The 144,179-nt window shown below is 37.3% G+C and overlaps 1 protein-coding gene and 1 pseudogene across 1 annotated transcript; both read right to left on the minus strand.

Annotated features, from left to right (window-relative positions):
* Positions 1-3,206: 3,206 nt before the first annotated feature.
* Positions 3,207-4,113, minus strand: LOC138397033 (large ribosomal subunit protein uL30-like 1 pseudogene; annotated as a pseudogene).
* Positions 4,114-4,898: 785 nt separating this feature from the next.
* On the minus strand, positions 4,899-91,883 carry SLC15A5 (solute carrier family 15 member 5). The gene is made up of 9 exons (XM_069491742.1): positions 91,523-91,883; positions 87,155-87,377; positions 74,839-75,008; positions 65,431-65,651; positions 61,144-61,330; positions 42,367-42,555; positions 34,204-34,335; positions 9,652-9,760; positions 4,899-5,046 (listed from the first exon to the last, which is right to left on the minus strand). Exons 1-9 carry the CDS (start codon positions 91,881-91,883, stop codon positions 4,899-4,901), a joined length of 1,740 nt encoding a protein of 579 aa, XP_069347843.1.
* Between the last annotated feature and the right edge of the window lie 52,296 nt (positions 91,884-144,179).

Raw genomic sequence — 144,179 nt, forward strand, 5'->3', positions numbered from 1 at the left:
AGGGTTATTGTGACGATTAAATGAGCTAATATATCAGAAAAAAAACCCCAAAACTTAGAACAATGCTTTGCACTTAGCAAGTACTGCAGGAGTCTTCACAATTATTAATAATATTTTTTTTTGGTAAATTTGTTTTTCTCAAATAGCTTTTTTTCTAAGGCAGTTTGAAATTGACTGTAGCACCTCCAGGTCATTTTGATGAAAGGAGAAGGAAAGTTTGGGTTTGAGATTGAGACCTTCCCCCTGCCAAGGTGTTCAGTCTGGGTAGGTGCTTCTGACTGCCTGAGGTCCACACGAGGACAGTGCGTGGCCCCACAGGGACAGCTGAGTGAGGGAGAAGAGATGTTAGAAAGGAGCTTGCTTTGGTTAACCATTTTGTTATGGTTTCTAACCCTGACATAATCTTCACTTTCATTCTCGTTCCCTTTTGGATGATGTAGAGAGGGTTTTGCCTAAGTGGTTGACGATGATCCAGTCTTGGTGACATTATGAGTGCTGTTTGTAGAAGGAGCTGGTACTTTAGTGACAGGCAGACTAAGGTTCAAGTCTTGTCTGTGTCACCTACTCTCTCTGTGACTCTCGAGGTAAGTCACTTCATGTCTCAAGAGTTGCAATTCTTCATTTACAAAGTGGGCGTGCTAAAGTGTGCCCACCTCCCAGCATGGTAGTGCTAATCAAATGTGGTGATATGTGTGACAGCAACTTGTAAACTTGTAAAAGGTGACGTAGATGTGAGTTATTACCATTAATTGTTTCTTTAACTTCCCTGCTCTCTACAAGCAGACCTGAATTTTAGCAGCACCTGCGTGCTGTCATTGCATGGCTGCTGATTTTATCTGAGGGCTTTCCTCACGAACTTGTGACCGGTATCTGTACGCTGGCTTCTCTTGCCGTGGAGATGGGAGATGCCCAATTGCTAGACTGGTTCATGGTACCAATGCAGAAGTTCTGTTTTCATAGAAGAAGAGATCCTGACAGTTTTCAAAAGGGATTATTCTTTCTCCTTCAATTTGTAAATCACACAATTTTAATAGGAAACTTTCTGGAATCACAAGCTGGTATTTGGTGATGCTGTTACTCTGCTAGTTGATAAAATGCTCTCAGAAACCATGAGAATTAGAGGTTGGCCAGGGTGGAATGAAGGCTGTGAGTCAAGGTTACCTGAAGGGGATATGAGAGATACAGGATTAAGCCAAGTAAAAAGAAAACAAGGAGAAATATCTAAGGAGCTTGGAAAACTTACCCACTTCCAGGAGCAGATCTCTGAATGTTATTGTGTGCTGTTACAAAAAAAAGTCACTCTAATGAAAACATTTTCATTTGTAAATTCATGTAATAAAAATATGGTTTTCTAAATTTTGTGTACAGTCTCAGTGTAGTGACTTTTGGCTGCACTGGATTACAGTGTTACAAGAAAAAAGGAAGAGAAAAGAGATGTTGCTGTCAGTTGTGGACAGGATCAGATGGGGTCAGACCTGTGTTCTCTGGGTCACAGAAAACGTTTTCAAATACCCTGCCTTTCAGGCCTTGATCATGGACAGAAACAGAGCACAGAAGGTGCTTCTTAGGGAAGACTTCACTTTTCCAACCTTTCACCACCAGTGAAAAATGGAGCAAATGAGTGGCTGGGTACAGACCCTTGGCACCAAGTGGCTGGAGTAAATGGAACACTGCAGGGACACAGAACTTTGCCTGCCACTGAGCGTATTGCCAGAGAAATACAGTACAGAACCCAGCAGGCTTCTGCAAACAACGCATCCCTTTAAGTTAATTGGTGTTATATAGAAGCTGAAATGCTCCGCTTATTTACAAAGCTACAGATTTATGTAAAGCAAAACCAATTACACTTAATGCCTAAACTATTCCAGGTGCTCAATGATAATGTTGCTAGGCACTAGAGAAGAAACTGCTGTGTGAATGCCTCCTGTTCGGAATGGAAACCTGTGTAGTTACTGCAATTTAGCTAATCACGAGTGTCAATGCCAATGTAAGAATTCTAAGCTCCTTTGGTGTTCCCTTTGGGTCAACTTTATAATTCTGTAGATCTTTCATCTCTAAGGACAAGTGGAAGCATAATGAGCACCTTTTCCTATTAGGATGTAGAAATTAGGCAGATGAAGGCAAATTGGGGGTGGAGGAGAAGACAATGAAACAGACCCTCTTTCTAACAGGGAGAGAGACTGTTTCCCATTTGGTCTGAGGTGAGGTGTTTAAAGGTTTCTTGATCTTTTGGATGTTATTAAACCCAAATCGCAAACTTGGCATTTGACCTTTGCATTGAAGAAAGCTTCTCAGGCATATCAGGGGTCTGCCTCGCTGTTTTGCCCTGGAACAAATGCTAAACAAAGGCGGATTTGAAAAAGTTGTAGGCAAAGAATTTATGCCGGTAAGAGGTAGTCTTTTCATTTGTCCTTAAACAAAAATAGTTTGAGTAAGAGAAACACCTGGTGCTTTACAGCTGCTCTTTTGCAATTAAAAATGCATATCGTACCTAATCAAGTTGAATAAATCTTTTATTCTACAGATCTAAAATATTTTATGTATACACAAGGGAGGTGCTTAATTGCAGAATCATTTGCAGTCAGCTGGTAAACCCACCTATCCTATACAGCGTGATTTGTCCTAGAAAGCAGTGGCTCTCAAACTTTAGGGAACATAAGAAAGATTTGGGTGTGCATGTTAAAGCCACCGATTCCTGGGCCCCAAGCTGAAAAAAAATTTGGGTTAAGGCAGTCTGTGTAGGGGCCAGAAAGATTCACCTGTGGCAGGTGGTCCTCAGCCAAATTTTGACAAATGTTGCTACAAAGGTACAGACATTAGTTTTACTTGATTTTTTTAAAAAGTTGAATTTCCACATTTCTTTGCTTATAAAAGAAGAAACTCTTTTAGAAGATGATTTTTTTTTTTTCTTTTTTGCATTCTCCTTTCTAATTGTATTTCAAATCTTCAAAACAAAGCCCTGGGAATACGCAGATTCAAGCATGCCCCTGGGCTTGGTCCACTGTTGCAGGAGTCTTAGGGATCTTCATACACATGCTTGAGTCATTCATTCACCAACGTTTAACCACAGGATAGAAGATATGACAAAGCAAGATCTGACAAAGCAGGACTCCTTTCTCCATGGCATGTGATTTCAGAGGTGGCAGCAGCCAAAGTGGAAAACACTGGAATTTTTCCTTGGAACTGGACTGTGATGAGAGGTTCCTACCATGAGCATAACCGACTGTCTTTTCCCTGACCCTTCCCTTCGTTTTTGAAGATAGAGCAGAAAATAATCTTCTCTGAAGATACTTGATAATTCCAAAACCCAAAAACACATGCTCCCAATGCACTGTGCTTTCAGATATTCTGGGTCTAGTTCAGCTGGCGGATGAGCTGATTGATGCGTTCACCTCGATAGCCAGGTGAGCCCATCTCCTTGAGGAAGCCCACTTTATTCTTGGTAGCATGACGGGCCACTGAGAGTTGGAAAGGATGCAAGAACCATGAGATCTCCTGGAAATGCTTCCCCGGGAAGGCAATTTCATGAATGAGGTCTTCCAAGCAAATGACACCAAATTTCCCCAGGTGCTCTTCTATCACTGTGTTATCTGTCAGAGGGATGGTCTTATTCTTGACCTTGGCTTGTCCATGTTTCAAGATGAGTTTGCGGATGGACTTCAGATTTGGAAATCCCCAGGTCACATAAGGTTCCACCATACGCAGCAATTTTAGGCTCTGCGGGGGGACTCTAACAAAGACGTCACTGAAAATTTTCTTTAGGTGAAGTCTTGTGATGGTCTTTTGCACCAGTGAACTCACCCCATTAATCCTTCGGATGCGTACAACAAAGGCCAAGGAATGTTTATCTGGCAATTCCAAGGCATGAGGTTTCACTTCTAGTCGTCTGAGACGCACCCTGTCGCGTTGCTGCCACCAGGAATCATACAGAAATGATTCCAGTCGCTTAAACCTGGGTCCTTTTCCTTTCCTCTGCTCTTTCTTTGCCAAAAGTGCTTGCTTTGCCTGGGTGGCTTTGAGGGCTTGGTAAGCCTTCCTCTTTTTCAGGAGATTTTCTGGAACCAAACGGATTTTTTTCCTTTCCTCTTGCTCCACCATCTTTCTAGGGTTACAGCTACTCTAGAAGATGATTTTTTGAGTGCGTCCGAATTGGTGGCAGAGATCAAAAGATGTCATTTGTATAATAATCCCTTTAAACATCTCTATTTGGTTTGGTCACTTACCTTCCTGTCCTCTCATATATTCTTTCCTTTAATTCCAAGAATTCCATTATTTACATTGACTTTTCACCTTTTTCAGTATGTGGATATTCTCTTATTCTTTTTGTTAAGGACATCTGTTTTAGCAACATTGCTTCTTAATTCAGAGAAAATTTCCTTAATTAAGTCATATTTTGATGGTATAATATCAAGATTAAATATAACAAAATCATGCATATTTTTATTATTAACTCAGACGTGTAGAGTGTATGGTCATGATGTCTAGCATGTAATGAGCGCTCAATAAGTTCATAGAAAGAAAGAATATTAACATACTGTTATTTTGCTTCAAATGACTCATAAAACTCGGAAAAAAAATCATATATGTTGTTTTTAATGGATGATCCATTGTAAAAGTTTTAAGATACCATTGGTGTATAGAAAAATCATCAGTCTTCTTTTCATAATCACCTAGACTTTGAAATTGCTTTATTAATTCTAATGCTTAAGATGTTAATGAAAAAGCATACCAGAATACTAGAAAGGCCATCATTAGTCTTTGTAAATAAAGTACACAGATAATATTCATAAAGTCATGCCCATATATATTGGCTCTTACCCTAAAACACAGAGAGTGTTCAATCAAAGAAGAAAATGAAGAATACTGTGCTCAGAAGGCAGGTAGACTCAAATATCGTTTCATAGGGCTGTCTCCCAAAGATCAATACTTGAAAAAAATTCCTGTATACTGCCATAAAATTTCAGAGACTTTTCGTGGAGAAGAAGTGTTTCTTCAAGATTACTTCCACTGATGTTCTGGGCATTAAAATGATTTAGATTACAATATCTAAAACAGAAAGAAAGAAAGCTTTTGTTAGGACCAGATGAAGATGACTTGATAAATCACTTGGTTTCCCTCTGGGCTTGTCTACTGTTTATGATGGGCTCATAGATACTGGCACAACATTGATGATTATTTAAGAGCGCTGCTCACTGGGACAGTCTTTATAACAGGGACAAAGGAGTGTTCCTTTTTTAGAGTACATAGCAAGGTGTCTCACAAGGACCTTTAGGTGGCGCTCTTTTACAAGCCACATGGAGTCTCTTCAGTGCTGACAGTGAGACTGCGGGAAGCCAGAAAGCCTATTGACTTCACAGATTGCATGGAGGCCAGGACACACGAAAGGTTTTTCAGATAAACTGGGGGTTTGTAAATTCAGTGCCGATGTAAAAAACCACTGTTGAAGAATGAGTCCATGAATATATTTCTAGAATGTGTATTCTCTACCCTCAACCCTCAGAAAAACCTACTTTCCTTTGTGTCTTCTAAGTACCAGGCACCATGCTAAGGTGGTATGGAATCACCCCATTTCATGGATTGGGAAACTGAAGTTTCCAAGAGGTTAAATAACTTGCTCAAGGTTCATAGAAATAGTGGTTGGCAGAGCCTGGATTTGGAACCAGAACTCAATTATTCTGAATCTCAGCCTTTTTCATCTATGGCACACTGACTCAAAAGGCAGTGATTTTCTTAAACACTTTGGAGTAAGCTCCAGGAGGATAACATTTCAGACTGCTTTCTTTATTCACTGTTCTATTTGAAGTGCCTAGACCAGTGCCTGATACATAGTGGATGTTCAATAAATATTTTTTGAATGAACAAATGAATATGGGCTATACATTCAATTTTGTCATATACACATAAGTCTCTGGGGTCAGCCATCTATTTTTGATTTGTGAAGGTTTCAAAAGCTAATTTTACCTTCTTTTCCTTCTCAGTATATTGCTAAAAAATAACCATTAGTGTAAGAGAATGAATACTACCTGAATAACTCCGGTCATTTGTCTCTGATTTATGTCACTTTCAATAATAGTTACAGCTTATGTACAAAAGATTACTAGTAGCTTTGACAAAATAAGTGCAATGCTATCAACTTTTTAAGATATGTTTTATAACATTGGAGGGACAGTAGTGCTAAGTTATAAAAACAAACATTCTCCTGGCCCCTCCCTCCCAAAACACCTATAATTACTTTTTATTTTAGCACCCAGTGTGGGATACATATTTATATTAAGCATTGTAGACATATTTACCTAATCCTCTTCAGCAAGGAAAAGACATTTCATCTGCCTACTTCCTTCACCCCTAAACTGAAGAGCCTTGGGTATGACACGTCACCATTGTGCTATTTCAGATCTGATCGTGGAGGCTCCAACACAGACAGCGGCTCCAACACAGACAGCGGTGGGGTCTGGGGCGTTTCATTTCTTGTTTTGTTTTTGTTTTTTGGTACATGTGAGCAGTAAATCTGGTTTGACATTTATGGATAATTCCTAACTGTACTCTACTGGGGATCTGAGGTGATGTTAAAGGGACCCTGACAAGTTAGTTTGGTTCTAGGACTTATGCTGGGATCGTATTATCACAGTAAGATAAGCTTGGTGAGGGGAGGGGTGCTTTGGGTGCTAACACAGACCTAAGGCTCTCTGTATATTGGTGAAAATGTTGTTTCTCAATGAATCCACTGTGCTTGGAGACAAGAATATGTTGGGACTCTCCTGTTCTTGATAGATTTGCCACCACAACCTGGCTCTGAACGGTTAAACTTTGGGTTTGATGAAGATTGGACTGTGGCTGGACGTGTATTGAGATTAAATACCATTTGACTTTTAAATAGTATGTTTCAATAATCTGTCCTGGGGACACTGGTGGTTTCTCCTATTTCTTTGCATGCTTATTGTTCATTATTGCTTGACAATAGCAGTCAATATATTATAGAAATAAATCGGAATCATGCACTTCTCACTGCAGACGCCGATCTTTCTCCCCCAGGTTCCATATTGTTTCTTGCTTAGCTCTTCTGACTTGGCCTGTCCAATCCCAGTGGCCAATAGGCCCCCAAGGCAACAGGTGCCTTTGCACTGATGTCATTGCTGCTACTTAATCTCTGGAGGCAAATTTTCCAGACGCTCCTTTCTTCTGACATGTGACACTCATTCTTTTCCTGTGGGGTTCCTGATCAACAGGTGGTTGTGGGTGTAGTTACTTTAACTGAAGGGATTAGTCTTCTCCCAACCCACCAAAGTTGGGGATTGTCAGAGAGCAAGAAAAGGGCTCTTGTCAGGCATTTAGAAGCAGCACAATATAGACATATGGGAGCATGGGCTTTAGAAATAAACAAATCTGGGTTTGAATCCTAGTCATGTGAACTTGGTCAATTTACTTAACTAGCTTTGCATTTTAGTTTTCTTATTTATAGAGTGATAAGACCTGTGTAACAGGGACGTGGTGGAGATGAAATGTGGTTATTTGTGTGTGCAGAGCATGCTGCCCAAGGCACAGAGGGTGCTCAACATGTGGAAGATTAATTTCTTTCCTTCCTGCTTTGTTTCTTCCTCTCTTTTTTCATTCTACAAAAAAAGCATGTAGGAGAAAAGAAAGTAGACAGGAGATGGAGAAGATTTGGTAAGAATCAGATTTATTTCTGAATGAGCCCTGTATTTTCACTTAGTCCCTTCTCATCTGTGGGTTCTCCAATCTCTGGTGCTTTGTATATTTTTATTCTTACCTCCTTCTCTGTACCCCACACCACATCTTTCACCTCTTTATAAGAACTCACTTGTTCCATGGTCACAGAGAAAGAATCACACTTGAATATTTTAATTTCGACCCTAGATGTTAACTCCACGTAGACTGGTACTTTGCTTGGTCCAACTAACTCTATTTCTGCAGTGCCTGGAATAATGCTTAGCAGGCTGGTTGAATGAGTGCATGAATGAATGAATCCATGAGCTAATAGATACTTATTCTACTCTAGTTCTACCTGAGCTCTGTCCATGGTCATGGTCATCTTGGCCACACCTCAGCATAAGTCCAGGAGGAGAAGAGAGCATAAGGCTAAGTATGAGACCATTATTATTATTATTATTGCTAATATTCCGGAGAAATTATTCATCCTCACAGCAACCTTACGACACAGTTACTATTCTTACTGCTTCCATTTTACAAAGGAAGAAACAGGCTTAGCAAGGTTAAATAGCTCACTGAAGTTTGCACAGCTAGTAAGTTGTGGAACTGGATTCAGCTGGGCTGATTCTAAAGACTGCCTTTTAAACAACTTCCTGAAAGACAAGGGTCAAACCTTACCAAAGGACACAAAGTAAAAATTGAGAGACAGTCCAGGTGTGTGAGAATTGGCAGGTGGGCACCACTTATGTGTCTGGAGGCAATGGATGGAGTGGGGAGAGGCCTTGCCTTCAGCTTCAGTTTCATTGCCAAATCCATTTTCCTGCAAAGCTGAGGAAATTCCTGTTGGATCTTTCTGCAAGACTCTCTGATCCTCTAATTTGATTTTCAATGTAAGAATGAGACTGGCATTTAGGAAAATTTTACATTGTGGAGGATCAGTTGGATATTTTGGAGGGTAAGAAATGTAAAAATTCAGGGAGCCATTAAGGCTTTTCATATTGCCATCGATTCTGCCTTGCATGGGGTTTAATCCTCCCTCCTCTGCTGGACCATAAGCCCCATGAGAGCAGGAACATTCGTGGCACTAAACATTTATTGACATAATGACTGTGCATTTTTTTAGGTTATGGTACTACCTAGTACATGGCTGATGTTCAAAAAGAGATTTGTTAGAAGAACAAAATAATAGTGATTAGGCAAGGGAGAAGTGACAATATATGACTAAATGACTAAAGAGATAAATGGATTCAAGCAAGTAAGGAAAACGAAAATCAGTTTAGTTCCTGCTACGTGACAGACATCGTGCTTAGCGCTTTATCAAAATTCATCCCATACGAGGTTGGTATTACTGTCTTTATTTTACACGTGTAAAAACAGAGGCTCAGAAAGGCTAAATGATTTGCTCAAAAGTACACAGCCCTCCAAGAATATGTCAAGATGGAAGAGGGAGAGAAAGAGAGAGAAAGTGAGAGAGAGAGAAAGAGAAGAGGCTGGCAATGGATGGATGGTAGATGATACGTATTAAACCACTGATGGTCTCAGGTGACAAGCTAAGGGATTTTGCACAGTTTGTTATTGACCTTGAAGTGGTCACTGCTGATTTAAAAGACCTGAATGGAATTCGAATATCAAGCGTCATTAGATTCCTAGCTATTTGTTTAATGATATTTGCTTTTAATGGTAATGACTCATTCATTCTTATTATTAATATGGTTATTTCTAACTCTAAAGTGGTATTATATGGTGGAGAAAAAAATCTTGTTTTAGAACATGTTTTAGAATTTAGTAAAGTACTATTTTATTACGAGGATCGATGGGAAATGTGAAGTCTAAATTGAAATTTCTTGCTCTGAATAATCTGTTAAATTTCTGTAATATGCTAATTTGTCCAGTCATGGCATATGGAATTCCCGGTGGCTCAGTGATGGTTCCCAGACCAATATTTCATCGACTCAGAAATTGTTCATCTTACCATACACTTACCTTTGTGAAACATTCCAGAATCCCAAGACATTCAACAATGTTAATGATGCCAGGAAGAAGAAGAAGCTTTCTAAATTGCCTTTGTTTAATGTGTTTGGAAACCAATTGCCTGTTTGGAACAAATGTAATTGTTATTCAACTGCAGAGTTGTAAGTTTCTGTGAGTATTTTATCATTCCACAATTCATAGAGCTTTATTTGCTTCAATAATATCTACAAAGCAAAAAAGCTCATCTGAAACCTCATTGTCCAAATTCATTTGATTCTGTAAAAAGTAAAATGCTAAGCAAAGCACCCCAAATATTTTGAAGGTCAGCAAAACTCCCTTAATTTGCATCATGCAATATAGGTAGTGTCAGAACAGAAGAACTGTATTGTAACTGTGATTGTGCTATTAATTTGCAGTAATCATATCTGTCTTATTTATCATTCTACTTCTAGTATCTAGAACAGTGCCTGGAACACAGGGATTATTTGGCAAATATACATTGAATGAATGAAAAGATTTTCCATGACCAGATAGTCTGTTGCATATGCTAATTGTAAGGCTAGTGAAATAATATATGGAGGTAACAGATATTACATTATTTTCACAACTGTGATAAATCCAGGGTTACCCTATGATAATATTACAAACTCTATTGGTCAAATTAATTGCAAATGTTGACATCAGATTTTCTTTTGACCTGACAAGTAATTCCTTCATTTTATTTTTTTATTTTCTTTCTTTTTTTTTTTTTTGAGGCAGAGTCCTGCTCTGTTGCCCAGGCTAGAGTGCTGTGGCATCAGCCTAGCTCACAGCAACCTCAAACTCCTGGGCTTAAGCGATCCTACTGCCTCAGCCTCCCGAGTAGCTGGGACTACAGGCATGCACCACCATGCTCAGCTAATTTTTTCTATATATATTTTTAGTTGGCCAGATAATTTCTTTCTATTTTTAGTAGAGACAGGGTCTCGCTCTTGCTCAGGCTGGTCTCAAACTCCTGACCTTGAGTGATCCACCCGCCTCGGCCTCCCAGAGTGCTAGGATTACAGGCGTGAGCCACCACGCCTGGCCTAATTCCTTCATTTTAATACCACCAAATAAAGTATCCCCACTTCCTTATGACGTCATGCTGAGTATATATGAAACTATTCAGCATTCGAAGTAATTGCTTTAATTTCCTCCTAAATTTTGACCTTCGCTTTGAATCTTTGCTATAATTTCCTTTCTCTCGTCTCTCTCTCCCTGCTTTCTCTCTTTCCATATCTATACCTATATCTATCTATATCTACACACACACTCAATTTTTCTTCAGTGGGTTTTGACGTATCATTTAATATATTATATAAAATAGAATGCATTATATTATATATTTGTTATGCAATGCTTATTTTTAGGCAATACTTTAAAAGCAGCAATGAGATCTAGTACTGCCAAAATATATTACAGATATATAATATTACAGAATATTTAAAAGGGAAAATCTATTTTTATAGAGAGAGCTTAATCTCATTGTTGCTCTGAATGGGTAGCATATTTTTTAAAAACATTATGCATTATGAGAACAGGAACTGATCATCTTTGAACATTCAAATGCCAAGCTTTTGGCATTTCCTTGCCTTTTGAAAGGAACAATCCCTACAATGGGTGGTGAAGAGGGGTGGGGGACCACAGCAGTCAGTCTGTATGCCAATAAAGTTGGTCTTCAGTGCCATCTTTGGCACAAAGGTTGTGGGTTGCTTCCTAAACCAGAAAGTGGGTCTTGGCCTCTTCCTTGACAGTGCACACTTTTGAATGGGATTTGAATTAAATGCTCTGTTCAAAGTTGATGGTCAGCAAGTGCATACTATGACAGTTGTGATTAATTGTGCCATTTCCATTTAAAGCCATTTCTCTTCTGTCATTTAACTTCCCAATGACTATTATTGCAGATCAGCTACAAAAATTAGCTGTGTCCATTATAGTCTTGGACCCATACTTGGAAGCTAGTACTGAATTTACAAGCTATTTTGTAAGTTTCACTTCCACATTATATTTATATTCCACTCTAATGGAAATTCATAGTTTTATTACTGTATTGACATGATGCCTTCATCTGGTGTTTAGACGAGTAGATGATATTCACTGAATGCTTCTCTATATGCCTGTCTATTGGGTATTGTGTAGCTCTCTTAGCGTGTGTGTGTGTGTGTGTGTGTGTGTGTGAACTACACATTTGATTGTACTTGAATGAGAGGAGTTGAGGTGGAATCCAAGATAAGGTGAGATAACGTCCCACTTACTTTCAGGAAGAACTAAACCATCCTGCTAAGCCCATTCAAACAGTCCTATTTCCTTTTTCTCTTGAATTACTATCCCAATTGTATTTCTGTCCTTTCCATTTCACATCGGCACTTTGCATGTCATGCAACTCTGCCATTTTATCATCGTGTTTCTCTGGCTGGAGGAAGAGAAATTTGCACAGAGTATGTGGAGCCTCAGAATTAACACGATGTTAATAATTCTTAGAGCATGAATTTTGGTCCACAATAAGTAATTGAAAAGACGATCTTTATATTATAACAGAGTCAGATGAGGGATAAGAATATAAATTTTGTAAGATCTTTAAAGGTAAAACATAACATTTCTAAGAAATTGTGCCATGACAGCAAAAATCAGCATTTTAGGAGACAGCACCAGCTCCCCCGGCTACGGCCAGCAAACTTGCATTTGTCATTGGGGATACCATGGTGGGCACCAATGAGCAGCCCGGTGACTTGTTAGGGGATGTGGGATGACAGGACAGGAGGATGTTGTACTAGAAAAGTTAGAGAAAGATAGTGGAAATTTGCTGGTATATAAAAAAACATGTTGTGAGTCAGGTTATTTAAAAAGCAAAACTAAAGATTGTCATGTCACCTGTTCAAACCCTTCACAATGCTCCTGTATTCCTTCTTTTTTAGATACCATTTTTAGTGTTTGGTTTTCTTTCTAATGCTGATCTTCATTCTAGTCCCATATTTTTGCCTTTTTTAGACATAATTTAACATCTTCTGTGTAGCTAATTTACGTGGTGAGCTCCATGGTAGAGAACCATCACCTGTGTTGGTAGCATGAAACATACACTAACATCAAGTCAGAGAGAAAGATTCTTTTTGAAACCTAAAATTGCTTTATTTATACAGACATTATCTATCTATGCAAAGAGACAGCATTTGGTATAAAAAGATACAGAAAAAGCATGGGCTTTGGAGTCAGGCAGACTTTTGAGGACAAATCTTGCCTCTTATTTAAGAGTTTTGGGCAGATAACTGGGCCATGTGAGCCTCAGTTTCTCCTCTCTGCAATGATGACAGCAATATTTCCCTCCCCCACTGAGTTGTTACGAGATGTGAAAGACATAACAGCTTTCAAGGGTTGGACACAGAGGACGCACTCCACAAACCTTAGATTCTCACCTCCTCCTGCTCCCTTTAGAGGAAGCTCACACAAAATCATGTACCCTGAGCTTGATCATGGGCCTGTTTCCCGACAGATATTTCTTCATGTTCCATGTACCATTTTTTTTTAAATCATTATCCCAGGACTGGTTGTAAAATGTTCCATTTAACATTGTCAGTTGACTCAGCTCTTAGGTACTATAACTTTATTTTAGTAGCTTATAAACTTTTATTGTCATAATTCACATTTGTGCCATTTTTCACCTGTCATCTCTAGTAGCTGATTGAAGTCAGGAGCATCCTTGCAAAAGGAGACAAAGTGAAGACTTTAGGTCTAGAATGGTACTAACTAAACTTCTCTAGATCTCTGCTTAGGTGAACAGGAACATGAGAAAAAAACATGCCACATAAAGAGTCTAGTGGGTCATTCATGATATGCCTTTTGTTAATGCCAACAGTGAACCTTAGTTATGTACTTTACTAGTGTAACCAGCTAGTTAGTAATTGTGTTAGACTGTTGAAGTAATAGAGCACTTGTAAAATATTTGGCATTTTTCAGAATCCCCCCATGTATCTCTTGCTCAGCTAGATTTATTTGTTCATTTGAAAATCATTCTTTAGAAATTTTCATGTACCAGAAAATGAGCATTCCAGGTTGCTGAAGGAAAGGAGTTCATAGATTAGTAGGGGACATGCAATTTCATAGTAATTACTCTGGAGTATTAGTCCTTATAGATACTAAATAAAATATTTCTATTTATCTTAAATTGCCACAGTCATTTTAGAGACAAAAGGACCATAGAATCATCTGGATTATTCTTTTATTTTACAGATTAGTGACTGAAGGCACAGAGAGGTAAAGTGACATATCATTCAGTAGAACCCTCACCCGCCTGCTCTGACAACAAATCCACTGTTGGTGTTAATGAAACTACCACTTTTGTGACTTTCTTTAACATCTTCACAACAGTTTAAGAACATCTAGTTAGCAGTCTTTGAAGGAGCTTATCCCAATTTTTTTTCTAAAATACCTAAGACAACATTTCTACCCAAATCCTGGTAATGATATTCAACCTAGTATGGGATTCTTGGAGTAATTGGCACTAAATTTAAGACTTTTGAAACTGGATTGAGAAACATATATGGTGACCCACACATGCTATAATACTATAAGCAGCATAAATTTGCTAATAGAAAAGAGAAATATACAAGGTTTTATTTCTTTCTGATCTAAAGCCTGTATTGTAAGGCTCAACATTTCATTTGCCCCTCTGCTGTCTTTGCACCTCACAGAGCCCTGAAGTCCTAAGCGTGTGTTTCCCTGCTCTTGTTCGATACACTCCCCCCCAGAGGGAAGGGCTAACTGCCTGGCCAGTTCCCCTACTAGCCAGACCAGCTGCAATCTACCCAGGCCTCAACCTAGCAGGTTTCACTTCCCTGCCAGCCCTCAACTTTATTCAAATAAACCAATCATGACCTCCTATGGGGACTGGGCGTCACCTCAACCCTTTGTTACAACAGAGCCTGTCCTCCACAGACCCTGCTTGTTCAGACTATTCCCAAGTGGAACCCTGCATGACATGCTGTATCCTCCTCTCCCAGGCTGTGAGTGTGTGGGACTAAAAAACTGCTGTCAGTCTTATCTGTCCAGGGTCAGGTGCATGTTTTCTACAGTCTCATACTAGGTAGGGTAAGGAGTCCCTCCCTTACCAATGGGGTGAACAGGAGATAACCAGAACATACCCTCACCACAGAGATCAAAGTTAGTTCTAGACAGAATATTAGTAGTTGCTTCTCTAATGCATAATCACTGTTTATTTGGAGGTGGAGGGAACCCTCCCATATATCCCTCTAGACCACTACCCAGCACGAAGTATCTCTGCTTCTAAACTACATCAGGGAGAGAAAAACCCATAAAATCATAGGACAAGAAATAATGGGAACAGGTATTTAAGGTGATGGATATCTCAATTACCCTGGTTTGATTATATGAATGTATCAAATCATTACATGTACCCAAAAATATGTACGTCTAATATGTATCAATTAAAAAAAACTGAAAAAAAGAAGTAATGGGAACAGGACACAGGCAGGTTACATTGAATCCAGGAAGTGTTGTCACCAGAAGTAAAACATTATGGGTGAGTATGAGTTCTGAGGAGTACCACATACCATGTATGTTTGAGACTGCAGTCTATACTCCCTCCATCTGAACAGAGTGTTAGAAAACTTAGAAATGGTGTAATGTTCTCACTTTACCCCAGCAGTATTCTTGTGGCAGTAACTTGGGTTTAATGGGGCACTTTAACTGTAGATGTTAGCAAAAATACCTACACACACTCAGTTGGTAAACATTACCTCTCAGTAAATCTGTTCTTTTGAGGATGAATAAATAGAAAAAAGGCCAATGGGGGAAGGAAAAGTGACTATAATGCATATTATAAACTATTGCTTATAGGAAACACTTTTAACCCAGAATGACAAAGCTTAATATTATAATAATAATAATAATAGTGATAAAATAGTGGAAAATACTAATGTCAAGCCAAGTTGAATTCAAGGGAAAAACCATTCAAAGGGACAATGATTTTTTTTTTTTTATATTGATAAACACACAATCCAAATCAAAGATGTGCCAATGGACATCCCTTAATTAATAAAAACATAACAGCATCTGTTAGAAATAGAGGTAGATAAGTAATTCTTGTGAATGATTATGTCACACTTTGGTTAGTTTTTGATCAAATAGGCAAAAAAGAAAATGATGTGTAAAATTGAAAAATGTGATTGGTAAGGGGTAACAAAGATTACATTATTTGGTACAAAGAAGGAATCTATCCTCTTATAGAAATTTAAATAACATCAATAACAAATCCAACCTCCTAGAATTGAACATATTGCTCCTAAATAACTTATTGATGAAGGAGAAAATGAAACTCACAATCACAGAGTATTTAGAAAATGAAGAAAATGAGAAAATTGCATTTATACATTTAGGGATACAGAGAAAAATCTCTACCCTGAGGCACATTTAAAGGCACATATGTTTTCATTTTTAAAATAAGAATTAAAATAAATGAACTAAACATTCAAGACAAAAAATTTAAGAAATGTATAAAACAAATCTAAGGCAAGTAGGACTAAGAAAATCAATATATTAAAGTATATTAGATTTAATAGTTTTAAGAGCTGAGTCATTGGAGAAAAATATAACAAAATAAATAAAAGCAAATCCAATCAGAATATATAACAAAAATACAGAGAAGATAACAATATTTAGTTATGAGTATGCTATTATAGTATCAAAAACCATATGGAAATGAGACGATTATTTAGGAAAACATTAATTGCCGAAATTGAACCAAGAATAAATGGAAATATTTAATGGCCAATAATGGTGGGTAAAAGTTACAAAGAATGATTTTCAAAAGAGAAATTACAATCCATATAAAATTCCAATGACATTTTCACAGAAATAAAAAAAAATCCTAAAATTCATATGGAATCAAAAAACACCCCAAATAGCCAAAGCAATCCTGATCCAAAAAACAAAGATGGAGGCACCATGCTACTTGACTTCAAAGTATACAACAAAGCTATAGTAATCAAAATATTATGGCATAAAAACAGACACACAGACCAATGGAATAGAATAGAAAGCACCGTAAATAAATCTATGCATTTACATTTACAGACAACTGAGTTTTGACAAAGGTGCCAAGAACACAAACCAGGTAGAGGATAGTCTCTTCAATAAATGATTCTGGGAAAACTGGATATCCACATTTCATTAAACTGAATCCTTATCTCACACCATATACAAAAAGTGAACTCAACATAGAGTAAAGGCTTAACTGTAAGATCTGAAACTATAAAATTATTAGAAGAAAACTCAGGGGAAAAACTCCATGATATTGGTTTGGGCAATGATTTCTTGAGTATGACCACAAAAGAAAAAATAGACAAATGGGATTACGTCACACTAAAATGTTCCTGCACAGCAAACGAAACAGTGGAGAGAAAACCCACAGATTGGGAGAAAATATTTGTAAATCATTCATCAGGTTAAGGGGCTAATATTCAAAAAATATAAGGAATTCAAACTACTCATTAATAAGAAAACAAATAACCTGATTAAAAAATGGACAAAGGACCTGAATAGACATTTCTTAAAAGGAGACACACAAATGGCCAATAGATATATGAAAAAATGCTCAACATCACTAATTTTCAGTGAAACACAAATTAAAACCACAATGAGATATCACTTCCTACCTGTTAGTGTGGTTACTATCAAAAAGATGAAAGATAAGTGTTGGTGAGGATGTGGAGAAAAGGAAATTCTAGTACAGTATTGGTACAAATGTAAATTAGTACTGCTATTATGGAAAACAGCGTGGAGGTGCCTCAGAAACTAAAAATAGCATTGCCATATGATTCAGCAATATCACCACTGGGTCTAGATCCAAAGGAATTAAAATCAGTATATTGATTGAAGAAATGCCTGTACTCCCATGTTCATTGCAGTATTATTCACAATAGCCAAGATATGGAAACAACTGAAGTGCCTATTAGTGGATAAATGGATAAAATAATGTAGTGTATATACACAATGGAATACTATTCAGCCTAAAAAAGAAAGAATTTCTTTCATTTGTAACAATATGGAGGAATCTAGAGGACATTATGTTAAGTTAAATAAGCCAGGCACAGAAAGACAAATACTGTGTCATCTCATTTATATGTGGAGTCTAAAAAAGTTGAACTCATAGAAGCAGAGAATGGTATGGTGGTTACCAAAGGCTGAGGGGGGGGGGGTGGATGCAGAAAGGGGAGATGTTGGCCACAGGGTACAAAGATTTATTAGATAGGAGGAATTAGTTCTGGTGATATATTGCACAGCACGGTGACTACAGTTAATAATAATGTATTGTATATTTCAAAATTGGAAGAGTGGATTTTAAATGTTCTCACTACTAAGAAATAAGTATGTAAGGTGACATATGTTAATTAGACTGATTTGATCATTCCACAACGTATACATGTGTTGAAACATCACATTGTAGCCATAGACATATCCAATTATTATTTGTCATTTTTAAAATGAATTATAATTTCATTTTATTTTTATTTATTTATTTTTTCTTCCTCCCACCCCCCAAAATGAAATTTTAAAGCAGAGACATTAGACACCTTTTAATTTTCATGGAAGAAATGAATCTTTCCAGAACATTAGCAAAAAGATTATCATTGCTACCAAGTGTTGTTTATCACATGTATACAAAGATGACTTAATATTGAAAAATTTATTAATTAAATACATCTTAATGATAGGTCCAGAAGAAAAATCATAAGGTGCTCTCAATAATTACTTAAGAAGCATCCAGTAAAATTTAACCTGATTTGTTTAAATCTTAGAAAACAAAAAATTTTCTTATGACAAAGAATATCCTTTAAGATTACCTTTATAAGCCTACAAATATAAGAGATGTCCATATTAAGATCATGAGAAAGATAAAATGTGATGGTTTTCTGGTATTAATATTGCCCTGTAAGTCTGTGTCCTGAGAAAGATGCAATGCATAGGAGTAAATATTGGAAAAAAGGATAAAAAATTATATTTATTTGAAGATCAGATAATTTTTCTGAAAACATAAAAGGATCAATTCAAATACTTTGATAAGTTTATTAAGAGACTTTCAGAAATTGAATGCAGATGAAGACATAAACATTAATAAATAAATATTGATAATCTTCCTATAGAATACTGATAATCTCAGTGAGTTGTAATGAGGGAGAATGATTCAGTTCTTATCAGCAAAAAAAAAACATAGCATAAATGTCTATAATAACTTCAATAAGAAATGTTCAGGATTTACGTGAAGAAGAGAAAATCTTATTGAATTGAATTTTGAAATATTAAATTGAAAAAGCTGTGTTATGTACTTAGATGGACCAATAAATATCACAAAAACTTTAGTTTTTCTAAAATTAACTTATAAGTTTTACTCATTTTATTAAAATAAAAATAGGATGGGGGAAGAATGATAAAAATTCATCTGGAAGTATAAACCATAGAGAATATGGTTTTTATAAATCAAGAAAAGCCATAAGGAAAAATGTGATTAGTAATAACTGATATGAAATATCTATCAAAAAATTATAATACTAAGCTAAAATAAAGAGGCAGCTGAAAGGAATAGGACAGAAAGATAACCCTCAAATAGTCCCAAGATCACCTAAGAACTAACAATATGTTACATGTAAAACTGATTAGTTTCATTCCATTTATCCTATGGTTGTGGAATATCTGTGGTTTAACCAACTTTTCACAACATATATCAAATTATGTTGTAAAAATTGTTATTTGACACAAATAAGTATTTTCTTTTGTAACAGCAAGATGAAATCTACATGGATGAGAAACTAAATTCAATATATTAAACCATTAAAATTCTACAGCCATAGAAAAATGGTGTGAAATTAATCACAATGAAAAAGGCTCATAGATTTGATGACATATATCAGCAAAACTTATATAAAACAAAGTCATCTATATAATAAAATGTTGAGTTAAAACTAGGAAAATATTACCAATAAGTATGATTAAAGGATATTATTTTAAAAGTATAGCGAGCATATGTAAATTGACAAGAAAAAATCATGAATAGACCAAAAGAAAAACAGGCCAAGAGCATGATTAAGCATATCATGAAAAAGAAAAGATAAAAATGTTCTATAAACATTAAAAATTTCAATCTTACATTCTAAAAAACACAAATTAAAGTAACAATAGAATATAATTTTTTCCAATTAGATTGACACAGATCAAAATATTATTATGCTTAGAGGTGAAATTAATAGCTTGATCAAGTATTATCTTTTCACAATGGTTGTATAATTGATACAGCCTTTTAGAAAACAATTTTGCTGTGCTTCTCGATAGTCTTTAAAATATTTATCCTCATTGAAAGAATAATACTATTTCCAGGATTCTATTCTAACAAGAGAATAAGTGATGTACCTAGAGATTTATAAAAAATGCTCACCTTGGTAATATTTATAGCACTGAAAAATTGGAAGCAACCAAAACATTCCAAAAGAAAAGAAAGGAACATTATATATGTGTGTGTGTGTGTGTGTGTGTGTGCACACGTATGCATGTGTGCAATGAAATATACCATATAATTGTTGAAAGTGAGCTTTTTTTAAATTCCAAATGATACGGACATATGCTCACAATATTATTTAAGGCAGCAGTTCCCAACCCTTTTGATGGCAGGGACCGGTTTCATGGAAGACAGTTTTTCCACAGACTGGGGATGGGGGGATGGTTTTGGGGATGATTCAAGCACATTTCCTTTATTGTGCAATTTATTTCTATTATTATTGCATTGTAATATATAATGAAATAATTATGCAACTCACCATAATGCAGAATCAGTGGAAGCCCTGAGCTTGTTTTCCTGATGATAGATAGTCCCATCTGGGGGTGATGGGAGACAGTTGATTTATTATGGTCTCTGTTACCTCTGCTAATGACAATCTGTATTTGCAGCTGCTCCCCAACGCTAGCATCACCACCTCAGCTCCACGTCAGATCATCAGGCATTGGATTCTCATATGGAGCACGCAACCTAGATCCCTCACATGCACACTTTACAGTAGGGTTCCTGCTCCTATGAGAATCTAATGCCACTCATCTGACAGGAGGTGGAGCTCTGATGGTGATGTGAGTAGTGGGAGGGACTGTAAATACAGATGAAGCTTCCCTTGCTCACCTGCTGCTCACCTCCTGCTGTGCGGCCCAGTTCCTAACAGGCCACTGACTGGTAGTGGCCCAGGTGGTTGGGTACCACAGATTTAAGGGAAGAAGAAAAAGATGGGGACATGATACAAATTGTCAGTTGAGCATTCATTAGGGTTTATTCAGACTCTAATTTTGTTTAAAATCTATATAGTCATGTATAAATTGAATAATTACACACACATGCACATGCACACAAATAGAAAAATATTGGAAGAAAATTTACCCAAACAATATTTTCAAAGTCTTTTTTTTTCTCCTTTATGATTTGGATTTATTTGATTATATATTACCTTTACAACAACAACAACAACAAAAATTTAAAACCACTTCATCAAAAATCCTGGAAAAATTTGACTTCCAAAAATTGTTTCTGATTAATGGCAAAATGACAGACTGGGGTGGTTTTCTACTCCTCCCGACTCTTCAGCAGTTGAAGCACTGGAGAGCAGGCTTGTTATTAGCAGTCTTGATACTGTAACTTGGAAGGTATGTGCTATTTATAAAACTGTCCTAAGATATTATTCTAGAAGTCATAATTCCCCAAATAGCAAGAACTAGTCAATTCTGCACCCTAAGATTCACTCACTTCAGTGAGATGTCACTTCTATTTCTGACTGAAATCACAGATTTACCAGATACCTCAAGGATGCGGGGCACTCTGCTATAGCATATTGCTTTTGATTCAAGCAGATTTCTGCTCTCTCTTTTTAGAGGGAGATGCAATACTTCCCCTTTTTTACTAACTACTGTTTTATTTTGAATGTAATGGAACTTTGAAACTCTTAAAATGTACCTTTTGGAATCGCTTCAAAAGATAGTTGGGCACAGTGAGCGGACTACGTTAGATTTTAGATTTTTTTTTGTAAGTTATTTTGTAGTGCTGGTGATCTAGCAAGAGTCCAAAATTGTTGAGACAAAACTGAAATGGGTTTCATCCTCTGCTTTATTTTAGGGACACCTTTCACTTCACCGTGTGCTTTTCGGCTTGGGAGTGAAGAAGTATGCAATGAAAAGATATAACAGCTGATCTCCATGGTGGATGTGCTTCTGTACCCCGGGAAATAAACCCAGTGCAGTAAAAAGACCTTTGGAATCAAGAATACACCCTTGCTATATGATTTGGACAACTTATATAACTTTCTGAGCTCATTTTCCTCTTATATATGATGGGACTACAAATATCTACCCCCAAAGAATTGTTGTGAAGATTTAATGAAATAATATCTTTGTGAAATGCATAGAGCAAGGTCTGCATATAACTGACACTTAATAAATGTTAATTTCTTTCCTTCCTCCTTTCAGTAACCTGATTTAAATGCTTCATTTGAGATTCATAGCTCTCCTACCTGAGTTAATTTTTAAAACACATTAATTTTCATGATACCTGAAGGAAATAATACCTAACAACTGTATTCTAACTTTGAGTTTTCTGCCATTTTTTCATATTTATCTAATAACGGCTCAAATTATTATTACTCTCAATTTACAGACAAGGAAATAGAGGCACAGAGTGGCTGAACTGTTTGCCTAAAGTCATATAAAGGGGATAGAATTAATATTTGTTAAATGAATGGGTGAACTCAGATTGGGCCCCACATCCACGCATGCTCAGAGCTCTGCTCTAGATAACAATGCCTGCATCGTAACTTTAATTTGCATTTCCAGATCTTGGGAATTGTGGATAAAAATGAAGTCAGGTTGCCGTTTCCAAGAAGGGACACCGTGTCTTTCAAAACTGTAGAGAAATTGCTAGGCATTGTTCACCTGAACAGCTCAGAGAGCAGGCATGGGTGATATTTGGCATAACCAGCTTTCTTATAAGGGTGAGTTCTTTCTCTTGAGGAGCATTGGGAGGTAAAAACCCATCAAGATAGTGTGTTCTCATGATGATTTCAATGAATTATCATGGAAATGAGTTTTAGAAGAGAGGTAATGCTTTGTGATAATAGCCCGATAATGCCATTAGCTATGAACTGTAATTGTAATAGCATTAGTCAAATGAATATATCTGATATTAATTTGAGTGTCAAATATTTCTATAAGGTTCTTCTTGTTAATTAAACATCAGCCTTGGTATTATTAATTCAGTATCTAGCCAGTGCGTGCACATAGTAGGAACCCAGTATGTATTTGTGGACTGAATTAATAAATCAATCTCTAAGTGGAATTATTTAAAATAGTAAAATATTGAATTTAAATAATTCCATGGATATAACAGGAACTGATTTTTACCCAGCATCATCTTATTTGTACAGTCTGTTCTTCTTTTGCAACTCCAGTTGCAATGATGTAGATTTACTAACTTCAGAATTTTAAGTCTTTCTCGTTTTTTGTATATTTTGAGGGAAGCAGCCTTTTACCCCAAATTATTTTAATTCAAGAGGAGAGTTTCTGCCTTTCATCCTGTATTTTGTAGTCTTTAGACCATTTTAAAATCTACTAGCCATCTTCATGTCTGCACTGAGTTTCTGAATCTCACTGACAAAAATCATGCTTTAGGTGGTTTGGTGTCACTCTTCATAATCAACAACATCAACTGGGCTGTCCCCACTGCCAGCAGTCTTAACACCTGTCTTCTAAACCATCTTTTCTTGTTCTCACAATAAGAATTCTGATATCTCTGCTTTTCCTACTCCTCATGCTCACCCTAATCCTCTTTGTTCTCACAGATGGCTTGCTGCATACCTCATAAAGAAAATGGGGGTATCAAATGGGGACTCCAATATTAGAACTACATATCCATTTGCACCTGTGCCCATCCTCTCTTTTCTCTCCCGTTTCAGTGCCAGAAAGAAGTACCCACCTCCCAATAAGAAGTCTGTCTCTCTGGGTTGGTGCCTGAATGAGTCACCCACTCCTTTCCCCAGGACTTTAGCTCTATCAGTTCTCCCTTCTTTGTCTTGCATTTTTAACTTCTCCATCTATAGCAGATGTTGTCATCAGATAAATACACTCAAAAATCTCTTAAAAATAAACTAAATATCTTCAAGCCATATATGACAAACCCACAGCCAACATCATACTGAATGGGGAAAAACTGAAAGCATTCCCACTTTGAACTGGAACCAGACAAGGCTGCTCACTGTCCCCATTACTCTTCAACATAGTGTTGGAAGTCCTTGCAAGAGCTATCAGGCAATAGAGTAGAATCAAGGGAGTCCAAATAGGGAAAGAAGAGATCAAACTCTCACTCTTTGCTGACGATATGATGTTATATCTAGAAAACCCCAAGGATTCAACCAAGAGACTCCTGGAATTTATCAGTGAATTCAGTAAAGTCTCAGGATACAAAATAAATACACACAAATCAGAGGCATTCATATATACCAATAACAGTCAAACGGAGAACCAAATTAAGGTCTCAATACCCTCCAAAATAGCAACAAAGAAAATAAAATACCTAGGAATATATTTAACCAAGGAGGTAAAGGACCTCTATAGGGAGAACTATGAAACACTGAGGAAGGAAATCGCAGAGCATGTAAATAAGGTGGAAAACCATACCATGCTCGTGGATCGGAAGAATCAACATTGTTAAAATGTCTATACTACCCAAAATGATCTACAGATTCAATGCAATCCCTATTAAATTGCCAACATCATTTTTCACAGATATAGAAAAAAAATTTTATGCTTTGTATGGAACCAGAGAAGACCCCGTTTAGCAAAAGCAATTTTAAGCAACAAAAACAAAATGGGAGGTATTAATTTGCCAGACTTCAAACTATACTACGAGGCTGTGGTTCTTAAAACTGCATGATATTGGCGCAAGTGCAGGGACACAGACCAGTGGAACAGAACAGAAAATCCAAATATAAAACCATCGTCATATAGCCATCTAATCTTTGACAAAGTAGACAAAAACATACTCTGGGGAAAAGATTCCTTATTCAATAAATGGTGCTGGGAAAACTCGATAGCCACATGTAGAAGACTAAAACAGGACCCACAGCTTTCACCTCTCACAAAAATCAAATCACGGTGGATAACAGACTTAAACCTTAGGTGTGAAACGATTAGAATTCTAGAAGAAAATGTAGGAAAGACTCTTACAGACATTGGCCTAGGCAAAGAATTTATGAAGAAGACCCCTAAGGCAATCACAGCAACAACAAAAATAAATAAATGGGACCTGATTAAATTAAAAAGCTTCTGCACAGCCAAAGAAACAGTCACGAGAGTAAACAGACAATCTACAGAATGGGAAAAAATCTTCACATACTACACATCAGATAAAGGACTGATAACAAGAATTTATTTAGAACTCAGGAAAATCAGTAAGAAAAAATTGAACAACCCTATCAAAAAGTGGGCAAATGACATGAATAGAAATTTTTCAAAAGAAGATATAAGAATGGCTAACAAACATATGAAAAAATGTTCAACATCTCTAATCATCAGGAAAATGCAAATCAAAACCACAATGAGATATCACTTAACTCTAGTGAGAATGGCCTTTATCAAAAAGTCCCAAAACAATACATGTTGGAGTGGATGTGGAGAGACAGGAACACTCATACACTGCTGGTGGGACTGCAAACTAGTGCAACCCCTGTGGAAAGCAATATGGAGATACCTTAAACAGATTCAAGTAGATCTACCATTCGATCCAGCAATCCCATTATTGGGCATCTACCCAGAAGAACAAAAGTCATTCTATAAAAAAGACACCTGCACCTGAATGTTTATAGCAGCACAATTCACAATAGCAAAGATGTGGAAACAACCCAAATGCCCATCAATTCATGAATGGATTAGCAAAATGTGGTATATGTATACCATGGAGTATTACTCAGCTATAGGAAATAACAGTGATATGGCATCTCTTTGGTTCTTCTGGAGAGAGTTGGAAACCATTCTATTAAGTGAAGTATCCCAAGAATGGAAAACTAAGCACCACATGTACTCACCAGCAAACTGGTTTCCCTGATCATCACCTAAGTGCACATTTGGGAATAACACCAACTGGGTATCAGACAGAGGTGGGGGCTGAGGGGAGGGGATGGGTGTATACTTATGTGATGAGTGCGATGTGCACTGTCTAGGGAATGTACATGGTTGAAGCTCAGACTCGGGGGTATGGGGGGGTATGGGCAATATATATAACCTGAACTTTTGTGCCCCCATAATAAGCTGAAATAAAAAAAAATAAACTAAGTATCTTACACTCACACCTAAGCTTCGCAGATAAAATACAGGGTTCTCAGTAAAATTTGAGTTTCAGAACAACAATGAATTATTTTTTAGGGTGAGCGTGTGTAAGAATGTATATGTCCCCAATATTGCATGGGACAGACTTAAATAGCAAAAAATTATTTGTTATCTGAAATTCAAATTTAACTGGGAATACTGTATTTTTATTTGCTAAATCTGGCAACTACACCCTGTTTCAGGCATCACTCTCTTAAATCTTCTTCAGTCCCAAATTTTCAAAAGAGTTTTTTAAACATGATGCTGTTGTTTCTTTACTTACTAGATATTCTTTACCCAACTCCAATCGGCTTTCATCTCACTACTGAAATGGCTCCTATTAAAGTTATCAGTGAACATAATGTTGCTATATCTTATGGACACTTTCCACTCTTCATCCTAATTGACTTCATAGCAGCATTTGACACAGTTTACCATTCCCTGCTGGAAACAATCTTCTCTCTTACCTTCAGTGACCATATACATGCATATACATATATATACCTACATATATACATATACAAACATATGTGTGTATGCAAATATTAATTCCCTCTCTCCACCTCTCTGGCAGCTCTGTATCTCCTTAGGCAGGCTATTTCTTCTCCATTGAACCTCTAATGTTGGGGTTTCTCAGGTTTAAGCCCTGGGTTTCTTTTTCTTCTCATTCTTAATATTCACACAAGGTAATTTCATTCAGTTCTATGATTTCAAATGTTATTTTTGTGCCAAAGAGTTTCATATTTATATATTTAATCAAGATCTTTTTTTCCCTCTGCTCCAGATATTTCTATTTCGATGTCTCACAGGTGTGTCAAACTTAATGTGTTAAAAAATGAATAACAAATTTTAAAATCTATTTTTCCAGTTTTTTCCATTTAGTAAATGGAATCTATGCCCACTCAGTTTCTCATGGCAGAATCTAGGATGCTTCCTTGAGACCACTGTCTCCTTCGTCCATCCTATTTATTGTCTCCTGACATTTTTTTTTTTTTTTTTTTTTTTGAGACAGGGTCTTACTCTCTCGTCTGGGCTAGAGTGCAGTGACATCATCATAGCTCACTGCAGTCTCAAACTTCTGGGCTTAAGCAATACTCCTGCCTCAGTAGCTGGTACTACGGGTGGGTGCCACCATGCCTGGCTAAGTTTTCTATTTTTTGTAGAGACAGGGTCTCACTATGTTGTCCAGTCTGGTCTCAAACTCCTGGTCTCAAGCGACCCTCCCACTTCGGCCTCCTAAAGTGCTGGGATTACAGATATGAGTCAACCATACCCAGCCTGCCTCCTGACTTTATCAAAACTAAGTACTATTGATTCTACCTCTAAAATATAGCTTATATCCATTCACTTCCCTCCATCTGCCTACTTCCTCTCTAGTTCATCACTGCTCTAGACTTGCTTGGATTACTTCAATTGTACCTTCTTGTTTCTCCCAAATCATTTTTTCCTTTCCAAATTATACTGCATTCACAGTGATCTTCTTAAAACACCAATAGATCATGTCATTTACCTGATACCTTTATGATTTCTTATTATATTAAAGTAAAAATCCCTATAGCCAAAGGTTCTGCATGATTTGCCTTCGTCCAACTTCCCAACTTGACTTCATCCCATTTTCTCCTTTTCTGAATATTTTCAGCTTACTGGCTGTCTTTGGGTTTCTCTTATGCACCTATCAGTTCTCTACTTCTGGGCCTTGGGATATGTGCTTTCTCCCAGAAATACTTCATTCTTATGCTCGCCAAGCTCAATACCACTCATCCTTCTAGCTTCAGCTTCGATACCATTTCCGGGAACCCTTAGTGTGAGCATGTATATAAGTCTAGCTAGACTTATGATTTTCCCTGCCTAGGAAGCTCCATTAATGACCTGGGTCTATGAGGACAAGAAGAATCTCAGAGCACTTCTTTATTTCATCTCATCCCAGTCTGGACCTGGAATTGATGTTGAACAGTTCCACTGAGCTCTGCAAAGAATACATTCTTTTCTGGAGAATTATGAAAGTTCCATACCAAAACATCATATCCATGATACTCCTGGCCCATTTGGAAGATGTTGAGATCCCACTGAAATTACAGTAACAACAAAATCATTATTTTGGGGCACCTACATTTATCTGGTGATTTATATCCATTTCCTTTAGTCCTTATAAAAATCTTGGAAGGTAAGTTACCAGCGAAGAAGACAAGGAGAAACAGACTCCATTTTAGAGAAGGAAAAATTGAGACTCCGAAAGGCTAAGTAATGAGCTCAAGATCTTATAGCTCATTAAGGGCTGAGTTGAGTTTGAATTAAGGTTTGCTGATTCAAATGTCTGCCCTTTCTACTTCTTGTGAGCCAATGGCAATGGATAGTTGCTTTCCAAAGTGTAGAGGATAATTTTAGCTCTGCCCCGATACTATTATGAACCCAAAGACCTCTGCACAGTTCTAGGGGTTTCTGCGGAGTCAATGGTTGAGGCTATAAAATAAGTTGTATCTGGGATACATAACGCTATCGCATGAGGAAGACTCAGCTTCTGATCCTGACTGGGGACCATGAGCAGGGTTTGCCTATGAGAACTGTAGGGGCCTGCTGAGTTAGTCACAGGAACGATGGCACTAGAACAGTGGACAAACAAGTAGGTACAGGCTTGACTAAAGATGGATTTTGGGAGAAGGCCACTACTTTTCCCCTCTGGGTCCAAAGTTCTGTAATCTCAAAACCCACATGAAGTTGGACCTGCGGCATAGATCTGAACTTGAAGAAATTTATCTCTTAGAAAATAGGCATGGGCTCGTGAATACTTTTGAATACAGTTTGAATACTTATCCAGATGCATAAATATTGTCTTCTTTCAAGTTTACTGCAACTGCAAATTCCTGTTTAAAGAGCAACTCAGTGATTCATGCTGACATGGCTGTCAGCGGCTCCAATAATCATAGATATTTAAATGAGAATTTTAGAAGATCTCATTTTTAATTTAAAATGATCTTGATGGGAATTAAATGGCTAAATTCTTTGCTCCTTTCCTGAATTCTGAGGAGGAGGGACTAAAATGGGCAAGAGGATGTACAGCTTGACCTCTTGATTCTGCCCAATTATCCTTTTTCTCTGAGACATTTTGCTTTGGATCTTTCCATCACCTGCACATCCATAACTAAGATGTCATTTTTCACCGCGATTTTTGTTATTTTTGTCAAAAGGTAAGTTCGAACTCATGAGTGTGAGAAAATTGATCTTGTTGCTAATGGGATATAGTTGAAATAAGCAGTTTGACTGACTTCTTCACTCCCTTATATTAGCATTGCTACTTTTAGATAAACTATTCCTGAAATGATTAGTGTAGGAGGATGGGTTTAGTCTTCTACTTCTCCTTTAAAGCACTCAGAGTTAGAGATCCCAGAAGGATCAGTTTTCTCACTTGTACTGAAAATGTCACTCTAACAGTTATCTGTCTGCACAGTCAAGTTTTGAGAAATCTTTTGAATTTGCCGCATTCACACCATTCTCCATCATGGTGCTAAAAATGACTAATGCAGCTTGGAGACTGGGAGACTGTGATAGCTGATCTTCTTTTCCAATCATACACTAACACTCTCACACACTCACACGCACACATGCTCAGCTGACATGAATCCTTAAAGGTTGAAAATATCCTATATGCTAAGCGAAATGCTGAAAGACGCGGGGTGCCTACATGTATAGTTATAGCGTTGGTTTCATTATGGTTGGTTCTGTCAATAAAAGCCCTGGTCTGGTTGTTTGATTGAATTGACTGATCTTGTTTTTAGCCAAATAAGCCATTATAATGTATGACTTAATTTTATATTTCAAAATAATCTCTGGCATTGAAATTTTCAAATACCTTATGTAATTTTCTCCTCCCATCATCTTTGAGAAAAGTGAAGGGCATCATTTCCTTTTTAATCAGGAGAAAACAGTATTAGAGAGACACTGACTGACCCCAAGTCATGCTTATGGTCACTTTCTTTTAGAGCCCCTAACTAGTCACTATTAGCCAGTATAGGATCACTAGAACCAAATCACCTAAATGAACCTCATTTCCTTTCTTGAGGACTGCTAGTCTGATGGCTAAAGGGACTGTCAAAACACAGACTTATCCTATTCCCAGAAAACATATGATAAAGTCTCCTGTGATGTCATTTAGGGAATGAGGGAGAAAGTGGGTGGGCTGAATGACAGTATTTAGGTGAATTGGGAGGTGATTACATCCAAAAGGGGAGGATTAATGAATTGTCACTAACTTGCAATGAGGTCTAGGAATTTTCTGTAAGGCTCTGTTTCTCGTCCTGTCCAATTCAACGATTTTATCAGTTACCTGAAAGAAGTCTAGGAACTTGCTGGCTAATTTACAGACAGAAAGCTGGTGAAGAAGTAAAGATTAGTAATTCACTGGGTGACACAGAATCAAGTTTCAAAAATGTCTGTTTTTTAGGATGATGGATTGACATTTATTAAGGATAAAGATAAGGCCCTGCATTTAATTAGAAAAAAAATGAGATGAGTGGAAGTGAACTGAGAGCAACTGCTGGAAGTAAAAAAAATAAATATCAAGTTTTAATTGACCATAAGCATGATGGAACTACTGGAAAAGTCAACACAATCCCTGTTGGCATTCAGAGAGAGAGAGAGAGAGAGGGGCCAGGTTGATAAAAGTGACCTACCTATCCTGGTTGTACCCACCTTGAGTATTGTATTCAATTTTGGAAACCATATTTTAAGGCAAATATTGACAAGTTGTTGTTTGTTTAATGGATGGAGGGGCCTTGATAGTGAAAAGTCAGGGAAAGAATTGGGCTGGTTTGTCTATAAAATAGAAGGGGATCATGATCGCTATCTTTATTGAGCACTTACTGTGTATATTGATTACTTAATCCTCAGAATAAAATGATAAATTATTTATCATGACTGGTGTTACTGACAGAGAATATAAGCACACAGCTAGACTGTCTGGGTTCAAATTCAGGTGGTCTGACTCCAGAACCTAGTCTCTTAACCACTATACCACATTATTTCCCTGAGTATTTATTAAATGTTTGAAGAGTTGTTATGTGAATGGAAAATTAGACTTAGCCTGTAGAACACAGTTATCAATAGATGGGAACACTTGGGTTATATCTCAAAGTAGAAAATTTTTCTAGACACTGGATTATGCTAGTACATCTTCTATTATTCTAATATTCTATTATTCTAATGTTAGACTAAATGATTTCTAAGGCAAAATCCACTTGTAAGATTCTAATTTACTGGGATATGATTTGATGTGACAAAATATTATTACAAACAGAAAAAAAAAAACCCTTAAAAGAAGTAACTTAAATTAATTAGTGGTGATCTAAATGGGATTCTCTTGAGCATAAGTTTAGAAAATGCCCCACCCCACATCCCATCTTGCTAAAATATCCTCACCATGTGTCCTTAGCAACTTTTCTTGCATGGGCACCAGAGTCTGCCAAAATTATACAACCTTTTGTTTCTCCATCTTTGTACTATATCTAGAATACTACTAATATTATCTTATATGCAGACCTTCATCCAAAGAGGTTATATTGCAACAGTAACAAATGTGTAATGTCATTAAAAAGCCCTTACATTTGAGGATGCCTGGTACAGTAGTTGCTTGGTGTATTGAAATCAATGTTAGAATTCATTTCAAAATGTGAAGAGGGTTAGGACTCTGTCAGACACTAGTTGTGATGACTGGAACACTTTATTTTTTATATCTTAATTGTTACATGTAAAAAACAAGGATAACAATATTACCACCTTTACAACATCATTGTAATAAATGGAATAATACATGGAAAAGCTCCTACCATACTACTCAGACTTTCAATAAAAATCTAGGTTTTCTGTGAAATGTTTTTGCAAGAATAGTTGTGTGCAATAAAAAAAATTGTCTGGCCTGGTTCCTGGGGGTAAATTCTAAATCCTTTGAATTTCCTGAGTGATTGGATTGTCTCTGTTATTTATGGTGGGACCCTTAGACCCCTCCTGACAGTTTATGCTAATGAGATGACTCAGAATGGGGAGTGGCCAAGAAGGAAGTCCAACCATGTGTTAGAGGATTGGGGCTTTGAGCCAAAGATATCAGCCCAACCTCTGGGGGGAAAGGGAGGCTGGAGATTTAGTTCAGCCACACAGCCAATGATTCAGTCAATAGTGCCTATGTAAAAAAGTCTCAATAAAAACACTGAACACTGAAGCTCAGGTGAGCTTTCCTGGTTGACAGTATTTATATTGTCACACATTGGTGTGTTTGGCAGGTATTGCATTTTTCTGAGGATGAAGGAATCTTTACTTTTGGGATGCTTCTAGACCTTGCTCTGGTGTGCCTCTCCCTTTGGGATTCTGATTTGTATTCTTTTTGCTGTAATAAAGATGTAATCATAAGTATTGTACTTTCCTGAGTTCTGTGAGTCATTCTAGCAAATTATCAAACCTGAGAGAGTTTGATAATTTGGGGGCTATCAATCCCAAATTTCTAGCCAGCTTGTCAGAAGTGATGACAGCTTGAGAACCTCCAAACTTGTGGTTAGTGTCTAAAGTGGGGGCAGTCTTGGGGAGAACTTAACCTGAGAAGTTTGGTCTAACTCTCAGTAAGTTGCTTAAGCATTCATATGAAAAATTTAGATTTATATAAAAGATAAACTTTGTAATTCTTCATGTATGTATTTGATGTGATTTGATGATAGAATTTTTGTTTTTAGCAAAATTTCAGAAACATCTTCATTGAGGAATATGAAGAAATGAAATATGTCCAATACCTAAAATGTTTTAGGTACAGACATAGGTAAGACTTTTCCAGATTATGGTATAACATCTTAATGCCAGTACTATGTCTCTTGTTGGCATGCAAAGAATCTGATCACCAGAGAAGTCAGCTACTTGCGGCAGTTCAGTTAGTTATGGCAATTTGGATTTAAGTTCTTTGAGCACTGGAACCATATCTCACACAATTCTGTGTAGTACAGGGCCTAGTATATAGAAAATATTTAGTACATGCTTTAGCTTAACTTTTTCAGATAACTAAGAAAAGGACAGGGTTTAATCTTGTCAACCATGAATCAAGGATTGGTAGGTTTGTTCCCTAGAACTCTACTATACTGACATTGTATTTTTCACCTTTAATGTTATTGCTTCCTGTACTCCTGGAAATTCCATGAGGGCTCAGAAGTTTATTCTGCTTGCTATGGTATCCCCAATGCCCAATGTGGTACCTGTAACAGGGTGGGCCCTTGATAAATATTTTTCCAATGGAGACTTGGTGTTAAGAAGAGTTTTTCGTTCATAGAAGTTAAGTTTTTCATAGTTTGAAAGCAGGTAAATTAAATTTGTTTGTTATAAGAGAATACAAACCAACACTTTCTTTACATTATTTTAAGTGTACAACTATAAGTGCTTTTGAAAGTAGAAAAAATAAGTTTGTGATATTTTCTGTAAAATAAGCAAAAGCAAATTAAAGTAAAATTTAAGCTATACTGGCATTTTAGAACAAATAAAGGAAAAAGTCTGAGGATTTAAAATATAGCCAGAGACATTTCACTGGGACAGCTAATCATTATTGTCATCTTGTCTGATTTTTTTCACCAACACATGTAACTAAAGAATAATACTTTAATATTTGCATCTGAATTTTTCAGATTTTTTTTTCTCCTGACCAAAATTTCCACTGGGAAAAATTTTCAAGATTGTTTGTTATTCAACTCACAATTTCTCTTTGGTTGCATAGACAAGATTTGTGGTGAATCATGAGGGAAAAAGATAATCCTCCTATATTGACACAAGTCTTACCTTTTCTGAGGATTGTCTATGTCAGCTATGGGACATTACTAAATATGGCCTCGTTGAAAGAACTAATAAGAATATAATGACCAGTTTGCTTTAAAATACACTAAAGAAAGATAGTAGACAGAATCTCATGAGAAGTGACATTCTGTAATTACCTCCTCCCATCAAAAGAAACACTATTTCTAGAAATTAATGAATACAGCAAGAGTCTATTTCCTATCTTATTTCTATCTTAATTACAAAAGTGGATCAATTAAAAAAAGACTACACTGGCAAAGCCCCTCTCCTAAGGTTTGGTCTCCCAGTTCCCCAGTCATCAAATTAATGTACATAAGGATGCCGTGAACCTATTTTTACCTTCTGAGATGAGATACAGCAACTCCACCAGCAGAGCTCCTGTGAAACACCCAAATCCATTGAACAGTGTCAAAAAATTCATAAAGGTTCCTCTGATGGTGCTTGGAACGAATCTGTATGATATTATAGAGACTGAGAGAAAAAGAGAAGGTCAGAGTTTAGAACATTTCCCTAATACACTTTCATAGATACTGTTCAAATTAATGATCATACATCAAAGAAAATTTACTGATTCAGTCAAAATTTGGGTTAGACTTGTTAAGTATACCATAGTAAGATATATTTCAATACAATTTACAGATGTCTTCAAGGAATAAAATATGGCAAAATACACCCTAAAATAGCTACAAGGAGAATTTGATTACTTGGTTGTCGAGTGTCCTAATACATTCACCTAAACTTTAATTTGAATCTTTCTGATGAATTTTGGATGGAGGTCAGGCCTGTACTGGATAATATCATGCTAATCTATCAATTTTGTGATTCTGTGTAAAACATTAGGTTCCTTATGGAAAACTTGAATTTATGATATAAAATTTGCAAAAGGTTAAGAGCATGGGCTCTGGAATTAGACAAGATTGTGCTAACATCCCATGTCAGCCCTTTACAATCTCTGTGATTTTAGGTAAATTACTTGCACTTTCTAAGCCTCAATGGCTTCTTCTATGAAATGGGGATAATATTACTACTCACTTGCAGAGGTGCTGGGACATTTGCCTGCAATAACATATGTAAGGTGTTTAGTACAATGCTGACTTGTAGGTTCTGAATGAAGGTTAGCTACTTTTAACACTATTAATGTTACCAATGGGGCAAGGGCAATATATGTAACCTAAACTTTTGTACCCCCACAATATGCTGAAAAAAGAATAAACAAACAAACAAACAAACAAACAAAAAAAAGAACTTCTGTTTGTGCAATGAACTACACAAAGCCTTTTATATGCATTATCCCCAGGGCAAGTCGAGAGACAATAGCTGAAGCACCGGATCTACAATCTTTTCTTCCCACTTTAATGTTGGGGTCTTAGTAATGATGGTGGCAATAGGTTGAAAAAAGCCATAGGGGAAAATTTTTTTAAAAATTTCAATTAAAATTTTTTTTTTTTTGAAATCTGAAATAGATGAAAATACGTATATGTGATTTTGTGTATGCCATGTTAACGTAACTATATTAAAATATGCATGGAAATCTTTGAGATACTTGTTAAATATTTGATTATTTATTATGATATCTGGGATTTGCTTCAAAACTATACCATAGGGAGGAAGAAGGTATGTGAGTGAGGGTAGAGTGAAAACAAATTTGGCCTTGAGTTGAAAATTGTTGAAGCTGGAAGCTGGATACTGGGAGTTTATTATACTAATCTCTATATTGTATGTGTGTGACAAAAATTGTTAGGAAATACATTAAATACTATTAACAATCTTAGCTTTGGGTGGTTGAATTATTGGATTTCTGATTTACATCATACTCTTTTGCGCTTTGCAAAATCTTTCTACAATAAGATCATAAATACATTGAAGTTCATTTACAAAAGGAAAGTGATAATAGAGTACAGAAGTACAGTCATAGCTTTGCTTAACAACACGAATACATTCTTAGAAATGCATCATTTGACAATTTCATCATTGTGCGCATGTCATAGGGTGTACTTATGCAAACTTAGATAGTACGGCCTACTACACACCTGGGCTACATGGTGTAGCCTATCGCTCCTAGGCCACAAACCTGCACAGCATGTTACTGTACTGAATACTGTAGGCAATTGTAATACAATGGTGAGTTTTGCATATCTAAATATAGAAAAGGTGCAGTAACAATATGGTATTATAATATTGTGGGACCCCTGGGGTATACGTGGTCCTTCATTGATGGAAACGTCATTACGTGGCACATGACGGTAGAGCAAACACTAAACTTTTAGTTTCCTTCTCTGTAAGAAGAAAGAGATCTTATCATCTCCTCCTTTCCTTCTCAGGAATATTTCACTCCTGGCTTTCTTGTACTTTACCCTAATAAAACTCTCTATTTGCCCAGCACTTTTACATGAACTTGCTAATACATAGCATATATGCACTCATGTTCCTTCCTGCATTAATTTAACATTTCTGTTTTACTTTTTGTGTATCTTGCACATATTTTTTAAATATTTAAAGCAGTCCCTATTTGTGCTCTGGGAAAGGTACTGAGTGCTGGAGCTGAGAGATGGGAAAAGGTATCGGTTTATCTTTCCTGGACTGTCAACTCTGGAAGGGCAGAGAGCAGAAATATGTACATTACACAGGGCAGTGCTAAACAGGCACTTAATACTGATTGGCAATATTAATAATAATGGTGATAAGTAAAATATTGTGGAGAAGTGCTTCAAATATTGGTGGCAAGGCACGGATCACCAGCAGGAGCCTGAGGCCACACCTCTGAGTATTTCCAGAAAGGTCCAAATGAGAGCATGAGAGTAACTTTGAAGAGGCTTTGGGAAAAAATGATTCCCAGTTATAAAAAGGATTCGGGGCCTGGTGCTGTGGTTCACGCCTGCAGTCCTAGCACTCTGGGAAGCTGAGGCGGAAGGATCGCTTGAGGTCAGGAGTTTGAGACCAGCCTGAGCAAGAGTGAGATCCCTTCTCTACTAAGAAAAGAAAAAATTAGCCGGGCATGGTGGCGTCCAGCTGTAAGTCCCAGCCACTCAGGAGGCAGAGGCAGGTGGATCTCTTGAGCCCAGGAGTTCGAGGCTGCAGTGACCTATGATCAAGCCATTGTACTCCAGCCTGAGCAACAGAGAGCGACCCTGTCTCAAAAATAAATAAATAAACAAACAAACAAATCAAAAGGATTTGGCTTATAAACCTTCCAATCTATAAATATGAGGACACAAACAATGGGCAGAGAGCGTAAGTAGGCCTGTTTCTTTCACTAAGAAAAAGCAGAACGTACAAGCCCATTATTACTCTGCTAGTTAATTATTAATCCTACGCTTTTCTCTTGCTAGAACTTCTGGTATGGTATATAATTCATGAACACGCTTTGCCAGCTCTCTGCCTGCTGGTTAATCTCTCTTTGGTGTCATTTTAGTCGTTTTTGAAAGCCTCCAGTTCCCTTTTATAGGACTTAGTTTTTCAAGTCCTCAGATCTCTTTTTTCAGGCATCTACTTGCATGTTCTGATCTTTTTTCAACTTTAGTGATCATCAACATGATTTTTTTAGGCTCCAAGATACTTCTTTTAGCCCATTATATGGTGTAGATATCATCAACAAGTCTGTCACTATTCTAAAATTCCCATTTCACTATGAAGATACAATAAAAGAATATTTAATGTGTATGGGAAAGCTGGTCTTCTTGCCAATGAGAGCTAAAAATGTGCCTCCAGGTAGTAGCTGGTTAGCGTTTGCAAAGATGCCACAGCACAGCTTATGTGGAGTCTATAAAATATGGGGCCATAACCACCTTCCTAAGGCACCTGGTGCTGGGGACTCATTGCTGGCATTTTTTTCCATTCCAGTTGTTCTTAAACAGAGAAATGTGTTTATTGTGTTGGGTGAGAAGTTATTTTGCACATGCGGAGAAGAAGAATCACAGTCCCAGAAAGTGGAACTTTATCCTGTTGCCACTTTTAGACCATCATTCCTCCCTTATCCCAAAAATACTTCAGCTTTGAATCTCATGTTATCAGGATATGTCATCTGTTAACTTCCCTTTTGTGCTGTCATCTGTCAACCTCTGGGATAGTTTCCTCTATTGCTCACAGTTGGCAGCTCCTCTCTCATTCTTACGCTGTCCAGGACTACTCCTGCCTTAAGCCTTAATTCTTGGCAATTTTAACATGCATGTAGATCATCCTTCCCACCTTCCATCTTTCCAAATCTTGGTTTCCCAGTTCCTCCACCTCCCATGTCCTCGTTCTCCACTCTCCACTCATGCCCATGGTCACAGTCTGTGCCTTGTGCCCTGGACCAGGGGTGGGCCAACTATGGCCAGGTAATGTCCAGTCCACCACCTGTGTTTTATTGGAACACAGCCACATCCATTCATTATATGCTATCTGTAAGGTTGGTGGGGGGTGCCGTGTAGCCCTCTCCCCTGCTACAAACCCCTCTGTCTAAGCAGTGAGTCAGCTCCACTTTTCTGCTTGAACAAGCACCTGGCCCCACAAAGCCTCAGCCACATCCTGTGACTGGCAGCACACCCAGCCCCCACGCTGTCTACCCGACCCTGAAGACATCCTGTTGCAGCCCCAAAGACATCCTGCTTACCAAGAACTTGATAATCCACTTAAACAAGCCCCCTCCACTTATGCCCCTCACCGCATATGAATACCCTTGCCTCAGTCCCAGACGACTGTGACTTCTCGAGTCCCTGGTTTCTCCCGGAACCTGGGAACCTCGCCCAGGTCCCTCCCTTGGGACTCGTTACCCTCACCCAGGAGTGCTCCAATAAAGCCTCTTTACTTATCCCTTTCAACTCTGCTGTCTTTCTTTCTCTGGCGCCACTCATCCAAAAACCTTACATTATCAATGGCTCCTTTTGCACCACAGTGACATAGTTGAGTTATTACAGCAGTGATTGGCCTGAAAAGCCTATTTACTATGACACTTTACAGAAAAATTTGCCAACCCGCGTCCTGGATCAGTAACTGTAACTACTACATAATTGTAATTTTGTCCACCCCCCTCTGACTACCTGCTTCCATCTTTCCAACTTACTCTTCACTACGCAACCACAAAAATGCTGTAAGTTCTACAGTGATAGAAATACTTGTCTTTTTTTTTTTTTTAACTTGATATGTCTAAAGCTCTCAGAGCAGTGTTAGGCACATTGTAGATACCCAGGCAGTGTTTTTTGAATAAACAAACAAACACAAGTTATGAGATGGCTGGGGTATACCCTGTTACAATTAAAACAGGTTAAAAAGTTTTCCAATTTTTTTTTTCTTTTCTTCTAGCTTATCTCCAATGTACAACATGGTTTATTAGGGTAGAAAATGTCCACTGACATTTGCAGAGTGATCCACTGAGCTTCCTTGCTTAATGCCATCAATGTAGGACATTGTCAATAACTCAGATAATATATTTTTATCATGCCATGTAGAAATAGCTATAGATTTCATTCATTCACTTGTTTATTCAATCAGAATATATTTATCACTTACTCTGTACGTGTACTTTTCGGGAAGGAGGAACACAGAAAAATATAGGGATGAGCAAGGAAGACAAAATCCTGACTTCAGAGAGAAATGTGAAAGGCAGGCAATACACATACAAATATAAATAAGGTAATTTCAGATTCTGACAAGTGATATTTAAAAAAAAGAACAGAATAATGGAATGGAAAGTGATAGCATGATTAGGAAAGCCTCTATAACGAGATGACCTTTGAGAAAACTCAATAATGAGAAAAAGCCAGTCATTCAAAAAACAGAGGAAAGGGAGTTCCAGATAAAGAGAAGAGCAAGTGCAAAAACCTTGGGATAGAAATAAGTTTGGCCCCTTAGAAACAGAAAAGCGTCCAGCGCAGTGGTCAAGAGGCAGAATAGAACAACATGTAGCTGGAACAGTATGCAGAGGCCAAATCATGTGCAGTCTTATTTACCACGGTAAGGAACTTATCTCTAAAACCCTATTGGGAAATTTTAAGCAGGGGAATAACAGCACTTATGTTTTGGAAAGAACATTGTAGCTGTTTTGAAGAGCATGGACTCGTGGGGCAGGAGAGGAACCAGAGAGACAGGTTTGGAGGCTTCAGTGGAGTTGGGGCTGGAGATGATGGTGCTGTAGACCCGGAAGATAGCAGAGGAGACAGGGAGACATGGCCAGGTGTAGGTTATATCTCAGAGTAAAGACTGAGACTTGCTGTTGGATCGGACGTGAGATGTCAGGGGAAAGAGAGCGATCTAGGAGGACTCATGTGAGGAAGACGATTTTGCTCACACCAGGTCTCCTGGCTGTTTGAGTTGTTTGTGGCATAAAGAGCTGGGACACCTGGTGCCTGAGTCTGGCACTGTTAATTCATGTGAAAGGAGATAATATGAATAATGACAGCATGCATTATAAGTGCGAATTATTCAATGTTGTCTATATATCAGGCACTTTGCTTTTTGCTTTATGTAAAGTATTTCCCTTAGTCCTTTGAACAATTCTTTTCCATTTTGTAGATGATGAGAGAAGCCCAGAAATGCAGCATAATTTTCCCAAGGTCTCATATCTACTCAGTGGCAGAACTGGATTTGAACTCAGATATCTCTGATTTTAAGACCATAGATCTTAACCACTGTGCTGTACTGCCCCCCAGAAGAGTAATGCTTGATTTTACAGTTCAACACACCCTTTCACATTTTGTGTCATTTGGTTTTCGGGGTGTAGTCTCCCTTTCATTCCCATTGATTCTTACCCTAATGCTGTGGTATAAGAAAGACAGGCACACTTACAGCCTGACTCAAGCATTACCAAAGCGATCCACGTAGCCAAAAACATTTGTATACCCATAAGATTTTGAAATTAACAGCAACAACAACAAAAAGGGAAAGAATAACAGTTGTTTCGATTTTAAAGATCAGAAAGGTGAAGCTTGGAGGTTAAATATGTTCCCAAGTTCACATAGGTAGTAAGTGAAAAGCTGGAAGTCAAACCAAAGTCTTCCAGTCGTTAGTCAATGACCCCCATAGCAGATGAGTCAAGTGAATACTAGTGAGATCTCAGTTTCCCAATCAGTTAATCAAGGAGAGGTGGACTGAGTGATTTACATTACATTATCTGCCTTTTTGACAGTTGATTGTAAGTACCTCTTCAGCTTCTGTATGTTGAACCACGGTTGATAACCTGGCCAGAATTTTCCCCCTGTATTCGCTTATTATCTTCACTCATTACTTTACATTGAGCCCAGAAAATTTTGGCCGACTACTTCCAACAGCTTTCTGGAAACAACATCAGGGAAGATCACAAACATTTGTAGTGGCATTCATTGACCCTTCTTTTGTATTCCTCACAGCGTTCAACAGTGGTGTTCCCGTCATAGAATCTTGTATGATAATTTATTCATGCAAAATATGTAGAAAGAAGTGATTTAAAATTATAATAAAAGAAGTGTGACACACATATATATGATTATAACTACCCAATTTTATTTTTCCTTTTTTAAATGAATTGCTTTGGTATGATATAAGTGTATATATATGTGTGTGTGTGTAAATACATATTTATTAAATATATATAAGGAATTTGGAAGTAACTTTGAAAATAATAGGATCATTGAAGATTTTAGACATAAGTGAATTAATTAGAATTGTCATTTAAGATAATTACCGTAAAGGTTGTGGGCAGGATGACGGAATGGGAAAGATATTGGAGGTAGGAAGATAGAAGCTATAAAAATATTATCAGTAAAGTAGGGGCTTGAGTTAAAATCAGGGTTCCCACTGCAGGAAAATATAAGCAGGGTAGAAACATAAGATGTGAGAGATTACACTGATTAATATAGGTACACACACACTACTATGTTGCAGGAAGTTACTTAAATATTGTGATACATTTTAAAGTGGCTAGTATAATTAATATAAGCAACCTAGACAATTCAGAAGCCCTTGATATTTAATAAACTTATTTTGAACCTGTCTTATGAAACACTAGTGATTACATTTAATCTAGTGTTATTTAATTTAAAGACATTGAGTTATCTGGAAAATTGGTGGAAATTTTCATTTCATTTGCATGTTTATAGACTCTCAGAGCACATTAAATGTCATTTTTGGAGAGAGTCTATATGTGAGTTTATCTGTGAGTGATCGGAAGGGAGATAGGAAGAGGAAAGGGAAGAGAGAAGAGGAGAGATTTCATCTGAGCGTGTTGGAGTTGTCTTCTAGGTTCAAGCAGTTTTTTTCCCCCTCCTATAATGTTTCTGACCAAATAGTTATTGCCTTTAACCAGGTTAGTAAATCTTTTATTCCATCTACATCCAAATAGAATTAATTATTGTTCTGCATGTGGTAGAGGAACAAAGAGAAATGAAACATTTTCAAAAATGAGAGTAATGAATAGGCTCGCTTGAAGCATTGGGGAAAATCTCCAGGCGCTGACTCGATCACCTACTACTTTAATTGTTCTTGTTGAGTTGGTGTGTTCTGTCTAAAGAATGTATGTTCTAACATTAGTTTAAAAAAACAGTTACTCACAGGCTGGGTTGACCAGTGTTTCAGCCACTCCAAGTAAAACATACTGAAGAACCAGGTAGAAACATGGCATGGAGGAAACAGTGAGAACTTTGCCTAAAAGAAGCTGCTCCACTGGAGGGAAGTGTTTCCTGTGTATTTCAAAGAAGCCGGCTACCATCACGGAAAATGCAGCAGAAAGATTTCCAGTAACTGAAGAAAAAGAATGCAAAAGAAAAAAAAATTAAAGAAAGAGCTAGAAATCAGTGTAATAGGCCATAGCATTTCTTACGCATTGACATTAGGGGACGTTTCCTCAACATCTTTTTGCCCTTGGAATAGCCAGACACTGGTTGACTGTGTTGTATGGTGTATGACTCAGTGCTGGTGTTCTGGCCTCAGAAAGGGCTGAATTGACTCCAACGAGGCTTGATTTACTGGTTATATGACCTCAAGTCAGTAGCTTAAGCTCATTATCACTTTCCTCAGCTCTAAATTGGGCTTAACAATGTTTACTTGGTAAGGTGGTTGTGAGATTGAAATAAGACAACTAGTATCCATGGGGGGTTGGTTCCAGGACCCACCGAGGACCCCAAAACATGGGATGCCCAAGTCCCTGATATAAAACGACATAGTGTTTGCATATAACCCGTGCACATCCTCCTGTGTACTTCAAATCATCTCTAAATTACTTATAATCCCTAATACAACATAAATGCTATGTAAATAGTTGTTATACTGTATTGTTTAGGGAATAAGGACAAGATAAAAAGAAGTCTGTACATGTTCAGTACAGAAACAACCAGCCATTTCTTTCTCTGAATATTTTTGAAGTGAGGTTGGTTGAATCTGCAGATGTGGAACCCTAAGATTTAGCAGCAATTATTGAATACAAAGAAGTAGTTGTGAACTTTTATCCTCAGAAAAGACATATAATTCTAGATAACTGTTTTTTAGATATATATGAATCAAAAATGATTTGGGGAAAGTTTAAAATAAAATGATCTCTTCATACAATTTTAATTTTTGTTTTAAAAATGGTTCTGACATAGCCCTAAGGCATTATCAGTCCTTGGTTTTCTGTCATTTCTCTGATCATATCAGAAAAAGTAAAGCAGCTATTAGAGAATTAAAGACTAGAAACTTTTGTTTAGGGAAATATTTTTTAAAGAGGTGTATTAGCTAGGTATAAATAAGAGTATAAATGCAAACAATTATTCAAAAAGTGGTCAAACTCTTCTCTTCCTTTTACTTTTAGGAATTATCTAGAAAATTTTTGAGTCAGGATTTTGTTACAGAGTCTGTATCTACTGTAACCATTCCATTTCTCAATTTATCATTCATATTACTGTACTTAATCCTATCGTTAGAACAGAGGCAAACTTTAGCTTGATGGAATTTACTTGAAATGTAGAGATAGTCACATTTTGCTACCTTGCATAAAATTTTAGATAAGGCAAAGCTTTCAATTCAGGAAAATCAATCTAATGTTTAAATAGCTTACTGTTTGTTTTGGTTGATAGAGAAACTGGTACGCAAATTTTATGATTATATCTCAGCATTTAAATGTATTCATAAAGACTGCTCTTTACTGGGTCCCCAAGAAATGGAAGATGTAAAAAATGAGGAAACCTGAATAACAGTTGAAAAATTTCAGGAATTTTTTAAATTTATGACTATTTTAAATTAAGTTCTATAAAGGCCCGTTCAGAGTGAAGTAGAGATTTTGGTTCTGTAAACAGCTCATATAAAAAAATATGAATTTCACATATCTGCTTTTAATATCAAATTTATCACATAATCACATTTATCTAAATAACTTGGCACATTATAAACTCATCAGAAAGAGTGCTAATATGTCAATTCAATTTAATGTTTACTCTGTTCCTGCTGTACGCAAGGCAGTATGCTAGGCCCAGCAGGGGATAGAAGATTAAAAAGGTCTGTTCTCAGTCACTGCACACTCGTATTCTATTGGGGAATATAAGAAGAATTTATTGGTAGTTGGAGAGAGGAAAGACAGCATTTTATGCTTTAAAGAAAGAAGGGTTTCAGTAAGAAAAGGTGAAGGCAGCACAGATGGCATGGGCAAAGGCACAGAGTTGTGAAAACATCAGACAAATTTTTAGGATGGCTAGAAAGCTCAAGGTATTTGGGAATCAAGGGAGAAGATAGATTGGGGTCAGATCATAAGGGGCATTTAAGACACTCTTGAGGGAATCTGGAAATTACTCTGAAGATAATAGAATCATTGAAGATTTTAGGCACACAAGTAAAATGATTAGAACTGTCATTTAGGGTGATTACTCTAAATGTCATATACTGGTTGATAGAATGGGAAAGATATTGGAGGTAGGGAGGTAGGAAGTTATAAAAAAAATACCGGTAAAGTATAATGGGGTTTTAAGTCACAATCAGGGCTTCCACTTCAGGGAAATATAAGGAAGGTGGAAACATAAGATGCTATAGAGTCCACTGATAAAACCATAGCAACAGAAGAAAACAGCAAGGAAGAAGCAGATGCCAATGATGAATATGAGTCCAGGTGACCAATAAAATTGTAGTGACAATAATGTAAATAAGACCCATAGTAGATAAGGAGAACACAAATTTAATTTTGAGTTGACTTGGAGGTACACAGGGTCATCTAAAGAAAAGTGATAAGAAAACAATTGAAAATGTGAGTCATAGCTCAGGAAATTGGTTGAATGAAGAGAGAAAGAATAATGAACCATCTGCTTAGAGTTGGAGTTTGGGTCAGGTGAAATTGAAGGAGAATTGAAGAGGGAGAGAAGAGAATGTCTAGGTCATGTCTCTAAGCATGTTTGCATTTAAGACAAGAAAAAGAAGTAAAATCACTGAAAGGTCAGAAAGATAGTGTCTAAGGAAAGGTTTCAAGGAAGAGGATACACACAGCAGAACTTTTGATATTTTCCTCTAATTCTCCTTCAGTCTTCAAATCTCCTCCAAATGAGGGGTCCTCTCTCTTCCTGCTACCCCTCCAAATGCACCACTAAATTCTGCAGATTCTATTTCCAAAATATAGTTGACCCTTCAACAACATGGGTCTGAACTGCACAGGTCCTATTATGCTTGAATTTTCTTCCATCTTTGTCACCCCTGAGACAGCAAGACCAAGCCCTCCTCTTCCTCTTCCTCCTCAGCCTACTCAACATGAAGATGATGATGAGAATGAAGACCTTTGTGATGATCCACTCCCATTTAATAGATAATAAATATATTTTTTCTTACGATTTTCTTAATAACATTTTCTGTTCTATACCTTACTTTATTGTAAGAATACAGTATTTAATACATATAACCTAAAAATTATATGTTGATCATCTATTTGTTATCAGAAAGGCTTCTGGTCAACATTAAGCTATTAGTAGTTAAGTTTTTGAAGAGTCAAAAGTTACATGCAAATTTTTGACTGCGTGGGGGGCAGGTTATCTGTCCCTCTAGCCCCTGCATTGTTCAAGAGTCAATTGTATATTATAAATCAATTTGCTTCTTTCCGTAGCCACTACCATCATTCCAAGCCAAGCCATTCTCATTTGTAACTCAGACTATGTGCAACAGCATGTTAAATGGTCTTCCTGTTCCCACTCTTGTCCACCTCTAATCTATTAAGCACCCAGCAGTCAGAGTGACCTTATGTAAATGCAAATTGAATGTTACTCTTCAGCTTAAATTCCTTCTATGGGTTTCCATACAGTTAAGGGGAAATTCTTAACATGGCCTGTATAATCTTCCCTGTGCTTGTTACTTCACTGTAATTGCTTGCTACTTTCTTCTCTCTGTCCATGTTTCAGCCACATTGATCTTTGTCTTTCCTGAACATCTTAACTCTTTCGCACCTTAGGGACTTCAATTTGCTCTTCCCTCTGTCCAAAGCATTGTTCTCTACTCTGCCTGCCTAATGCCTATGTGTCCTTCAGGATGCACTTCATAATCTAAATTAGATCCTGCCTGATATTCTCCCCATAATATTCATTTTTTTACCATACTTACCAAAATTTGAAATAAAATATTTTTAGTGTATTTATTTGTACCATGTATGTTTCAATTACTTGATTGGAAGCTTCATAAAAATTGGAACCAAAATTGTTTTATTTACCACTCTTAATACCCAGAAAAGTGCCCAGGTCCACAGTAAGCAACACACATACACACACACACACACACACACACACACATATAAATAAATGAATAAATGAAGATAGAATTGAATATTTTAAGAGAGAGAGAGGATAATGAGACATGTGACAAGTCAACTGTATTGATGAATAGATTGTCAATTATCTTTTACAGTTAACAGGACTCCCATGATGGAATCAGAAAGCAAGCGGTTTAAGTATGAGTCAGTGGTGAGTATGTGTAAGTAGCTTCATCTAATCTTCTAAGAAGTTTGCTGTGTAGGAAAAGAGAGAGGGAAACAAGTTGCTTAAGAAGTTAGCAGGATCACAGGAAGCTGTTTTATAAGATGTGAAAGGTTTGGTCATGTTAGTATGCAGAGGAGGGGAGCCAATAGGGATGGGAAACATGAAAGATACAAGAGCAAGAAATAAATAATAGAGAGATATCCTGAAGTAGGTAAGAGAAGGGAAAGGTTTGAGGACACGAGTTTAATCATAACAAGAAAGGAAAAAAGTCATCCTTTAGAGGAAAAGAAAGGTACAGAATGTTTAGTGTACAGAGAATATTGGGAAATAGAAAAGTGAATTTGAGGAGAGATATATGTATACCATATGACCTTGATTTTGCAACTTACAGTGGCTAGTCACTTCTTGAGAGCGAGCAGATGGAGAAGAAATTGAGGGAAGAGAGAGAAACAGTTTCAACAACCACTGTTGATGAGTTTAGCTAAAGAATAGAGTCTATTGTAAAATTAGGGCTGGTGGCTGTGATTTGAGTGTATTGTATTGGAACCCCCTCTTTTTTTTCTGTAAGTGTAATAGCTAAACAATCCCAGACAATGAATGTATAGTTTAATACTTTTCCTATTAGGCTTTGCTTTCAACATTATAGTAAACAATTAGAATGATATTGAATTATTCAATTTGTTTACCAAATTTAAATGAATTTTAAAAATGTTTTCACCAAGAGACTAAGGTACTTCAGGATTTTTATTCTTTAATTCATAAAAAAGGACAAAAAATCTTCAACAATTATATACTTAAATTTATGATTAATCAGGATTAGGACCTAGAAAACATCTGTCTTCCGAATTGAATAGTCTCTGCCTACAGGGCTGAGCATGACTCTAACTAGTTATGTGGCTGTGGGCAAATCACTTTGCTTTAAAAAGTCCCAGTTATCTTTTATACAAAATTTGGTATTAGGTAATGCATAAAGGGGAAAGTTCTTTACAAATGAGAAAAAACTATGAAATTTAGAATAATTTTAAAATCGTACTATACAATAAAAGTTGATTTTTATCTATATTCTAATTTCTAAGGTGGTATAGAAACTTCCAGTTAAGATTGTGGATTGACCACACAATTTAATTTCTCTTCTTCCCATGCTTCCAGTTAAGTGATAGCAAAGAAATTTTAAAAAGGTAAAAAGCCAGAGGAAAGGGAAACACTGGTAGAGAAGAAATTGAAAAAAATTCTTGAAAATTAGAAGAGAATGGGAAACTGATTTGGGGGAAGAAAACGAAGAAGGAGCTAAAACCTAAACTGACTGCAGAGGGACTGCAGACTGAAGAGACATGACCTTAGTCACCCTGAAGAATCATTTAGAAGTTCATGACTTGGAGGCACCAGGTATTTCAGAAAGTGAAGATAAGTCTGAGAAAGAAAACTGGTTTTCAAACTGATTGAAAGTCTGTACACTGACCAGTGAGATTGTCAAGTCTCCACTTCTACCCCATGATGCTAAGTGAGTACCCATGTTCCATCCTTTTCTCGCAGAAGAGACTGGAAATTACTCTGCAGAATTTAAATATGTGTGACTTTGGGGTCAGGGAGGAAGGGTGAGGCCAAAAATAGAAAACAGGTAAAAATTGGGATTCCGAATGATGAGACACCCTTCCCTTCCCCAACACACACTTCACTCTCAGCACTAGGGAATATACTTTAAAGCAGAAAATCGAAGTCTTCTTCTCTTTAATAAGCTGAATAGCTCCATTAAAAGATCTCTCTATATAATATTTGGGGGGATGTCCAATAACATGGCTGGCTCCCTGCCAGATGATTTTACAGAGGAGCCCACATTTTGATAAGTCCTACTTATACATATAGCCATACTATCCTCAGTAATACTATGCTTTTATAGTGTATATGAATAGAAAGCCAAAGACCCCAGACATTTGAGAATAGCTTCCAGTATGAAAAACAAGGAGACAAACGGAGAGGAAGTGGAGATAATCTGTAGTTAATAGCCTCAGAGAGATGAGTGAAGCTATAGCATCTGCAAAATATAAATAAGCTGCTGTGAAAAGGGAATAATAAGACATCTTAGAAACTAAATATGATTGCTGAAATTCAAAAATTGGTAGAAAAGTTGGAGGATAAAGTCAAAGAAATCTCTAGGAAATTAGAGCAATAACCAAGAAAGGAAAAAAAAAAAAAATTAACACCACCAACAAAAATCAAATAAATAAACAATATTATAGACATTTGAAGAGAAATCATTAAGAGACTTATTGGGTTATTTTAGGAAGATCCAACATCTGACAATTAAAGTTCAAAAAGGAAATACAAAGAAAATGGAAGAGAGGAAATTATTTTTTTTAAATAATTTTTTTTTAATTGAAAGAATCCACCTTGGTCAACAGTAAAATGGTTGAAGAAGACCTTTACCAAGGAACAATAACATAAAAGTTTAGAATATTACAGATACAGGAAGAGCCTTCCATTTAGGAAAAGAGGTCATAAGCACAGGAATGAGTATCAGAAGAGCACTGGACTTCTCAATAGTAATTCGACTTGCTTTACTTGATTTCCTTGTAGAATTTGAATTTGATGAATGTCTTTCCTAGACACTCCTTATTCTAACAAATATAAAGTATTCTAGATCTTAAAAATTCAGGCATTTTTGTTTTTTGATTATCACTTGTGCTATGTAAACAACCTTATATTTTATCTAAGGAAATTTATGACATTATAGGCAATAGTTTAGACTAGGGTCAGCAATTTTTATTTCTGTAACAGTTTCATAATAGGATCAGGGAAGATGGCTGACTAGGGACACTGGCTGCCAGATCATCTCAGAAAGAAGGAAAAGTTTTAGCTGAAAAGAAAAAACAAACTAACCTAATCATAGATCAGGTGTAATTCCGAGAGAAAAGTGCCAGAACCTACAAGAGATTCCACAGAAAGAAGTCATGGAGCAGAATAAGAAGGAGAAAGACATTGGCAGAGATCAACCTCAGAGAGTCCTAGAGTCCAACAAAAAGGGTAGGTGGAGCAGTTTATTTCTCTCTCCCTCACATCTCTGGCAGTCATCAGGCTCCCAAGCTGCTAACAAGCCTTTCTACCCTCATGAGCCCCAAAGCTGCTGCTACCAGTGAGCTGGGAGCTTCTTGAGGCCAAAGCACCAGTCTGCCGGTGCCCTTGGGGTGCTTCCTGCCACCATAGACCTGAACTGGGATGGCAGGCACCATATTACTTCTCAGTTTTCATCTTGCTCATTCCCACACTAACATTTCCCAAATCCAGCCCAGGATCCTCAGGAATCTGTGTGATCCCAGAGCCCAGACATTCCAGGTGAACTGCTTTCTGGAGAGAGGGACAGCTCTCCTCCATTCAGACTCTTTTCCTCTCCTTCCCCTCCACTGCCCATAGCTGCTGAGAGAGAGGCTTGAGCTGGGGCTCTCAGGAACTGCTGCTTCCCCTCTGTTGGGGTTTCCCAGAGAGTGGGGTTCAAAACTTTACTCTGAAAGCCCTGCAGAGAACTAAAGGGTGCTCAGACTGTGAGCTCCCTGCTCATTGGCCCTCCCCAGTGCTGCTTGCCTGGTTGCTCCATCAGAGCAGGGCACACCAGAAGGAGCAGGACATCAAGCCTGCTTGAGCACTCCACAGACAACAGGGGATTAGCATTCTCCTCCCTGGAAAGATCAGGACTTCATCTTCAGGGACCCAGTGACAGGCCTGCAAGCCAGATCCCATAACCCCCAGGACTTGAGTATGTTGTGTGGAGGCATGGAGGGGAGATTTGTAAACTAATATTAGGGGGCAAGGTAGCCTGGGTGGGCACAACTGAAAAGAGAATGCATTGTGGGTCCCAGCCACACACACTCTTGGAGCACCACTCCCCCCACAGGAAAGCCACACTCTCGGCCCAGGGTTGGCAGGGTTGGATCTTGGAGAGGGAAGCTCCCAGTCTGCAGTGTCATTGCTGGGGAGCTCAGCTAGTTTGAACTCCTGTCTACTGAGAGATACCTGAGGGAGTCCATGGAGCAGGGGACTGGAGAGAAAAGCAAGACCTGCTCCTGACAGCCAGACTGTGGATCTCAGATAGCCCCTGCCTCCACATACGGACTTGACTTTTTGGCTGGATGGGGCCACCTCAGCCCCTCCCTGGTGGCTTTCCCCAGAAGGCTGAGAGTGGACTTTTGACCCCCGTTAACCCTACCTTACCAGTTTTTGTTGCACATGGAAGTTCCAGGGCCCTACTCACCCCCTGGGGCAATGAGTGCTTCTCCTGAGGGTCCAGAGCTGGTCACAGGTCCCAAAAACAACACTGCAGCTTGTTTCTTCTGGCAAGTGCCACCTACTGAGGGGAAGGTCAATTTGCACAGCCCTTTATACCATTTACTGACTCAATCACACAGGATGTGGTTGATTATTGCCCACAAACTCCACATACTGTCACAGAGATTAAAATTATCATGCCAATGCAATTCACACTGTTAAGAAAACCACCCGACTATGGAAAGAGAAAGGATCTCAGAGACCTACAACCTCCCTCATCAAAGAGAGGTGGGGAGTCTGTGCACACACATAGCTCACCACTACTACAGCCTACAAATAACTAGCAACTGAGAAAAACCACCACACTAAGGATATCTATAACCAACATATCCATCCAGCACCAAGACCCCTATCAAAGCACCCACAAATAAAGCTAAATGTTCCCATGCAAAGTATGCTACAGATACTCTCTTATGAGTGGGGGGGGGGGAGAGAAAAAAAAAGCTGTATTTAAACAAAAGTAAATCCAAACATAACAAGTGACAGCGGCCCCATATGAGAAGGAATCAGTGAAAGAACTCTGAAAGTATGAAAAATCAGAGTGAAAGAACACCCCTAAAAGGAAATATCAGCTCTCTAGTCAAATGAAAATATTGAAGTGACATAAAGAATTCCAAATATAGATTGTAAAGAAGCTTAATGAAATCCAAGAGAAAATGGAAAACTAACTCAAAGAAACCAGAAAAATAATTCAGGAAATGAATGAAAAATTCATTAAAGAGAACAATATATTTAAAATACAACCAAATAGATCTTCCAGAAATGAAAAATTGATTTAAGGAAATATGAAGCACAGTGGAAAGTTTTTAGACTAGACCAGACAAAAGAAAGAATCTCAGAACTTGAAGATTAACTTCTTTTGAATTAACTCAGTCAAATATAAAGAACAGAGAATTAAGAGAAATGAACAAAGCCTACAAGAAATATGGGATTATGTAAAATGGCCAAACATAAGAATCATAGGCATCCCTGAGGGTGAAGAAGAAAACCCACAAGGGCTGGAAAACCTATTTGAAGGAATAATTGAGGAAATTTCCCTGGTCTTGCTAGAGATTTAAATATCCAGATACGAGAAGCTCAACAAACACCTGGGAGATTCATTGCAAAGAGGGAATCACCAAGACACACAGTCATCAGGCTGGCCAAAGTCAATATGAAGGAGGAACTCCTGCAAGCCCTGAGTCAAAAACATCAAGTAACTTACAAAGGAAAACCCATCAGACTAACTGCAGGCTTCTCAACTGAGACCTTACAAGCCAGAAGGGATTGGGGTCCCATCTTCAGTCTTCTTAAACAGAACAACTGCCAGCCTAGAATTTTGTATCCTGCAAAACTACATTTCACATATGAAGGAGAAATAAACACTTTTCAATACAAACAAACACTGAGGGAATTTGTCAAGACCAGACCTACCCTGCAGGAGTACTCAGAACTGCATTATACATGGATTAGCACAATAGACATCCACCAGAGTAAAACCACCCAAAAGCTAAAGCTCAGAGCTCATATTAAACAATAGCATAGAAGGTAAAACAAAGCAGCAAGGTATTACTCAATAGGATGAATAGAATAGCATCCCACATATTAGTTCTATTGATCAATGTGAATCATTTGAATTCCCCACTCAAGAGACATAGTCTGGCTGAATGGATAAAAAATATATGAGCCAAGTATCTGTTGTCTCCAGGAAACACATCTAACCCACAAGACCTCATACAGACTCAAGGTGAAAGGATGGAAAAAACATATTCCATTCAAATGGAAACAAAAAGAAAGCAGGTATAGCCATTCTCACATCAGATAAATTTGACTTTAAATCAACAATACTAAAGAAAGACAAAGATGGTCATTGTATACTGGTAAAAGGAGCAATTCAACAGAAGACATAACAACCCTAAATATTTATGTGCCTAACACAGAACCACCCAGATTAATAAAGCAGACCCTATTAGATCTAAGCAAAGAGATAAACAGCAACATCGCAATTGCCAGGGACTTCAACACTGACAGAACTGGACAAATCATTCAAGCAGAAAATAAATAAAAAAATAGTGGACTTAAAAGATACTCTGGAACAAATGGGCCTAACAGACATTTGCAGAACATTTTACCCCCAAAACTATGGAATATACACTCTTCTCATGAGCACATGGAACATTCTCCAAGAATGATCATATTTTAGGCCACAAAACATGCCTTGAAAAATTCAAAAAAATAGAAATCATACCAGGTATCTTCTCAGACAACAGTGGAATAAAACTAAAAATCAACTCCAAGAGAAACACACTCAATTCTACACAAAGCTATGGAAATTAAACAACCTGCTGCTGAACAATTATGGATCAACAATGAAATTAAGATGGAAATTAAAAGATTCCTTGAAATGAGTGACAAAGGGGACACAAGGTAGCAAAAATCTATGGCTTCAGTAAAGGCTGTCCTAATAGGAAAATTCATAGCCTTAAATGCCTACATCAAAAACATACAAAGATTGCAAATTAACAATCTAATGACACATATCAAAGAACTAGAAGAGGAAGAGCAAACCAAACCCAAAGCCAGCAAAAGAAAAGAAATCACTAGAGTCAAAGGAGAACTTAATGAAATTGAAAACAAGAAAATTATACAGAAGATCCATGAACAAAAAGTTGGTTCATTGAAAAAATAAATAAAAATTTTTTTTTTCAATTTAATTTTACAGAATCAAACAGTCTAACAGTATATCTTGTTAGATATACAGTATGTCCTCATAATGTATACATTATTTCTTGTACAATGATATGAAATAATATGGGAAATATTCATGATAAATTAAGTGAACAGTGCAAGTTAAAAACAATAGTTTCATATTTTTTTCCCCACCTCCCCTTTCCCGAGTCAGCACCTTCAAGTGTTACCACTCCCCAAACGGTGCGCAATGCACTCATTGTGTAGGCATACCCCCATCCCCTCCCCCACCCCCCACCTCAGTCTGATGTCCAATTGGTGTCGTTTCCAGATTTGTATTTAGGTGATGATTAGGGAAACCAATTTTCTGGTGAGTACATGTGATGCTTGGAAAAAATAAATAAAATTGATAGACCTCTTGGTAGATTAACCAGGAATAGAAAAGAAAGGACTCAAATAAGCTCAATCAGAAATAAAAAAAAAAGAGATATTACAATTGATACTACAGAAATACAAAACATCATTTGTGAATACTATGAAAATCCCTATGAATATAAACTTGAAAATGAAGAGGAAATGAACAAATTTCTGGAATCACACACCCTCCTAAGATTCAATCAAGAAGAAATGGAACTCTTGAAGTGAGCGATAATGAGCAATGAGATTGAAACAGCAATAAAAAATGTTCCAACAACAACAGCAACAAAAAAGGTCCTGGACCAGATGGATTCACAGATGAATTTTACAAGACCTACAAAAAAAGAGTTGGTACCCATTTTGTAGAAATTATTCCATAGCATTGAGAAGGAGGGAATCCTCCCCAACTCATACTATGAAGCTACTATCACCTTGAAACCAAAGTCAGGAAAGGACACACACAAAAAAGAAATCTACAGACCAATATCCCTCATGAATATAGATGCAAAAATCCTCAATAAAATAGTGGCAAACTTAATTCAATAGCATTATCAAAAAAATAATACACCATGACCAAGTGAACTTCATCCCAAGGATGCAAGGATGGTTCAACATAGAGGAATCAATAAATGTGATTCCTCACATAAACAGAAACAAACCAAAGATCATATGATCATCTCAATACATGCAAAAAAAAGCATTCAACAAAATTCAGCACCTTTCATGATAAAACCCTCAACAAACTAGGCATAGAAGGAACATATCTTAAAATTATAAAAGCCATATATAACAAACTCACAGCCAGCATAAACTGAACAGGGAAAAATTGACAGCATTCTCACTAAGAACTAGAAGAAGACAAGGATGTTTACTATCACCCCTTCTATTTAATATAGCACTGGAAGTCCTAGCCAGAGCAATGAGGCAAGAGAAAGAAATTAAGGGTATCCAAATCAGGAAAGAGAAGGTCAAACTGTTGCTCTTTGCTGATAATATGATCTTATATCTAGAAAACCCCAAAGATTCTGCCATCAGGCTCCTGGATTTGATAAATAAATTCAGCAAAGTCTCAGGATACAAAATGAATGTACATAAATCAGTAGCATTCCTATACACCAGTAACAGTCAAACTGAGAGTCAAATCAAGACTCAATACCATTCACAATTTCTACAAAGAAAATAAAATACTTAGGAATATACCTAACCAAGGAGGTGAAAGATCTTTACAAGGAGAACTACAAAACATTGAGGAAAGGAATCCCAGAGGATACAAACTAGTGGAAAAACTTATGCTCATGGATTGGTAGAATCAACATTGTTAAAATGTCCATACTAGCAAAAGTGATCTACAGATTCAATGCAATCCCCATCAAAATCCTAATGTCATGTTTCACAGATCTAGAAAAAAATAATTCTACTTTTTGTATGGAACCAGAAAAGAGCCTGAATAGCCAAAACAATCTTAAGCAAAAGGAACAAATTGGGAAGCATCAGACATGCAGAATCTCCAGCTCTGCCCTGGAACAACTGCATCAGAATCTAAATTTAAACTAGATCCCTTGATGATTCCTATGCACATTAAACTTTGAGAAGCACTGCTCTAAAATAGAGCACTAACAGGCCTGATCTAGCAAAATCCAATGAAAGACAGTTCTCCAGACAATTTCAAGCAAAGAAAATGTATTTACCTCATTGTTGTAGTTCATTTGTGCTTCTATAACAAAATATCTGAGACTAGGTAATCTATAAAGAACAGAAATTTATTTTCTCACAGTGCTGGAAGCTGGAAAATTCAAGATCAAGGGCTACTCTTGGCACCTAAGATGTTGCCTTGAACACTGTATCCTTCAGAGAGGAGGAATGCTGTGTGCTCACATGGCAGAAGGCAGAAGGGCAAAAGGGACAAACTCCCTTTGTCAAGGCCTTTTATAAAGGCACCTAATCGCATTCATGAGATCAGAGCCCTTGTGACTCAATCACCTCTCAAAGGCCACACCTCCCAACACTGTTGCATTGGAGATTACGTTTCAACATAAATTTTAAAAAAGATAAAAACATTCAAACCATAGCATTCATTTACTCAGACATTTTAGGGCAAAGCATATTTTACCTGAAGGATCTAGGTAACTATGTTCACTTTTTATTTGCTACTGCACTTTGGTGTCAATGAAAAATGACTTTTAAAAAAATGCAAAGCAAAGTTTGATTCTAACCTAAATTTAATCCACTCCATTTTTAACTCTTAACTTGTTTGAGATCATAACACACCTAAAAGCAGAGTGTAGTTTATCAGAATGCACACATTTTAAACCTCTAGCAGATCTGTATTTACAAGATAAAACACAATGGTTCCAAAGGAGATACTATATTTAGATAAATGATGTAGGTTTTAATATTGGTTGCGTGGCTGCAGACAAGTCCACAAGTGTCTTGAAGCTCTTGTAGTTTATTATACTATCTTACCATGTAATAATTTTCCAAATTAGACCACAATGAAATAAAGTCAGATTTACTCAAATACTAAGGTTGTACTTTCCATTTTATATTGAAGCAAAATCTAATGCTGAAAAAAGAATGAGTTTAGATTCTTTAGGCATTGGCTAAATTTATTCACTGACATAACCATAGGGTTTGTATAGGTAGTATGATGTATGACTCTCTTATATATAAGCTTGCAATGATATGTATGAAATTCTACCAAGTCCTTGAGAAATTCCTCATGGATCCATGATTTTGGCAAATTCCCAGAATGAGAAATTTGCTCATGTGAGAACATACTGGTGTCCATGAACCACTCTCACAGAGGCATATAATTTTATTGCCAGATGTATCTACTGCCATTGGGAAAGATATTTTTCACTCACTATTAGAATGGCATATGTTTTTTATTTTTACTGTTTCTTCTATTAGTGGGATGTTGCTATATTTGATGTGAGCTATCCATCTTTTATCTTTTGTTTCTCTTTAGACCATGGAAACTCATTTCAGGAGATTAAGCTTCAGTTTGTGCTTTAATTTCTGAATATAGAGCAGGTTACTCATTTACATAGAGATCAGATCCACAAATGCATGTCTATAAGGCATCAATCAATTATTGCTTCAGCTGGTGTATTAGATGATCTACTTCATCTTAAATTTAATTTCAATTTGATGTTAACTTTACGAATCAAGAACAGTAATGTACTTTTATCAAACAGATGAACAACTGAATGAATGACTTATTCAGGCTAGATATTTACAGGTTACTTCTCTTGGTGTTTACACAGTTTCTCCTATCAAGTACTTTGTGATGTGTGTACACTGTGTTTCTTGGGAAAATTTATATTTGAAAACCATACAGAAAAAAGAAATTTTGCCTGATATAATCCTACTTTCAATAAAAGAGAATGGATCCCTGACTCTATTTTTAATTTATCGACCACTTGGTTTGAACCAAAAAGAAAAAGAGAACTTTATATGACTACCAATTAAAACCAGTAGAAGCCACCAGTTATGCATAAAAGGACCAACACTTTGGCCATACCTGTATCATTAAAAACTTTTAGTCAGCATTTGAATTTTCAGGTTTTTATTTTAAAGAGGAAGGTCTTGCAGATATTTGAATCTACTTAATCTGCATTTCATTGTAAATGTTATTTAAAAGCCAAGATAATTGCTACCTACTGTGTTGTACACTTCTGCTTTGTGTAAGACTTAGTAACAATCTTAATTAGGCTAATTTTAGTCAGATTAATACTTGTGTGTGTCAGCACTATTGAATGCCACATACTGCAGGATCTTAATTAGTGCTAACAAAAAGAAATACTCATGGTGTAAACACTTTTGAACTGAAAAAGCTAAAATGAAAATGAAGTATACCCGATTATGACAGAAGACAAATTACAATGATATCACTAGTTCTAGATTTTTAGTGAATTAAGTTTGACTTTTGGCTACATAAATCCACTCAAATGTAATATTAACAAAATACAGTCATGATAACTATTGAGCATATCAAGTGTTTGCCTTTCACAGCCCTGGAAGGTTTACAAATTTTTTTTTATAGGTGGTACCCTGATGTACTTCTTGATTGCATTAGGCAATGAACTCAGGAATGTCATATCTTGAACCAGAGACCCTTCTTTCATTGCATTGCTTATGGGCTAGATAAAGAAAATAAGTTATTTTTTCCTTTATTAAATTTCTAGTTTGACCAGCTGGGTGAGATTTCCCTATATCTCACTATCCGTCTGGGCTATGATTTTGCATGTCAAACATTAGCATGGTCTTCACCATCTGACTCCTTTAACATGACAGTCCCTGGAAGGGGAATGACAGAATGTAGAAGGGAATGAGAGAGTATGAGGAGTAACTTTCCATTGTGGTGACAAAAGGAGATTTTTATTTACTTCATAGTGCTAATTGGAAACAGCAGTAAGGATTCCAAGGTAACACTGATAATTTATTAATAACTCTTTAACAGCTATGCATAGATGGTAAGTAGAATAATAGTAATAAAAAAATAATTTAATTTCCTTAGAATCAGAAGACTTGAATTCAAATGACACTATCTTTGTGACATTTACTATCTCAGTCTATTGAATGATGGTTTATCATGAGGTTAAATGTAATATGTATATAAAGGTAACAAAGTTCAAATTAGGAACTCATAATGTATATTCATTCATAATTCACATACTTGTATACTTTACCCACATTTTCAGGCACTTGGGTTCAAAGTGAAAGGAAATTTTAATATTAAACTCATTATGTAAATTAATATCAAAAAGTACCCTAGGTTTCTACTTTTATGTTTTGATAAAACTTGTTAATCTTCCATAATCATAACCAGAATGTGGAAAACTTAAGTAAATATCTGGTATAAAAGATGCATATCATCACACTTTTTATATTCCCATAGCAAAATATTATGCAAATAAATGAACAACTATGCAAATGAATGAATGAATGGAGTCTGGTTCAGAAACAACTGAATTCAGTATTCTGTACCCAGTGGAACATATAGCTTAGTTTCTTTTGAAGTGAGTCTAGTTTTTCTTTTTTCTTGTGCAACAGGTCTTGTTACCAATCTTGAAGGAGAATATTTAATTCATTAACAACATCAAACAATATGCTAGATAACTCTGTCTAACTTTTCTCTATCCAGAAACAAAATATTCTTCTTTAGAAATAGACATTATTTCAAATACTCAGGAGTGGAGAATTGTCCAAGAGAAAATTGCTCATATTTAAAGTGAATTTAAGGTTTCTTATTCTCAGCAAGGCTTTCTAATGTGATTCTTTAAGCCACATTGTATGGTATATTCTCCCGAAGTAGCCCAGATTTTTACATTGGTAGTAAATAAACATGATTTGGAAACCCAGATTGGGATGATTCATGATACGGTACAAGACTACCAAGATTTTTGGCATTTTGCAATATAAACTTTTCCCCATTTTGTCCTTTGTCCTGCATTCATTCTGTTTCGATAGTGTATTTGCTGAGGGTATATACATACAATGTCTTACTTTCCTTTTCTATCTTTAAAATGCCCAAGATAATGCTGGGCATTCACTAAATACTTACTGGTTTTTGGATTTCTACATTGGCAGACAAAAAAGCACTTTTTAAGATTTAATAATTGTTAAAAGTTATTAAGATTTATAGTTTGCAAAAGCCTATTACAATAAATAAAGATGGGGTTACTGGCTTATGACATAAATCAAAAAATGTTATGAATGAAAGGCCTTTATAATTGAACGTAATAATAAAAAAAAAAGTAAGGTGAATTTAATCACTTTTAGTTCTAATCAAAAACAAACCCATCCCATGGTATGATCTGGAGGGATCTTGTTTATGGCTTTGATAAATAACCGGAAGCAAACACACTAAAATGGAACTTCTCTAAACACAGAAGCAGCAAAAAGTGTGACTAGAGCACTGCACAGTCTCCACAGATCTTCAAAAAGGACAGATTAAGAATAAGAACAGGTTATACAAAAGAATCTTGACTATTTCAGTGGAATTATTTCTCAAGTAGAGCATAAGACATTAGGTTACCATTGCATGGTATTTCCTAAGAGTTTCAAACTCCCTGTGCTTTCTGTTTATGCTCACTGAACAATTAGTCATGTTCCTTGCTTTTTAACTCATAATAATAGCCAACATTTATAGAGCTTTCATTATGTGCCAGGATTATGTTCTGGGCACTGATGTCATCCTGAGTAATTTCAAAACTTTTGTAGCACAAAGTTTTATCTAGGGTATTGAAAAAAATAATGAAAAAATTAAGCAAACTAAAGACAAGAAAGGTTAGGTGCCTTGTCCAAAGTCACCAAGGAGCAGTGCAGAGGCAGAGCAGGGGCTGAGACCCAGATCTCTCATTCTTAGATTGAGACTGGTTTTCCTGCGCTTGTCTTGTTCCCGAGGGTGTCTGCAGGAATACGGGCAGAGGAGAGTGCAGGAAGAATGGATTTCAGTTCCTTCTCTCCCATTTTAATCAGAGAAATTTCATTTTATGATCTATTTATTGTGTTCTGAATAAGATATCCTAAATCGTTTCACTTTAAAAAATGTTTGAAAATCATTATTGCTATAAACCTTACTATTTGTAAAGGTACTATATTGAAGCTGTGAATCAGAATATTAATTTTTAATACCAGTTCAGATATTAAAATTATTTTGGGGGGTTCATTACCTGTATTTATTTTTAAGGACATATTTAACATTGACTTGGGAGTAAGGACGGCCTCCCTTGCAGAAGGATAGGCCATTTGGCGGTGCTGGCAATTTCGCCATCTCTTTATATTAGGTGTGTGTTGTGAGGAGGGATGAAAGGATGGGAAGAAGACTGGACCCTGATGTCTGGGTAGGGATTTGGGAAGCTGGATGTTATCACTCACGAATTCACCTTTTTTCCAATTTGTCAAAATCTGACCCTACTCAGGAGCACAGGGCTAGTTTAGATCTTAGCAGAGTGTTTTTGTTTTTTCTTAAGTTGTGAACAATTCACTTGAAATGGTGAGTTGTACTTACTAATGCATGCCGACAGAAGTGGTCCATCTCTCTTAGAGGGAAATAGGCAGCTGCTGAAATACTCCATAAAAGGAGCCAGAATTAGTAACGGTAGGATGCTGATGGCACTCATTACTGCAATTGGCAGAAGAAATCCATCCACATTCAGGTTGGAATTCATGGTCTGCAGGTAATATCCTGAAGGAATCTGTATTCGAGGGGGAAGTAGCCATGCATTAAGACAGTGTTTTAACTTTGAAGAAAGCATCCTGCGCCAGATGCCTTCCTCCTTGCACCTACTCTCTGATAGATGAGCTCGATGTTCCCACCTTTCCAAGGCCCCAGTTATGACCTGATAAAGGGTCTTCATCTGTGGCAGTAGGAGCTATTTAGTCTATTGACGATACTACCGATTCTTTATGGAAGACTCTTTTGTCATTTAGTCTATCTTAATTTTTCTATGGAAAGAAATGCTGTCCCTAATTTTGTGCTTAGGATAATACATAAGAAATCAAATAACTTAAGTTCTGCACATAAGCAAAATGACTTTCCTTCATGAACATTAATGCAAAACCAGGAGGAAGTATTAACGACATCTGTTTTTATCACGATGAAAAAAAGTTGGAGCTAGAATAAGTTCTTTAAATAGCAGCTAGTTTGGTGGCAAAATAGAAAAGAATAATTTTTTTTTTTCCTAAGAAGAGGGCCCAATGTGGACACACAGTACTTGTCATAGGCTATCTTTGTGGGCTCCCTGGATAGGCCTTGTTTCTAATGTGAACCAAGTAATATGAGGGAAAAAGAAAGAAAATCTTCCTGTGTCTGTGCCTTTCTTTTAAACTAATTGTGTGATAGGAGTGTTCCACGAAGGGAACTATATGAAAATGCTTTGCATGATAAAGTAAAAGATAAATTTTTTAAAAATCCTGAACTCCGCCCCAAATTCTCAATATATTGTTAGAATTTCTTAATTTTTAAAATAACCCCAATACTAACTAAAATCCTAAAATTATCTTGGAGCTCTTCATGTATTCCAAGCCTCCTGGTAGGTTATGATATCGGAAACAAGGCATGGAGTCGTGTGAAAGGGACATCTCTTCACTCTTCTAGTTCTTGAGCTTTGTTACAGTCATTACATCTTCATCATGAGCATTAGTAGCATGTGGTATTTCTTTAATTCTCAGTGACACACAAAGCTGGTGATTGACATGGAGGGAAAGTCAACCAAATCTTCTCCTTGAGGAATGGATTCTCCAAACCATTTCTCTTATAGTGCAAGGACTGCATTAGGATTCTGCCTCACCACCACCCTGGGAGAGCAGCCCTGCTCAAGCATCGGATGATAACTTCTCATTTGAATCCTTCACTGACTCCTTCTCCATACTCAATTATACAATCTGAGAGGGCATGAGAAGAATCAGAGTCATAGAGTCAGGACAGCTGTTAAGCTGTCCAATTGTAAAATGAGCCTATTGCTGTGTTAACTGCCCAAACCTGGGAAAGGACCACATGTGCATTGAAATTCTTTCCATCTCTATAAAACATCTCCTAGTGATAATTTATCTTGAATTTGACCCTTAGAGTAGTAAACAAGGACTGTTTTGGTTGGGTACAGATGGCAAAAGTGAAGGGAACATTAGCTAGTTCTGCCCTACTTCAGGAAAATTATTAAGCACGTATCCCCCCATCAGAGGAAAATGAATGATGTGTTTTAACAAAAAGTCCTGGCAGCGGAACAACTGTGAGACTGAAAGGCTCCCAGCACAACTTGGAAGTTTCTGTTACTGATTTCAAATGAGAATTATTGTTAATAGGAATAAAGTTATTATCGGCATGAATCACAGACACAGAAATCTGTTAACTTAATAATGTGGCAAATGTACTATTAATCTTTAGTGAGGCAATATTAATATATTGCCTAATCTAAGAAAAGGCTCCAGTGTCTTGAAAGCTTGAAATCATTTCTGCTTCTGCCTCAAGTTCTGAAATCATCCCCTTTTAAAATTTTAAATACTTTTATTTCATACAAGCCTCTGAATATTGAGAAATAATTGCTGTCAATAGAGATTCATTTTCACCTTTGAGTGGCCAGTAATGTCAAATGGCGACCTCATCAGCCTTAATATCAACATATTTTAAATGTATGTCTTGGAAGTGAAGGTCGATAATGGCTACTAAATTTAAAATATGGAATTCTATGATGTTTTATTCTTGGTACTTTGATCGCCTTTGTACTGGTGATTATTTCATCTGGGGACAAAAATCTAATCTCAGTCTGTCCCTTTGGAAGTTTCCTCTGCCTCCCTGGAGAAGTACAGTCTAACTATTTTCTTAGAAGTTTCTAGCGTAATATTACTGTGTATAATTTTGGAATCTATATAGTCTGTATCAGGAGTTTTTAACCAAGTGCCAAAAGAGGTATGTGGGTCATAACAAAGCGTGTGCCTTGATACCAGCCCCGAGCTGGGATGACCACTCTGCCATACACTAGTGGGATGAGTGGGAGCAAGTTGCAAGTTACTTAGTGTCTCTGAGCCTCAGATTTAGGATGGTAATATCAGCCATATAGGCTTACTATGGGGATTAAATTAGATACTGAGAAGCCATCTTTTAAAAGCTATTACACACAATAAGTGATCAGTAAATATTAGTTTTTGTTCTTCTTTTTACCAACAAAAAGAGTGTCTAGATTTGGCAAGATGCATAAAAATTAGATTATCAAAATTTATTGTAATTTGTGTCAAATTTTAAAATATATGTCAGTGTCCAGAGAAGGCTCAAAGCTAGTGGAATGAAATATCAGGTGTCATTGCATTATGAAGAGAAGGAATAGGTCATCTGTGCTAATTTACATAGAAGGTTTTGAGGCCAACTATGGACCACTTAGTAATTTTGTACTCATTATTAATTTCTCCATTCTAAGATGTTTTATGATATTAATACTCACAAATATGGGCAATACTTCTGTTGTGTTCTGTTTTTTTGCTGCTACTATTGTAGGATCAGGAGGGAAGTTGAATTTCCTAAATTAAGCTAGCTTTCATGTATTATTTAGACTACGGGTTGTTAAACTTTTCTATAAAGGGTCAGATAGTAAATATGTCCACGTAGGGGTTCTGTGGCAACGACTCAACTCCACTGTTTTCATGCTAAGCAGACAGTGACATGACAAACTGATGAGCATGGCTATGTTCTGATAAAACTTCATTTATGGACACTGAAATTTAAATTTCATATAATTTTCATGTGCCACAAAATACTATTTTTCTTTTGATTTTTTTTGACCATATAAAAATGTAAAACCTTCTTGCTTGCAGGATGTGCAAAAATAGGCTATGGACTGCATTTGGCTGCAGGCAGTAGTTTGCTAACCCCTGGCTTGGAGGAGCAGGAATTGCCCTGAGAGACAGAGGGGAGAGTCTGCTTTTCCTTACACTACTATGAACTGTGACCTACTGCCATGACCTACCGACACTTCCCTCTAAAAATCACTTAATTTTTTTGAGCCTAAGTTTCCTCTTCAACAGATGAAATAATTGAGGAAGCTAACCTCTAAATTTCTTTGCAGCTCTGTTGTTCTACGATTTATGAATATAACCCATTCATTAGCCTTCTAAATTGCAAGTTAGGGGTTAGCAATGAACAAAATCCCAAATTTGTTCAAAGATTTTTATGATCATTTATTTTTCTCTATAAATATGTTACTCTTTAACAACAACCACATTAAAATTTCTTTAAACTAACAGATATCTATAAAAGATACTTTGGACTTAGTGTTTTTCTCTTCATTTCCTCACAACATAAGGGACTGATTTCCCAAGGAATTAATAGAGTGGGTGGGGAGAGAATCACTTGCTCATTAGTACTTAAGAATACAGTGGAGGTGGTACTCAAATCAGTCAATTTAGCTCCTTGTTAATACCACTTTTTAAAGGTTTAATGAGGAAGGAAGGCAAACCCTTTGGCTAAACAGAGGTTTGGTAATAGCCTATAGATCTGATATTTTCAGGCACTGCTGTTGTGTCTTATGACCACACACTCTGAAGTATTGTCTGCGCCTACTGAACAGGCATTTATAGTTCCACAAAAGAAACACATGCCCAGTGGCTCCTCAGGTATGCCTCTACCTGACCCCGCTTAGCTCCTGAAATCAGAGTCTGTAATGATTAGAAGCTCTGATTTTTGTGGCGTAACTGCTTGCTGAAGTATACGGGAAGTGATTGCTGGAGTGGAGATCTGTGTTTCCTGGTACTGTCAGCATGCCATCACCTTAATGTTGTTGGGGTAGCATTCATCACCCATCCTTACCTGCATAATGCACATTCTGTATAAGAGCTGAAAAATGAAGAGAGGGAGAAGGAAGAAGAAAAATTTTGTGTCTTCCACGTGGGACTCACTATAGCAGCCACCATTTTTTTCTTTGGCACGGTCTAACCAGCTGGTGGTATCTCTGCCAAGATGGCAGTATTGCAGGCAGCATGTTTTCAGTGCATTAAAAAACACCCCAATGATTGTTAGGAGGGAGCAACCTGCAAATAATTGAAGATATCATGTATTAGTATAGGAATTGTTCTCCAGTTTTCCAAAATGCCAATCAGAAAGACTACAATTGTGAAGTATAGTGACTGAGAGGATTTTAGCATCCAAGGGGGCAGATTCAAAGGAACAAGCTTCTGACAAAGATTCTGGCATCCTGAGGACCAGCCCAGGGTAGCCCCGACAGCTGATGTAAAAAATGTGACTTCAATGGAAACATGTTTAAAAAAGAGAAGAAAGGTGACAATAAAACACCAAAGTAAGAGATTTCAGAATCTCTCGGAAGTCTCTGACTTTAACTCATTAATGAAGAAGATAACCTGAACTTTCTTTTATATCCTTAACACAAAGAACTAGTACTATTTTTTAATATAAATTATTATATAAATAACACTCACTTTACTTGGCAGGTAGAGGGCGGTTTCTTATTTTGACATGGAGATGAAGGGAAATGTATTCTCTGCTTTGACTTTATCCTTGAATTTCAGACATAAGGTTAAACTTTGAACTCTTTAAATGACTTTATACATGTTGATAGTGTCACTAAAAGTTCAGATTGGATTAGTTAGCTTTTGACTTTCCCAGTAGTTTTCTCTGGGTTTATATGGCTGTCGCTTTTAGCATCAGAAGCATTTTATTGCTTCAGATGTTAGCAGTCACTTACTGCTAGTGATTTGCAATCTCATTGTTGCTTCTTTTACGATCTTTCAGATTCTACCTTTTCTTTGAGTCCATTAGGACTTCCTGATACAATGACAGATAAGAGACCCCTGTTTAGGTAGCAGTTCAGCTGCACCATCATGATTGTTACAATTTTTCATACCATTCCCTTTGACCAGATAAATCCCTCCACAAATTACGCAGACACCAAACTATTGTTGAAGGATAAATGGTATCATAAATGCGAAAACGTTTGAGTTTCTCCAACGAAGGCTGCTGTAGAAACGCAAAGTATAGTTTGATTGTCATTTTGCTTGCTGTGTTCAAGTTTCCTAAAATAAGATTCTAGACAAAATGCATTCTAACCAAATTCATGTAGATGCCACAGAGTATTGGTTTTTATATTTAAATAAAGACTATTTATTAACATTTCTTTTTATGATTATAAAGTGGTTATACTGATTTGATATGGTCTTTTCTTTAAGAGTTGTAATAGACCCATTATGTCAGCCTTTGATTAATTGAGGAAGCTGGGGGCCTGGTAATTGAATATGGAGCCTTTAACCTCTAAGTCACTGAATCAAATCCAGCCCAAATTGGTAGTGACCAAGAATGATTACAGATGTGGCTCTTTGGTGGCCTTTGTGAAGTGTGTTTAGGTCGTGTGGAAGTGTGTCGGGATACTTTCTGACAGGAGATAGGCTCGTATCTCTAGTCACTGTTGCCTCTTCTTAGTTACTATTGCCAGACCCAGATGAAGGCGCAGGGACTGTTAAGGCCAGGAGGACAGTAGCACCTGTGAGAGGCCAAGATTTGTGTCTCTTAGGAAAGAAGTAATAGGGACAGCTCTTTATTATTGCAGAAGGAACTGCTCTATCACGAGACTTTCCTAGCTATTTCAATGAGTTTACTTAAGGTTTAAGTGAGATGAGAACTGAGAATGTGTTGATGAACAGTCTACAGACTGAATTTGAACAGGCCTGGGCTAGGAGGCTTAACTTCCTGACATTTTCTTGCAATCTTGTCTCTGTTGCTCATCAGCCTGTTCTCTGCTCAACTCTTGCAAAAGGCGCTATGTAGATCGTAGGGTTATTATGAACATCGATCCAAATTACTCCATGCTTTCAAATGGGCTTTATTATTAACTGATAACTACTTTCAGGATGAAAGACTATTTCTAAAGATATTTTCCCCAAATTTTTAAATTTAGGAACTTGTATTGAATACAACGTATTTTATACTCACTATTCCTTTTTTGTATAAAGAAATCACTATTTGTTGCAAGATAAATTTGGATCTGATTCTAAGGTATGATAAATTGATGCCTGCAATATTATTAAACAATTAAATATTGCTATTATCTTATTTCTAAAGAGAGGTAGCTTAGATTAATGCTTCTCAAACTAACTGTTAAAAAGTCAATTTTTAAAAAATTTCTCAACTATCATGGTCAATACATTTATGAAATACAATAAAAATGAAATACCTAAATATAAAACAACATAAAGACAAATGAACTATAAGCCCTGATATTTTTATTATTAGAGTCAACAGACACAAAATGCAACTTTCCATAAATATTTCTATATGTTTTGTCTCAATGTCTGTATTTCTATCGCTGCACACCAGTAACAAACAGTTCATAGATCACCCTTGCTCCAGGGACTGCGCTTTGAGTAGCACTGGCTTGAATTGAATATATGCTTCGAAAAATGAATTTATTTAAACAAATAATATTGTATCTGATATAGTGATACATATGAAGCAACAAAAGCAAAATGATCATGAAACGAGAAATGCTAAAGCATGAATGAGGTCTAAAACTAGCTAGTATAACAAGTGCATGTAATTGATGCCAAAGAAATGTGAATGCAATCATTCATTCATTCAACATATTTATTGAGTATCTACGATGAGCCAAGGACTGCTCTAGGCCCTGGGAATATGGGAACATAGCAGTGGACAAGACCTACAAACTCCTGAGTCTTCTTTGTTGTGGGGGAGACACTACAAGCAGAAAATATTAGGCAGGTCTTACCATGAAAACACAATGTGGTGATGTGATAGGGACCCACTGTGGGGTTGGGTATAGAGGAGACCGCCTAAAAAGTTGACATATGAACTAAGGATTAAAAGACTGGAAATAGGCAAAAAGAACTGGAGGAAACATATGCCAGACATATAACAAGGTAGAAACGAGCTGGGAGAGGCTCAGAAAGTATCAAGGCCAATGAGACAGTAGCTCAGTTAGTGAGAAGATTGGGAGGAGTGAAAGTCCAAGACGTGGCCAGGGGTCAGACCATGCAGGCCCAGGTAAGGAGCCTGAAGTTTATCTTTAGTATTATGGGAAACCATTAAAAAGTTTTAACAGAGTAGTGATATCATATGACGTATATTTTTAAAAAGTTACTCTGGAACCCTGGTAGCTGTGTGGTTAATGAATTTTAGGGGACAATAGAGGAGCTAGTAGTGACTTGGACTAGTATAGTAGCAGCAAGAAAGAGAGGTGAACAGAATGGGATGTGTTTTTAACAATCAGTGAAATATTCCGATGTGAGAAGAGGGTGAAGAGATGAGAAGATCTGAAGATGAGTCCTTTTTTCTCCCTTAAACAACTGGGTGTTGGTGGCTTATAATAAGAGGGAGAAAATAAGGAAGGAGCCAGTCTGCAGTTGGGTGAATCAGGAGTTGAGTGTTGGTCAGGTTAAGTTTGAGAAATTATTAGATAACCAAGTCAAAATGCCAAATAGGAAGTATAACATATGCTTTTCAAGGTGAGGAGAGAGGCCAAAATGAAATTGAGTATTTGGTGTATAGATGGCTTTAGTAGCCATGGAATTAGAGATGACATAAGGAAAGAGAGTGGGTAGAGAAGATTCACGGTCTCTGGAATAAATCCTAGAGTTCCATATCAGTTTGGAAATTATCACAGGAGAAAGGTTAGTCAAGGAGACTGAGAAGAGGTAGATGATGTGCTAGATGAATTATAAGAGAGAAGGAAAGTAGGGAAGTAATAAAGCTAAAATAATCAGCCGGACTGAGAGGGAGCCAATGAGCAAGTTACAGAGCAGAAGAAAAGAAACTCTACAGTCATCTGTCTGCACAAGGGGAATGGCGATTGTCCCACGAAACCACAGCTATTACCACTGAACGTTAGGATGGATACCCTGTTGAAAACATCTACATCGGAACATCACCAACCTTCTTGGATTAATCCATTGGACTTTAATAGAAAGCTCATGCTTTCTATACTAATACTTTTGAGTGTCATGTAGACTCAGCCTTAAAAAAAAAATCCATTATCATTATAATTCTTGAATTGCTTTTCTGCACCAGGAGCAGAAATGGGAAGTTGAAAAAAAAAAAAAATTGAAATGAAAAATTCAACTGAGACTTCAAGCTCTGGTTTAAATGTTCATAGCGAACACACCAGGTGTGCACATTTTAAAATAAAACAGATGAGCTATTTTAAATGTTTTATTGTAAAACTTAAATATTGTAGTTATTACTACTTAAAAAAAACTTTCAGAAAGCAATTTTCCTATTCTTTGTACCTTTAAGTCCTTGGCTCTGATGTTCTACTCTTCTGACCTTGATCTAATCATGAATATCTATGCTACTTAATTATAATAAAAAAAAAAGCCTACATTGCACTCTAGATGGTAGATGCACATTTTTTCTTCTTTGGTCACCTGCCAGTTCTCAAAATTATAGCAGTGGGAAGAAATGCAAATGAAGGCCGTGCTTGACAGCTAAACATAATGGAATGCATGGTCCACATTTGAAAAGTTACCTTAAAATAAAAGGTAGCATATAAAAAATCATTTCTTTAAGGTCACCTATGGCTTTGAATTACAGCTTTGAGAAATTTCCAATTTAGTCATCAGAGAAGAAGGAGCCAAAATAAGGATTATATACTTTGCTAGAGGGAAGAAAGAGTTTTACTTCATCATAGCTGGGTGATCTTATAACTGAGAAATAGTAAACAAAACAAAGAAAACAAAAAACAGCCTCCAAATATTCATTTTACAGAGCCTTGTGTAAAGTAAGCCACTGGTGAACATTTTCTATGCTAATTATACTGGTAGCTGATAAAGTTTTGTCTTGTTAATGCCCCCCAAAAGGTTACCTTATCACACGTTAAAAATGTACTATGTGGATGACAATAGCATGGCAGTAAACAGAGTTGGTTATACAGATCTGTATCACTTGAAAAAGAATTGTATTTCTTTATTCAGATGAATATATTTTCAAATAGGAGATTGGGAAGCAAATGCATGGATGCTGAATAGTTATTTAGAAAATTTGAATCTAACAATAATACGTATGTATATACACATATGTGTGCATTTGTGTGTATTCACAAAAACCCATTACTTGATAATTAGACACTCTAGAAAATGCCAAAACAATTTTTCAACAAAAATCATATACTCTGTATTTTCCTCTTTGTTGCTATTTGGGACTGACAGAGACAACTTTTTTCATATTGCCCCCATTGTATAAATGACCAGGAGGACGCGTACTGCTAAGCTGTGGCCCACAGACCACAGAGCTCTGAGAAACAGGGGCAGGAGCTTCTGTGGATGGTATTTTCAGTGCTTCACCGCCTTAGTATGTGGTGCAGTAGAATGAGCTCCAGACTGAAAAACATAAGGCTTGGGTTCTTGCTCCACATCAGTTATGTTCTGTGAGATCTTGGGCAAGGCATTTAATTGAACTATGTCTCAGTTTCTACCCTCGGTTTAAAAATAACAAACTGGGCCGGGTGCAGTGGCTCATGCCTGTAATCCTAGCACTCTGAGAGGCCAAGGCAGGAGGATCATTCAAGGTCAGGAGTTCGAGACCAGTCTGAGCAAGAGCAAGACCCTGTCTCTACTAAAAATAGAAAGAAATTTAATGGACAACTAAAAATATATATAGAAAAGATTAGCCGGGCATGGTGGCGCATGCCTGTAGTCCCAGCTACTCGGGAGGCTGAGGCAGAAGGATTGCTTAAGCCCAGGAGTTTGAGGTTGCTGTCAGCTAGGCTGATGCCACGGCACTCTAGCCCAAGCAACAGAGCGAGACTCTGTCTCCAAAAAATAAAATAAAATAAAAAAATAAAAATAACAAACACTGAGCATTTACCGTATTCCAAGCTTTTATAAGACACAGGAATTTCTAATTGTATTCATAAATAGATATTAGTAATTTCAACATATGTGATAAATCAAGTGGTAAAGAGACACTCAGGTGCTGCAGAAGCAGAGGGAAAGCGTACGAAGTCTAGTCTGCAAAAAGATATAAGGGTGCCCTTCCCATCTACTTTACAGGTATGTGCAAAAAAATAAAGTAACATTGGTAAAAGTGCTTCATTTTTAAAAATACAACTCAGTGCATTGCTACTGGTAATAGTTGTATAGATAACTAGTAGAGATAGGGAAAGTTGGAAAAGGAAAACATGTTAGAAATTAAAATCAGAGTTAACAATATGAACAGATAGACCAATGGAACAAAATCAAAACTCCAGAAAGGCAAGCAAAAGCATAAAATAAAGATGGTGTCAAATCAGTAGGAAAAACATGGACTTTTTCATAAGTGAGGTTGGGATAACTGGATAGTAGTATGGGAAAAAAGATGCAATTGGGTTTATTTTTAAAACCTATTCTGATATAATTTCTAAGTGAATCAGAGATGTAGAGAAAAAAGGAAATAATATGACTACAAAAAGAAATTTTGAATGAATTCTTTTATAATCTGAAAGTGAGTAAAACTTTTTTCCATAATAACTCAAAATCTAGAAGCAATAAGGAAGAAGATTGATAAATTTTATTATAAACATAAACTCCAACAAAGGAAAAAAACAAACAAATGTAAAAAAACTTACCCATCGAAATAACACAAGAAATAAATCAAAAAGATACATGATAAATGAGGGATAATATTTGCAACTTTTGTCATAGACAAAGGGTTAATATTCCCCAAATAGAAAGGTTTTCTAATAATTGGCAAGAAAGAGACCACAAAAGAACCTACTCTTAACAACCAATCAGTCAAAGAAGAAATCACAAGATTTCAAATCAATAGCATAACCTTATACCTCAAGGAACTAGAGAAAGAAGAACATATTAAACCCAAAGTCAGAAGAAGAAAGGAAATAATAAAGATGAGAGCAGAGATAAAACAGAGACCAGAAAAACAATAGAAAGGAGAAATACAAATTAGTCTAAAGCAATGAAAAGATGCTGAACTTTTCTCAAAAAAAAAAAAAAAAAAAGAGAGAAGCCTCAAAATAGCTAAAGTTAGAAAGATATTTGGTAAGATATAACAAAATTATATATGGACTTACTTTTTGATTTAGTAATCCTACTTCCAGGAATCTATCCTAAAGATATACTGGCAAAAAAAAAAAAAAAAAAAAAAGCAAAGAGAAATATGCACCAGGCTATTTTTTTAGAATGTACTTAACACAGCAAATTTAAAGAAACAACCCAAATGTCTATCCATAAAGGACTAGTAAAATAAATGATGGTTCATCACACAATGGAGTACTATACAGCTATAAAAAGGAATGAGGAAAATTTTTTATATACAATTATAAAGTAATACCAGGGCAATATTAAATGAAAAATGTAGATGAGAAAAGTATGAATAATATGTTACTGCTTATATCAGAAGGGAGAAAAATATACATACATATATGTATACACATATTTTGATATTTGCCCTTATTAAGGAAATGGAATAATTCATAAAAAAATCAAGGAAGGAAAGACAGCAAGAAGCTTGTCCAAGGGGCTCAGGCACCAGCATGAACAGGACCTCACTGGGCAAGTATGGAAAAATTTGACCATTATTAACTGTAGTAGATTGAAACATGTCATAATGTTTAAATCCATGAATTCATAATAATAGTTTAAAAAAAAAAACCCTAATAGGTCACCTTTGCAGGATGTTGAAGTTTCAACTCACTAATTTGAAAATCTACAGATAGAGGGAAAAACATTTATCTTCTTTTTCTTACATAAGCTATACCTTTAAATATTTGATGTGGAGATACTTTTCTTTATAGAATTATTTCAGCTAATAAAAGAGCAAGAAATGTAGAATATCAACACCTTGCAACCCCCAATAGAGTAGTGGATTTAGGCAAAAATCATCAGTGGATGTTAACACTGCAAAACAAAGGCATTATGCCTCTTGATTGAAGTACAGAATGCCATCTATGCAGAAATTTTGCCAAAAAAAAAAAAAAAATGGGGAATGGACACGCTTGAAGCTCTGACTCGGGGTGGGGGGGGGTGGCATGGGCAATATACATAACCTAAACTTTTGTACTCCCATAATATGCTGAAATAAAAAAAAGTTATATTAAGGAAAATAAAAAAAAAGTCTGAATCTGATCAAGGTCTATTAAAATATAGAAGGGGAAACTTTGTTCCATGGCACTATGTGAATGCAATCAGCAAAATCTAGACTGTGTGAATGCTCTATAAAATGTTCATATTTCTTTAAAAAAAAATAAATTAAACAGAGAGAGATAGAGAGGCACGGGGAACATATATGGCTTAAGGCTGTGGTCCCCAACCCCCCTGACTGCTGACCAGTACTGTTCTGTGGCCTATTAGGGACCAGGCTGCAGAGCTCTGCTGCCCACCCTTCCACCATCCATGGAAAAATTGTCTTCCAAGCTTCCATGAAACTTAGGAAAGGTGGGGTGCACAGCAGGAGGTGAAAGGCGGGCAAGCGAGCAAAGCTTCATCTGTATTTACAGCCGCTCCCCATCGCTGGCATCACCACCTGAGCTCCGCTTCCCTCCCCCCACCCTTGGAAAAATTGTCTTCCATGAAACTGGTCCCTGGTGCCAAAAAGGTTGGGGACCACTGGCTTAGGGACATATCTAGCTTTTGAAATATATAAGCTTTATTTGGATTTGATTGGAACAAACTATAAAATAAAACAAAATAAACAAAAATTGAAAACAATCAGGGAGATTTTGACAGTGACCAGATATTTAATGGTGTTCAGAAATTCTCTCTCTCCACAAACACGTGAGTGATAATGACATTGTGATTATGTTTTTCAAAAGATATTTTTATGTATATGCAAACTCACATAATATATATTAAAATATATATTTATATATAAATACATATAGCTAAATACACTAATGAAATGCAATAATACTTAGTTTTTGCTTCAAAATTACCAGGATGGGATGGAGTAAAAGTAAGCGAAGATGAGCTGATAATTGCTGAAGCCAAGAGCTACATAGGTGAGGTTCATATGTTATTTTTTTCTTTTTACTTTTGTTTATGCTTGAAATATTCCACTACTAAAACTTTTTCAACAGGGAAAAATAAAAGAAGATAGAGAATATGGATATTCTTGCAGACTCTGTTGCTATCAAGGGTAATAAGGGGCAGAATCACCAAATTCTGTGAGTTGAAAGGGAAGTTATAGGAGATATAAGAGGAAGGAGGTATGTCAAGAAATCAATAACAACCAAAAAATTAATGTAAAGTACAATTTACTTACATTTTTCTGGCTGATAAATCAGGTTATAGTACATCATATGAAGAGTTATCAGAGCCAGAAGTGCAGACATCAAAGGAATAAGTAAAACAAGGGCCCAGGCCCCCGAGTGCTGGATGTAAGATATTCCCAGAAAGACGACGGTTGCATTTAGGTTCATGAGCCAATAAAACCTGGGGTATACAGACAGATAACAATAAAAATGTCATTGAGTTACTTTAGATAACAATTGCTAATTTTAATGCTTTTATTCAAATGTAAGTTATGAAATGGGGTCATGTTACCTGAAACAGATTTTGCAAATATTGTTTACTAGATTTCTTAATAAATGTACACATATCAGCCATGTCTTTGTTTCATTCCTGTTTAGGATAGATGTAGAAGGAGTGTGCTCTCTTTTTTCTAAATCAGAGGTTGACAAACTTTTTTTGTAAAGGGCCTGATAGTAAATATTTTAGGCTTTGCAGGCTGTAGCGTCTCTGCAGCAACTGCTCAGCTCTCTTGCTGTGGGGCTAATGAAGCCATAGACAATACCTAGTCATTCAAATACCCTTAATAAACCTGGAAATGGTTAAATAAAGAGTTGAATCTTCTCATATATTCCAGTTTTCAAAGTATAGGAAAACACAGAAAACTCAGGAATACTTGGGTTACACCTAGAGTAGGGATTAAATCAAAGAAATGAGGGACATCTGAATAAAACCTTTGGTTTCTCTTCTCAGTGATTAGTATCACAAATAGATACCTACCCCAGTAGTCTGGATTGCAAGTTCTGGGAAAGTAAACTCTATCTCTCAACTTTTTATTGAGTCTCAATTCTGCTATTACAATCCTATTGCAAAGGAGGGGGTCTTAGCATTAACTAAAAAAAAAAAAAGTATTGAGTAAAATTAAGTACAACAAAATTTACTCATTTACAAATGTAGTTTACATATACATGTTCTAATAAGTGTTTCGGTGCCGCAAACACTAACAGATTTACATTTTATTACACTTAAATTATTACTAAAATTTAAAGGGCTTACCTGATTAGATCAGACTCATCCACAATAATCTCTCCTTTGATTAACTCAAAATCAGCTGATTAGGGACCTTACTTACCTCTGCAAAAGCCCTTGACTTCTGCCATATAACATAATCAGGGGAGTGATGTCCCATCATCTTTGCCATATTCTGTTGGTTAGACTCAGGTCACAGGTTGTGCCACACTCCGGGGTTGGGTCTATACAAGAGTGTGATCTAGTGGGAGTAATCCTATGGCATGCCTGCCACATCTTCTAATTAATCCCTTCCTTCCTTCCTTCCCTCCTTCATTCCTTCCTTTCCTTCTTTCCTTCCTTCTTTTTTTTTCTAAGTGAATGAAGAAGTGAAGTCAACAGGTAAAAGTGGCTATGAGAAGGGGATGTTGAAGGTTTGAGAAGGAAGAAAAGGCTTAGAACTAGTCATCCAAAAGAGAGGAGGGAGATTGAGTGCATGTTGTATACTTGCTAGGCAATGGTAAGGAGACACTTTACTGGTCATGAACTTAATGTGTACACAGTCAGCATGATTTTGCATTTTTCTCCAGACTTGTTTGGATGCGTGAGTACAAAAATGGAAGAGGTGGAGCGTTGAATTGTAACCAGGATTTTTTTCTTCCCTTGCACAGGAGGGTACAAGAAAGCGAGGGGAGGGGAAAAGAGGCATAGAGGATATGGAATTAGATTGTTAATTAATTGAAGACCAGCCCCACCACTTGCTGGCAGGAGGTAGAGACTCAGCTCCCTGCTTTTCCTGGCTGACACCGCCCAGGAGGGTGAATTAGAGCACTGCCGGTTTCTGCTGGGCAGAAAGTGAAAGTTAAGCTCCTTGCTTGGTCCCACTATTACTACTCAAGCTGGGAATCAGAGTGTCCTTGCCTGCATTTGCTGGGGAGAGTGTGTGTGTGTGTGTGTGTGTGTGTGTGTAGAATATTAGGTTCCTGCTCATCTCTGTTGAAACTGTGGGGCCAGAGGTGAGTGGGGGTGGGGTTTGGGGGTTGGTTTTTTCATAGAGCTTGGTTGCAGAAGAGCAGATATTGTCAAAAGGATTTTCTCCTATGTTAGACTAACGTTTTCCTAGTACTTTGGCTAAAGAGAGAAGGGTTTGCTTGGAGCTTGCTGTTCCCTGCCACACCCCTGCTCTCATCCCTGTGTCTGCTGTTGATGGTTCTAAGGTATCAGGCTTCTCCACTGCTCCACCGGTAACAAAAAGAAAGCCAGGAAACTCAGTTTTGTCCTTCTTCAAGTTCCAAGGTCCCTGAACACAGTCTGTCTTCTTTCCATCTTTCAGAGTCTCTCTCTCAGTGTTTGTTTGCTGTGTCATGTCCAGGCTTTTCAGATGTGGGAGGGGGACTTGGAAGAAATGGCTACTCTGTCTTGACCCATACTGGAAATCTTCCATTAAAAAAAATATTGGGTAGTTCGTCTTCCTATTATTGATTTTTCAAGGTCTTCATGTATTCTGGATGCATGTCTTTTGTCAGATATATGTTCTACAAATATTTTCTCACATTCTGTGGCTTGCCTTTTCATTGTCTCAATGATATCTCTTGATAAAGATTTTTAACTTTAATAAATTGCAATTTATCAATTTTTTTCTTTATTGGTTCATACTTTTTGTGTCCTATAAAGAATACTTGCTAAGCTTAGGTTGCAATTATTTTCCTCTATGATTTTTTTTTATCAGTTTTATAGTTTTAGATCTTATATAAGGTCAATAATCCAATTTGAATTAATTTTTCAGTAGAGTGTCAGGGATAATTTTTTCCTATATGGATATTCAGTTATTCTACCACAATTTATTGAGGAGATGATCTTTTCCTCATTGATTTTTTTGACACCTTTGTTGAAAATCAATTGACCATACAAATGTAGTTCTGTTTTCTGACTCTCAATTCCGTTCCACTAATCTATCCTCATGCCAATACCATACTATCTTGATTTCTGTTACTTTCTTTTTTTTTTTAACAGCTTTATTGAGATATAATTGAGATACAATAAACTGCGTGTATTTGAAGTGCACAATTTGATAAGTTTTGAATATGTACATACTCGTGGAATCACCACCACATTCACGTTAATGAACATGTCAATTACTTCTAAAAGTTCCCTCATGTCCCTTGGTAATCCCAACCTCCTGCCCTTCTCACGACCCCTTCCCTATCTTCAGGCAAGCATGATCATTTTTCTATCACTATGGTTTGTAGTTCTTAGATTTTTAAAAATAAATCAAATTATTCATATTTTTTGGTCTGGTTTCTTTCACTTAGCATAATTATTTTGAGATTTATCCATCAGTAGTTCATTCCTCTTTATTTGCAAGCAGCATTTCATTATGTAAATAGACCAATATTTGTTTATCTATTTATGTGTTGATAGACATTTTCCAGCATATAGCTATTCCAACTAATACTGTTATGAATATTCATGTATTAATATAAGTCTTATATTGACGTAGACATTCATTTCTCTTGGGTGAAAACCTAGGGAGTGGTATGGTTGGGTGATATGATAGATGAATATTTAACCTTTTAAGAAATTTCTAAATAGTTTTTAAGTAGTTGCAACATTTTATAATACCACCACATGTGTATGAGAGTTCTAATCCTTCCACATCTTGGCCAATACTTGGCATACTATTGTATTGGTATCTCATTGTGGTTTCATTTTACATTAACCTACTGACTAATGATGTTGAGCAACTTTTCATGTGCTAATTGGTGATCTGTATGTCTTCTATGGTAAAGTTTCTGTTCAAATCTTTTGCCCATTAAAAAAAAAACCTGTGTTTGTTTTCTTATTGTGAAGTTTTAAGAGTTCTTTATATACTCTGGATATGAGTTCTCCATCAATTATGTGATTTGCAAATATTTTCTCCCAGTCTGGACCTTGTCTTTCTTTCAACAGTGTCTTTTGAAGAACTGAAATTCTTAACTTTGATGAAGTCCGACTTTCAATTTTATTATTTCACAGGACATACTTTTAGGGGTGGTTGTTTCTCAGAAATTATTGCCTAACCCAAGGTCATGAAATTTTTCTCCCTCTCCTTCAGATTGAGACTTGGAAAACTGAAGTGACTTATCCAAATTCACATGGCTATGTTGTTTCAGTGCCATGAGCAGAAGCCATCATCCTGACAGAGACTCTAAGGAGGGCCTAATTGGGCTAAATGTCCTTTTGCTATTCTAAGCCTTTGCAGCTACCAATTTCATGACACTATCATTTCCTATTAGTCCAGGCTTTAACATTTGAAATTAACTTTCACTTATCTCTCTCATCATGTTTTTTATATCATTGATTATAAATATTGTCCTCCACCACCTTGGAATGCTGGTTGAAAGACCAAGAGTTTGAGTTCCAACTCTGATAATCTCACGATCTGTGATCTTACACTCTCTGGAATTCAGGTTAATTTTAAAAATGGGCATCACACCCTCCAAAGAAGATTTCTGTAACAAGTGAATGAAGAATACAGACTGTAGCTGTCTGGTGCTAAGCAAATGTTGTGATTATTCTTCATTTTTCTCCTATCCTGATTTCAGGAACAAAAAGGGCAGTGAAGTTGGATGAGCAAGGGATAGAATGTTAGAAGAGAAGATGAAGCAGGTAAGTGGGGTCCAGATCATTGAGGGCCTTGAAGTCCATGTAAGAAGTCTGGGTTTTATTCTCAGTGCATTGGGAAGCCCCTTGAAGGGAATTGAGCAAGGGGCTTGTAATGATCTGGTTTTAGATGAAAAAAGAATAGGAGATTATTGTGTCAGCTCAATGAATTGTAGACAGGGCACGGTAAGGAGAAAAATCACAGCTGTTGTAGTAATCTCCTGAGGGTTAAGAAGGAACTGGACCAGGGCGGTAGCAAAGGAAAGGAATAGAAGTGGATAGATACGTAATATATATTTGGAAAGGAGACACACGTCAAATCAGGCTAGTCTCCTCACTGTGCCAGAAACACACCTACTCATTCTCATCTTATAACTTTTCATGTCCCTTGGCTGGCCCTGCCTCACTTTCAAAGTCCCATATCAAGTCTCTTTTCCTTCATTCAATAGTCTCTTGAATATTCGACTCGTTCTTTTTTCTGAACTTCTAAAGCAAATATTCATTCTCTAATTATTTCACTTTTGTCAGTTTTGCTTTTCATTCATAGACTGTGAAGCTCCCTGATGGCGACGCCTTATTCTTTATGTCCACTTCTTTACCTCCATGTATCAGGTCCACAATAATAGGTGGGAAATAACAAATTGATTAATAATCTGGTATCTCTTATAAAAAATCAATCAAACACAACACAGGAAAACAAAACGGAAATAAAACCTCTCAATAATTGACTTGGAAAAGTAATACAGTGTCAAGCATGGGCACTCTAAGCAATCTGATTTACTGTAATCCACTAGCAGAAATTTATTTGTCACAATGTAGGTGAGGTACAAAGTTAGAATTTTCTAGGACAACTGGAAAGAGTCCTTAGGCTCAGCCTCGGTTATCCTTTCATGCTGTTGCAAGCTGTACACTGGAATTGTGACTGTAGGAACTGAGAGAAGCTGGAGCCAAAAGCAATATTACAGTTCTTTCAATCTTTAGGACACCCTTTTAAAAAGGTTAAGCATTGTTGAGAAAATCCAAGAGACACTGTGTGACTCTTCAGTATACCACACGGTGATGTCAACTGAATTGCTCTAAAGAGGGTCAAGGAAAATTACAATTATTCCAAGACTTAAATCTTGTGAAAGGTAGTTAGAACCTAAAGAATTATAGTGTGGCATATCTATGTGTAGGAAGAGATTTCACATAAGTACTAAATGTATTTCTAACAAATGCCACCCAATCTATTTGATTGTGTAATTTTCTGAAAGAATTACCTAGTATAGGCATGTTTTATATATATCTTTGTTGATCCATGGACAGGACAAGCCATAGAAAATTAAGAGTGAAATTGCATATGTATCATCTGTAAAAGAATAAAAGAAATAAAAATCCACAGTCTTCAAACTCACCATTAAGACTCCTTTCATCTCATAGCTCACTAGCAAATTGAATATATAAAGCACCTCTCACACAGAAAGTCAGAGAGCAAAGCACTAAAGCAAAACAAATACCAGTGATTAAGGGAAATTGAAAGCAGCAGTAAAAATATGTTTCTTTAGTCTACTTTTAAATACAGACTGGGAACTGCAAATAACTGGGAGTATATACAAGTGGTAATTTTTTTTGGTCTTTATGATTCTATGGTATTGAATACAAATAAGAAAAAAAAATTTTGTTGCTGTAAAACTCAGCAATCCTTTTGAAACTATTTTAAATATTCACTGTTTCATAATAATTTCAAAGGTACTCCAATATTTTATCATTTCTTAGACAAACCAATGTCTGACCAGTGTTGACATGCTGCCCATTTATTTTCAGTGATTTCAAGAGAAATGATGTAAAATGGTCTTTCCTAACCTGAGAAGGTATCAAAGAAGGGAGACAACCTTTCTGCAAGTTTCAGGTCTTCATAGCATTAGTGGACAATTTAAAGACTCCAGAGAAAGCGTTTTATTCTGCATAGAGCAACATTGAGATAATTCACTAGGGGATTTGTGACTCTTCAATGGAATAAAACTGAACTGTTTAGAAGAGTCAATGAAATACTTGGGCTCTGATTTCATGGTGGATTGCGGCTGTCAATCGTTGCTTCCTTTAGCATATTCTGGCAGCCATGTACTTGGAAAAGGAAGGAAAAAGTAGAAATTTTATAGTGCTTTCTTTTTATCTGTAAATTTATTTTTCAGCACAGCTGTTAAAGAAAAGGTGGTTGAATGAAAGATTTTAGTGACTAGACGGCAGGATTTAAAAAGTTATACTTTTATTTATTTATTTTGAGACAGAGTCTCGCTCTGTTGCCCGGGCTAGAGTGAGTGCCGTGGCCTCAGCCTAGCTCACAGCGACCTCAAACTCCTGGGCTCAAGCAATCCTCCTGCCTCAGCCTCCCGAGTAGCTGGGACTACAGGCATGAGCCACCATGCCCGGCTAATTTTTTCTATATATATTTTTAGTTGGTCAGATAATTTCTTTCTATTTTTTAGTAGAGACGGAGTCTCGCTCTTGCTCAGGCTGGTCTCGAACTCCTGACCTCCAGCGATCCACCCGCCTCGGCCTCCCAGAGTGCTAGGATTACAGGCGTGAGCCACTGCACCCGGCCAAAAAAGTTATACTTTTAATTAAGAAATGTTGGGGATTGCTTCACTCTCTTTCCTACTCTCCCTCTCTCCCTCTCGTAACCTGCTTTCATCCCTTTCTCTCCTTGTTCCCTGTTCTTTTGTCAACACTCCAATTGTTAAAGTGGTTTCTTTGTATGGTTTTCTTATTTTTGCATTTAGGATCTTTGAATCACCACATGTCTTAGAGTTTACTGATGAAAATAAGTCCTGACTCATGTACCTTTCAAGCTTAAAAGAGACCAGACAGGGCTTAAGAAAAAGCAGGAGACAACATAAATAACAATAAATATAAGGAACTTGTCCTTCTTTTTTTTCTCTTTAATATTCTTTGGTTTCCACAGTTATGTATGTTTGGAGAGGAATTCTGAGTGTATTTCTGAAAGCTTACCATTTTGGCAGAGATGAAGAAGGAGCTGCCTGTTATTGGAGTGAGAGGGTAACATTTATTAAACTTCAGTAGAGCCTGTGCATGAGAATTTTGGAAGGTCTGGTGATTTTTTTCAAAGCTATGTACAGGTGGCTACTTGTTCTGTAGGCAGCTCAGAGAATATTTTTAGCATTAATAAGATTATTCCATGAACTGCTTTGATTTTATTGGCTGAAATATACCTTATAAATTATTATTTTACTATTGAAGAATATATGTAGTTTTGTATTTTGTTTCTCTCTCTTCTCAGGATTTTGTAGAAATTCTCAATTGGGCAGATTTTTAAGTATGGTGAAAATTGCTATAAATCATCAAAAATTTCCAAAGCAGCCTGGCACACATTGGTTATGTTCAATCAATGTTTAGTTCCATTTCTTTTCAAAGATATCACTAGACTGAGTTTGAAATCTCCCTTCCTTATGGCTCTGGAATTGTTTCCAAAATGTGTTTGATCTTCTAAATTGCAGGAGGTACTTGATATGATGTGAATGTTTGTGCCCTCACCTCCAAATTCATATATTGAAATCTTAACCACCAAGTTGATGGTAATAGGAGGTAAGTCTTTCAATCATGGGGGTGGAACCCTCCTGAATGGGGTTAATTCCCTTATAAAAGAGGCCCCAGAAAGCTCCTTTGCCCCTTGCACTATGTGAAGACACAGCAACAAGCCAGCAGTCTGCAACGGGGAACAGGGCCTCACCAGAACCCAAAAACATTTGGCACCCTAATCTTAAAATTGCAGCCTTCAGAACTGTGAAAAATAAATCTCTATTTATAAGCCACCCGATCTATTGTAATTTATTATAGCAGCCCGAATAAACTAACACAGTACCTGTTAAAAATATGTATCCCCCACCTGTCCCCCCAGGAAATTGTAATCTGGGAGGTTTGGGGTGGAGCCTTGGAAACATTTTTAACAAGGCCCTCACGTAATTATTAAAATCAGCAAAACTGCTTTAGAGCAGTGGTTCTCCACTAGGACTACTTAGGCAGCTTAAAGAAAAAGTCCTGATCTCTGGGTCCCACCCTGAACCAACGTAGTCAGAATGTCTGGCAGCAGGGCCCAGACATCAGTATTTTTTTCAAAGAATCCTCAGGTGGCTTTAATGTGTATCTAGGATTGACAATCACTGTCCCCAGTGCTCTGGTTAATATTAACACAGGTTCTGGAAAAATGCTGTGGGATAATAAATTTTTACCCCTAGTGTTTCCTTAAGATAAAGTCTATGAAATTTGAGTAAGTATTAAAATAGAAATATTTCAGTATGAGACAACTATCATGCAGGTTCTACTTGAGTACCAGATATTCAAAATTCCTGGGTTGGAATAAGTCAGTCTCCAGACTTTTTCAATAACTTTACCAATATTCCATTTAGGCTTTTAATAGTGTTTAATTCACTCTTGTAACCCCTTGGCAACAGACTGTGATATGTAGATAGGATGCAAATTGTCAGGTGAAATAAGCAGAGAGATGCAGAAGCAAGATTTGAGATTAATTGTGGTAGAATTTAAAACTATGGCCATAAACAGACTGAATTAGACCTTCTTTTTGCTTCCAGAAAAGAATCTGCACAGGTGTATTTACCTAGATGATCTCCAGCGTCGTGATTCTTAATAGTCCACCTCAGATTTTGAAATATGTTGAAAGAACCAGGCTCTGATTGAGATCATGGCACAAGGATGTTGGCAGATTATGATGCCTCTTGATTTCAGGGAGTTTAGCTTTATTTTTTCAATGAGGTGTGTAGTTGAGGAAAATCCAGTACCAGATGGCAGTGTTGGCTTGGAGTGGTTTTCTCACCTACGTCTGGCAGCTTTTCTCGGAAGTGGTGTTTTCAGTGCCTGAGACTTCCAGTCTATGCTGCTTAACATGATCATTGGGAAGCTTTAGGTGGTATAGATGCAATGACACATCTCATTAAAGGTCCCATAACTATGAACATCTGACATCTGTGCTGCAAATAGGACTGAAGGCAGACTTCAAGTGGTTATAGATTTAAGTGGTATGTTATTTTTTAAAGGCACTACTGAAATTCCTTATATTAACCAGGCTTGTAATTTCTAAAGGCAATTGTGACTTCGAGAAATAGATTATGAATCAATAATCTGTCCATTTTAAAGAGGACCTCTTTTCTCAGCATTTAGGCAATGGTTTTTGCTGATGACTTATTCATCATTTAACAACCACAATAATAATTGCTATCATAATTTGAATACCTATAATGTGCTAGGATACTTTGTGTATAAGTGATACAATAGCCCTCCAAGGTATTTCCATTTTGTGGATGAAGAATCTGGGGCCCTAAAAGGTTAAGGAACTTGCCAAAGGCCATAAAACACCTAAGTGACAGAGCCAGGACTCTGCCAGCCATCAGGCTGCCTGGTGGGGTGTCGGCCCATTTTGCCACCAACCTCTGCAGTGTGTACAGGAATAGAATTAGCATTCATTACCATAAACTGCAATAAGCTAAGTGAATGTTCATAAAAAGTCATCCTGTAGTTTAGTATTTAAACTGAAAAATAAAGCTAAAACAACTAGATTCATCCTACAAGGAGCTTACCATCCAAATACTCTTTTCTCACATTGAAGAATAATGCCCTGATTTTCTATATACATTTCTAGATGCTTTAACTTTAAATTTTTAAAACACTATCAAAGATTTTAATGAAATTGGAAAATAATTTTAAAAACCTAAATGTGTTCATCCTAAATTTGGCCTGGCTCCTCACAGCTGCAGAAATCCATTTTTACCCCATTCCCCAACCCCCTTCCCAAAGCCCTAAAGCACAAACCCGTTGGGAGTCCCCTCTGTTTCCCAAAGGAAATATTTCATTCATATAATGTCTCCTTTGTAATCAACACTGAGAAATGTCACTTTGATTAAACACAACTCTGAATGACTAAGACCACAGTACAATAAATTCTCCAGAGCTATCTTTCAGAACAACTGATTGCTCTCCAGTCTTAATCCTCCAGAGTCTTATTTAATCAAAATGATGTTGCTAATTAAGGATTAAAACCTCCGAATAGAATAAAAAAGAAGGATTTTTCTTTCTCCTTTGGGCAGGTCAAGGAGGCAGAATTTGCTGTAAGGAAGTAAAGAGTCTCCACTTTTGGTAAAACTGCATTGTTCCCTGACATTAGGACTTAATCCAAAATAGGCCTGAGTGCTTTGTAATATTAATATAATTGGAGTTTTAAAAAAGAGAGAGAGGAAGAAAGAAAAGGAAGAAAGAAAGAACAAGAGAGAGAAAGAAAGAAAGCAAAAGAAAGAGAGAGAGAAAATAGAAATTGCCTGGAATAGCTCCACATACCTAGCTAATATTTAGTATAAAATATTTTCATTTAGTGCTTTTAATATGAATTTTCTTTAAGCATTTTTGTCTGATGCTATGTGTGCATTGCTTTTATCCATTGCAAACACTGATGGAAAGACAGAATATTTTAGAAAAATGTTGGCAACCCATTTCATAAAAAAGAGGGAACAAAAGACAGTGTATCTCACATATATTTGATATCCACTGATGAATAACAACAAAAAAAATAAATTTTATACTAAATGCTTACTGCTATCCCTTAAGATCTAAATTTCAATTTTTTAAAAATTTGTATTTAGTAATAGAAATTGGTTCCTTAAAAACCACACAAACTGATAAATTGTCTAAGAACTCACTGGGAGAGACGAAGATTCCCAGAAAGGCAGTCTTGTTTTCATGGAATATAAATTCTTTCAGGTATTGGGGGTGAAGTGGGTGAGAAACAGAGGTGCTGGGTAATGTTTTAACATATTGTAAAACACACCTTTCATCTTTGCCATCTTCTCTCTGCATTGGACTGTAAATTTATATTAATAATTCCTGCCAAATTAGTCTATTACAATATAGATATAACTAATAATAATGGCTACCATTTTTTGATCACTAATTATTTGCCAAGTTCTTTGCCGCAATATACATATTATTACCTCTGATAATACATGAGAAGTAGTATTATGCCCGGTCAGAAATAAACTGAAGTAGAGAATAAAGGACTTGATCAAGGTCAGTTGGCTTGTGGGAAGCAGAGATGAGACTTCTACCCAGGCCTCTTTGGTTGCAAAGCCATATTCTATTCAACATCAAAAAGATGCAACACTTTGCATCTTTTTAGTGGGAGGGTAAATTTATCAGCATGTCTCAGGAAGTGCTGGTAAGCTGTATTGGTCTGTATCTGATTTATAATCTGCTGTGATTGCTGACTGAATCATCGTCATAGATGTCATCACATCCTCACTTACCCAGCCCAACCAATAACAAACACTCAACAACGACTATCAAAACGATACCAATCGGATATCAGACTGAGGTGGGGGGTGGGGGGAGGGGAATGGGTGTATGCCTACATAATGAGTGGTGCTGACTCGGGGAGGGGGTGGTGGGGAGGGGATGGATATATACCTACATGATGAGTGCAACGCGCACTGTCTGGGGAATGGACACGCCTGCTTTGACTTGGGGGGACAGGCGGTACATGGGCAACGTATGTAACCTGAAATTCTGTATCCCCCATAATAAGATGAAATAAAAAAAAAAAAAAAAAAAGAGAGAGAGAGACCAGAAAGCAAACAGTGAGAAATTCCAAAAGCGAGGGGAATGTCATAGACCTGTTTTCTCGCCTAACAAGTGCTACTTACCAGTTAAAAAAAGATGTTTGTTTCTTTGGGCTACACTCCTGAAGGCCGTAAGCACCCCGTGGACAAACGATGGCTCTTATTCCTCCTGTGCCAAGGCAGATGGTCAGCAGTGCTACATAAAACAGCCTGTTCTGTTCCTTTTTTGGGATGTTGTTAATCACATGGTAAGTGCCCAGATAGAAATCTTCCAAGGGAAAAGCCACCACAGATAACAAAGCAGTACCTGTAGGTAGAGGAAAAGGAAGAATAAATATAGCATAGACCAATTGAATCACCAAATCACATAATAAATGTTTTCCCTCTGATGGTAGCATCATTATGTGATTGTCTTATTAAAATATTTATGTTAATCATTGCAATTTGGGGGATAGGCTGATTTTTCTAAGTGTGAAAATTTCTGGCAATATGTGTCTTACCTAATCCAGAGTTTTAGGGATTTTTTTGTTTCCCCTCAAGCTTGAACTATTTTTTCTCTCAGAATGTATGAGCAAATCGTGCCCATTGTAACAAAGTTAAAACAATTCAGAAGCATCATGTAAAAAACTAAGTTGTTTGTATTCCTGTCCCCAGAGAATACCACTGTTAACAAGGCTTATTTGTTCTTAATCAACAGGAGTGATAGAAAATGCTATGATGTCGGATAGCTCAAGCTCTTTATATTTTGCAAAACATTTTAACGTACTATATTGTTCCATCTCGGAAAAACTTTGTGATGTCAGAGGATAGATTTTCTTATTCCAATTTTTCAGAAAGAAAGAGAAAAAAGAAGAAAAGAAATGGTTCAGTGATGTTATGACTTTTCCAATGTTACAGAGTAACCCAGATGTAATCTCTCTCTTCTTGGACTTCCTATCGTCAAGTGGTCAAATCATCATTTTTTTTTTTTTGAAATAGCATTTCCCTCCCATCAGATTACAAAATAATATATTCTTACTTCAGAAAATTTGAAAAATAAAGGAAAGCACCCAGAATAATGCAAAATGCCCATAATCTCATAGCCCAGAAATAATCTTTACCATATATTATACTTTTATGGATATGTTTTACTTAAATAAATGGAGATTACACTGTTGATTCCTTTTAACATAACCAAGTAATATGAACAATTTTTAATATCTTTATGAATTCTTTTTCAACATGATTTCTAGTGATGATGTGAGATTCTAACCATAATGTGTTCTAAAATCTTTTTTCAGTTATTGTGAATGAATACTGCAAAAATACCTTTACCCGGACAATTTTTGTGCACATCTTTGATTATTTCCTTAGCCTGAGTTCTCAGTCAAAGGCATTTATATTTTTATGGCTTTTTAATACCACTGACAGATGTTCTTTAGCAATGTAACAATGTAGCCTCCTACCACCATTGTATGGGTGGCCTTCATCAATACTAGCTACTATCATTAATTTTTGCTTTGTCAATTTGATTAGTGAAAAAAGGCTCTACCACGTCAATTTTGTTCTCCATTTTTTAAATTTGGCACTAACATTTTGGTATGCATTTTTATCTAGTTGTTTTTTGTGGTTAGTTTTCTCAATTAGACTATGAGAAGTAACTTATAGATAAAAATTGGGTCTAACGTTTCCATCTCCCCTACAGAGCCTTTCACAATGTGAAGCTTTTTGGCAACAGATTGATTTACCATGAGGTGGGCCCTTTCAATTACTGAGTTTGAAATGTTTCCTTTCAAGGTTAGCCAGATGTAGAACTAACTATTCTCTCTCTATCACTCAATCCTCTCCTCTGGAAGTGTGATGTGAGGCCTGGCTAGATAAAGGGATATCCAAAGAGAATGAGCAGGGAAATTATTTTATCCAACAACCATTTATTTAAGGACAAGACACTTTTAGTTTATACAGTACCTTTGTATAAATTGGAATGGTGCTTTACTTCCATCTTTTAAGAAAATGTTATACTGATTTTGTTAGATCAAAACTTTATTTCTATCTACTGTAAAATTAATGTAATAAAAATACAAATCTATGACATATATGATAATGGGTGCTAGTGTGTATCACATAATTAGCATACTTGTATTTGGTAGCTCTGTATAAAGTGCCATGATGTGTCACATCCCCTACAGGCGGTGGGAGTCCTCCTCTCTCTAGGAACTAGTGAGTTTGTCAGAAAAGTCAGACATGTAGGTGGACAATTATATTATAAAGTGGTAAATGCAATCATATAGGTACCATCAGGATGTGGTTGAACACAAAGAAGCTAGCAACAAACATTATATAGGTCTTGAAAGAATGGAGTTTTCCAATTTTGCATATGGGGTGGAAAAATAAGGGAGGGTGACAATTTCAGGCAGAGAGAAGAACATATGTAAGATTAGAAAGGTAGGGAAGCATGGAAGGAGAAGTTCAGCACAGTTAGGGTTGCATATTAAGCAAGAAGTCTAGAGAGGTAAGCAATGGAACAGATTGTAAAAGTTGTTGTATGATCAATTAATGAATTTACATTTTATTTTTTAGATAACATAGCCAATATGTAGATTTATTTTTTCAGGAAGTTGGTGTTATTGATAGAAGGGTGTATGGACTGGAGACTGATTGACAACTGGCAGCCCAGTACATTGGCCATTGTAGTGGTCAAGAAAAAGCTGCATTTTTGAGCTAAGGTTGTAAAATTGAGACAGAAGAGACATTTCTGATAGAACTTCTGATATTTAGTGGCTGGTTGGAATTTGATGGCAGCTGTGAGTGAAGAATACAAGCAAATAACTTTTACTAAGAAAATGAATGTAGATAGAGTTGACATAGGTCTTTTGTTTGCCAAATTCCAAAGGTGGGATTTCTGTCCTGGTCTGATGACTGACTGACTGACCCCAGAATTTAGACTGATGGGAACTACCATGTTAAACAAGAAGTTACCAAATGCTACTGTTACCAAGTGAAGCAGAGCAAATTATTCAGGTGTTTGCTAAAATGCCTCCTTATCAGAAAGCATTCTCTGATTCCAGGTAGCAACCCTGTCACTGTCCATTCCAGCCTGTCCCCTTACCCAGCTCTACTTTTCTTCATAACACTTATTACCACCTGGCATATATCTTGTTTATTTTTTCTCTCCCTGCATCAGAAGGTCAACTTTAGCAGGAACAGGCTACTTTCTTCTCTGTTGCTCTCCCAGATCCTGGAACGATGCCTGGCACAGACTAGTCAATAAGAAATATTTGTTGAGTGTTGAGTGAGTATTTACCATACAGTGACTTGGTTTTTATTTCATAGGACTTCAAATTTATAAGTTTGAATCACACCCTAATCCATTCCCTGAATGGTAATTTACCACCTGCTTGAAGTTGTGTGGTGTGTTGAGTACCTGATATGTATCCATCCCTTCCTCATTCACCCTCCCACCAACATGCATTCCAGGTACACTTCTCACTACTGGTGAATAGCACACTACCTTCCCAAGTTCCTCAGCTCAGAAACTTGGAGTTAATTTTGTTCTACTATTGTATTTGTACCTTTATTTAGTTGCTGAGTTTTTGTAGTTTTTCACATGTTCTGTCCCGAATTGGCATTTTTCTATTGCTTAGACCATCATCCTGAGATTTTCTAGTTTCTCTCTGTTTAACCCCTCACTGTGCTTGTTCATCCTGTTTATTGAAGAAAAACATTTCTCAAATCTTGTTTTCATTGTATCTTCAGAGACTTCTTGTTGTCTGTGAAAAATAACTTGAACTTTTCAGCCTAAAATTCTAGACTATTCATCAACTTGCTCTTTATACCTTGTTAAACTCTTTTGATATATCTCCAGGATTTCTTGCAAGCACTTCACTCCCAAACTTTTATAGATGTTTATTATTTTTTTCTATGTTAAAGAAGCACAGAGTGTCTGAATTCAGTTATTTTTAAAAGCATATAACCATAGTTAATAATATAGAAGTCATGCCTTCATATGTAATCTTAATTAACATATAACTAATTAGAAGACCACCATTTGATAAAAACATTTCTCAATTATTCTACATGAACTTCAAAAACCTTTTTAGCACATTTCATCTTAGTTGTGAAGCAAATAAATTTATATGTCACAGGGAATTTGTCACAATTTGGGCTTGGGATAAAAAGGAGGAAATGGGGGTATTCTAAGGAGTACAGAAGATAGTCATGTAAAGAAATAATTATTGCAAAATATAGTAAGTGTGATAATATAGGTATCAAAGCATTTTCTAACACACACACACACACACACACACTGGCATTCTTCAACTAATACAGAGAATGGAATAAATTGAAACAACATTCTTATTTCATTTATCACATTTTATGCTAAGAGCAGAGTGGGAATAATAGAAACTAAAAATTCTAACAAAAATCTATTCAATTAAGTTGCAAAAAATCCAGTCAGCAGAGGACACTCACCTAGAAAATGTAGAAATAAGCAAATGTACACCAGTTTGTTTCTTCCCACATAGAGATCGGTGAGCCATCCGACGATCATAGGGGTAAGTATTGAAGTTCCAATGAAGCACAAGTTCAAAATGGCTGCCTGGTGGTTGCGGTAGCCAAGCTTCACAGTGCAAAAGGGGATCATGTTGCAGACAACTTCAAAGAAAGTGAACCTCTCACACAGCTCCACCAGAAACAAGCAGATTCCAACCTGAATTTTTTTCTCAGAGTATGAGGAAGAGAAATAACCAATGTGACTTACGGTTTTCTCCTTCTCAATGCTGTGATTTAAAGGTACTACCTCATCAGTTATTGTAAAGTCTATGACAGACATGTCTACCCTCCTAGTATGCAGCTTAGTTAGTAGTTTGAACTGGGTGATTTTTTAAACCCCCATCCTAATGAGAAAATAACTAAGATCATAGCTTTGAATTTCACATCTCCATGCCAAAATTTCATAAGGTTTTTTGCACATTTATGTTGTTCGTTTTGATGATCCAGGAACACAGGAGAGGAGACATGAGTATTTAAACGTTCCTAGTAGCTCAGTGTAGCCAAAACTGATTTGTTTGTTTAATTACTTAGAGGCTAAATTAGGCTCTTCCTCCAAAATTATATTGAATTACATGAACCCAGTTGCATATGTGTGGAAAACTCATCTGCCTCATACTGATAAAGGTTTAAATACTGAGGCAGAAGAAGCAGTTTTTCAGGAGAATTTGAGCACTAGATCAAGAAATAATTTGAGTCTATTAATTTCTGATACTTTAATTAAACAAGCCAGAACAGTACCAAGAGATAAAGCGCTAAAGGAAATCTGTTTTGAGGGGGCAGGAAACCTTATCGTTATTACATTTCTTGTTATTTTTTGTTGGAATTCTGATAAGAAAGTTAATTAGGTAACAAAAGTGCTAGTACATTTAGGTAACAAGCAGAGTTTACAAGAAAGTAATTTAAGTGCACTAATGAAAGGAGAAAATATTAAACAAAACCCCGCTTCCTTTAAGTTGACCCCATGCTTGTAGAACAGCCTCTCAGAGGAAATAAGAATCAAAAGGAGCTATTTGACTCCCTCATGTTAATCAGTAGTCAGGGATACAGCAACCAGCCTACACATGCTTTCCGGAGTATTGAATCTGGTGTCACCCTAACCCTCCAGCTGGGTGAATGGATGTTAGCATTGTATTCTGGAAAGCAGGAGGGCACCAATTAAGCTAAAACAGCAACAGTGAAAGAGAATACCTTCACATTTAGTGATTTAGCTGCAAGGACATGGAAGACAAGGGACTGGAACTACGGGGTCAAAGTCATAATAATTCAACCCATGAGTATAGGAACGTTATTTTCATATTGCAGTCAAAACCAAAAGACTGACAAGGGCTTTAACTCTGATTCTTATCTTTTGTCCTGAGAGATTGGGAACAAAAGGCTGTTTTGACCCCTTCTAATAATCTCATTGTAATGGTAGCTATTTATATCTGCTCATCATCACTTATTCCGTCTTTGGTAACAAAGCCCTATTTTTCCTTTGTGTAGAGTGATCATGCAACTTTTTATCCAAACTTGGACACTTTAGTAAGTGAAAAGTGATGCTATTTATAGTTATTCCTGAAAAAATCATATAAAATGGGGCTGTCCCTGGCCAACTCCCAACTGTGGTCACCCTCCCTTTGGGGAGCGACTCCCGTCTAGTACCTGAGATCATGGGGGGTTGTTAATCAGGATATCTCTTTGATTCTGTCCAAGGGGGTCAACATACAGCCTAAGATAGTCCTTTTGCCTTTCTCCTCTGGAATTTTAATCATGAGTGGAATAACTCAAGCATGGGCATGGTGGAAGCTGAGTCGTTCAGACGGCAGTAGCCGAAAGGGATTGCCCATGAGGCCCTGATGGAGAACTCAGTGCCTCCCTTGTTCTTACCCTTCAGGAGAGGTTGGTTGTTCCTTCTGTAAAAGGATCAAAACATTCCAATCAGTTTTGACTTTTGTTAAGTTAGGTACCTTTTGCTTCTGTGGCTTCCAAAGAACCCTAAGTGATGCTTTACTTTTTTATTTGCCCCAAATGTAAGGGAAAGTTGTTCCTTAGCCACTGGCTGACACATTTAGTCTCTGTCAAAGTGCTCCTGCAAGTGTCATTTCCTGAGTCACTTCTCAGGGCCTGGTGTTGACCAGGTCTGAAGTTCTGGACTCCTCTGTGTATCCCTGGACAGGCCACAGGTGGTAGGAGCCTGTGGGTTGGGGGTCGTTGAGTCAAGAAGAGCAACAGCATTTGCCTTCTTTGAAGGGGATATTTGGTAAGTCTCCAAGAGAGCCACTTACTCAGAAAAACAGTTTATTTTAGTTATCTGTAAGGGGAAAAAAATCTGACTTTAATCTTATAACAAGGTTCAAAATAGTTGTCAAAAAGGATGTTTACTGACTTGGGAGTTAGGAGAACTGAGCTATATTCCTGCCCCTTTATCACTTAAGGCGAATTTCTTTTTGTCTATGAGCCCATTACAATAACTGCGAAATACAAACAGTAAAGCCTGTCTCAGAAGATTATTTCTGAGGTTGGGTTTAGAAAATAACTGATGACATGTCAAGGATTGTATGTGGAAACGTGTTTGCTATTACTTGCTGCTGTGTGCCTGCGTTTTCTAGCTACTCAGAGCAATGAGCCCCAGAGAAATGTCATGGAACCATTGCCAAATTCCAGTTTGCACAAAAAATAGAAGTTAGAAGGGTGAGAGTATGCTGAATAACGTTGAAGTAATGGGAAAACACCTCCTTTTTAATTGTCACTTCCCTACTAGTTCTCAATACTGTGTTCAGAGTGATCTCAAAGGACAAGTATCAATTCCACTTGAGAATAATACTTGGCGGGGAATATTGAATGTCATCATCTTTATCAACTATCTCCAGCCCTTGAGTGGGAATTTATGCATACTTTAGTTTTACATAACCCTTTCCCCAATCCCAGTCCAGGCTTGTCCTCTGTTCCCTGCCCCCCTCTCTCTCTAATGAAGTGATACTTTTCCTCCACTATAGAAGCAAGGTACACAATATATGTACCTTGGGTAGAATTTGGAAAATATATAAAAATATCTACAAATGGAAGAAAAACCAACGAAAGTTTTTGAAGCCTTCCTTTTGATGTTTTCTCTCCATGGCTATTTTTCATTAGTAGATTTTTAAATATTTAAATTGTATAATTGTCTATAGTTATTGTATATTTTCTACCCCATTTGTAAGAACTGTTATAAGCATTTTAACATACCATTGTGAACTCTTTGTAAATATAAATTTTATGATTGCATTAACACTTAACTATTCTTCCATTGTTTGTTAATTATATTTGTCTCAGATCAATTATAAGCCAGTCTTTCTCAAACTTTTGACCATGAATCCACAATTTAAAAAAATAGCACCTTTACTGATTATTCTGGAATGAATATTTGTGCATAAAGCTTCCCATATTCCCAGATTATATCCTTAGGCTGATTTTTTTAGAAGCACTATTACTGGTTAAAAGTGTGAGAAAGTTTTTAGGTTTCTTGATATAACATCAAATTACAATATAAACTTCAGGAAATTTTTTTAATTGCAAACTTTCTATGTTTGAACTACTGATCAGGTCTGAAGACTATACTTATCACTAGAATTCTTCACTGGAAAGACAAAAGTCACAAGTCAAACATATGGAGTAATAATGTTGACCATACTTGTATGTATTGTAAAATAGGTTTTATTTAATGGATAAAATTAGTCAGAGGCTTATTTGATGAACTAATGACCATCCATGCTTTTTCCTGAGCATCCAGAGCATGCATGCATCAGATCTTGTAAGGGTTGTTTGGGGAACATAACGGAAATGCAAGCCCTGATTTTAAGGAGGCTGTTTTTAAATATACAGGATTAAAAAGCATCTCTATGAGATATTTCCAGGATGTTTACGAATTTTGAGAAAACTGTAATGCCTTCAAAAATGTTTTCATAGTGTGTTACTGCAACACTCTTCCATTTTTGTATGTATTTTCAGAATAACTTTTCATAGGTCCTCTAAACACCTAGTAAGTATTTTTAAAGGAAGAGCTTTTCTAGCTCAATAATTCTCTGTAAATGGTGTACACAAAGGTCAGCTGAAGATATTTATTCTTTTAGGCCTATCGATTTCATTTGATTCCATTGACTGTGAGGTTTGGTAGCGGATTTGAAAGCATTGTCAAGAACATGAGGATTGGGCTCACTATAATTTAATTATTAAAAATGGTACATCAAAGACTTGGGAGTGAAATTTTTTGCTAGGTTGTTCAAGGTCTGAAGTGAAATGAAAAGATAACATATTGGGCTTTACTTTTTGTTTTGTGAAAAAGACACTCTCTGTGTAAACTTCTTTCCTATTATAAAGAGGCTCCAGCAATTGTACGACATCTACACTTTGATCCTTCTGTCCAGTGTGAAAGAGAATTACTTTACCCCCTAGCAGATAATAATTCACACAGTCCGAAGAACACAGAAAATATTCTTCTCCAATATAGTGTGTTTTCTCATCTTTCTGGGGACAACTAAGAATGAAGGCTATTGTATTCCTATAGTTTATCTTTCATATCAGCAATGACAATTACGAATCTTGCTATTGTGTTGAATTCTACATGGCAGGTATATCTGTATGAAGTAAATAAGGTGGGAATGAGTTATCACATGGAAACTCTGACAGTTAATTTTATGTGTCCACTTGCCTGGGCAATGGTGCCTAGATATTTAATAAAATATTACTCTGGATGTCTCTGTGAGGGTGTTTTTGGATGAAATTTACATTTCACTCAGTGGACATTGAGGAAAGCAAGTTGCCTCATCCAATCAATTGAAGGCCTGAATAGAACAAAAAGCTGACTGCCCCCAAGCAGGAGAGAATCCTCTAGCAGGCTGTGGACTTCATCTGCAATATAAGCTCCTCTTGGTTTTCCTGCAGACTGACTGCCTTTGGATTCGAAACGCCACTCTTCCCTAGGTCTCCAGCCTGCCAGCCTCCCTCATCAGATTTCGGACTTGCCAAGCCTCCACAACTGTGTCAACTAATTCCTTAAAGTCCCTTCCTATATGTTTGCATACACACACACACACACACACACACACACACACATACACACTCACTTTACGGTTGTTTCTCTGGAGAACACTGACTAAATACAAACACCATCCATATTGTCCCTATTTTTCATTCTTTTTTTCTATTCTATCTGATTTTGAAGGAAAAAGAAAGTCAGGCTTATGTACAGAACTGATAGCTTCCAAATAGATGTGCTGAAGTGAGACATCCCTCCTGAGTTCTTGGTGAATTGGTGGACACGTCCGTTGAGTTTCTCAGTGCAAATTCAAACTCATCCTGTCCCAGACTTAACTCGTTATCTTTTTCCAGATCCTACTCCCCTTACTGTCTTCCTTAATGGTTCATGAAATCACCACTTACCCACATATCCAAGGGAAAAAACTGTGAGATGTCCTTGACACGTTCTTCACTTCTTCCTCACCTCCTATATCTACCTTTTTCCAGAAAATATTTATTGAGTACCTAATATATGCCAGGAACTATTGTAGACATTGGTGGGGTCATGGTTGGGGGTAAGTACTATCAATTCAACCTTCTAAATATTTCACAAATCCATCCTTTTTCTTTGCCTTGTCTACTCTGCCGTAGTTTGAGCCCTTTTGCATGTGCCCCTCTCATTGCTGCCCCCAGCATCACCTCCTTCCATCTCAAACTCAGTCACCTGTGCATCGTTTTCATCTATTGGCCACAGCTGTCTACCTCTTGTTCCTCTGGCCTGATTTTTGTCATATCTTATGTTATTTTTTTAATAGTCTTATTTAAAATGACTTAAGTTTTAAAATTAAATAAGTCTATTTAAGAAGAATATTTAAAGTTACTACCATAAATAAAATCATTTCCATAAATAGAAGGTAAGAGTAAGTATAATATATTGATTGAAAATAATAGATAACATTTTCTAAGAGCTTTTTTGGGAGGTCAGGCTCTGTTCTACCTATGAATTCATTTATCTTTGAAACCGTCTCAGGAGGAAAATGCTATTTTTGTGAGACCCATCTTACCATTATGGAAACTGAGGCACAGAATGTAAATAATTTATTCAAGATTATTGATAAGTAGCAGAGCAGGGACTTTAACTTGGGTGACCTCATGCCAGAGCCTACGCTCAAAAGTTGCTTTTTCCTTTATATAGTAAAAAAGATTGAAAGATAATGCATAACAACCACATTTTCGCTGCAGGATTCCACATTATATAATGTGCAAACCACATATCACCTAAACTCATTTCAATTTCTAAGATACCGGGACACATTTTCTATTTAAATTTTCCTAAACCTCCTGAGTTTTTTTTTTTAATCTAAATTTGTTCTATTTGCTCCCCTGCTTAAAGCCTGTAAATGGTGCCTTTAGACTGTGGGATCAAGTTAGAAAGGGACAAAAGGCCCTTTATGATCAAGTTCCTGCCTTGTGCTAAGTCTTCCCTTGCTGTTCTGCCATGGACCTGGGTAACATGCTTACAGTTCTGTGACTATGCCGTGTTCTTTTACCTCTTCTGCTTGGGACACTTTTCTTTTTCCATTCACTTTGGGAACTTGTCTGCCTTCCTTAAATCTCAGGATAAGTATCACATTCTCAGTAAAAGTTCCTCTGATTTTCAAAGATAGTCTTCCCTGTGTTCTTAAAACACTATTTCTCTCTTTTAACACATATTTTATTATATTACATTATCTAGTTTGCATGTCCATTTTCCTTGCTGACCATGATCTTTTTGAGAACAGGAGCACTTTCATACTTATGTTTATTCCCCCCTGCCTACCACAGTGCCTGGAATGTACTAGTTATTTCAGTATGCACCTAGTGGCATACAGTGGCTGTGCCATGTGACACAATCAGACATAAATAACCTTCATTCAGGTAGAGTTCTGCAAGAAGTGCTGCTCACTAAGTTTCTCTCAGTCTGCTACCAAAATCTTGACTCTAATAACTTGGTAAAAATCCTTTGCTACCTTTATGTTAAAACATTTTGAATGAATGAATGATTGGTTGATTTTCTGATTGAATAAATGAAAGCATGGTTTAGACTTAGACATAACTAGGATATTATGAAGGAAGCAAAAGTATTAAAATGTAGCAAATGGACTGTATCTGACTGCCAACAAATATTTATTGAGCACCTAATAGAAGCCAAGCACCAGAATTCCAGGATGACAAAATCTTGATTTCTACCTTGATTTTATAAAGCTTACAATCTAGTGAGGGGTTCCAACCATTAAGCAAGAACTGCAGTCTAGTGAGCTATGTGTTGTGATGGGGGAAGAAGTAAATGCTATAGAGGCATATAGCAGGGCTTGTATCTCAAACTCAGAAAGTCCACAAAAGGGTTTTCATGGAAATAATATCTATGTCTAGATCTGAAGGCGGGATAGAATTCAGCTTGGGGAAGATGTGTACAGTGAGGATTATTCCTAACAGAATGTATGCTCCCTGTCATAAAGAGCCTGTTACTCTCTACGAGCCTAAAGAAGTTTTTTATGATTCAAGTCAGAAGCAATTTTGGAAGGCGTGAGTCAGGGAGATACAGGAGTATGGAGAGAAATGAAGAGATAAGAAAAAGCTAAATCATAAATAGCTTTATAAGATGGGATTTTGATTCATTCTTGAAGTCATTCCTCTTGTACATGCTGGACCTGTCCAAATAGAGTGAATTTCTACAATAAAACAGAGTATAAAGGACTAAAGTCTTTCATACAAAATAATTTTTCTACTTAAGATCAGAAGTATGGCTACCAGTTAAGAGGTACTTGCAAGACTTGACAATTCTTAGCTACTTCTTTTACTACAATCACCATTACTAGTGTCGTAATCTAGGCACAAAACGAATGAAAAAAAGAAATACGAAGATTTGGTACAAGTGCCAGAATTTGTTAGAAATTTGGAGGTGGAATACTTAGGACAGAGCAAATTGCTGTGCAGGTTTCTAGCATATACACCTTAGTGGGCAGTGGTGCTGGTCAGGACAAGGGAACAGAATTGGGATGAAGGAAGATGACTTTACATATACGACAGTGTGAGTTGGAGGCACCCGGGGCATATACAATAGTTGATAAAAGAAGGGAATCTAATTCCTGTGTGTGTGTGTGTGTGTGTGTGTTTTGTACGCTATCACTTCTTTTTTTGAGTAGAGGTGAAACATATCCCTCATGGTACAGAAAGAACACCATGACACTTTATGTAACAATGTCAAATATTCCCAAGGTAAAGGCAGCTTAGAACATTACTGTTTAATCACTCTCTACTGAATACCATTCAGATTTCATGAAAATTTATTGGGGCACTGTGCTGTTCCTCTGCAAAGCACCTAGAGAAGTCTAGACAATGCTAAACATAAACTGTAGAGTAGTAATACACTTGAGAAAAAGTTGAAGTTTTTATTAACATAGGAAAATGGACAGGTTTTAGTTGTTTTAAAATGAATTGCAAAATACTAGTCTCAATTTAATTTTAATTTCTTTGAGTTACCTTTTTATTTCTTAGAGTAAATTAAATAATTTAGCTATTATTTTAATACCAGATTATATTTTCATTAAAAGTAAAACATAAGCAGTTGGATCATGAACTATGTTTGTCAATGTTCAGATCTGGATTTTGCCTGCCCCAATTTTAGGGAAGATGTGTAGGAGGAAATAACCTCCATGGTACTGGTCTTGGAAAATGTAAAGTGTTGATGAATGTTAAAGCCCCCAGTTTTAAATCCATCATTTGCTTAGAATATGAGTTAACAGACATGTTTTGAGGAAATGATGTCTCCCTTAAGGAAGACATCTTCCCACAGAAGGAGGAAGGATTGGTGACAGTGGGACAGAGTTAGGACTGGTGATAACTGATTTTAAAAGTATGTCATTTTAGACCAATCACCTCTTAATTTCAAAATTATACAATGTTAGATTTGAAAGACGGCACTTTGGCCAAGCCCCTTATTTTAGTGTTTTATAATTGAAAATCTGAAAGGTGAACTGACTGGTCTAAGCTAACTCAACTAATTAATAGCTTGTCTTGCTATAAAATTCATGTCTCCTTGCTGCCAGTCCAATTTTATTTCCTCAACATTGTAATCGGACAAAAATTTGTCCTAGAGCTTTGAATTTTGAGGGTCTGGAAAAATAGAAATTGACCTGGATTGAGCCTAATCAAATCCATAATATTGTACAAATGCTTTTAGACCCAATTCTCCCACTATCTGCACAAATTTGAGCAATACACTTAACTTATTAGAGCCTTAGTTTTTTATACAGTGACTAAGAGTTTTGGATTAGATGATATTTTAAACCCTTTCTAGTTCTCTAAGTCTAATTTTCCCTTGCTAAAGGCCTTGGACATCTACAAGAAATATATCTTTTTCACAGTAGTAATAGAATCGTCTTCTATAAATTTTACTTTTCCTATATGTAAACTATGCACAGGGCATAAGTAAGATTTAACTATTTTTAAAGATGCAATTACCATGGTTATGGCTAGATTTCTATCTTTGCAGTACCCTCCCTGTGGATCCAATTTGAGAGATGAGATGATGGGAAGCAAAGGAAGAACTACTTCATCTTTCTCTCCCCCTGCACCCTAGAGTTAAAAAATTATCCCTGGCCTTTTGGAATTTATACAGGAGAAAAACACAGAAAATTTAAAAACATATATTTATAAATAGCTGTTTGGTTCTGATTTCATTGTTTCTTCAAACTCTGAAAATTTTATTCTGGGGACTTTATTCAAACACATGTAATTACCTAAGCTAAGCAGTTTTTCATACTTTTAAGGCTCTTGCATTATTGCACCTGTACGGCGGCTTTATAATTCAGTGGTAATTGAACAGCAATTATTTTTCATGATGCATGTACATTTTTATATCAGATTGTTGGCAGATATTCTTTATGATGATGTCGTTTTTGCTAATGAGGAAATTAGAGTAAGTTATCTCATAGAGTGAGATGTCTTTTTCTGACTCATTTCCTAGCTCATGACATGGATTTTAGAAAAGTTTTTGTATTGTAAAACAGCCTGTACAAACGGGAACAGTGTTATCTCTGAATCCACAAGGCTTGGGGGTGGTGAGCTATTTTATACCTCTAGTAAGGTCTTGTCTGTTCTGTCCATATGATGGACTCTGATAGTAAATTTAACATGTGCATTTATGTATATATTTACATTGTAAAATTCTAAGAGAACAAAGACCAAGCCTTGTACCACTTTTAAGCTTTTCATAGAGTTCTGCCCAAAAGAGCTCCTCAAATGACTAACTGACTTAATAGCTTGGCATCGGACAAGAGAGCAGAGTGCGGCATGATTATCCAATAATTTCAGGCACCAAATCAACTCAATATAGACCATTTAGAACCAATCAAAATTCAACATTTTTTGAGAACTTGCTGTATGTCAGGTACTCTTCTTGACGCTAGAGATTCAAAGGTGAATAAGTCCTCATTTTTAACTTTCAATTCACTCCAATAGGTATGTTATGTATTTTATATATGCCATATGTATCCATATAATTGTGATAAGATTACTTCACTCATTCAAGAAACATTTATTTAACACCTATTGGGTGCTAGAAAATTGTATTAAGTAGGGAGGATGCAAAGAAAAAGACATAGATTTGGCTTTCAAGGAATTCATAATCTGAAGGTTGAGAAAGAAATAAATGCATAAAAATACAATTAGAAAACAGTGACAATTTTTCTCATAGAGGTGTGGACAGTGCATCATGGGATAATGGATGAAGTGTGCCTTCATGAGATTGTACAATAAAGGCTTTCTGGGAAGTGATGCCTGGGCGGACAGAATTTCCTGCAGGGACAAAGGGTCATCTAGGCCAACAAGGTAGCAAGGTGCCTTCTGGGAAGAGGGGAGAGAGGGCCAAAGGCAATGAATGATATGTGAGACCAAACAGAGCTGAGAACTGTGGATACTTTTTGATAGTCAAAGAGCACAAAGAGCACAATGTGAAGGGGAGAAGTGGCGAGAGATGAGTTAGACGGGGTAAAGTCGTGGAGCCTTGTCTGTCGTGATGAGGGCTTTGAATTTTATTCTCAACTCATTTGGCAGCCATTCGCCATTTCCAACTGAGGATTGATGGGGTCAGAACTACCGTCCAGAGAGCAAGGAGGAATATTTTTCTAGCAGTGGTGGGAAGAATGGACAGGAGGTCAGAGAAACCAGGTAGAATAGGACTAATCTTAGTGAAAAATGATGACAGCCTATTAACAGGCATCATAATGGGAATAGAAAACAGGGTACAGATTACTGAGTCATTAAGGAGGGAAAATTTACAAATATTCTGACTAATTTAAATATCTGTGCTAGGGGGAGGGAAACCAACCTCAACTCCTAGGTTTGTGGCTGGTGAAATTTCACAGTGCTGTTCCCCGAGATTAGTGGAAAGGCTGAGGAGGGGGAGCTTGGCTGGGGCGACGGAGAGAAGGAGCTGGGTTTCCATATGTTGCCTTGGAGCAGCCCATGGGACGACAGAACAAGATGCCCAGACTGTTCCTATCTGAAGTTGAGGAGACCAACCTGGGCCAGAGATATAAATTAAGGGTCATCTGTTTACTGATTGTAGAGGGGGCCGTAGGAGTGGTTGAGGTCACTCTGGGAGGGGAGGGAAAGTGAAACAAGGGCAAAACGAGGCATCTTGGAGGATTTCAATAGTTAAGACAGAAAAAGGGCTGCTTATGTGGGAATGTGGAAAGAAAACCAGAGTGGTGAGGGAGAGGTTGCCTGGTAGATTTAGGAAGAATAGTCAAATGTCAAGTCGATAAGAAATAAAGCATACCCATTGTTTTAATAAGAACCAAGATACTGATATCTTCAGTGAGGGAGCAGTTTCATTGGTACATTAAGTGCTATACTGAAGGTATTTTCATGGTGCTCAGGAAGAGGGAGGGATTAATTCCCCTGAGGTCATCAGATGATATTTGAGCTGGGCATGAAGAAAGTGGGAATTTGATGTGTGGAAAGGTAAAAAAGTGAATTCCACCCAGAGAAACAGCGTGGGCAAAAACCTAGAGGCCTGAAATACATGGAGTATTTGGGTCACAGTGTGGCTGGAAATTATCTGACCCCCTCCTTCCTCCAGGCCTCTGGTTTTCCACCTGTATACCCACCCCACTGATCAAATCAAAGCAGAAGCCAACAGGAAGGGGGTTTTAGAAACAGGGTTTGCGGAGGTCAGCCCCCCCAGTGATAGACAGCAAAGTAGGGGAAATGCCGGAAACGAACCTCAGAGAAAGTGATAGCAGAAATGGACAGAAAGGGATAAACTCAGTAGACTCGTAATAGGCAGTGATGTCTACATGTGCTAATTGGGTGGCAGCACCTAGAGGTAGCAGCCAAGAGAGATGTACAAATAGTGATTTCATTTTACTCTGTCTCCCCGTTCCCCACCACCGTGCACACATTTAGGTGAATGATGTTTAACTGGGGTGGAGAATACAGAGCAAAAAGCAGGTTGGGGTTGGATATTTAGCTTGGATTTGGGCATACTACTGAAGTTACTGGGAAACATTGAGATAATGTTAAAAATATGGGCCTGGGGCACAAGAATATGAGTGATAATGTTGTTCATTTGGGAGTCATCAAAGCATAGAAAATCATTACAGCCACTGGAATAGATGAGGTCATTCAGAAAAGGTGTGTATAGTAAGAAACAAAAGACCATCAACAACAAACCCTGTGGGAGACCCCAAAATTCTGGACGAGATATGTATAACATCTGTTTTCATTACTCACCCTTCTAGATTTTGATGTCATTGTGGCAATGGGTATCCATGGTAAATATGTAAGGGAAATGGGAAATTGAGGCTATTCTAATATTGCTAAGGGTTCTAACATTTAACAAAAAACTTCTACTGAGGGAAAGAAACATTTAGATTGTTTAATTCTTTATTTGCTGTATTTTTATTTTTCTTACATAAAAACCACAATGATAACTTGGGTTGACTTGCATTATTTCATCATCTAATTTCTAGATACTTCCTTATTTGGCTTGTGTACGTGTAGTCATACCCAGTTAATCTGCTTTAAAAATTCTACTTTGGGCCTCCCCTTGGCCACCTCTACTGAGGGAAATCAATGACTATTTCCTGAATCTTTTTGTGCTGTGCTGACAGTCTCCATTTAACACCCAGAGAGCACAGAGCATTTAGTTGTTGCATTCCCTTACATTTGCAATTCATTTTCTGTGTCAATTCATGTGGTTGATATTATAAAAATCATTTTAAACCTAGTTTAACTTTTCTTTTTTAACGTTTGGCTTATTCATAATTTTATGAGCTATAAATTTTATTGCATTGTGAATTGCCTTTCCCATCTGCAGATAACTCTGAGGAAGTCCTTGGAGAAATTGCTTAGGATGTGGTAAAAAGTAAAAAGAAAGGGACTTCTGTTGTGATTTGGTACATGTTAGGCCAAAATGTATCCTTGGGTAGAGAAAATAACTACAGAGGGAGGATTTGGGTTATGCAAATCTGGTTTTATTTGAAGTATTTGCTCTAGCCGAACAGGTAAACTCTGTCTACAACATGCAAAATGAATATGAAATTTAATACAATTGTATGGTTTACTGAAACAATAGCTCTAACTAATTCATATAAAGTCCTCTTCAGCTAAAGATTTTCTTTGGCGTGAATTATCCAGAGAAGCTGTCAGTAAGAATCAAAATGTTGAGAAAATGCAAGATTCTATTTTTCTTGTGAAATGCTGACTTAGTCCTGGTACAGATTAAGGCTGGGTTATTAAAGTCCTACCAAATATTTATTGACTGTTTTAGGATTCTTCATGCCCATATTTTATCATTAAGACAAGGCAGAAACTAAGTGCCAGAAATTTGTAGAAGGAAAATTATATTGATTGGTTTCATGTTGGGTTTATTTATATTGACAAAGTCTAAATGACTCAAAAGATGTGGAAGAAAAACTACGATGAATTTTGGGTTCAAGTTCTTCTGGTTTGTTGATTCAGTACAAAAATAAAATTTTAATCCAATCCCTTTCCATTCACTAGCTATGTAAACCTGTTATTTTATTATTTCCCATAATGTGTAATTATATTCCTAGAGAGTTTGGAGAGGTCCAATGTCAGATCCTAGATTTGAATATGACTCACACCTCACTTTCCTTTTGCTGCCTTATGGACAGAGTCTATGTGTCATATGGTGATATACTTTCACTAGGTATATTCACACCAAACATTCTCCTACCTTAGGGCCTTTTCTTTATCTCTTCCCTCTGTCTAGAATGCTTTTCTTCCAGATAGCCACATGTCCAACTTCCTCACCTCCATCAAGACTTTGCTCCGATACCATCTTCTCAGTTAGGCCTATCCTGAGCTGCTTCTTTTAAAATTGTTGATCCCTTCCCTGCTCCACACTCTAGATGGGAAACTTGTCCTAGTATGACAGGAAGTTTCCTGGTCTTAACACTGAAAGTCCTACATCCCAGGAACCTCCTCCATCCAATATCCCTTACTCTGCTCAAGTTTTTATCTTTTTTTTTTTTTTTTTTTTTGTTGAGACAGAGTCTCACTTTGTTGCCCAGGCTAGAGTGAGTGCCGTGGTGTCAGCTTAGCTCACAGCAACCTCAGACTCCTCGGCTTAAGCGATCCTACTGCCTCAGCCTCCCGAGTAGCTGGGACTACAGGCATGCGCCACTATGCCCGGCTAATTTTTTCTATATAGATTTTTAGTTGTCCATATAATGTTTTTCTATTTTTAGTAGAGACAGGGTCTCGCTCTTGCTCAGGCTGGTCTCGAACTCCTGACCTCGAGCGATCCACCCGCCTCAGCCTCCCAGAGTGCTAGGATTACAGGCGTGAGCCACCGTGCCTGGCCAAGTTTTTATCTTCTATCTATCTATCTATCTAATCTATGTATTGAGCTTATTGAGCTACTGATCTATCTATCTAGCATCTATCTATCTATACACACACATACACACACATTTAATTGAATATTTTCCTGTACTAAAATTAAGTTCCATAATGGTAGGAATTTTTGCTGTTTTTTTTCCTCCCACAGAAGCATTCCAAGGGTCCCAAAATAGTGGTCAGTAAATACTTGTTAAACGAACAAAAAAATATGTGTGTCAGGGCAGATTAGTAAAAATTAGAATAGAAAGGCCATGTTGACAATGTTCCTCTGTCCAAATAGCTACCAAAATTATGTTTTGATTTTTATCATTTTCTTAACTCATACTTACATGTAAACTCTGAAGAGGCAGAGATTCCAAATAGCAGAAAATGGAATGCCTCATATGCTAGTAGTTGGAACTGAAAATTGAGATTTATATAATGAAAATGCTGATTCATATCAGAATTGTGCTGCAGGATGATCAGATTGAACAGAAACTTGCAGTTGCGCCTCAGTCTGTTGGAGACGCTGATAGAAAAATAAAGAAGGAAATGATGGGCCTAAAAGAGCATTACAGAACTAGCGTGGCATCTGACTTTAAAGTAGGCATGGCACAGTCCATCTAGCAGATTTAGATTGGAATTCAATCAACCAAAATGTACTTAGGCACTTTTATGTATACCATACAGATATACATTATCTAGTGAAAAAAAAAATCCGAAAACAAATATAATAGACCTGGATATGTTATTAGAAGACACCTAATCAGTACTCCAAGTAAAAATGAGGACATTGGCCTAGGGAAATGGCCTGGTTTGCCAACATTCCTGAGACAGCGTCTCTGTCTCTATGTGACTTTATCACAGTTTCTTTTAGCTTCTTCTTTCCCGGCCCTATGGTCAAGTATTGCTACCTTTTGTTATCCCCTATCCCTTTCTCATTTAAACTTCTGAGATTTCAGATATTTTTCCTTCTCCCTCAACATCCTTTATATCCAATCAATCATCATGCCTGCTCGTTTTATCTTGAAATATTTTTCAGGATGTCTCCTTTTTTCTACTGTTGGGGCTCAAAAAGTGATACCCCAAAATGAAGGCCTCAGAGCGGCCTCAGAAGAAGTTTTTCTCTGACCTTCTCCTGTCCTCTTGCCTCTAGTCTTTGTCCCCTGAGGCTAGCCATGGAAACCAGAAACTCTTTTCCCCAAAGCTAGCTATAAACCTATAAATATTACTCTCACCCTCTTTCTCCTTCATGTCTTTCTGTGCACAAACTGGCTATAAAGAATTTATCTGATCTACTTTGTTTGACTGTAGTAAATAAGACTCCCATTCCAGAGAGGGCCCTGCCCCACACCCAGAAAAAAGGAATGCTCCTCAGAGAGGCCAAGAAGAATCTAGACAGACAGGCCTTGCTCGTTTTCCTCACTCAGTCTGTTAGCATTAGAACATACCCTTTTGGTCTAATTGCATTTCTGTACAGCTGTCCATACTTACTTAAACCTAAGCATAAAAATGGACAATTTTTCCCGTATCTTTGTCTTTTCATTCTGAAGGCTCCCATGTCATGCAAAATTATGACAAGTAAATTGGTATGCCTTTTCTCCTATTAATCTGCCTTTTGTCAGTGGTTTTCAGGGAAACTTCAGCAGATGAAGTTGAAGCTTTTTCTTGATCCTTACACTACCCTTACTGCTCCTTGCTCAGGACCTCATCATCCCTTGCCATAATTATAGTAAGAGACTTCCTACTGATCACCTGCACCACTTTGTGTCATCACAATTGCTTCTCAGCTGCCATAGTCTTCTATTTACCACCACACTTCCCAGAATAAAGCCCAGGCCCCTTGAGAAAACTAACATTGCCCACCATAATCTGACTCCTCCTTATTTCTCATACTTCAATATTCTCTCTGCTTCATCAACCTGAGCTATTTGTAGTTCTCAATACAACTCTGGTGTTAGTTTCTTTCTTTTGGCTCATGCTGTCTCCTGTTTCATAAATATTACCCTCTCCAGTTGGCTAAGTTTTATTCATATTTCAAGATCTCTTTTGGGTGTCCTGTTCCCCTGGAAGATGTCCTCATGTCCTAGTCTGCAGCAGGGAGATTTTCTTCCTCTGTGTTGCCGTAACACTCTGTTTCACAAATATCACATTATAATTATTTGTGTATATCTTTTCTTCCACCTTTTTCTTCCTGTTTTGCATGCATTGACTGAGTCTATTTTTTTTTTTTTTTTTTGAGACAGAGTCTTACTCTGTTGCCCAGGCTAGAGTGCCGTGGCATCAGCCTAGCTCACAGAAACCTCAAATTCCTGGGCTCAAGCGATCCTCCTGCCTCAGCCTCCCAAGTAGCTGGGACTATAGGCATGCACCACCATGCCCGGCTAATTTTTTTTTCTATATATGCTTTTAGTTGTCCATATAATTTCTTTCTATTTTTAGTAGAGACAGGGGTCTTGCTCTTACTAAGGCTGGTCTCGAACTCCTGAGCTCAAATGATCCACCTGCCTCGGCCTCCCAGAGTGCTAGGATTACAGGCATGAGCCACCATGCCCGGCCTCATCGATTCAGTCTTATTCTTCTTTGTAGTGACAGCATCTGGCAAAGTAGGTGGTGATAGACACTTAGGTTGATTCCATATCTTGACTATTATGAATATTGCTGCAATAAATGTGGTAGTGCAGATATCTTTTTGACATAGTGATTTCATTTTTTGGAGTGGGGGAGGAAGAAAGTATATACCTAGTAGTGGGGTTGTTGGATCATATGGTAGTTCTATCTAAGCTATGTGTTCATCAATGGATGAATGGATTTAAAAAAAGGTGGTATGTATACACAATGGAATTCTATCCAGACATTGAAAAGAATTAAATTCTGTCATTTGTGACAACGTAGACAAATATGGAGGACATTATGTTAAGTGAAATAATCCAGGAACAGTAAGACAAATACTGCATGATCTCACTCATATATTGAATCTAAAAAAGCTGGTCCCATAGAAGTCGATATTAGAATGGTGGTTACCAGAGGCTGGGGAGGGTAAGGGGATGTTACGGAGAGAGGCTGGTCAATGGGTACAAAGTTACAGTTAAACTGGAGAAATAAGTTCTGGTGTTCTATTGTACAGCAGGGTGGCTATAGATAACAATAAGGTACTGTATATTTCAAAATAGCTAAAAGAAAAAAATGTTCTTATCACAAAGAAATGACAAGTGTTTGAGGTGATGGGTGTGCTGATTTGGTCATTTAGTCATTACACAATGTATACATGTAGCAAAACATCATGTCATACCCCATAAAAATGCACAATTATTTTATCAATTAAAAACAAAATAAAACTTAAAAAAACAAAAACAAAGTCCTTGGTGATAAAACAAGTATTGATTGAATGATTGAATGAATGAATGAATGAATGTTTATATGACTTCATGGTTATCAACATTACATTCATGGGCCCATTCAAGTCATTCACTGATCAGCAAAGAATTTCCTTTTACTCTTTTCAAAGACATCTTTTTTGTTTCTCATGGAGAATCCTCTTTTACTTCAACACCTGACAAATGAGTCACACCTCAGCTGTAATGAAAATTTTCTTCTACTGCCAATTCTTCGTTCCTGATGGAAGGATCCATGTTAAAACTTTTTATTTTATTCCCTTTGGACTATTGCAGTGGTCTTTTGGCTGCTGTCCCAGCACACATAATGAACAGACTTCAGTTGGTATGAAATGTTGCTGCTAGAATCCAACCCAACACTAGAGCAAATAAGCACATACCTCTGGTTTTTGGGTCATCAAAATTAGAGATGAAAAATTATTATTAGTTTCATATAGACCCTGTTCCTTTGGGGAGTGAAGGCAAAATTGTTCCCCTCTGGTGTTTCGTCCACTGAGTTTAAGTGAATGAAGCAACAAGTCCTCTACTATTTCCCATGGGAGAGTCTTCCACTGTCAAATAGAAGTGATTAAAAAAAAAAGGAAGAAAAAGAAAAACTTCTTCAACTCATATTAGGTTTCCTTTGCTGCTTTCTTTCTAGCCTCTGCTCAGTTGAATTCCGAAGCATCTATACATGATAGAGTGTATCCTTTGGCCAAAAGGTTTATTTTCCTTTGTGACGCTTGTTGAAGCCATTGCCTTTATAATGACCCATTTAATCCCAATCACTTGGAAATGAATTAACTACTCCCTCCTTCACACAATCTAAATTGGTTTAACATTTTTCAATGTAAGTTATTTGTGTAATTCCCTGCACATGCTAATATATACACCTCAATCTGACTACATAGACATCATGTCCAAACAAATGATTTCAGGGGACCTGGAGTGAATTACTGTATTGATCTGTTAAATAGACCTAAAATGCTTGTTTGGATTTGGAAGTCACTTGCAATCAGCAGCGGTTTAGTGAAAGGCTTTGCCTGTGAATGACTTAGTCGTAGGAGGCAGAGCCATGTTGCCTAATAACCCACAGGGACTGTATTCCAAGAAATTTACCCAAAGGTCTTTTCTACTAGCAGGCTTTGATAGGAGGTTTGATGTCAATTTTCTCTATTAAGATAATCCTCAAAGTTAGATTAGGGGAGAATAGAGAACTCAGATATGAAACCATCTACCTACAACCAACTGATCTTGAACAAAGTAAACAACAATATACGCTGGGGAAAGGAAGCCCTATTAAATAAATAGTGCTTGGAAAACTGGATAGCCACATGCAGAAGAATGAAACAGGTCTCCTATCTCTCACCATATACAAGAACTAATTCAAGATGTATAAAAGACTTAAATGTAAGACATGAAACCATTAACATTCTAGAAGAAAATGTAGGAAATATTCTTCTAGACATTGGCCTAGGCAAAGAATTTATGGCTAAGACATCAAAGGCAAATACAACAACAATAAAAATAAATAAATGGTGCTTGATTAAATTAAAAAGCTTCTGCACAGCAAAGGAAATAATTGACAGATTATTTGTGAATAGACAACCTACAGAATGGGATAAAATATTAGCAAACATTACATCTGATAAAGGGCTAATATCCAGAATCTACAAAAAACTCAAACAAATCAGCAAGAAAGAAGCAAACAACCCCATTAAAAGGTGGGCAAAAGACATGAACAGAAATTTTTCAAAAGAAGATAGACAAATGGCCAACAAACATATGAAAAAATGCTCAACATCACTATTCATAAAGGAAATGCAAATTAAAACCACAATGAGATATCATCTTACCCCAGTCAGAATGGCTAGTACTAAAAAGTCAAAAAATAATAGATGCTGGCATTGATGCAGAGAGAAAATAATGTTTATACACTATTGGTGGGACTGCAAATTAGTACAATCTCTGCGGAAAACAGTATTGAAATTCCTCAAAGAAACAAATGTAGACTCAACATTTGATGTAGCCTTCCCACTTACTGGGTATCTACCCAAAGGAAAAGAAGTCATTTTATCAGAAAGACACTTGCACTTAAATGTTTATTGCAGCACAATTCACAATCACGAAGATGTGGGATCAACCTAAGTGTTCATTAATTTGTGAGTGGATTAAGAAAATGTGATATATCTATATCCATATATGTCATGGAGTACTACTCAGCCATAAAAAGAATGAAATAATGTCTTTTGTGGCAACTTCAATGGAATTGGAGACCATTATCCTACGTAAAATATCTCAGGAATGGAAAAGCAAACACCACATATACTCTCTAATAATTGGGAGCCAATCGATGGGCACATACCTGGGCACAAAGAAATGTAAAGGAAATCAAGAAGAGGGGAGGAGAGGAGGGGAGCTGAAAACCTACCTATCAGGTACAATGAACAGTATTTGGGTGATGGGCACATAAAAGCTCCGACTTAAGCATTATAAAAGGTGTTCATGTAACAAAAACATCTGTACCCCTTAATATTTTGAAATTTGAAAAAAAGTTAGATTAGGGGAATAGGGAAAAAAATTTCGCATCCTACATCTTCACAGTTATATACAGCATTCTTTAGGGAGGATTTTAACGCAGAGGAAAGAAAGCTTGCTGGGATTTGAAGACAGATGGGCTACAATTCAAATACTGATTCTCCCACCTTCTAGTTGTGAAACACTAAAAATGTTATTTGGCCTTTCTAAATCTCTGATTTCCCATTTATAAATTGGGAATAGTAATATAATACTCACATGATTATTGTGGGGATTCAATGATATAATGTATGTAGTATGTCTTGGCACAGGGTAGGCAATAAAATTTAATTTTTTTCTCCCCTTCTCTTTTGCTAAGAAGACCATTGTACACACAAATTGATGAAGGTATTTTGGCAAATGGAGACGAACAGCTGGGATCAATTTAACATGCACTTTATGGAGATAGGAGACCAAGGTATACTTTATATTTAATTATTAATAAATTACCACAAATGGCACTAAATAGAAAGTTCCTTATCAGTTCAAGATAATACTACTGCTAATATTATTATACACTTAGTGATCAGTGATAAGTCACATCCCCTTAATGGCCCCTTCTTGACCTACAAAGCCCTTTAAACTTTTTTTTCCAATGTATCTGTCTATACACTTGAATATTATTTGGGGCATCTCAATATTGCCTGTTTGTGTCAATAATATGTAAATGTAGCATACTAAAAAGTTATTTCAGATATTCTGGAGGCCTTTTCTCCCCCTCTTGTTTACAATTAATTGATCAATAATGCTAATAGAGTTTTCAGAGCAAGCAAAGTATGTGTATGTCAAGGAGGAGGGTAAGTTTTGAGTAAAAAGTAATAGCATAGTTATGCCATTTGACTCCATCCAGTCTCTCAAGCTTCCATCATCCCCCAGGCTAATTTTTAAGGTTCCTAAAGCTTTATTATTTGTTTTATATTACTGCATATCCTGTTTTGTTGCTCAAATAATAAAAGGTAGTGGAGTCTTTGGATTCAGATGTGGGTGTGTATGTGGTAAGGGTGGGAGCGTCCCAGCCCCACACGACCTGATAGATTTTTGGCTATTCCTAGTGAACCTGCAGGAAGTCAGCTTGGTCACGGGTCTGTAGGAAAACCAGCAGGGGATGAACTGCTTCACGGATAGTAGCCTTGTGTAGATTACCTGTAAAAAAGCTGGTGGGAACAAGGACTTCTGGATGGCGTTACAAGCTAAATTACCATTCAGTGAGAAAATCCAGCCTTCATTTTATTGCTCTCTAATTTGTTTTTCCAAAAAAGAAAAAAAAAAGGTTTTTGTTGCCTTAGCATTTAAGTTGCATATTAATAATATATTCTAAGACATTTCTTTCTTTCTTTCTTTCTTTCTTTTTTTTTTTGAACAACTCTCTTTGAGACAGATGAGTCTTTGAGACTGGTTGAAGAAAACAGCTCCTAAAGGCAGGTATTTACTTTAACTCGTTTCGCTGTAGAACTAGAGAGACTCTGGTCCTGTTAAAAAAAAAAAGTGCCAGCAGAAAGATAAATACCACATGTTCTCACTCATACGTGGAGGCTAAAAAAGGTGATTGCATGGAAGTAGAGAGTAGAATGGAGGTTACTAGAGACAGGGAAGTTTAGAGGGACAGACAAAGATTTGGTTAACAAAACTACAGCTAGATAGGATAGATGAATTCAGTGTTGTATAGCACTATAGGGTGACTATAATAAACAACAATTTATTGTATATTTACACTGTATACTTGTATCGAAACATCATAGTATACCCCTTAAGTATGTGCAATTATTATGGGCCAATTAAAAATAATAATAAAAGCAAAAAAAAAAAAAGAGAAGTGCCAGAGCAGTATTAATTTGGTTATTTTTACATAAATCTGCATTAATTTCCAAAGTGCCCTACTCTAGGTATGCAAAATACAGTTAATTAATTAGTGCTAACTCTGTCAACTGTATTTAAGCCCGAGACTCAAATCGTTGAAAGTGACTGAAACATACAAGTATTTAAGTCAATCAGTGCTTATTCATGCATCGGGAGAACACACAAAGGAAGTTTTCAGACAAACACACACAAAGGAGGATGCCACCTATAGATACCTTTACCTTCGAAACTAGAAAGAAACATGACTACTTCCTTCCAACCCCTCCCTCTTGCGCCAACACCCCCAAAAGAGAAACCTGCCACAAATAACAACACACACACACACAGACTGGAGGGAGGGATGGCAGGCTCCTGTCTGGAACTTAAGCCTCCATAAATGGTTTTTCAAACTTTATGCTGAGTTGTTAGATATGCCCCCCTCTCTAAAAACAAGATGTGGGATTAAATGTGCAGACAGAGGGTAGAGAGAGCTGAATTGTTCTTTACGAGTAAATGGTGGAGGGAGTGATTTGAAAGGGAGCCGAAGAGAAGGGAGAGGGGAGGAGGAGCAAAGGAGGTCTGAGCAGCCAAGGAAGATTGAAACCTGAATTGCTGTAGTGGCTGCTGATTCACTGGAGCAGATGACATTACATACTGAGAGATTATAGAACAAAAAAAAGGACAAAGCTTTGGGGAAAACTAAAATTTAAGAGGAAGAAGTGCCAGTGAATGAGATTAAAAACAAGTTTTCCTTCCCCTGAATGTGCTCTGTTTTCTAATTCTAAATTTCTAAAATCTAGTACAGACCTCTGCTCAGGGTATGGCCATCTTCCTCCCGGACTATCGCTAACACATTTTCTCTGAGCTCTGGACCTTGGGGAAAAATTGGAAGCAAACTAATTTTCACCAACAGGAGAATTGATAAATAGCTATTATAGAATTGATAGATAGTATTACATTCACATAATGAACACTGTATCACAGGCAAATTGAGTGAACGAGAGCGATATGCATTAGCAAGGGAAAAAAATCTCAAAAACATAAGACTGAATGGGAAAAAAAAATTGTAAAATGATACATCTAGTATGATACCATGCATATAAAAACTAAAAAAAAATTATCATGGAAAAATACATATGAATGGGAATGATAAATAGCAAATTCTGGGTAGAGGTTATCTTCAGGGAAGGAGTGAAAGGAATGGAATTGCGTAGATGTTTATAGAGTAGGTTGCATCTCTATCTGCAATATTATATTACTCCTTTTCTTTTCTACAGGAATAGCAACTTTCACCTGAGTTTAAAAGGGCACGTGGCTGCCTAGCTGGAGATTAGGTTTTCCAGTCTCTCTTGCAGCTGTGTATGATCATATGACTAAATCTTTGCCAAGGCAATGCGATTAGAAGTGATGTCTGTGACTTCCCACTCACTTCCTTAGAGGAAATTGCTTGTCTTTACATCTTGTTCCTCTTTCTCATGTGCAGGAATATGATGTACTGCTGGTAATTCAGTTTCAACCCTCATTCCTGAAGATACAGACAGTGTTCTGGAACAAGGCTTGTGGTCCTTGGGCCAAATGCCTCATTTTATATGCTTTCTTGAGCTAAGAATTTTTTTTTTTTCCACAATTTTGAAGAGTTGTAAAATTAAAAAAAGAAGAATAAATATACCATAGATATCTTTATGTTCGGCAAAGCCTAAAATACTTCCAATCTGCCCTTTATAGACAACGTTTGGCAACCTGTGTTCTAGGGGATGTTGAAACAAAAGAGGAAGGAACTGAATCCCTGGAGACCCTACAAGAGCAGAGTTGTGTATATTCTCGAGGTCCCCTCACTCCCACTTTGGACTGGTACATGAGTGAAATATACATTACTCTCTTATCCAAAGCATTGCAATTTTGGGGGGTCTCTTTGTTACAGCAGCTTAGTCCATATGCTAACTAACGTAATTGGAGATCATTTTATTATTCTCTGTACTATTGGATATGTCCAAATAGAATTTAAGGACCCATTATGAATTCAGTCTTCTATTGTTCATGATATGTCACATGCATTCATTCATTCAAAAAATACTAATATTTATTGAGCACCTACTATGTGTCATATACTAGGCCAGTTACTAGGGATATAGTTATGAGCAAAACTGATGTGGTAGTGATCTTGAAGGAACATGTTTTTGCTCCTAAAATCTCTGGATCGATTTTTTGATGAGTAACCTCTATGTTTCTACTCTACACCTCATTTAAGTTGAAGGAATACTTCAGAGAGGTAGTTATTTCAAATGACTCTCCACCTAATTAAAACATTTTGAACAAAGATTTTGAAGAGGACTTCTGGGAACTTCCAAGAGTTTTAAAATTTGACTACTCTGATTCTTTAAAAAGGTGTTTGATTATTTTGAAATATAACAGGCACACAAAAGTTAATAGAACCCATCTGTATAGTTTAAATAATAATAATCATAAAATGAACATCCATGAAGCCACCACATAGGATAAGAAATGAATGTTATGAGTGCCTTAGAAGTCCCCTGCAGCCCCACATTTATTAAATTACCCTCATCCCTCACCCTCCCAAATCATATGTACCCCCTCAGTAATATATACTCTTACATGCATATATTAATGCATGTAATAGTAATTCATTACCTTTCACTCCTATGTCTTAGTTTATTGTATGGATACATCACATTTGTTTGTTGTCCTGTTGGTGGGCAATTAGGTCATTTCCTGTTTGGGACTATTAAGAACATTGCTGTACGAAGCCTCTTCCCTTGTGGGTTAGAGTTTTTCTAAGGTATATATTTAGGAATGAAATTGCTGAATCATAGGATATACTTATTTTCAATATACTTTAGTAATATCAGTATAAGCTTTTTCCCAAGTGGCTGTAATAACTTATACTATCACCAGCTGTGTGATAGAGACCCTTACCTTGTTTTTGGCTGAATTTTTAAATTTGTCATTTTAATGTTCACAAAAGTTAATTAACAATTCCCACTGTGACTTTAATTTGTATTTTTCTGATTACCAATAAAGACAAGCATCTTTTCATGTATACAGGGTCATTTGTGTTGTCTCTGCTGTAAAATGTCCATTCGCATTTTTATTTTTCCATTGGGTTGTTTTCTCTTATTGATTCTACATATAAATCTTTTACCAAAAATATATATAACAAAAACCTCCCATTCTGTGACTCATCTTTTTAACTCCTTGTGTCTTGTGATGGACGTGAACACAAGTTGTTAGTTGTAATGTAGAGATTTGTCTTTTAATTTACAGTGTGCAGATTTTATTATTGCTTAAGAAATCCTTCTACACTCCGAGGCTGTAAAGATATTTGGTTTTTTATTCTGTAATTTCTATAATTTTGCCTTTCATATGTGTCTTAAATATACAACTAGCAACTATTTTTTGGATAAGGTATGGGTGAAGAATCAAATTTGTTTATTTCCTTGTAGATAACCAATTGCTCCAGGCAGCTGGTTGAATAACCATTATTCCCCCTCCCCACTGATCTTTAATTTCCGCTCCAAATTATTTGTGTAGGATTATTTTAGGACTCTTTATTCTTTTCCATTATTCTGCTTATCTAATCCCATGCAAATGTCATCCTGTCCTAACTATTATAGATTTAATAAAAACGTTGATGTCAGATAGGACAAATCTCCCACTCCTTGTTCTTCTTATTGACAATTATGTTGGATGTTCTTTCTTCTTTGCCACTCTGCCTTAACTTCAGAATCAGACGGTCATGTTGGTCTACTGTATTTGTAGATTTCATTGCCTTTATAGATTAATTTGGGGAAGAATTTTGGCTCTAGTTCTTTCTTTTTAAATTTAAACAATTCTTTTATATAAGGATCTTAAGTCTGACTTTTATGCTTTTCTATTTTTATATGGAGTGTAAGTGTGGTTTTAAATTGAACCAAAAGTAAAGCAAATTAATTAATTCACCAATTAATATAATTAATGAATCAATTAATTAAAATGAGTAAATTAATAAATTAATTAAAACCAAATTAAAGGACAGAGGTAATCAGGAAAGGATTGTTAAAAAAAATAAGAAAAAGAGTTTTTGCTGTTGTTTAAAGGATAAGTCTACACATTAAGAAAAAAATTAGATGGAAACAATGAAAGTGCAAATCATAGAAGTGAGGATCAAATCCTGTGCCCAGTCTCCTTGAAGAAGGAGGTGAGGAAGAGGAGCTGTGCTGGTTACCCCCAGTCCAGACAGGTTTAGGAGGCCCAGCTGTATTCTGGAGCACTCCCTGAGAGAGAGAGAGCAGAGGATCTCCAGGTAAATGCTGAGGGTGGGAAAGAATGAGTTCATTATGTAAATAATAGTTGCAAGCCAGATGTTCACAGCCCAGGTATACCTTATTTGCCTGAGGCAGTTGTACAATGCATTTTGAGCTAGTTTTCATATCCTCAGGGGCCTTGCTATCAAATTCCAAAATTATTCCCTCTCCTTAGACAGCTTTCCTCACAACTGCTGAAAAAAGAAACTGTTTGGATGGTCTCACATCGAGGAAATTTTGGTAAAGTATGTTACGTGCAAACAGGAAGAGAGAGAGAATTAAGCAATCCAGATAATTACTGTCATGAATGCTCGATGGTGTGAAAAAGAGAAAAGATTTTACTCTTCAGTGTTTATACCAAAGTACGTAAAATGCGAAAAGAATGCCATGGAACTAATTTTTTAAAAACTAAGCAGGCTTTTAGCTGCTCAGATCCCATGAAAATCAAAAGGATGAATGTGACTTAAACTTGCTTTACTGAAGCAAATTTTCACAACCTGGTATTTAAATTGAGCTTGGGGGCACTCAAATAATCCCATAGGCATGTAAAATCTGATGCTATATCTGCATCTAAGTATTCTGCTCTGGGATTTGGAATCCCAATTGGCAACCTGGGAAAACCATATTACTTACACTTGCTCAAATAGTCTCTAATTAGTTCTTCTGACCCTCTTGTATACTAATAAATGGCCCATTACAGAACATTAAAACTGAATTCTTTCTATTAAAAAATGATTTCCTTGCTAGTGAACATGATCTAGGTTTAATGTACAATGTTAGTTAACATTAGATTGTTCTAATGTACAGTGAATGCGTTCCAGTAGGAAGTGGTTGTAGCACTAATTAGGCTTCCTGGTTCAGTCAATTAGCTGAGAGGGTGAAGAGTCTTCCTACCGTGATCTAGATATTGCTTATATTCTTAGTTTGTTTTTGGTCTATTACTTTTTGATCGAAAAAGCTGAAAACTCTAATGTGAAATTGTATAATGAGCCTTGGAAAATTATGAGCCTAAAGAGACAGTTAGATCACCTCATCAGGTCAATTTTCAAGTTTTATTTGGTTAGTGTTACAAAGAAGCTGATGCAGTAGGAACTTCTTTTGGATTCTGGCACACTTCTCATCCCAATCCCAAGCTGTATAGCTTTTGGCACTTAGGACATTGCCACACATAATTGGGCTCCAGTGGTTACATGTTAGATTAATAGTGTAAAATACTTCTTAGTGACTGGTAATTAGAATTTCTGAAACATTTATCTGATAAGTCAATAAACATATATTTATAAAGCACCCATATGTGTCCAGGATTGTGCATGACCAGCCCTAAGGAAAATTTAATAGATACATTAAATCTGCTGGTAGGAGACAATATAAGGAAAGTATTAAATATGTATTTGAAATTCCCACTTTTGCTCTCACCCACCCCTGAAAGAAGTATCTTTTGTTGCTCAGCTAGTTTTGGAGAAGAATATTGACTAAGTGGAGAGTTGCCGAGTTATTTTACTTAAGAACAGGGAAAACTCCTGTAGGAAAAAATTCTAATGGAAAAGTAGGAGGCAAGAAAAAGTGGCAGAGAATGGAGTGAGAAAAGCAAGAATGACTAGTGAGTATTGTATGAGAGTGTCGGGGGTAAGTAGGAAAGAGAGAGAAGAGTTGTTCTAAGGAATGGATCTTTGAGGTCAAAGAGAAATGTTTTAGAAACTCCTGCTTGGTGATATGTGAGGTAAACGACTTCCTTGTCTTTCTAAGAAACCCTCAGCAAAAACATATCTCGTCAGAACTTTTGGAGTCAGATTCATTGGGAGGTGTGAAAATGGGGCTTAGACAGATCTTGAGAGCTAGAACTGGTTGTATTCAAATTATAGTAATGTTGGAAGAAATATGACAGTATATAGCCAAGTGCTTATTTATGTAGAATTAACTACCAATATAAAAGTTGGTTTTGACACCAAAGTAGGATACATGGTTTGAAAAATTTGATGTACCTGTACTTATTTGGTTGATTTGTAATTAAAATTCCTCAAATGTTTATCCTAATCAACCAATACATACATGTCTACTCAGCACTTATATATGCCCAGAATTGTGCATGACAAGCGCAAGGACAATTGAAAAGATTTCCTAAATGTGGCTCTTTGAAACAATACTGAAGGATTAAATTATTTTGGATAATCATAAACTAATCTTAGATTGGGGCTATCCCAGAAAACCGAGGTCATAGTATCACTAACTACATGTTATCAAGGAGGTTGAGTAGGAGGTCGGGGAGGATTTCAATTAAAAAAAAAAAAATCATTATTTTTTTTCTGAGTTGCTATGGTGGGGATTTTACTCACTGAATTAATTTTTATTGAGCACCTAGTATGTGCCAGGTGCCCTGCTGCTCCCTAAGCATATAGATAAGGCATTATGGCTGCTCTTCAGAAGAGAGAATATGGTCAAAGAGAGAGAGAAAGGGAGAGAGAATGAAAGAGAGAGAGAGAGACGTGGAGAAAAATATTACAATGAATGATATAGGGATCACGAACCTATTACTGTGAATTTAGCCTGCCTGACCCCATGTCTTTGCTGTGCTGAGCCTTGCCCATGCAGGTGGAAAGGTGAGAATCCTATGACTAGGCAGGGATAGCAGTGAGGACAAAGGAATTGGTAAAGGATGTTGAATAAATAGGAATGTACAGGGGATAGGAAGTAGATGTGGAAAAGAGGAGAAATTTGCTGAATGGCATGAAGCCTAGTGGAGCTTTGGGGACTTAGCTGGCACTCAGTATTACAAGAGCTTCTCAACTGCTCTTCCTGTTTTCAGCCCAAGCCCATAAGTAGCAAGTGAATCTTCTTTAAAATACAGCACATCTATGCTGTCATCTCAAAGGTCTCCCAATTGTTCACGAAAATAATTCCAGACTCCTTGTTCTGACATTAGAGATCTTCTACGGTTTGGCCTCAACATATAATTTTGACCCCCCAAGAGTAGCATTTTTTATATGTTGCAACCACATAAATTTCTCTCTCCCTACTCCTCCACAAATATGTTCCACTTGAGTCAAACTCGACTCCTTTATTGTCTCTGTGTCTTTTTCAAAAATTGCTCCTAATTGCTAAAAGCCCTTTCCTTTTTTTTTCTTTTTTTAAAATTTTTTATTTTTAATTATTATGGGTACATAATAGTTATACATATTTATAGGGTACATGTAATGTTTTGATATGGACGCACAATGTGAATTAATCTGCTTCTCTATGAAGTTCCTCCTGGTCCCCAGTCACCCCCACCCAGAGTGTGTGATTTCTTCCTCATCTGAATATACACTAGGATTGATTTCAATCTATGGTATGTTCTGTCTTACATTATTATTATTTATGTACATCTGTGTTTTTCACCTCCTTGGTTATAAGAGATTCTTCTTGTACTCAACTTTTGGCCTTTCTTCTCACTCCTCTTAACTCATAGCAACTAACACAATGTAAGACTATAAATTACAATTATAATGAACAAAATTAAATACTTGATGGAGTTGATAGTGACAGACTTGAAAGGACAAGGCAGAAGTACAAAAGAGGTGCTGAGTTGTGATCCACTGGAGGACTGATTGAAGACTCTCTCGTCTCTTTCTTTTGCTCTCTCTCCTCAGTGTATATGTGTGTGCTTGTGTGTGTGTGGGGGGGGGGTGCGGTGAGGGTCTTCTTAATATTTAAATGGAGATTAGGAAGTCTCTGCTAAAAGCATGAATAGCTGCAACTATGCAAAACCATTACAACCCCCTTATTTATTGTGCAATGAGATTGACATCCTCTTTTAAACATTGTGAGTAACGCAAAATGCCTTTGTTGGGGATTCTAATGTAGAATTTTTCCAACCTTTTCAATTAATGAATACAAAGTATTTTTAATGCCAGTGCTTTCTGAGAATGAATTGGATCCTAAAGATATTTTTCCCTTACTTGGCAGAACCCAATTTTTGCAAAGAAATACTAGTTTTTAAAAAAATAAAATTATTTTAAAGTAGTATATCTGTGGTTACAGGTAGAAAATTCGAATTCAGTACTTGTAAAAAAAGTAAATATGGAAAAAGTAAAAGGAAAGATGAATATGAAATAAAACAGCACATACACCCAAATCAATTGTGCTAGTCTGCATTTGCTAACGTATTTCTGGCTATAGCTAGTGTACTACTCAAGATGCTTTCCTCATACCTGTAAGAGGTAGAAGTTTCTTCAGTGTGGAATATGAGGATCAGAAAGATCATGTAATATGCTCTCATTTTCTTTCTCTCTTGCTACAGCTCTTACTTTTTTACTAACCACTTAAAGAAAAACTCCTTATGAATGAGGAACTCATTACTTACCACTCTTCCTATACTCTATACCCTTGTTCTCTTGCTCGATTCTTTTTTTCCCCCAACCTTTTAACCCTAGATCCTACTCTAAAATAGCAAGTTGTCTAAATGAAGATATTCTTATCTAATATTTAGGCAAATTTTCTTTTGATTTTATCCATCCTCCCTCTGCTAGTCTATCTAGAAGCTTTACAATGTTGCTGTTGATCTTCATTTAGTCTAGCTCTTAGATCATTGTTGTTACTCTTGTTGATCTGATTAGAAGAATGAGGCTTAGAAAATTTATGAAATTTGCCCAGAGTCTCTGGGATTCTGCTATAGGTTGAATGTTTCCCCCTCCCTCCAATTCTTATGTTGAAGTCCTAACCCCTGGTACCTCAGAATGTGATTGTACTTGGAAATAGGGCTGATGCAGATATATTTAGTTAAGACAAGGCTATACTGGAGTACAGAAGTCTCCTAATGCAATATGACTGGTATCCTTATGAAAGAGGGAGACTGGAGACAAACACACCACAGGAAAAATGCCATGTAAAGATGAAGAAAAAGATCAGGTAGATGATTCTACATGCCAAGGAATGCTGAAGTTTGCCAGCAAACCACCAGAACCTAGGAAAGAGACATGGAACAGATTCTTTCTTACAGCTCAGAAGGAACCAACCCTACTGACTGGTCTTGGACTTCTAGCTTCCAGACTGTGAGACAATTAATTTCTGTTATTTAAGCCACCCTATTTATGGGACTTCATTATGGCAGCCCTAGCAAACGAACACAAATTCCAACCCAGACTATTCAAGTCCTGTGCTTTTTCTACTGTATCACAGCTGTATTTTCTGAATGGATGTCTCTTTGACTTGCATCTTAAGGCCTAGACCCTTGATCCAAAGTTAGTGGGAAACACAGAAGAGAAAATGACTTCTTCTGCCATGGTATCCTAGAAGATTTTATTGAGAATCTAGGGGCCTTGATCGATGAGTTGGAGTCTAACAGACATAGGCAGATTGGTTAGGGTGAGGAATTTCAGGTAAAAGAAATAGCATATCTTATGTTCAAAGATAAGAAAGGGAGCCGGGCGTGGTGGCTCACGCCTGTAATCCTAGCACTCTGGGAGGCCGAGGCGGGTGGATCACTCAAGGTCAGGAGTTCGAGACCAGCCTGAGCAAGAGTGAGACCCTGTCTCTACTAAAAATAGAAAGAAATTATATGGACAACTAAAAGTATATATAGAAAAAATTAGCCGGGCATGGTGGCACATGCCTGTAGTCCCAGCTACTCAGGAGGCTGAGGCAGGAGGATCACTTAAGCCCAGGAGTTTGAGGTTGCTGTGAGCTAGGCTGATGCCACGGCACTCACTCTAGCCCAGGCAACAAAGCGAGACTCTGTCTCAAAAAAAAAAAAAAAAAAAGAAAGGGAAAGCACAGTAGATTAGAAAAAAGATTAGGGAGAAGTATATAGATTAGGAAAAAGTCCTGAATAGGCTGCAAGGAACATAGAGGTTTTGATATATTAGAAAAACTTGTAGAGGACTGACAATTTTTAGAAAAAAACAATTCTTAGCACAAGGATAGACTTGAAGGAAGGCCACAGGAGGTTGTTGTAATGGCTATAACTCTAGACCCAAGTTATGCATCAGCCTGGGTCCAATTAGTTCCAGCGGTCCGCCAACTTAGACCTCAGCTATTTACCTCTCTTCCTCTCCAGAGAAGCCCCAACAATGTCTTTCACCAGGCCCATGAAGCTCTATAGCAGCCAAAGTCATCTCTTCTCCTAATACCAACAATTGGCTCAGCCCATGACAATATTACATTTCAAGCTTTTACAGAAAGCCTTATCCATTGACATGGTATCACATACAACATTGCCTTGGGCCAAGAGATCCATTGTTTGGCAAAGGAGGTACAACACTGGGCTCATTCCCATGGGATTCGTGTGTGTTCCTCATAACTCATAAGTAGACAACTTGCTAAGATGCAGAACAGGCTCAGTTAAGGCACCAGCTCAGGGGCAACCTTTGAGAGGTTAGTACCATATGTGTGCTGCACCTACAACCAGGTTATGGAATTATGTCCTAACAGCAAGAATATTTAAGATGAAGAATGAAGAAATAGAAGTAGGATTTGTCCCTTTTCTCTATACTTTCATCCTTCCACTTGCCTCTTATCCTAGAAAACTTAGGCTTTGCTAGGTTGGAACTGGATACTATAAACACTACTTGGCTACTTTAGGATTTCCATAATAGTAGATCTGCAGGCAAAACAAAGTTACTCTACAGGCCAGGGTAATTGATCCTGACTACTCTTGGGAGATAGGGCTTCCACTGCACAATGAGGGCAGGAAGGGACCTGTCTAGAACCAAAGGGACTCAATGGGTCTTCCTTCAGTGATTCTGTGTGCTATGATGTTTGCGAACAGGCAATCATAGCAATCACAGCCTGACAAGGACAGAAAACTAGGAGCTCAGACTCTTCCAGAATGAAGGTCTGAGTCACCTTACTAGGCAAAAAAATCCAGATCAGTTGCAATTTTAGCAAAGGATGAGGAAAATCTAGAATGGGTAGGCGAAGAGAGGGATAATGAATGTCAATATGGCTACAGAATCAGCTAAAGCAACTGGGAATGTAGCTTGGATTTCTAACCTTCTTTAAGGGCTAGAAGATGGCAATTGGCTCAATCTTGGAAGGCTGGATTTTTACCTCCCCCGAAGGAAGCAGTGAGCGTGTCTTGTTCACACAGGAGATCCATACATTATTAGAGGGTGTGAGCAGAACTGAGTGGCACTGAGTGATCTTATCGGACTCAGTTTATGCATCATCCCTTATCAGCCTGGCCCCCTTGCTTCCCCACCCCAAACTCAGCCATTTGCCTTGCTCTATGTCCACATTTCTCCCAGCAACTGCATACACCATGCCAGAATGCAGCCTCAGTCACTCCATCTCCTAATCGTTCCAATTGCTTATGCCTTCGCCAGGAATTTAGGGCTGGGCTTCAGGGCAACTTTCATCTCACCCATTTCAATTCAACAGAGGAGCCATAGCAGCTCAGTGCTTAGGTACTACTTGAGTGGATACCCAGAGGCTCCCATTTCTCCAGTGGCTGTCCAGAGGGACCCAGTAACCAAGATAAAAAAAGTGTGGGAAAAATTAAGTCCCAAGGGATGGACTTTGACCAACGAGAGACAGAAGACAGGATCAGCAGATAATCTCCTCGCTCTCCTTCTTCCACACATTTTTCCTAGCAGTGCTTTCATTCTGCCTTGTGGAACCAAGGCATTGTCTAGACTTCCTTGAGAAGTTGTGGTTAGTTCAGTAATAAATCATCTTATCTTCACTTTCCCTCCTTCCTTGCCTCATTTTTCCTTTCCTTAATAAAATGCTGGCACTGATGCTTTGCCTTCAGCTCTGAATTTTTTAGAAAACCAGGGCTAAGGTATTGTGCTTGAGTAGTGTTGAAGACTTGAACTACACAAGCCACATGCAGATGGTAAAGAGGGGTAGGTACATGCGCAAGACAATTAGGGAGAACAATGTTCTGTGCTGCTGTTGCATGGGCTTGGAATTGGAGGGAGGAATGGTAAGAGAGGCTATTATGAAAACTTTGAAGTTTACAGCATTGGCAATGGCTGGAATGATGCATTAACAGAGATTTCAAATATTAAACGTTTGGAGAGAAGTAATGAGCAGAATTTTGAATGCATTTTCCTTGAGGTAGCTGTAAGACATCCAGGTGTTGAAGTCTAGGAGGAAGTTGGGAATGTGTGCTTGGAGCTAAGGTGGCGGGCAGCGTTAGTAAATGAAAGGTTGAGGTCAGCACGCTACAGTGTAAATTTTTTATACGCATAGATTTTTTACGACCACATTTCTGGCTGACATGAAGGTGTGTTTCAGCAGTGAATGTAACACCTTTTGGAAAATAAATCATCCAATAGCATTTATTTGAATGTCCCTTGCCCTAAAACATTTTAACACTCCTGTCATTTATTTCTTCCAAATCATCTATCATTTATCCTTTCCTGGCAAAGGCTACATTTATCCACAGGGCTGGCTATGATGTGCTTTCAGAGGCAAGAATAAGGCTGCTCTGTCTCAGGAAGTATCTCTTCCACTGCTTAAGCCTGATTCTCACAATTAGTGGTTCTATTGTTGAAATGAAAGATGTAATTCTGTGTAGATCATCAGTGAGTTTGGAAAGACTGAGAGTAACAGTCTTCCTGAGTGAATATTTTGAGGAGACGTGGAAGTATACGTGCTTGTGCCTCTGTGTGTGTGTCTGTGTGTCTGTGTGTGTGTGTGAGAAAGAGAGAGAGAGAGAGAGAGAAGTGTGTGCCATCAATGGTATAAAACAGAACAGTGTTCCATTTAGAGGTTAAGAGCTCAGGGCTCTTGTGTCAGTGACATAGGTTCAACCCCATCTGTATGTTCCCTGGCTTCATCACCTTGGAAAAGTTACTTCCCTAAGATTCAATTTTACTACATCTAGGCTGGGTGTCATGGCTCATGCCTATAATCCCAGCACTTTGGGAGGCCAAGGAGGGAGGATTGCTTGAGGCCAGCAGTTTAAGATGAGTCTGGGCAATGTAGTGAAACCCTGTCTCTACAAAAAAAATGAAAAAAATTAGCCAGGCATGGTGGTGTGTGCACCTGTAGGCCCAGCTACCCAGGAGGCTGAGGCACGAGGCTCACTTGAGCCCAGGAGTTTGAGGTTGCAGTGAGCAGTGATGACACCACTGCACTCTAGTCTGGGTGACAGAGCAAGACCCTGTCCCTGCCCCTCCAAAAAATTATATCTATAAAATTGAGTATAATCATACTAAATGTCCATAGGGCTTTTGTGTTAGTTAAATAAGAAAATAGACATAGGTATTTAATTTAGAATAAGCTCTCAAATATTATTAATAATTTTTAAAGGGATGGATTGTAATGATAAAGACAAATATTATCTTCTGTATAATCTTATCCAAAAAGGCCTTTTTGATCATGTATAATCATTTGTAAGTAAATTTAAAATCAGGATCTAATTTTTATTCTCTTAATTAATTTACTTTATAATTTAAATATGCAGATTGGTTTGAATCACTCTCCGCCCCACCCCATGGAGGTCTCATCTAGCTGCCCCACTTCCTGGTTCATGGGCAAGCAGCTTCTCAGCGTCACGGTGCTCCCCCGCTTACTTGGAGGGTGTGCTGTCTGCTTCACCTCTAGAATATGTCTTAAGTTATCTCCTCTCATCCTCTCCATGGCCTTGACAATGGCAGTAGCCTCCTGATGCTACTTTCATTTTTCTCCCTCACAATCTGTTCTCATCTTAGCCCAGAGACCTTATTTAGTACCCTTTAATAGATTCTGAGTTTTTTTGATGAAATGTTTTGCTTTTATTATTATTTTTAGTTGACACATAATAATGGTACATACTTATGGGGTACATTGCAAAATTTTGATACGCGTATATAATGTGTAATGATCAAATTAGGGTAATTAGCATATCCATCACCTCAAACATTTATCATTTCTCTGTTGGGAACATTCAAAGTTTGCTCTTCTAGCTAATTGAAAATACACCGTAAATTGTCATTAATTATAGTCACCCTATAGTGCTATAGAACCCTAGAACTTAATTCTTCTATCTAGCTGCAATTTTGTATCCATTAATCAACCTCTGGTTATCCCCTACCCTCCCAACCTCTAGTAGCCACTATTCTACTCTCCACTTCTATGCGATCAACTTTTTAGCTTCCACATATGAGTGAGAATATATGTCTTCCTGTCCCTGGCTTTTTCTCTTAACAAAATCTTTCCAAACTCATCCATGTTACCATGAATGACAAGATTTTATTCTTTTTTATGGTTGAATAGTATTCCATTGTGTCTATATACCATATTTTCTTTACCCATTCATCTGTTGATGGGCACTTAAGTTGATTCCATACCTTGGCCATTGTGAATAGTGCTGCCATAAATATGGGGGTGCAGATATATTTTTGACACACTGACTCCTTTTCCTTTCGTTATAGTCTCAACAGTGGAGTTGTTGGATAATACGGTAGTTCTATTTTTAGTTTTTTGAGGAATCTCCATACTATTTTCCATAATGGCTTTACTACTTTACTTCCAACAACAGTGCATAAGAGTTCTTTTTTCTCTGCATCTTCGCCTGCATTTGTTATTAATATTTTTTGTCTTTTTGATTATAGCCATTCTAACGAAGGTGAGATGATACTTTATTGTGGTTTTTATTTGCATTTCCCTGATGATTAGTGATGCTAAGCATTTTTTCATATACTTTTTGGATATACTATTTGGATATACTTATTGGATATTTTGGATAAAAATTGGATATTTTTATGAGAGATGTCTATTCAGCTCATTTGCCCATTTTAAAATCAGACTGTTTAATTTTTTGCTGCTAAGTTGTTTGTATACCTTATATATTCTGGATATGTATCCCTTATCAGATGAATAGTTTGCAGATATTTCCTCCCATTCTGGTGGTTGTCTCTTCACTATGTTGATTGTTTCCTTTGCTGTACAGAAGCTTTCTGGTTTGATATAATCCCATTTGTTTCATTTTGTTTTTGTGCCTATACTTTTGAGGTCTTCTCCAGAAAATCTTTGTCTAGACCAATGTCCTAAAATATTTCCCCAATGTTTCCTTCTACTAGTTTTATAGTTTTGAGTCTTACTTCTAAGTCTTTAATTCATTTTGAGTTGATTTTTGCATATGGTGGGAGATAGGGCTCTAATTTCATTCTGTTCCTTATTAATATCCAGTCTTAATGGATTCATATTTTGTTAGAGTAAAATTAAAATTCTGAACCGTTGTCTACAAGGCCTCACATAAGTACATATGGAATCTCATTTTATGTTAGCCACAAGGTTTCATCTTGTTCCTCCCAAGCCTGTTTTGCTTCTTTCTTGGGCCTTTTCAGCAATCTCATCAGCCTGAAATGCTCTCTCCCAGCTCATGACATGTCAGGATTATTCATAAATGATCTTCCTCCTGCAATTTGCTATCACAACACTGCTTTCCTTTTCTTCACAGGTATTATATCACAATTTTCAACTATCTTGTTTTGTTATTATTATGTTTGTATATGCTTCTCTCTTCTATAAGCACTTCATGGGGCCAGATATCTTATTTCTACCTTGTTTATTTTTATATATCCAATATTGAAAGAGCCTGGCACAGAGTAGACACTCAGTAAATATTTGGTCAGTAAATGAATGAATGAACATGGGAAGTATAATTGCTCATCCACATCTCCATGGTTAACAGAGTCAGGGAATGAAGTGACAAAGAAGACCACCATCGTAGCATAATATACAAGGTGTCTCTGTCCCTATGGGTAGTTGAAAAGAAGTAATTATGAAAGTTTTAACAGTTGAGAAAGCAATATGTAATGATAGCAAACACACTGGGTTTGGTTTGTTTGCCAGGTGATATGCTTGCAATGTTTGGCCCCTCCAAATCTCATGTTGAAATTCATTCCCCAGTGTTGAATGTGGGGCCTGGCAGGAGGTGTTGGGTCATGGGGGCGGATTCCTCATGGATGCCTCATTGCCCTCCTCATGATAATGAGTGATTTCTTGCTTTATTAGTTCACACAAGAGCTGGTTGCTTAAAGGATCCTGGCACCACCTCCTCTCTCTTGCTCCCACTCTTGTCTTGTGACACACCTGCTCCCCCTTTGCCTTTCACTTTGATTGGAAGCTCCCCGAAGCCCTCACCAGAAGCAGATGCCAGGGCCATGCTCCTTGTACAGTCTGCAGAAGTATGAACCAAATAAACCTCTTTTCTTTATAAATTACCTAGTTTCAGGCATTCCTTTATAGCAGCACAAAATATACTAATATACCAAGGATTGTTCTAAGAAATTTAACCATATTAACTCATTTAATTCTCACTACAACCCTGAAAAGTGGACACTATTATTAACATCCTTATTTTATAGATGAGGAGACAGTCACAAAGGAGTTGAGTAAGTTGTTGCTCAAGATTACATGGCTAGCAAATGTCAGGGCGGGTGTGAAGCCCAGCAGTCTGACCTCAGAGCCCACGCACATGACCATTCCCCTCTAGAGTTACCCAACAGGCTCATCAATGTGGTCCTTGATACCAGATGATGAAAGCAAGACTGTATCTTATACGTGTTTATATCCACTTTGCACTTTATTCACTGCCTTATCTGTGATCATCGTGTATCAAATTGCATGAGATGTTGAAATCCCTGAGAACATCAGCAGGATATTTAGGAAAAGAAAGGTCCTAAGCTAGATATTAAAATTAGCACGTTTGTTGGGAGAATGTTCTACAGATTTGCAGGAAAAAATGATAAAGATTAAATAAAAATGCAGAACATGATGATAATAAATACAAACAACAGGGCTTTTTATAGAATTCATAAAAATAAAAAATAGGGTAAGAATGAATGTGTTTCCAGGGAAAAAAGCAGCATTCAAAAGAAAGAGGGTAACTTGACTAGGGAACACAAATACATGATTTAATTGGCAAACATAACCCTTCAGTGGAGAAGAATGACTCACCAGGCTTTATAGCTTGATGAAAATATATCTTTTGAAATGTCTATTTCTCTGATTCCATGTTTAGCAAACAACCTCCAAATTTACATTCAATTTCCCAATGTTTCCTGACCTGGATAAGAAAGCACTAAGAAACAAAAAGCAAAACACAACCTGTCTGTTTTAGATCAAGAATTTTCATGGAAAATTATTAAATTTGCTGTCTATTACCAATTCAAGCAATTCTGTTTGAGTACTTAATGTTTTGAGTACTTAATGCCAGAAACTCTTCTAGGCTGTTGGGAGGCACAAAAAATGAGTGAAACACCACCCTTGTTCTCAGCTTGCTTACAAGGTTTGCACATAAATATAGGCCTTATTATCATCTGGAGGAGATGACCATTAAATGCCTTGACTTGTAGCAGTGGAGGATCAAATCTGAGGCCCACATTGCTTTGGCGTACTGTGTCTCCACTTAAAATGCCCACGTTTCCAGACAGGGCAGCGTGTTCTCTTTCAGAGAACTTGCTTCCTTGACACCTGTTCCACGTTAATTCCTGCTCCTCCTCTATCTTGTGAACTGGCACTGACCGGGTGAACCAGCAATTAACATTTCGGCAACTAAAGACTAAAATATTGCCTGGCCTTCCATGATATTGACACCAAATATTGGTGCCTTAACTTCTTTTTTAGTTGTGGCCTGGGAAAACTTAAGCAACAAAGATTGTGTGATCTTGGCAATAACTTTAAAGATTTTTATTATTTACTTATCCCCAAAAGCCAAGGAAGAACCAAGCATTTTAAGCCTGTTTTAAGAGTGTTTGTTTTCAATCAAGAATTATGTAGTTTGATCTCTCTCTCTCCTCTCTCTGTCTTTCTCATACACACACACACACACACACACTATGCATGCACGTGCACACACACTGTCTTCTCCTACCATATCATTATATAATCCTCCAAATTATTATTTCCCTAGAACAGACCAGAACCACACACATCATCTGGGATGAGGATGGGAGAAAGGAACATGGAGGTAATGTTATCTGGAAAGACTCGAATGAATTTGTTTGTCACTGGAAACTTCACCCTTTGTCCTACTTGTCAGCTCCTAACATCTTACGATCTTCAGCAATACGCCTTATGCTTTAGTGCATAGGTCCGTCCCCAGGCTAGTGTTAATACATTGACGTAAAATATTTAAAAATTATACAGATCTTAATTGTCAACTAGGTTAAAGATAAGACATGTTCTAAGACAAAGGGAGTGGAGTTTACTGCAGAATGGCCGTTTCATAGAAAAGGAATACAGGCGTGATGTCTATGAAACTGCTGTGTACTTTGCAACTATTGCCCTGACCTCTGTGCTTACTAGGCAAGGCCTCAAATACTCACCCATACTGATTGAAATCAGTCTATACCTAAATAGGAGGCTTTTTCATTCCCACCCCTTTTCTCCTCCATGCCATTACTTTTTCATAGTTAATGTCTATGTGGAACTAACTCACTGTACTGTTTTTCCATTCGTACTCCCCAAAGCCTCCTCCGGAGTCATAAAACCATGAATAAGAGGAATTAGCAAACAGAAAGCCTATGATTTTAGAGTATCTGGAGTAAATGGGAATATAATTAGGCTGGTGCTGGTTTACAATTAGAAGAGGGATTATATCTGCCTTTACTCACTATCTGTGAAGGTAACCTGGAGAAATACGACTAATTTGGAGGAGAATTATCACGTTAGCCCATAGCTCTAGGTCAGCCTCTCTCTCTCCCAGCTGTGGTAACCCTACAGGTCCCTTCTTAAAGAGAAAGCACAGGCTACCACCCCTGCTGCTTTATAAATGCTCTCTCCAACCTGAAGGGATTGTGCTCACAGCACAGTGCAATTTTCATTTAGAAATGGGCTTCCAATTGTGTAGACACACCTCGTTAGCTAAGCCCTACCTCTTAAGTCAGGGACTTTCACACAGGAGTTAAGTACTGGAGGGAAAAAAAAACTAACAAGTAGACGAAGAAAAGCTTCAGTCTTTACTCAAATAAATAAAGGAGGGCAGTGTTCTTTATTCCAAGTCCTTTATACTGTGTAATTCTAAGGTTTGTTATTGTTGTCGTTGCTAATGTTCCATTTTATTTCATTTTTCTTCACCCCAGGGCAAGAAGTCACATTATTTGCACATGAGGGTGTGGCTAGATATGGGTTTGGCTTTTTTAGAATTATAGAAAAAAAGACTAATATTGTTTTTCTCTCTAAGGATCCCACTAGTGTGTATTCTCTTCATTGTCATGTGTGCCATTTGGAAGTATTCAGTTAAATTTACTGAAATGTTTTATTTTATCAGCCTCTGCTGAGGATATATTTGGCACTTTATTTTACGTATTAGTTTATTCGATGAGTCGATTCTCAGTTGTCTAAGGGAATATGCGTACTGATAACTGCAGCAGGTGTTTAAGCGTTTGGCAGGGGTTGTCACTTGGAAGAGAACCAACCCAGCTTGGGCCATGTCCTGTGGCAGTAAATTTCAGCTCTACTGTAGGTTTCTCCCGCTCATTGTTGATTTACATGTCAGGAAGAGCATCTAGGAGCTTCTGTTGGGTTACATGACTCGGCCACCCTTACAAATATTTAATGACTCACTCACCATTATAAGACTAGACTAGAGACAATTGCTCTTCTAATTTGCTCTTTTATTCCCTGCTTTTTTTCTAAGCCTTTTCATGCGAACGAGAATTGTATCATAAACCTGCTGTGTGCAATTAATATGTGATACTGCACTTGCCTTTTTCTGGATACCTTTTTATGTTTCATGATTAGCTGTTGCTAACAGCAGAAATGGGAGAGAAATGTCAGGAGAGAGAAGCTACTAAAAAGGCATTATGTGACAAACCATATTGTCAAACATTAGCAGAAAAAACACCACCGCAGAATGATGGCACAGAGGGAAAACATTGACGGCCATCACAGAAAATGCCACACATTTCATTTCCTTTAAGTTCTTTATTCACAGGTTATTGTTCTGCATAGTGTGTACTGGACTGTTATTTGGGTAAACTGATAGTTTTTAGACCCAGAAAATTTTTGTTAGTAAACACAATGGGCTCTTTCTAGGTTTCATGGAATTACTTTTACTTTAGCTTTCATTTCATTTGACTTATTTATATACTATAATCCTGCTTCATTTTAATAATTGGTTGTCATTAATGATGTTTCTAGAGCTGTCAAAGAATCACTCTTTTTCTGAATTGCACCACCCCACCTGAAATGACCTGCAAGTAGCCTGCCCCAAAACATACATCCTACCTGTTCAAAAAACATCTCCTAGAGAGGGCCCAAGATGGCAGAGTAGAAGCAGCCTGGCTCAGCACTTTCATGGACAGGATTGCATTGGGAATAAACAGAAAGGAGACAGGAGGAACCCAAAGTGAAGGAGAGGGAAGTGGGGCGACCCATTCGGCAGGATGGGAAGTACCGGCGAAGGTGCCCACACATGGAGAAGGGGCAGAGAAGAGAATCCTGGGGACATTGCAATTGGAGCTACAAGCAGGTCCCTCCAACTGCAGCAGGTCTCCAGTCTGATACAGGGAGCTGACTGAAGACTGTGCAGCAGCATTGCTCCAGAGAGGTTTCACAGGTTCCTGAAATCTGGGCTTGGTGGCTGGTGCCATTTTGAGGTCCCAGCTCCAGAGTGCTATGTCTCCCTTGGGGTCAGATTCATTGCTTCCTCCTCCTCATCACTCCTGCCAGGCTGGGGAAGGAGCAGGGAGGCTGGGCATTTTCACGCACCCCATGGGTAGGTGCCACATGCCCCTACCGCTCTGGGGGACCCAGGCAGAATAGGTGGTCATAGACCTGGTGCCTGATGCTGCCACCTGGGTAGCCTTGCCCCGCCACAGCTGCTGTAGGATTCAGGTGGAGCATGAGCCTACACCCCCCAGCTCCCACCGCCACCACCTAGGTAGCATTGTCACCGAGACCTGGGCGAGGTGAGCTCTCATGCTGTTGTTGTTGCTGCCATGGGACCTGGGCAGAGTGAATGTCCAGGCTGCCATGCACCTACTGTCCACCACATGCCTGCCGTACCCTGCCTACCCCTGACAACTACAGGGAAATGGGGGAGATGCAGGAGAGTTGCAGTGTTTAAAGTTGACAGTATATCTACCCCTTTCCTGCCTGGTCAGTCTTCCAGAGCAGGACTCAAGCATGCCATCTAGGGACCTCTCCCTCTCTTCACAGAGCAACAGAGTTCCCAGCAGAGAACAGGTGTTCCGCAAAGCTGTTTTGAGTTGAGAGAAGAGGTTTCACATAAGAAGGAACCAGCATAAGAACTCAGGAAACATGAAAAAACAGGCTGGTTTGACACCCCCAAAGGATCATGCTAGGTCTCCAGCAATGGACTCCAATTAAAAGAAAATTGTTGAAATGTAACATATGGAATTCGGAGTATGGATTGCAAGTAAGATCAAGGGGATTGGTGAGAAAGTTGGAAATCAGCACAAAGAAACAAAAAACAATAATTCAGGATGTGAATAAAAAATTCACTAAAGAGATAGATAAGCTAAGAAAAAAACAGAACTTCTGAAAATGAAAGAGTCATTTAGGGAATGTCACAATACAGTGGAAAGTTTTAACAACAGACTAGAGAAAGCGGAAGAAAGAATTTCAGAGCTTGAAGACAAGACTTTTGAATTAACCCAATCAAAAATGTAGAAAAAAAGAATCAAGAAGAATGAACAATCTCTCTGAGAAATATGGGATTATAAAAAACAAACCAATATAAGAATCATAGGTATCCCTGAGGAAGAAGAAAAAGCAAAAGTCATGAAAAACCTATTTGAGGGAATATTGGAGGAAAACTTCTCTGGTATTGCTAGAGATTTAGAAATCCAGATACAAGAATGTCAGCAAACACCTGGAAGATTCAAGGCAAAAATCACACTGCCAAGGCACATGGTCATCAGCCTGGCCAAAGCCACAGTGGAGAAAATCCTACAAGCTGCAAGACAAAAGCACCAAGGAGCTTACAAAGGAAAACCCATCAGAATAATGGTAGACTTCTCAGACAAAACCTTTCAAGCCAGAAGGGACTGGCATTCCATTTTTCAGTCTTCTTAAACAGAATAACTGCCAACCAAAAATTTTGTATCCTGCAAAACTAACTTCCATAAATGAAGGAGAAATAAAGTCTTTCCCAGACAAGCAAACACTAAAAGAATTTGCCGCCTCTAGATCTGACATACAAGAAATGCTTAAAAGTGCTCTATAACTGGAACAGAACAATCAATATCCACCAGTGCAAAAAGATGTAAAAGTTAAAACTCCCGACTCATAAAATAGTAACAGAGGGAGAAAACAAAGCAACTAGGTAATAATCAGCATGCCGACCAGAAAAGTTGCTCACATATCAATACTAACATTGAATGTAAATGGTCTTAATGCCCTACTTAAAAGATATAGATTGGCTGAATAGATAATATAAGGCAACTCAAGTAATATATGCTGTCTCCAAGAAACCTGTTTTACTTGCAAAGATTCTCATAGACTCAAGGTAAAAAAATATTCCACTCAAATGGAAACCAAAATCGATCAAGAGTAGCTATTTTCATATCAGATAAAATAGACTTTAAATCAACAGTAGTTAAAAAAAGAAGGCAAAGATGGTCATTATATAATGGTAAAGGGATCAGTTCAAGAAGAAGATACAATAATCCTAAATATATTTGCACCTAAAACAGAAGAACTCAGATTCATAAGAGAAAGTCTACTAGATCTAAGGAAAGAAATAAATAGCATTATCCTAATAGCTAGGGACTTCAGCATTCTGCTGATGGAACTAGGCAGATCATTATAGCAAAATATTAATAAAGAAATATGGGATTTAAATGAGACTCTAGAGCAAATGACTTAACAGACATTTATAGAACATTCGACCCCAAAACTGCAGAATATAGATTCTTGTCATCAGCACATGGGACATTTTCCAAGATAGATCATATTTTAGGCCACAAAATAAGTCTCAACAAATTTAGAAATATTGAAATTATACCATGTATTTTCTCAGACCACAATATAATAAAACTAGACATCAGTTCTAAGAGGAATTCTCAAAACTGCAAAAATACATGCAAATTAAACAACCTGCTGCTGAATGATCCTTGGGTCAATGATGAAATCATGAGGGAAATCAAAAAATTTTTTGAGTTGAATGACAATGGTAATGCTAGTTACTAAAATCTCTGGGATAGAGAAGAAACAGTGCTGAGAGGAAAGTTTATAGCACTCAATGCCTACATCAAAAAGACAGATCATAAATTAACAACTTGTTGTACTTCAAGGAACTAGAAAAACAATGAAATACCACATGGCCTGTCAGATTGGCCATTATTAAAAAGTCAAAAAACAATAGATGTTGGCACAGGTGTGGTGAAAAAGCACTGCTCATACACTGTTGGTGGGAATGTAAATTAGTACAATCTCTGTGGAAAACAGTACGGAGGTTCCTCAAAGAACTAAATATAGACCTACCATTTAATCTGACAATCCACTACTGGATATCTACAGAAAGGAAAAGAGGTCATTTAACAAAAAAGACTCCTGCACCTCCATGTTTATTGCAGTACAATTCACAATTGCAAAGATACAAGTCAAACCTTTCTGCTAATGCACACATAGGTTGAGATGGATTTGCCTCCTAGACTACAGCTTTCAGCTCATCATTATCCACCTTGGTCTCAGGTCACCCACGTGGCTCATTCTCAAGAACCAAAATGGAACTTCTCAAACCATTGACATCCTGTGTGTTCATTAGCCACCTTCTTCCAAAACACTTACTTGATATTTTGACCTGTCTGCATTGAATTGGTTACAATGATGGAACTCATATTCAAAAAGAACACAAATTTTTGACTTATGCATGGTTTCACAAAAATTGCTCTAAAAAAAATTTGAAAGATAATCAAAAGGCAAAACATACACTTGAAAGAATGAAGATGTACCTTTACCACAAGAAAACAAAACAAGAAGTGTTAAAGTGAAATGTCAGAGATATCAACGGTCAAGCTTAGTACTTAAGGAAATCAGACATTCCATACTTAGTTGCACTAGTCACAGTGTCATGATAGCAAATAAATTGGTTTAATATGGGGATTAAACTTCTGAAATATGAACCCTTAAATTAACTGTGCCTAAGCACTGGGTTGGTTTCACTGTATGGGGCAACTCTTAGCCTCTAGGTGAAAGCTAAGCAGACATTTTTCCAGTCACTACTTTGGGAGGAGCCAAGCAAACTTTAGAGGATACTGGGAAAGGAGTGGGTGACTGAGGCCATGATTTGCAGAGGGGCTGGCCTGGAAAACAGGAGAAGTCAGCAGTCATGGAAAAACGCCCTCTGGGGACATGTCAGTCTTTTCCTTCCCACTCTCACCAGCTCTTTCTGCCTCTAGCCCATTTCTCGCTCGTTCATTGACATCTGCTCCCCCAGTCATGCAATTGTGTGGAAGCATATCCGCATTGCCCCAGGGAAGGATTATACACATTTATTAAATGGAAACAGAGCTAATTGTAGAAAACTTAACTTTAAAAAAAAATTGAAAATACTACTCAAGGTAGTGAGTGACAGCAGTGTAGCCAGCAAACCTGTCATTGAACCACTGCTAGAAGGAAGAAGAATCCAGCTGCTGGCACCTTTGTGGTGCCAAAATTGAGAAAACTTTGTGTTTTGTTACCCACAGCAGTATTGATTATTCTCTACCGCCTTCTGTGGGAACCAGAAATAATTGTAGCAGGAAGGCTGGCCAGGGGCAAGTAGAAAAAGGGGTTTCCAAGCAATTTAGGAAGCACAGGGAGGGGAGCATCTATTGACTGGGACCTCCGGGTCCTAGGCTGCCTTTTGAAACCTGCCTCTTCCTCCACATAGCACTGGCCCAGTGTTGATGCGGAGTAACGGGGAACATTTCTCCATTCCATTATCAGTAAATTCCAAAGGGAAGTCTTACCAAGCTGCCCCCTGGTTGCTCTCATTTCTAAATTTTGAGCTGGTGACTGAAGTTACTTATAAGGTGGTTACATTGCATTCGGTGACTTAAATAATGCGTATTTATTTATATCTTTAAATAAGCTTCTTTAGGCACCTTCTGCTATCAGAACTGTCATAGTTAAGCTGAAGAGGGTGAGTTCAGGCTGGAAAGACAGTTTCTGCTTCTTGAGTTTAAATTAAATCCTTGACATTATAAAACGTTACAGATATATTACCATCACTGATTGTGTTCTGTTCCTATGTTTTTGCTGTTGCATTATTCAGAATTAAGTTAAAAATTCTTTTTTATTGTGTTTGAATGTTTCCAGGATGTGGACAGATCAATATTTCTAGCCTGTGCACACACTCTACCTAAGGGCTGTGAGTCATATTTGCTTTGAAAGAAATAGCACTTAAGGACTGTCAATCAAGTCAGTTGTAAGAAACAGAGAACTCTTTAAGAATTACTCTGCCTCCTCCTCACATCTAAATATAGCTAACTGGTTGAAGTGTCTAAGAAAAATAGCTAAGCTGTGTTTTAAAAATGGTGCAACTGCGATTAATCAATGCAAACAAAAAGCTCAAGGTCTTTTTACCTATACACATCAAATACATAATTTTTATTAAATGACAAATTGTATAAATGTATGAGTAACAAATATGTGTAAGGAAATGACCTAGGCTCTTAAAGTCACTTGTATATCAAAATTATAGTATTTCCCTTTTATGGATCCCTGTATTCTGGTTGGGAAAGCATCGGGCAGGGTGTGTGAAGATGGGATTTCCAGTCTCCACTTGGCCATTGCTTAACTGCATCATCCGTAAAAACTCCTGCCTTCAACTCATCCTTCTCAGGGTCTGAGTCTCCTTTCAGACTATAGGTTAAGAACTACATATTAAGCATTAACTGTATATTTTCAGATTTATTTGCTGTGTCCCTGTGAGAGGCTGGAGTTAATATCAATATAGCTTGATATAGAAGAAATCCTCCTTTAGCACTAAAACCGACTTGCCTAATTAAGATCTGTTTACTGTTCCTGAAAGTAAATAAAAGCAAATTTGTTCCTCTTGCCTCTAATATACTAATAATGTAACAACTATTTATCCAGTGACTACTTACCTTCGGCTCCTCCGTGTGCGAGGTGTGTATATATTTGATGTTCTCCCTGTATGAGTCTCCATTTACCTTCCACATAATTTGTATTTACCAAGTGATATTTGGATTCTACCTGCATATTACTACCAGGAGTGCCAATAAAGGAGCCATACTCTGCCCTAATATCCCTGATTACATTTGTATCAGTGTCTACAGAGGTTGTATTAGCAGACGGAACAATGGACTGTACCATTAAATTAGCACAATTTTGCAGCACTGCCTGGCAGAAGCTCACGCTTAATCCAAGAGGTTATTCAACCCTATCCAATATGATTACTCTATAAATATTTGCCCAAGCTCAGCACCAGCCGTTATATCACTAATCACACAAGGGTTTGTTATAGCGAAGACCCCCAGTGTCAGCAATTTGAAAAACAAAGCTAATTAGTTTTGATTTAGGGATGGGCAGACTTATTAAGTTGAAAGCGAACAGTTTGCATGGTATAGTGGCTATTTAGAGCACATATGAATATGAAGGAGATTTATTGTTGTTTGCATAGGATTTTGAGAAGGAATGGAAAGACTACTAAGCTAGGAATTCAGACATATGTGACAGCCAGTGTCAGCAGCCAGTGATGGCTGGGGGCTGGGGGGAGATAATAGAAACACCCCTTTAAAGTACTACTCCAAATAAATGTACATCTGAGTAAACAGTGTATTTGCTATGCAACCAGCTTTAGAACAAGTCCCTGATTTCCCTTTCCAAACAGATCACTGTTCCTAAATTCCTCCAATAGAATATTCAGGGACCAGCATTAGTATTGGCCTACTAGTATTGATCTGGGGGGAGGGTGGCAAAGAAGCCCCTTACCCCTACATCTCTCAGCCACCAGTCTGCTGTGACTGTCGTTTGTTTTATTCTTATGTCTGCAATCTTTAAAAACTGTTATAAAGTGTGGTAACATATACCCTTATCAGCAACAAATAGTACAGCGCTATTTATTCTAGTTTTTGAAAAGCAGAACTGTTCAATGAAAAGACATTTACTCTGAGGCATGAAAATAAGAGAACTAACATGAGTTGAGCCCTTAACTTGTGCCGAGCACGGTACTACTCTCTTTAAATCTGCTGTCATTGAATACTCGTAGCAATCTTACTTGGTAGGACTTATTATTTCCTCCTTAAAGATGAGGAAATTGGGACCCAGTGGAGTCAGATAACCTAGCTGAGGTCATCTCACACTGGTTCCCAGTGACAGCCAGGCTCTTCCACTCACAGTTGAGATCTTAGATAATGTGTTTCCCTTTGCTGTGTCACTTGCCTCCTCTGTGAGGTAAGAGGAGCAGATGAGATTACTGATCTCCCAACCTTTTTGATTTTACTATTTTATTAGTTTAACAAAAATTCTTTGAGCACGTATGTGCCGTCCAATATATGCTTATTTTGAATCATATATATGTGCTATTTTAAATTTATTCATTCAATAGTTCTCTCCTTTCTTTCTTAAATTTTACACTAAAATTCACAGATATATAAATTTTAATATGTTTTTGCCTTGACAGAATGGATCAACATTCCTGTGCATCCTACTTTGGAAACTACTAGAATAGATGACCTTCATAGTCCCTACCTAAAAGTCTATGATTCTAGGTTTTCTGGTCAGCTTTGCAAATTATAGAAAAAAAGCACTAGTGAAATTCTTATTGGCATGGATAAATTCTGATAAAGAAGCTAGAGAAGCCTGGAAAAACTAGACCAGGAGATTTCAGCTGAGAACTCTGAGCAAGATCATTTGGAGAAATGGAAAATTCAACAAATGGGGAAGAAAATCCAGGATCAAAGGAGGTGACGTAATAATGATATTAAGTACAATAGAATGCCAGGCCCTAGAGCATTATTTATTTATTTCATCTTCACAAGAACCCCATGAGGTGAGTACTGTTATCATCGCTAGTTTACAGAAGGGAAAAATTCGGCACACAGAAGTCAAGTACCTCGCTGAAGGTCATACAGCTAAGAAGTGGCAGAACTGAAATTCAGACCTGGACACCTGGTTCCAGAATTGAGCAATCAAAGGAAGCAGAGGGAACAAACAGTCATAGAAAATTGCTAAGTCTTAGTGGATATTAGTTTATTGCCCTGTTAGGATCTAAGCCTCCCTACCTCATTGCTAAAACTGTTCCCGAGTTTCCTGGTTGATGTTTGGATGAGATTGGCTTTCATCCTCAACTCTTGGTAGGCCCACCCAGTGTAAGTCATTCAGTGTATTTCATCTACCTAATTTCAGAGATGGATATCTGATCTAGTTAACACAAATTAAGGTCAAGAAAGGTTAATTGTGTGACTTAATATGCTTTGGGGGACAGACTTATCTTGCAAGTATGAGAGGAGGGTTTGCCTGGAATGTAGCCAACACCAAGGAAGCTGAGCATAAAAATGGGGAGAGATTCTAATTTTATTTTATGACACTTGATTCAAGCCCTTACAGAAATTAGATATACCTGTGGACTACCTAGCTATATGAGTAAAAAAAAATCCCTTTTAGTTGAATTTGTGTTGAGTATTCTCATACTTGTAACATAAAATAGTTTGAGAAATACATGGAGAGAAATTAGGTGGGAAAGGATCTTGAAGTCTTTGAGATCAACCTCAGGTTGCAGGTAGTTACCGTGCTCCCCTAAAAGGACCACGGCAGCTGACTAGCAGGTGCACCCAGGACAGCACTGTGGACTTTTTCATGTTTTTCTAGGTACAGAAAAAAGCCTGGCTGACCTTTTCTGCCAGATGAATTATTGCCTATTTCATGGTTTTGCCTAAGGCCCACCTAATGACTAACAAATAAAGAGAAAGATGTGACCACAATCAATTAAATCAAAACCAGAAATCTTGAAGGATTTATGACCCAATGTTATATTAATATACTCTACAAAATAACTAATCCCAAACTCTAGTGAAAAGTAATCTTTAAAGGATACCCTATGCAAACATTTCACTTTTTTCTTAGTCCAGGACAATCTCCTTATATTTCTGATGATGTTTTTGTTCATATTGTCCCCCTCCCGACTGTCTATCCAATGGAACTGGGAAGATCTGTTCTTCAAAAGCATTTTCCTGGTTATTTTCACCAATATTGTTCTTTCCTTTTTTTAAACCACTGAAGTTGGTATTGCCTGTTCTACTGATGGACATTTATTTAGTCACTTATTGTCTTATTACCTTGTAGACTTGTGTGTGTGGAAGAGAAAGAGAGAGAGAGACAAAGATGTATTACACTGATTAATTCTTAGAGGACCAAGATAGAATGAACTCAAGTGCTATTCCCTGTCGGTTGAGCAAGGCAGAGAAAGCAGAAGAATAGGGAGAGTCTAGATCTGCGGCTCAGACTGAGGTTGGTAAAATTAGAGACAGGCATGTGGAGGACAGAGAGTTTTCAACTACAAAATCAGGCCAAGTATGCAAGAGACAGAAAATATAAGTATCTTCAGGTTCAAATGAATCTTCACTGTCTGTGAAAGGAGGAACAACATAGGTGATGGGCAGCTGGCCAAATGACAGGCCAGACATTGAGGACAAGACCTGAGGAGGTCAGGAGCACAGCCACTGGGTGACAGATTCTTGGTAAGGAAGCCTTCCCTGGGGTCTGGTATGAAAGCAGAACTCTAGACGTTGAAGA

Source organism: Eulemur rufifrons, chromosome 16 (genome assembly GCF_041146395.1).
Source record: "Eulemur rufifrons isolate Redbay chromosome 16, OSU_ERuf_1, whole genome shotgun sequence".
In the NCBI taxonomy this organism is placed as follows: Eukaryota; Metazoa; Chordata; class Mammalia; order Primates; family Lemuridae; genus Eulemur; species Eulemur rufifrons.

Coding starts and splice junctions, on each gene's coding strand:
- SLC15A5 (XM_069491742.1), bottom strand. CDS start 91,883: ATGTCTGTCATAGACTTTACAATAACTGATGAGGTAGTACCTTTAAAT. Junction 65,652..74,838: donor GATTTATCAGCCAGAAAAAT/GTAAGTAAATTG, acceptor AATTATTTGCAG/GTTGCTCCCTCCTAACAATC. Junction 34,336..42,366: donor AACACTGGTCAACCCAGCCT/GTGAGTAACTGT, acceptor TTTTTCTCTCAG/TCTCTATAATATCATACAGA.